The sequence below is a fragment of the Paroedura picta genome, chromosome 3 (genome assembly GCF_049243985.1).
Source record: "Paroedura picta isolate Pp20150507F chromosome 3, Ppicta_v3.0, whole genome shotgun sequence".
Lineage (NCBI taxonomy): Eukaryota > Metazoa > Chordata > Lepidosauria > Squamata > Gekkonidae > Paroedura > Paroedura picta.
The window spans coordinates 139321997-139440220 of NC_135371.1; the positions used below are offsets into that span (position 1 = coordinate 139321997).

The 118224-nt window shown below is 43.9% G+C and overlaps 4 protein-coding genes across 5 annotated transcripts; 2 read left to right on the forward strand and 2 right to left on the reverse strand.

The window, feature by feature from the left end:
• Window positions 1-5647: 5647 nt before the first annotated feature.
• LOC143833021 (uncharacterized) lies at window positions 5648-13927 on the reverse strand. Its single transcript, XM_077328295.1, has 4 exons — window positions 10022-13927; window positions 8232-8338; window positions 7153-7282; window positions 5648-6853 (listed from the first exon to the last, which is right to left on the reverse strand). The coding sequence occupies exons 2-4, from the start codon at window positions 8329-8331 to the stop codon at window positions 6595-6597; spliced, it is 489 nt and encodes a 162-aa protein (XP_077184410.1). The 5' UTR covers window positions 8332-8338; window positions 10022-13927; the 3' UTR covers window positions 5648-6594.
• A 150-nt stretch (window positions 13928-14077) lies between these two features.
• Window positions 14078-64284, reverse strand: NPLOC4 (NPL4 homolog, ubiquitin recognition factor). The gene is made up of 17 exons (XM_077328292.1): window positions 64156-64284; window positions 59108-59188; window positions 57330-57442; window positions 56162-56341; window positions 53640-53688; window positions 52849-52943; window positions 51945-52068; window positions 51158-51337; window positions 45485-45571; window positions 43999-44070; window positions 41878-42004; window positions 38239-38399; window positions 24214-24285; window positions 21950-22045; window positions 19115-19231; window positions 17376-17478; window positions 14078-16090 (listed from the first exon to the last, which is right to left on the reverse strand). The coding sequence occupies exons 1-17, from the start codon at window positions 64168-64170 to the stop codon at window positions 15933-15935; spliced, it is 1830 nt and encodes a 609-aa protein (XP_077184407.1). The 5' UTR covers window positions 64171-64284; the 3' UTR covers window positions 14078-15932.
• TSPAN10 (tetraspanin 10) lies at window positions 63569-71200 on the forward strand. 2 transcript variants are annotated; one of them, XM_077328294.1, is made up of 4 exons: window positions 63569-63770; window positions 66109-66175; window positions 67009-67610; window positions 69275-71200. In XM_077328294.1, the coding sequence occupies exons 2-4, from the start codon at window positions 66140-66142 to the stop codon at window positions 69579-69581; spliced, it is 945 nt and encodes a 314-aa protein (XP_077184409.1). In that variant the 5' UTR covers window positions 63569-63770; window positions 66109-66139; the 3' UTR covers window positions 69582-71200. The 2 variants fall into 2 exon arrangements, with proteins under 2 accessions (XP_077184409.1, XP_077184408.1); XM_077328293.1 differs by lacking the exon at window positions 63569-63770 and having other exon boundaries at window positions 65758-66175.
• A 12525-nt stretch (window positions 71201-83725) lies between these two features.
• On the forward strand, window positions 83726-92999 carry CCDC137 (coiled-coil domain containing 137). The gene is made up of 6 exons (XM_077328270.1): window positions 83726-83876; window positions 85253-85380; window positions 86187-86382; window positions 89109-89191; window positions 90594-90673; window positions 91790-92999. Exons 1-6 carry the CDS (start codon window positions 83794-83796, stop codon window positions 92006-92008), a joined length of 789 nt encoding a protein of 262 aa, XP_077184385.1. The 5' UTR covers window positions 83726-83793; the 3' UTR covers window positions 92009-92999.
• The last annotated feature ends 25225 nt before the right edge of the window (window positions 93000-118224 follow it).

Here is a 118224-nt window from a genome sequence, read left to right on the forward strand (position 1 = left end):
TGGGGGAGCTGGTTGGCTTCTCCCCTCAGATCGTCCCCTGTCAATGGGGGCCCCACTCACTATAGCTTCCGCCATCTTTTACCCACCTATTGTTCTCACCATTCCCAACACTGCAGCCTCTTTTCATCTCAGCAACAGCTGTTTGACCAAAAGGAATGCTTCGAAATATTCTTATTCTCCAACTATACCATTAAAATAATGTATAGATCTTAAGGTACACGGTTGCTGAATTTGTAAACTGAGATTTTTAAGGAGAGGGTTGCTATGAGAGAAAACAATGTATCAAAGAAAAAGGACATTTAGAATTAAGTCCTATTAAAAACACAGATATTTAGTTCCAGGTAAAACTGCACAATTATGTAAAAGAAGCAGAGGTTTTTTGGGGGGGATTAAACAACTAATTTCAAATATTTAATTTTAATTTGTTTAGGTATGGAGAGGGTCTCTGAAAATAAACTGAGATTAAAAATAAAATCTGAAAGTAATGTAATTGTTGTTAGGTGTGAAGTCGTGTCCGACCCATCGCGAGCCCATGGACAATGATCCTTCAGGCCTTCCTGTTCTCTACCATTCCCCAGAGTCCAATTAAGTTTGTACCTACTGCTTCAGTGACTCCATCCAGCCACCTCATTCTCTGTCGTCCCCTTCTTCTTTTGCCCTCGATCACTCCCAGCATTAGGCTCTTCTCCAGGGAGTCCTTCCTTCCCATGAGGTGGCCAAAGTATATGAGTTCCATCTTCAGGATCTGGCCTTCTAAGGAGCAGTCATGGTTGATCTCCTCTAGGACTGACCGGTTTGTTCGCCTTGCAATCCAAGGCAAACGTAATGTAAGCACCCATCTTAAAACTGAAATTATGAAAGTCTGTGAACTGTGGGGTAGCCTTCATATAGTACAATAGCTCATGTGTTCACATGTAGTGTGGCATAATGGTTGGAGTTTCGAACTAGGATCTGAGAGACCCTAGAAAGTAGACAGATAAACTGGCAAGAAATTCCAAACAGCACCCAACTACAAAAACATGTCGTGACTATAGGTCAAAAAAATAAACCCTATTTGGGATCACAAACAGCTGACTTCTAGATATAAAACTGGTAAGTATTTGAATCACAATCCTAAGGTCATAGCCCCCGACCCCACACACCATGCCTGCACAGGCACTGTGGAGCTTACAGCACTGACAGAGACTGTAGCCCATCGCAGCTCTTGCACACGTACTGTGGAGACCACAACATATCACATGGCATGCGTGCTTTCAGCATGCACAGGAGGGCTTGCATGATGGGGATTGCAGAGAATGAGCATGCTGCAGAGATAGCCCAGAATGAGAATAAACACTCTTATGGACAGATCAAAGCAGAAAAGTTGGGGCTCAAATAGACAAATAAACTACCCAGTGCAGTCTCAAAGCTGCTTACAAATGCCTTCCCTTCCAGCTAGAAGAGCCAGCTTGTATTAAGAGCAGTGGCTTTTAAGCCAAGTTTGATTCCCCACTCTCCCACATGCAGTCAGCTGGATGTCCTTGGACTCAACACAGCACTGATAGAGCTGTTCTGACTGAGCAGTAATATCAGGGCCCTCTCAGCCTCACCTGCCTCACAGGGGGTCTTGTTGTGGGAAGAGGAAAGGGAAGGCGAATGTAAGCCACTTTGAGACTCCTTTGGGTAGAGAAAAGCGGCATATAAGAACCAACTCTTCTTCTTTCCTTAAACTGGCTGCATGAGCCTGTTTCCTCATTTACCTTACATTTGCTCCTTATATATCTGAAAAAGATTTTCTTGTTATAGTGGGTTTCCCTGGCCAGTCTCAGTCCACTCCCACCATTGCCCTGTCTGATGGTTAGCCTACAGTGCTTAGTAATCTATAGGGATTCTTATTTAGATATCTGTCTGTCCCTCTATTTTGGAACATTTCCTTTTTCTTCCTTAGCTCCTCCTGAAGTTCTCTGTTTATCCAAATAGGCTTCTTGGATCCCCTACTATGTTTCCATCTTGTTGGAATAGTCATGGCTTGAGCATGCAATAACTCTTGTTTAAAGAGAGACGATCCGTCATTTGCTCCTTTCTCTTCCAGTATTCTAGTCCACGGGATGACTCTTATCATGTCTCTGAGTTGATTAATGTCTTCCTTATGGAAGTCTAACATGCATCACTGACTACAAACTTCCTTGGCCCATGTCAAAAGACATTCTAGGATATGGTCACCCCCCCCCCAGGTCCCCACCTCCTCCACTCCATCCACCAGATTTTGCCTGTTGGCCAGTATTAAGTCAAGTATGGATGAGCCTCTCGTAGGTTCTTCCACCATTTGAGAAATGAAATTATCAGCCAGGCAGGTCAGAAAGTTTCCTGTTTGTTTCCCAGCACACATTAGGGAAATTGAAATCCCCTATAATTACAAGGTCCTGATGCCCAGGTAGTCCATCAAGCTGCCTAAGGAGAGCAGTGTCCACATCTTCACACTGGTCAGGTGGTCTGTAGCAGATGCCAATAATCTGTGTTTTTGCCTCCCTTATTTTCACCCATGTACTCTCCACTGGCATCACATTCTCCTCTTCTAGTATTTCTTGACAGGCAATCCCTCTCCTCACATATCTTACCACTATATCTCCTCTTCTGCCTTTTCTGTTGTGTTAATATCCATCAGCTGCTGCATTCCAGTCATGGGAATCACTCCACCAAGTCTCTGTAATGCCTACTAAATAATATCTCTCTGTTTGCATGAGAAGCTCAAGCTCTTCCTTCTTACTGCCCATGCTTCAGGTGTTGGTATAGAGGCACCTGTTGATATAGAGGCACCCTTGGTTATCCTTGATCATGCCTTCCCAGGCGGGCCATCAGTAGTTTCTCTCTTAAATTAGAATCTCTGTGTTGGATTCTTCTTCTTCTTCTCCTCATAACAGACACCCTTTGAGGTAGGGAGGCCTGAGAAAGTTCTGGAAAGATTGTGATTGGCCCAAGGTTACTCAGCTGGTTGCATGTGGAGGAGGAGTGGGGGAGCAAACCCAGAATCAAACTCTACTCCGAACCATTAAAGGTTGTCCACCTCCAGACACAGATACCGACCTGGATGCTCAACTCCTGTAAATGAGATGCAACCCAATGTACGCCAGACAGATCAGCAAGGGAGGGAGATTCCCTTGCTGCAGATATCTCTACCTTTGCATAATATTTATGGTGTTCTGGTTTAACAACCCTCTTTCTCAATGGTTTCAGCAGCGTCTGTCACACAAAGACCGTAGGGTAAGTAAGCAAAGTGCAGAAAGGGCTAGGTGTGCTTTGGATATATACAGGCAGTTCTTGGGAGGTTTTCCATTTGGGATATAAATAGCTTGTTGGTCTAGATAAGCTCTTGATTGTTAGAATCAGGAACTGGGTTTCAGTGGTACAACAACTGCTTTGCTTGCAGAAGGTACCAGGTGCAGTCACTAACTTCTCCAGTTGAAAGGATCAGGTATTAGGGTTGCATGAAACCCCAGACTGCCATTGCCGGTCAGAGGAGACAATGGTGACTTTAATAGGGCAAATATTCTGATTTAGTATAAGGTAGGAGTAGTCAACCTGTGGTCCTCCAGATGTTCATGGACTACAATTCCCATGAGCCCCTGCCAGCATTTGCTGGTAGGGGCTCATGGGAATTGTAGTCCATGAACATCTGAAGGACCACAGGTTGACTACCCCTGGTATAAGGTATGTGTATGCATATCACCATAACATTGGCATGATATCGTAGCCTCTCATGTGGGTGAAAATATAGAACACAACCACGACCCTTGGCCATTCCTACAACTGCTGCTATGCGTCAAACATTCATGGTGCCTTTTGCCTTGTTTTGCAGTATCAGAGCACCTTGAAGCAGCCCACACAGACTCTTGTAACTGCAGTTAAAGGCAAATTTGCAAAAAATATATTTTGTGTGCACCACTAAGCTGAGTATTCATGAAGGCTGCAGCTTTCCACAAAGCAAGCCTTTTTTGAAGAAGAGTTGGTTCTTATATGCTGCTTTTCTCTTCCCGAAGGAGGCTCAAAGCGGCTTACAGTCGCCTTCCCTTTCCTCTCCCCACAACAGACACCGTGTGAGGTGGGTGAGGCTGAGAGAGCCCTGATATCACTGCCCGGTCAGAACAGCTTTATCAGTGCCGTGGCAAGCCCAAGGTCACCCTATTGGCTGCATGTGGAGGAGGAGTGGAGAATAAAACCTGGCTTGCCAGATTAGAAGTCGGCACTCCTAACCACTAGATCAGCTGTCAGGAACAGACCCATGCAGAATATGAGACATGAGCCACCACCAACCCTGCTGCAGTTCAGCTCAGCTGCTCAAGTGGAAGAAATTGATGGGAAACTAAAGGCCCTTTTAAAAAAGGAGGGATCTTGCTAACGAGCCGTTCAATAAAAAGTGAGGAATAGTTGTAGTCAAGGTTGGAGGACATACATTTCTCAAGACCCTTGCGAAGCATTAAATATACTTGGTACTCCGATAAACGTATCCTGATGTTAGCAAGAGCTACATTTCTTACAGATCTGAACTGTCTGTAGATCTGCCAAGGACCAGATCTTGAATTCCAAGACAGGATTGTAATCCTGCAATTGCAATTGGTCAATGTGTGGCTGGATCCTGAATGCTGGGTCTAGACCAGGGGTAGTCAAACTGCGGCCCTCCAGATGTCCGTGGACTACAATTCCCATGAGCCCCTGCCAGCATTTAGTCAGTTGAAAGTGAAACTGACCAAAGCTGTGCACTGGCAGGAACCGGCTGTTGTTCTCACTTGTTGGTGTTTGCAAGGGGTGTGTGTGTGTCTCAGTTCAGTTTTGGTTCTCTGTACCTCAGAGCTGGGGTCAATAAAGAGCTGAAATGAACGCACAGTGTCCATGCCTCCTTAACCCATGGATTTAACACTCAGAATTATTTTCTTGTGGTTACTTCCTTCACCCACGGCTACTCCAGATTGATACTACAGATGAGGGCAGTAGCTTGAATAGACTTTAGAGATTCTACTATCCATGGTGATTGGGCTTAAACAATACTATCCCCTCTGACTGCAGCCAGCTTGGGGTTTGGCAGAAACTTTTCCAAGACTTAAGGGCATTGGCCAGGTTTCTTAGATAGTATACCTCATATGTCAACAATGTTGTTCTTGGGAGCCATTTAAGTCTACCAAACTCATCCAAGTGCTGCTGTTTTGTCCTTACGATAGGGGCCAGTAGCCAAGATTTACACACTGCTCTACAGATTTTCAGGAAAGAGGAGTGGCTGTTAACTCGAAGTGGATGGGAAGTATTATATAAACTCAGTTACTCATAATTTGGCTGAAACTCATCTGTGATATTTGGGTAAGTGGCACTTTGGCCTGACTTCACGCATTTCCTAGAAATGGCCTTGGCTGTACAGCAAATGTTGAAAAAACAAAGTGCTCCCTCACTCATGATATCGAGTGGAGGTGGAATTAAACACACACACGAACCCACACACAAACATTTTAGGAGCTTGGGTTCACTAATGACCACATAGCAGGCAACAAGGCCAACCAATAGTGCCATTCAAGATGTGGGACTTGGGTTTCCATCCAGGGTATCCTTTAGATTCATGAGGGCTGAGATGTGGATGATTATGTTTGGCATATGCTTTCAGTGTACTGGCTGTTTTAAGAAACTTGTGCCTATACAAAGCAGAATCTTTATTGGATAAGCATCATAGGAAGTGTGAAATTCCTTTTGGTTTGTCAAGGGAAAGAGGAGAAGACAGAGGATTCAATTTTCAGTATTAACTGCTTTGATTCTGCAGTACTTCTCTGATCAATTCCATTACCACTTAGTTACTATCCAAGTTTGCCTCTGCTAGCGTGGCAGATTGGGAAAAGCGCAGTGATGACTCTTCTGTCTTGGACAGGCTTGCTTCAGATACATTAGTTCCCCTACCCTTATTATTAAGTTTTAATAATTTAGTTATGCTCTTCATCATGACATCTAAGAGATGCATTAGCATAGATCCTACATTTTGATAATCTAGACAATTGTGCTTCATACACTGGAGATATGTGGATTGTCAGGTTGTATACATGTGCTAAAAACAAGCAGCTGTTAGATCCTTCCCCCCCCCCCATATAAGTGCTTAACTACAGTATCTACTATCTAGACAATGTAGCCGAACAATTTGTGCAAGTGGGACAGGAGTGCTTCCTTTTGGGAATGTTCAGAGAAACCCTGGAATTGGTCAAATAACCCCTGGCTCTGGTCTTACCGAGGAGTGTTGGATACTGGCTGGACTATGTCCTTGTTCTCTGGCAGCAAAGCATCAATTCCCCTAAATGCTTCAAGTTGCAGAGGAGTATTTTGAGGAACAGGCCCTGTTCAGACCAACTGTCCTTGGGCACTCATGCCTCCTTCTCAATGGAACCATGCTGCCAAATCCCACAATTCCCAACACCTATCTGAATCCATCCTGAGAGTAGCTTTGCAACTTGTGTGAATTTTTTTCATGGTAGCCAAGGATTAGGGCAAAGGGATAGCTCTATCTAGGTCATCTTCCAGAAGGGGAAACTGCTAGAACAACTGGGACGATCAAGTAGTGCACTTGAATTGTCGGGGAACTCCTATGGCTTAGCTTCTGTCTGTCAGAGGGTCTGCAGGCTTCTTCCCATTCCGGATCAGGACTCTCCGGCGTTTGGCTGGCAAGGGAGAAGCCTCTGGTTGGATGGCCCTGTTGGGAGTCTTTGCAGGAGTCTGGCCCTGACCTTTATTCACCTCATCCACAAAAGACTCTACTCCCTCGAAACGTGTAGTCAGTTCTCCAAGCCGTTCCTTGAGCGCATTGAATTCTTTGTAGAGATCATCAAGGGCATCAGAAAGGGATTTGATCCTAAAGAGAGAGAGGATGATGAGGTAGGGGTATAAAAAGAACCTTAAATGGAAATCCCATAGCAGGCATGCACATCAGGTATTGCCTAGCAGCAAATGTCTTTATTACTACCAATACTAAGGGGAAAGATTCATAGCTGAAGCCAACATCTTCCTGGTCATTGGCAGAAGTCCTCCTGCTGGACCCAAACAATGCTTGAACATACTGGGGCTGAGCAAGACTCCTTTCTGGCTTTGCTGCAACAGACTAACATGGTCTGTTGCTATCTGACAAAAGATCACACCAGAACCCTAACTCACCTTCCATAGTCAGGCAACACAGTCTGGTGATCATAGAGGAGGAGATTCTTGATTTGAGTCATGATAGCAAATTTCCAGTTGTCCAGGACAACAGTGAGATTGGCACATCCCTTCATGTTAACTTTTTCAGCTGGAAAAAGTAGGATATAAAACCAAGTTGTAATGTCATAGAATGCATCTTCCTCCCTGACCTACTGACTCATTTCTGAACTTGGGCACTTTCCCACCATTTACATTTGATCGGAATTGAAATCTATTCTAAAACAGATGCCATCAAAATAAACTAGACTTATAAAGTCTATGTTTGTGTTCTGAAGGCTAGTCAGATTTGTGGCCCATCCTAGTCATCTGATTTTAGGATGGATAAAAAGCTTGTAAGAACAGAATTCTGATGGAATTCCAAATATAAACACACTGGGAACATTCAATAATGAAAGCATGTTTTTCACAACAAAATTGTTTGTTGAAAAATATGGACAATGGAGAATTCAAATTGACATACTTAGAGCATTTGTTTTCTAGGTTCTCTCCAAACGTGGTACCTGGCCTCCTAAAAATATATTGTGGAAACTTGGTTACATGTCACAAGAATAGATAAATTCAGTGGTAGACAACTTCCAGTTCACAGTTATAAAGAAGTGTGAAATTATTATTTTAGAAGTAAACAGATTAGATGCCTGATGTCACCAAACCTCATGGAAATGTCACAAATAAACCTACCCTTTTTATTGCCTGATGCTGGAGAATAAGCATGGAACCCCATACGCATCCAGCTGTCAGTATTTTCACCTATGACTTGCAGTGGCCCTCTAAGGTCTTAGGCTGAATGTTTTCACATCACCTAAACTTTGTAACTAGACATGCCAGGGGTTGAATTTGTGGACTTCTGGATACAAAGCAATATTCTACCACTGTGCTGCATGAATCCTGGGCATTTAAGGTGACAAGACCTGAACACAATTATCTAACTTGGTCAGTTCCCATGTAGCACTCTGTTTTCTCTTTCCCACCACCCCAACAAAAACTTCCTTCCATTGCTTTCTAGGGGGACACATAAGCAATTTGTGGTGGCACATTACCTTCAGATCTGTAGTCCCATTCAGAGGTTGTCTGTTGCCGCTTTGGTTTGGCAGAGCAGCTGAGTGCCACAAAAAACAGCAGGGAGAGAATCTGCCTCATGATGCCTCTGCGGGACGACAAGAAAGCCTTTTAGAAGAGCCCCCACCCCCATACCTCTCAGCCATTAAGCAAAAAGTGCAGACTCTTGTGCCTCCTCAGCCCCATCTCAACAGCTCCAAATGGCATCCTTCAACTGGGACTGTTACAATCTCTTGTCACAATGGGGTAGGGAAAGGGGGCCTCTCGGGCTCAGGACTGTGCAATCTTAGCCATAGCCCTTGCAGTCTCCCACTCCCAGCATGTCTACCTGTTATGCAGTGTGATTCAGGGGTCTGAACAATTTGTGTGGGAATCTGGACCCGGTAGGCTAATACAAACTTTTTTTCAGATTAGCTCCTTGTCCCTATTGATAAAAAATTCAGTATCTACCCATGGAACAGTATTACACATTTTGATATAGTGGTGGGGTGTGTGGGGGGGGGGGGAGAGAAGGTACATTTGACCAGGGAAGTGAAGCATTCACAGCTGAAACAGATGCTGAAAAGGCCTTGCAGGAGCCAGAAAACATACAACATACCAATCCTTGTATCTATAAAGTGGCAATTACAGCTCAAAAACAAAGGAGACTAGCCAGATGTACAACCTAGCTGTGCCAGGAACAGACAGGTTGAAATTTATGGGCCTTTGTTCATGTGCAGCTGTAAGATCATCTTCAGCTTTGGACTCTCCACTAAAATTATTCGTGTGTCTTTAAATCTGCTTGCACCTGGTACTTTAACCAGAATATGGGCCCTTTCTACCATTCTGTTATACTTCAGAGTGACCCCCATCATCACATCCCAACACAGAAAACAGAAGTGGCATTTCTTTCGATTGGAGGTATTCATGCATGCCCATTTCATGCTAGTGGTACAGATGAGGAGATAAACAGAGAAAATTCAGCAGCTGCTTTTAGGTTCCCATTGTTTAGGGACCTGTGCCCATTGTTTTCATCACTGGTTCCAGCTTTGCACACCTCAACAGGTAGGGAAATTGTGCCAGCTTGGTATAGTGGTTAGGAGTGCGGATAATCTGGTGAGCCAGGTTTGATCCCCCTCTCCTCCCTCACATGCAGCCAGCTGGGTAATCTTGGGCTTGCCACAGCACTGATAAAGCTGTTCTGACCGAGCAGTGATATCTGGGCTCTCTCAGCCTCACCCACCTCACAGGGTGTCTGTTGTGGAGAGAGGAAAGGGAAGGCGAATGTAAGCTGCTTTGAGACTCCTTCAGGTAGAGAAAATTGCATACAAGAACCAACTCTTCTTCTCTATTTATTCTCTCTCTTCCAGGCATCAGATCTTATACTTGGTTGTAGTTTTCTTTTACCTCAAAGAGACCTTCCAGTGATGCAGGACTGGCAGAAGAACCTCCTGTGTCAGGGGAGGGCTCCTTGAGCCAGGAGAAAGCAGTGCTGTTAACACCACCTCAGAAATACAGGAGAAAAAATAACTCCATGGCCCCAGTAACACAGAGATGACATACTTCAAGATGAGAATCCATTTTCAAAAAAGGAGGGACAGGTTTGTCAATGGGATCTCTGCAAAGCCTTCACAATGAAGAGGATTTCACAAATCAAGCAACAACTTTGGAAATTAGTTCTTCTGTACCCAAACCTTTTCTAGAGTCAACAGTTCTTAGAACAAATTCTGAGACTGCCGAAGAGAGGAGGGCTGTCTCTAAAAGAAAGAAACTCAAGCCACAATTTTCCTACCTGTTGAGTAGAAATCCTAGGGTGGTAAGATGCAACAGTTCGTTCAAGCCTCAGCTTTCCCTCTCTGGCCAGGATCAGCTTCTCTTCTGTGCCTTATAACATGTTGTTCTGGAATTCTGCCAAGCCACACAGCAGTCTTCTAATTGCAAACAGATACGTTTGGCCTAGGTCTCCAAACTGTGGCTTATGTGGCTCTTTAAGTACAAGACCAAAAGAAAAACCCGAAACAAAAAAAACAACCACCACACTCCCCCCCAAAAAAGACTGCCTGCAGGACAGCAAGGCACTTCCCTGAGACAGCAACAGCACTCTCAAAGTTGTGGGCTCTAGGCAGAAGAAGAAATTCCTCTTTCTCTTTGGTTCACAACGGAGCTTTGCAGTCCAACCCAGCTTGCATCACTTGAGTCTGAAGCCCCCAGTCACTGTTTATGTTATGGGCTAGAAGAAAGAAAATTGTTTACTTTTGGAGGAAAGATTTATTAGAGGAGAAGCTTTGACCTGCCTAGCCTAGCCACCTTTTTGAGGTATGGAATTCTACCCCAACCCTGTTTTTCCTACAAAGGGTTTTTCCCAGATCTGTGAGTTGGTTTGTGGGACAAGGAATCCTTTTTGCCAACTGTTGCTCGTTCAAAGACCAACAACATCAATGTGATTAGCACAAACCCCACATATTACCTGGAATCTTTCTTGTAGCCCCTGCTCACCAGCATTAAATCAGCCAAGAAGAAACTGGGGGACACTTTTAAGAATATGAAAAGCTTTAATTTCAACCCAAAAACAGGTAACAAGCTGCAAGAATGGTCTCTAAACTGAAGAGGAAACAGCATAGATTGGTTTGTAGCTTTCTGGATTTTTCATAGCTATGGAGGGAGCAGACAGCAGAATATTGGCTTGGATTCGATTTTGTGGAAGATGAATGGATGTGAGCTACCAATATTTTACTATTTTATGATACTTGATCTCAATCAAACGGCAGAGAAGCGACTATTCAATACCAATTCTAAGTTTCTTTCCACCACCCAAATCAATTTTCTCTCAAGTTGCACATTTCAGATCCCAGTTGCCATAACGGCTGCTAGTTTCCCCCAGAGGAAGGTACTCTGCATACTGTTTTCTTACTTGCCAAGTGACAATCCCACACTGTAAGGGTAACACATTTCTTAGGCCCTTCCCACAATATTAGTCTTGCTTACCTAAGCTCAAGCTAAATAAAACTCTTAACAAAGGGCCTAGTTATATATTTTCATAGTAAATTCTGCACGCTGGTAAAAAGCATCCCTGTATTTTACTAGGGTGGGGAAAGTATTTTACATTTACAGGAAAAGGAGCTCAGGAAAAGAGATTTTCTTCAAAGCAAGTCTATAGAGCTACAATTAGGAAATTATCCTTCAAACGTTAATAATTGTTTTTAATTTGTTTATTGTAAATGTTTTTATACCCAGCTTGGAAGCTACCCTGAGCCAGCAATGCCAGGAGGGGCAAGATATAAATAAAATGAATAAAATAAAATAAAACAAAATGTGTAAGGGTGTGGGATGTTATAAGGCACTGAAATGTCACAGAAAGCCTAATGTGGTATCCTGGTTAAAGAGCAGCAGACTCTAATCTGGAGAACCGTGTGTGATTCCCCACTCCTCCACATGCAGCCAGCCGGGCAACCCTGGGCTAATAACGGAGCTGTTCTCTCAGAGCTCTCTCAGCCCCACCTACCTCACAGGGGGTCCGTTGTGGGGAGAAGGGAAAGGTGTTTGTGGTCCATTTTGGGACTTCTACAGGTAGTGAGAAGCAGACTATAGTTTCCAAATCCATAACAACTTTTTTTTTGGGGGGGTGGGGGCATCTTCACAAGCTGTATCTCAAATTCCATTTAATTACGACTGCAGTTTTATGGGGGTTTAAGCTCTCCCCCACTACAATTCCCACAGAAACTAGGCTTACTAGTGACAGAGCACCAGCTATCAGCTGCCACCTTAGCCCGAAACCTGGGTGTGATTCTTGACTCCTCTTTATCCATGGAGGCACAAAGTCTTTTGAGTAGCATGGCTAGCATTTTTCCATCTATGCCAAGCCAAACTTTTAGCACCCTACTTGGCCCCAGGACATCTAGCCACAGTTGTCAATGTGATGGTCACCTCTAGATTAGATTTCTGTAACTGGCTCTACCCAGACCTGACCTTATTCTTGCTCCAAAAACTACAACTGGTCCAGAATGCAGTGGCCAGGGTCCTTATAGGTACATCCTTGATATCATATGTCCGATCTGTGCTCCAACAGCTGCACTGGCTCAGTTGAATTCTGGGTCAAATTTTAGGTATTGGTATTTGTCCATAAGGCCAAATGAAGTCCGGGTGTTGTTTATCTGAGAGACCACCTCTATCTATACCAGCCCTTCTCAACTTTTTTACTGTTGAGAAATCTCTGAAACATTATTCAGGTTTCAAGAAACCCCAGAAGTGGCGCAATCGTGCAGAATACGGTTGGGAAGCATAGCTGTGTATATGCCTACCAGGGGGCCCTCCCGGCCCATCATTAGCCATTTTGGGAGGGGGATTGACATGACCTGATCCTGCGTTGAGCAGGGGGTTGGACTAGATGGCCTGTATGGCCCCTTCCAACTCTATGATTCTATGATTCTATGACCATATATGGTGACATCACCTGAGAAATGTTTAGTAAATTTAAAGAAATATTAAAAATTAACTCCCACTCTTTCAGGACACCTTTCCAGGGCTATCAAGAAACCCCAGGGTTTCAGGAAACCCTGGTTGAGAAAGCCTGATCTATATCCTCTGAAGAATGCTCCATTCTTTGTATACCAATGAGCTGATGGTCCCTGGAGGTATATGTCTGGCCTCAACCAGGGCCAGGACATTTTCCATCCTGGCCCCTACCTGGTGGAATGAGCTTCCAGAGCAAATTAGGCCTGTAAGATGGAGCTCTTCCACCAGGGCTTTGGATTGTGGCCCAAGTTAACACCTACCTGCAGCCCCACCCACCCATAGATGCTCTGTGGAAATATTGCTGCTGTTCTAATCTGCCATTATTTATTTAAATTAATTTTCAAAATATTTTGAAAAATGTATTTTGTTAACTTTTATTTTGCATACAGCGTATCTAAGGGGCCGCCTTTCTGCCTATAGACCTCAAAGAACACTATATTCCGTCAACTCCAAGTGGTTGGTGATTCTTGGACCCAAGGAAACATGTCTGGACTCAACCAGGACCTGGTTATTCTCTGTCCTGGCCCCCACTTGGTGGAATGAACTCCTGGAGATGTGAGCCCTGCTGGAGCCAGCAATCCTACAGGGCCTCCAAAACAGAGCACTTCCGCCAAGCTTTTGGTTGGGGCCACTGAGCCGATAACATCTACAGGGCCCTCAAAAACTCCCTCCTTTCAGATATGCCCACTGGAAACATTGTGGGGCACTTTCAATCCAACCAATATGCCGGGTTATGGTCAAACGTTTAATAGTTTAGATAATGATTAAATGTTCAGGGACGTTGATGCAGTTACTGAGTTTGATTAGAAGAATGTGCTGAATCTGTCATATTGGATTCATGTTCTCTGCGAACTACTGTGAGCCACTTGGAAGGATGGTATAAAAATGTAATCAATAAATAAAAAGGAGTCATAAACGGCAAAAATGATGGATGTGAGTTTTGTAGAGATACATAATTCCTTTTACAGTCCAGCCACCCGGAGTCCTTTCAGGGGTAAAAAAAATTCAAATAAATAAATAAATGGTTTTACTTCCAATTTACTGTGGGGGTAGTTAAATAGCTTGCAAAATGCCTTGAGAAGGAGTCACTTAGGCTCCTAGTACAGGGAGCTCTCAAGCAACAATTCATCTATTGCAGCTTCTCACACAGAGACACCATCTGAGTAAAGACTGTTTTCTTCTGCACTTGGTAAAGAGGGTTAATCAGGAGAAATTCACCAGATGCAGTGCTCTCAAGTTTAAGGCTACTCAGAACCCAGATGGAGGACCCAAAGGACTTGCAAGTTCAAAATACAAAGGTCAGTATAGGGAAAAAATGACAAAAAGAACAGGAGGCTTCCATTTCAAATGCTTTTAATAGTTTGTTTTTGTTTTGTTTTTTTAATTTGCAGGGCTGTTATTCACTTAACTCCAGTCCAAACCAAACATATACCTCTGCAACCCATAGAACAAAGAGGAATAGCAAGAGCAGCTATGACCCAGTGAGCTCCAGCAATCTAGTCAAATGCAAACCCAGGAGAGGAGAAAGAGTCCCGTGCCTTGTCAGCACTAGCAAGGGCCAGATGACCAATCACTTGACTGAAATGTTGGAAGGACAAAGCCCCAAATATTTCTGCCACAGAAGGCAGAGACCACATGAGCCATGGCAGTTGCCTGTGAGCCAGGCCCACATGCCCATAATGGAAATAGGTAGCTGGGGTAGAGGCACATACTTTTTGTTCCCTTTCTGCTGTGCTGAGAATCTACACAGATAAAACTCTGGAAGGACGGAAAGCACCCTCTGTCCACATAACCCAACTGATCAAATGAAGGCCTTGTTTCCCTGTGATGGAGAAGCTGATGGAGGTGGCCAAGTGGTAACAGGTATGTTGAGCAGGCAATATTGCTGCTGAAAGAACCAAACTGTGCCTTAACCAATAATGCTGTTGGAAGAGACGCTGGGAATTTGGGGACAGGAAAAACATCCACCTGCACAAGTGGGAATGGAGGAGCTTGCACACCAGAGAAAATTGGGAACTGGAGGGCTCTATTGATGTGGTTATAGGAACAGCAGGCAGATCAGTGTTCTTGAGATAAGAGAACCTTCGCTTCCTGAGAACCCCAAGCCATGTAACGCAGAGCAGGCAAAGCTCCTTCCAACATGCTAGCTGATGCCCCATTCAAACTTTTTCCTGCTGGGGAGCCATTCAAGTCGATAACAGGCATGAGGAAGGAACGTGCAAGTTTTCCTGCTAGCAGCTACAAAGACAAAGAAACAGTTTTAAATACAATGGGGATGCAGTAAGATTTGGGGGCAAAGAGGTCCTTGTGAACTGCCCAGCTCTAGCACAGCCAAAAACGCTGCCCAATCCCTAATCAGGAAGCCTACAGATCCCCTCATGGCCAGATATGGCAAGGAATGGTCCTCTTTGTTGCTGAGCCACAAGGGAGGAACAGTTGCTGACCAATCTATTTCACTTGCTATCATCACGGCAGGAACTGGACAAGAGCTGGGTCAGCAGGCAAGTAGAGAGACCGATACCAAGTTGCGAAGGTTGTTCTCTCCATTCTCTGTTGCCAAGGTGCTTTGGGGCTTAGACTGGAGCTCTGAGCTATTATATGTTCTGCCACCACTAAATTTGGAAGCTATAATTAAGAGGGTAGACGGAAATGAGTCAGGCACCAGTGACCCAGCGACTCTGAGGCTGAACGCAAAGCATGTCAAGAGAGCGATGTTAGGCAAGCTAGACCTGGGAGACCAAGCCATTCCTTTTAACACTGCTGCCTAGCCTCGCTCACTGGCTTAAGGCTGGGGAAAGCTTGTGGCATGCAAGCTAATGGGGGGGGGCATGGCCCCTCACTGCCACGCACCTGCAGAGCTGATGAGCCATCCGTGCAAATGCAGCTCAAGGGGGAACATGACCTCTGGCTTTCTACAATACTGAGAGCAAAGAAAAGACAAGGCAGCAGCACAGGCAGAGGAGCTATGTTGTGTTCCCCCACTGAGACATCCAATTCCAACCGCAAGCTACAACCCTCTGAATGGCCCTGTGTTCCTGTGATAAGGGTCAGGTCCCCCCTGCCTGCTCCGCCCCGTCCCCAACGGTGCAACATCCCAGGAGGAAATAGAATCCTGCCTGGTTAGGGGTTTGCCTCTGTATTTCTGCCAGTCGGTCTATAATGGCCACCCTGAATGCCAAGCTAGATGGGGCTTAGCTACGTGGGAGGCTGCACATCTCACAGTGATCTGTGCCTGGCTGGTTCATGAAGGTGCAGTGCTGACAAGCCCACATGGAAGAGGTTGCAGCATGTGTTGAGCCACCCATGGCTCCATACTCTTGGAGTCCGGGCAGGTGAACTCCAACTGTGCCTGCAAAAATAACACAAAGCAAAGATGGAAGAGTTAAAAAAGAAACAGCAGCTTTGACAAGTAGGGAATTCTCGCATGGAATCACCACAGAATGTTTTGGTCAGTGATGCAGGGCTTTTCTACCTAACCATCTCTGTTAGCCGAGTCTCTGTGCAGCAATGTGCACCCCACCCACCAAATTTAGACAATATCATTAGTGGAGCGCCTTATCTTTATTTTCTGCACCATATTTATTTATAATACAATTTATATGCCACCACTCCAAGCAAGCTGGCTTGTGGAGGTTCACAATAAAATATTCCATAAAAACACAATGATAAAACATTGTAAAATACAATCCCGCCCATATCCTCAAAAACCACAAACTCCATGGCAGTAACAACAATAATTCATTCCTCAACATTTCCAGTCCTCTATCTAGTATAGGTTACCGTCAAGATTGGGGATGGTATAACGGGGGGTACATCATCAGCATCCCGGGTCCAGTCTAATACTGGGCTTGGGAGCCCAAGGGGGGACATCACTTTGATGTCCTTGAATCAGAGCGACAAAAGTGCTGCAGAAATATGTTTTTTATTCTCACTTGTTTCTAGGAAAAGGTCCATTTAGACAACCATGTTAGTCTGTTACAGCCCAAACAAAAGGCATCTAGTGCCACCTTAAAGCTTAATAGTTCTATTTCTCATAAGCTTTCGTAGGCTAGAGCCCACTTTATTAGGATTAGGTTCTCCCCCTTGCCCACTTTGAGCCCACAAAAGCAAGCACTACACCTTTAGACTTCAAGGTGCCACAGCCTGTTGTTTTCTAGTAGAAAAATATAGAAATATTTTCCCCCATAGTAATCTATTCCAAGTCACCAAGGGAGGTTAAAATCCAAATTGCAACACTGAGCTACCTTACATGGACAAATTAAACCTCTCCTGCCTTTCTTAGATGATTAAATCTAAGAGCCAGTTTGGTGTAGTGGTTAGGAGTGTGGACTTCTAATCTGGCATGCCAGGTTCGATTCTGCGCTCCCCCACATGCAACCAGCTGGGTGACCTTGGGCTCGCCACGGCACTGATAAAACTGTCCTGACCGGGCAGTGATATCAGGGCTCTCTCAGCCTCACCCACCTCACAGGGTGTCTGTTGTGGGGAGAGGAATGGGAAGGCGATTGTAAGCCGCTTTGAGCCTCCTTCGGGTAGGGAAAAGCGGCATATAAGAACCAACTCTTCTTCTTCTTCTAAATCTAAGTATATAAAATTAAAAATAATGGACGGGGGGGGGGGAATGCAAGACTTACTGCAAAGCTGTTCGATGGTGGCCCATTGCTCTGATTTTTTCCAAGTCTGCGCTAGCTCCTCATTCCGGGTCCTTACTGCTTCCAACAACAAGCTGATGCTATCCTGAAAGGCAGACGATAGGATTCAATGTGGTGTCATCTATTTATGATATGAGAAAGCGGGCCATATTCTGGAAGAATCCCTCCTTCCCAAAGCTGCTTTTACTCCATACTAAGTTGGTAATAACAATTCTCAGCCTTCTCACCTGGCTCTGCTGTGGACCCAACACTATTCCTAGATGTTTCAAAGCCAAGAAGGAAATATAGCCCTACACTTCACTTTGCGTCCTCAACTCTATGTCATGTTATACAGACAGTAAGTCCTTGCTCTTCTGGTTTAAAGGGCCAGTGACACTACAAAACAACAGTGACCCATCTGGCATAGCTATTTCCAATAGTTAAATAATCTGAAGTGCTGTGAAGGCTGCAGGTATGAAACTATCCTCACCTTCAAGGATGGACGGCTTCATGCACATGACCAACATTTATTTCTGTGCAGGGAATGGGTGGCATGTTCCCCTTCAAATAGCCATAGCAACCATGACAGCTGTGGGGATGAGTGGCTAGCTGGCAGCAGATAGGAGACTGCAAGTGTACCCTCCCGTCCCATTCACTTATCTGTAATTGTGATAGCCCACAAATACAGTAGCAAGTTGCATGGCTACACTAAAGCAACTCTGAATAAGGTAGCAACTTGTACTCCAAACAGCAGAGGGTGCTCAAGGCTAGTTTTCTGGATGGAAATCTGCATGGAGACTACTCTCTCCCATAGGTCTGGGGTACATGTATGTGTGTAACCTTCTGTTTCTTACACTTCTCCCTGACTAAGAAATTACACACTGACCTCAAACGACATAAAAATGGGAAACGCCTGACCTTTCCCTTAGTTGCATAACCCTTCCTTCCACTCTACATGTTCCCACTTACACTTCCCACAGCAATCTTAAACTGTTGATGGGTGGGGGGGGGGAAAGAGAGAATGACTAGACCTGGGGTAGTCAAACTGCGGCCCTCCAGATGTCCATGGACTCCAATTCCCAGGAGCCCCTGCCAGCGAATGCTGGCAGGGGCTCCTGGGAATTGTAGTCCAAGGACATCTGGAGGGCCGCAGTTTGACTACCCCTGGACTAGACAAAATAAGCAACAGGACAACATACGGCGAATGTAACTGGCCCTGATCTCCAGTTGTCCACTGGCCACCCAGCTGCTCAGCATATGCCTGATGTGTGCAGCGTTTGAAAGCTTCTGGAAAACATATGACCTGAGCTATTTTTCCCTGTGGTTTTTTAAATAAGAAAAATACAGATGTTCTAATCAGAGCCTTGAATGCAGCCAGACTCTTGCTGGCAAGCCAAAAAAAGGGGTGGGAGCACAAGAGAAGATACAAACACAAGAAATTGTTGGCCTTAGTGAGACTGGGTGACTGATCTTTATGTCATTTACAAGAGGAATTTCTGATTCAGAGAATTTAAAAACATTTCCAGTTGTTGATGCAGTATCCAAGCTGGCTCCAGCAAGTTTGAGAACATACTGATGCAAACACTACTAAACTCAGTACTCCAAACTATACAAAAGCAAAACTTGCCAAACCTCAACCCCATTGAGCATTTCTACTATCAACCTTGAAGACTGATATACAAAGATCTATTTGCAGGTCCTCACATTAAGCCTCCAGAATAGCTTCCTTCTCATATACATACCCTTAAAGGCATGACTTCATTGCTGACCAAGAAAAGGAGCAGATGGAAATCTGAGATGATGTCAAGGAACACAGAGGAGTTGTTCTGGGACAAATACGTAGCCAGACTGTGAAAGTCCTGTAAAAAGAATAAATTGCTAAATATTATTTTTTTATTTAAATAAACAGTAATATAAAATCTCATTCCTTACAGAATTTTAAACATATCCAGGTATATTTGATCACAAAGTTTATCATTCCAAGAACTGATAAATATACTGAAAAACTATAATTGCTACAAAGTTCTAAAAATCACTTAAACTTCTATGAAAACATGTTAATTTCAATTGTTTGATTATCATCTAGATATGAGTCAGCAAATCAGAGACATGTAAAATATCTCTAGATTACCAGTGAGCTACACTACACATAAACAATTTCTTTGTCTAGAAGATAAAATTATCTTTAAAAAAACACAGAAAAATAGGATCTCTAGGAATGCTGTATCCTCTCAATTCCAGAACAACCAGATCCATTTTTTTTGTTGCACTTTAAAAAAAATGAATTTTTCAGTTTGGGTCTACTGGACCTCAAGATTTTCAGTATTTCTGAAAAATCCCAGACCCCAATACCAGTACAGGAATGTTTTGAAATCCTGACTTTGGGTAGGGAGGTGTCCAATAGACATGAGAAGAAAAATACCAGGTTCTTTGTTTTGTAGCTTTGTAGAGGCCTGTTTTAGAATTCTGGAAGAGATCCTCTGTCCTTTAGTTGTTTGATAAGGAAGTTGGCTTGTCTATAAGAATCTATACTCTGGCTGCAGTTTCTTCTAATCCTCAGCATATGAGGATGTTCAGGTTGAGGTTGACCAAAACTAAATAACAGCTACTGGGCCCCGATCCTTCCTCCCCAACTCATGCGACAGATTGAACCAACCATGGACCTGTTAGATTATTCATTATGCTGAATGCTATTTCTCTATTTATTGTTGTTATTACTGTTACTTTTCATTCATTATAATCAGCGAATTTGATGTATTGTTCTGTTATGTTCTATGTGAACTGTCCTGAGCCTTACGGGAGGGCGGTATACAAATGCAATAAATAAATAAATACATGAATAAATGAATAAGAATGGAAACTACCACCTGCTAAGATAGAATGATTACCTTGTTAACATTATATAGTACTTTTGCTAGTCTCAGATGTGTAATTGGCTAGGAGTGCACTTAAAGAAAATACATCAGAACATAAGAAGAGTCCTGCTGGATCAAACCCATGAGGGTCCATCTAGTCCAGCACCCTGTCTCATACAGTGGCCAACCAGTTCCTCTAGACCAGGGGTAGTCAAACTGCAGCCCTCCAGATGTCCATGGACTACAATTCCCATGAGGCCCTGCCAGCTCATGCATGGGAATTGTAGTCAATGGACATCTGGAGGGCTCATGGGAATTGTAGTCCATGGACATCTGGAGGGCCGCAGTTTGACTACCCCTGCTCTAGACAGCCAACATCAGGACATAGAGGCCAAGGCCTTCCCCAAGTGTTGCCTCCTGGTTCTAGGATTCAGAGGATTAGTGTGCTTGAATGTGGAGGCTCACCCTAGTCACCAAGAGCCATTGACAAATTTATCCTCCATGAATTGGGGTTGTACTAGATAGCTCAATTAAAGTGTCAACCCAGTGTGCTGGACTTGTTAGGAATCCTTAGGAAAGATATCGAGAATAAAACAGCTGTCTTAGTCTCAATCCTTTTCCAAGGTCTTTTCCCCTCTCAGTCTCAGCAAATTCAGACCCCCCATTAGCCTATACTTGAAGTTGGGATTTTTTGACCCAATCTGTATCACTTTATACTTACCAAGATTGAACTTCATTTGCCACATTGTTGCCCACCCAGTTTGTGGAGATCCTCTTGGAGCTCTTCACTGTCAGCCTTGCTTTCTACCACCCTGTATAATTTGGTGTTATCTGCAAACTTGGCCACTACACTACCCAACACACTTCTACTATAGTCTCGGCTCAACCATTTTATCAGGTCATATTCTTTAGGCCTGATAGCAATCAGCAAAGGAAAGTACAGAACACTTGAGAGAATCTGCAGCAGGCTTGCTTTTGTGGGCATCTAGTTCAGCATCTCATCCTTTAGGTATCTAATCAATAACAGCTGCTCTAGGAGAAGTCACCAACACAGTTACACAAAAATCAGCCACTCATCACTTGCAGAGTTTTTGACCTGAAGCTGAAGAGCACCCTGAGCACAAATGGTACATTCAGTTATTTTCTTGGCCTGCATGAGTTGCCAGGGTAACTGGAGTAAAAAGTAGAGCCATGGATAAATTACTGCTAAACTAAGCAGCTCACTAGTAACCCAACAGGCACATGAAGCAGAAGATGAGATCCAAGCAGTACAGGCAAACTCAAAAGGCAAGCTAGACTTGGCTTTCTATCTGAACAGTCTCCAACTCCACAACCTTCCAAGTCCACCTTCAGACATCCTCTTGTTCTAGCAGTAATATGTGAGTGTAAGCTGAAATGCACAGGTGTGCTCAAACATGTATGTACACTGGGAAGGGATATTATGTGAAACACAAAGAAATCTGAAAATTTTCCATTTAAATTCAAACAAGAGCATGTACACCAGCTCTTCCTTTTGGTGAATCTGCCATAATTAAGAGCAACTTCTCTTCATTGAATCACTCCCCACCAACAAATTCAGTAACAAAACTAACAAAGGGGAATTAGAGATTAGAAAAACCATTTAGTTTTTTGACTGCTTATCTTTTGGGGGGTACAATTCACCTGAAGAAAAAGTCAGTTCTATTATGTGGGGTTGTTGATCCTTTCCCTCCAACCTCTTACCTGCGTTTCTCCTAGCACATCACGATTCTCAATAGGGAATGGATTTTGAGAAATAGAAAATGTATAAACTGGATCCTTGGGGAACGTAGTAGTAATCTTTAAAAAAAAGAAAAGAAGACAAAGAAGAAAGATGAGTATTCAAAGTATAGCCCAGGCAGTGTAAGAAACCAAGTCCAGATATATGGCAGATGTAGCCTTCAGTCAAATGCCTTCCATAGCTGAGAGGTAGGGCCCAGCTGGGAAGCTCAGGGGGAGACCAAATTGGTGTTCCTTAAGGCATCTCACACTTACTCTCATTTGCACACCTTTTATCCTCATCTCTTTTCCCCAAGGGATGCTTCAACATGCCTGGCTAAAAGTCTACCGTAACAGGAAATTCTATTTCAAACAGGAACGGCTACTCAGGACCATACAGGCTGGCCCAAGAGGGAGTAAAGAGCATTTCATCCTTAGACAGATGCTGCTACAATTGCTGGGGCTAAGCCCATGGGGAGTTCAAGCTGCTCTCCTCCCAGAAAAATGACCATGCAGACTCTAAAATATTAAAATTCAGACACACAATCATCCTTCTTTTGGGAAGTTTGGGTGCTTTGCTAGCTTTCCGTGTGCTTATTATTATTTTATCTCTTACCTGACACTCATGGCGTGCTGGCTTGTGCAGGGTCCACAACAATGAAAAATCCCACAACAGTTAAACCCCACTAAAACCCCATTAAAACAAAACAGAACAATACAAAAAATCCCACATGGTGGGAAAACAATCTTTCCTCATAGCGGAACACCTGCCACCGGGCGGCAGATCATCACCCAAGATGGTCAAAAGGTGGCGTACTTCCTGATGGAGGGGGGGGGGGTCCAGCCAGATCTTCCTCCTACACCGGCCTCAACCATAGACCCGGCGGAAGAGCTCTGTCTTACAGGCCCTGCGAAAAGCCAACAGCTCCCACAGGGAGTATACTCTTCTATCCTGCTTACTTCTTTAAAAGGGAAGAACACAGTGCTTGCTGATCCCACACAAGTTGCTCAAGGCAGACTAATATTACAGGCTGTTACATTTCACAGAGAAAAGTGGTCATATCCAACTATGATTCTATCAAGCTTGAGGCCTTGCTAACAAAGGGCTTTTCAATCAGGCATGGGCACAATTTGTAACAGACACCAAAGGTGCAGAAGCAGGGCAAGTTATAATGGAATAAAAGGAGGCTTCAGAAATGCAGTTTTTAATCTCTCTTTCAACTCCTCCTAAATGCATGCTCTGTCAATCTGTTTTCATCTTAATTATACCCCAGGTAGTCCAAAAACAGATGCCTTTGCTGCTTGAGTAATAAATATGTTTCAGAGCTATCAACTGAAACAGAACATCGGCAGGCTCAACACAATGGCCACCATTGCTGCAAAAGGCAAAATACTTCAACGCCATGAATTAGACATTAAATGCCTCCCAGCCCCAGTTAACAATGTCTGCAGTTTAAGTGAGTCCAGGGAAGGGAGAAAGAACAAGGGGATGTCTGTAGCCCACCTAACAGGCTGCTGCACCAGATCTCTTTGGAGTCAATTATTTTAGACTAGGGTAGCTACTCTCTCTATATGATCTTCTGCTGGTAAACTCACTGTAGTATACTCTTCTATCCTGCAAAATGTTTTCCCCACCTTATGCTAAATATAATGCTACGTACAAAAAGATGTGTTTATATTAAAACAGTTTGCATTAACAGAGGGATTGTTGAGATACAGAGAGGTACCATGTTCCATCCTTATTTCATTCCAGAAATGAGGTCATTTCCCGGTGGAAGGGAGCCTGTCACTGTACAGCAGATGAACTATTTTAGCCAAGCTGTAGATTCAGCTAATGGCGATGGAGATGCCACAGGCTTCCAAGCCCTGTCTGGTTGCTTAATCACTCCTCTGAAAGGTACAGCAGACACTTACTAACAAGCTCCTGGTGATGTAATCGCCAGAATCTCTGTGGGGTGTATGTTTGTGTGTGACAATTTCTACTCATCTAGTGGATAAACGTCTTTTCATAAAAGCCATCTGATGCTCCAAGCAGTGCCTAACAAGAAAGCCAAATGCTTCGCCTCAGGTTTCACACGGCCACTATCCCAAAGGAAAACCTGCAAACAAGTCACAAGCTGCCTGCTAACAGAGGACGGAGGGGCACAGTAAGGAATAAGGTGAAGATTTCAGTTTTGGCCTTGGGATAAATTTTGCTCCACTTCTATTTCTCTCTGCAAAAGAAACAGACAAACACAGTAGATACTTACATCTATTATTAGGTACTCAACAGGGAGTGGACGGGCTAGCTGAGTGATCTCATTGCCAAACTTGTCTATATCCTGAAATGAACAGAAGTCCACTGGTTAGACAGAGCGAATACTACACCACCACTAAGAAACAGCAGATCAGAGTGGGAAGAAGGTAGACTGTGGTCTACATATAGATGAAAACTCTGACATTATTTTTATGGATCTGATCCAACAAGGTATCAGCTGTAAACGAGGATTAGGATTCTCCCAAAGAGAATGCTATACTGGGTGGACATGGACACTTGTGCTCTTAAACAAGGAGGAGGAGGAGGAGGAGGAGGAGGAGGAGGAGGAGGAGGAGTTGGTTCTTATATGTTGCTTTTTTCTACCCGGAGGCTCAAAGCAGCTTACAGTCACCTTCCCTTTCCTCTCCCCACAACAGACACCCTGTGAGGTGGGTGAGGCTGAGAGAGCCCTGATATCACTGCTCGGTCAGAACAGTTTTATCAGTGCCGTGGCGAGCCCAAGGTCACCCAGCTGCCTGCATGTGGGGGGGGGGGGTGCAGAATCGAAACCAGCATGGCAGATTAGAAGTCCGCACTCCTAACCCCTACACCAAGCTGGCGACACACTCAGGCTCACTTACAACCTATTAATTTATCTATAGATATGTCCCAAGTATTTGCTCTTGTTTCAAAAATGTCATGTACATAAATAGAGCACAGGGGTTTAAATTTTTATTATTTTAAAAATGGACCATGCAATGCAGGTCAGCCTACCTCTGAAGGGAATGCTTCTGTAGAAAGAATAATGTTTCACACTTCTATGAAAGGCTTTTCCTATTATGTTTGTAACAAAACCAAACCAGGAGCTATTTAACTGACCCCCATATATCATATAGCTGGCCCATGTAGCACAGTAACCCACTTGATGCTGTCTGCCTGGACTTTTTTTTTTTAACTGCAGCCAACGTATTGGCAACCCTGTAGGCTTTTCAAGGCAAGAGATTTTCAGAGATGGTTTGCCACTGCCTACCTCTGCATAGCGACCCTGGCACTCCTTGGCATTGTCCCATCCAAATACTGACTCCCTGCTTAGTTTCCAAGTTCTGATGAGCCTGGGCAAGCCGGGCCATGCAGGGCAGGCTGACACCAGATGTCAACAAACGGCATCAAGTATCAGTCTCCTTTAGGGCTACTTTCAGATATGCAAAAATAAGTTCTCTCTCTTTTACTTCCCACATTACACATCCAGTGTACAAGACTGCATAGAAATGTTTCGGTGCTAGCAGGGAAAGATAATTCTGCAACCATGTTCACAACGGTGGCATCCACTGAACACTTGAAGGTGCTAGATATAAAGCCAGCACAGCAGTTACTGTGTAAGCACGTGCTCATAAGCCATGACAAAAATGGAGACTCTTTTTTTTCAAACACGCCCTGGACAAAATGCATCAGTAGCCAAATTTGGGTGCCTTATTAAGTTTTGTAGCCAGTCAAGAGCCTTGGCAGTCATCTGGAGCTCTGGCCTGCTTGCTTTCTTTAAATGAATGTCTGAAGAAGGCTATGGGCAAAAAAATAACTTGACCCAGTGGCTTTTCAATGAATTGTCTAAACTTTGTGTATTTCCTAGCCAGTGCTGGTTGTTGGGCAGAAACTATTGTGATTTGTATTATTTGTAACTAGCTTCAAAGCTTGTTTCTAGGAACAGGCCTTGATAGGGCCCTCTCCCAGGGAGCTTAAGGTAGCTTTGGGCTGCACCTCACAGCTGGATCAAGTGGGGTGGGCAGGAGGTGGCCAGCTCGTTAGCAGGCCCGGGACAGAGCTCCTTAGCAGGCAGTCAACAGGTGTAGAGGCCCTCATTAGCAGATTTTCCACCATGACCCTTTGCCCAGGGCCTCTCCCCTTACCTGCTGCTGGCTGCTGGCTCCTGGCACTGAGGTACATCTGAGAGCAAAGAGGCTAGAGTCCAGGGACAGAGGGCTGGAGCGGTAGAGGCAGGGCCAATCAGGGTGCAGCCAACTTTGCTGGCTGCACCCTGATTGGCCCTATTCCAACTTGGACAGCCGGACACATTCCACCCCCCAGGCTGTTTCACAAATATATAGCGGAACCATGGATAAGGATAAGGTTGTTTGAAAAAAAGGAGTCTCAATTTTTGACATGGCTTATGAGTACACGGTTACACACTAAATACTAGATTGTTTTATATTTCCGTTACCTATTTACTGTAGCTCTGTTTATACGTTTAAATGTAGAGCTAGACCACCAAGCTCAGAATTCTTTATTCTCACTGGGTCTCCCATCACCTGCTCCCTGACCCTCTTGACCAAACATGCCAAGGACAGAACCTGGGATCTTTGCCATGCAAAGCAGGTGACTCTACAGCTGCACCCCATTCTTGCTGCCTCTCATATAAGTGAAGGATTGCTGGGGGTGGGGGAGAGTAAACGTATGCGCAAACTGATCTTTTGGGATCCTTTCTACAGTGCACATTACAAACTGACTATACTTCCAGTCACATTCTTTTTACATTCATCTGGGAATTTATCCCCCTTCCCTGAAACTCTGCCCACTACATGTTTTTCTACAGGTCAAATGAGAAGCAGAGTAGCTATGTGGGGTTCTCCCCCCCCCCTCCCCGCGCACATGTGCTGTTCACAGTGAGATGTGTCTTAAAATGGAAAGTGATATGTGGGTGAGAAGCTTTAAAAAACAACAATGCTCTCTTCACACCGCATTGTTCCACACCTCTCTGCATCTCAGCTCCAGCGCAGGAAGTGAGCTTGGCTGAGAAAAAATCCCAGAGCGTGCAGCTCCCTTCACATCCGTGCTTCGTTCCCTGTAAAAGCTGATCTGACCTTTAAACAGAAATTGGCCAGGCACACTTTTGTGCATATTCCATATCAGTGGGAATTGCCTTTCTTCCTTAATACTGGCAGATTACAGAAGAGGAGAGAACTTATTTGTATGTTGAGCACCTGGCGGTTTCCCTGCACCTTTGTAAATACTCTTCACCAATGAAAGAAGCTCCCCCAGGGATTCAGCAGGACCTTTTCTACTCCAGCTCAGGTGAAGATCCAGGCCTCCCCCAAGGAAGAAAAGCAGAGCAGAAAGCTGGTCAAACAAATATAGGCATCACACTGGCTAGACGATATTTACATAGCCTTTCTACGAAGAGTAAGGGAATTACTGAATTTTTTACAAGGCCAAGAGCTTGCTCCATAGCTCACAGACAGCCTTATTCACACTCCTCACCGTCAAAAAGAGCTGTATAACTAGCGCATACCTTGTGTGCCACCACAAACATACACATACAATAATATGAGGTATAACCATTAAATAGTAAATTTGTAACAATGACCTTTTAAATTATTGCAGTATTCTAGATATGAACATAAATGTTTGTCTCTCCCCACCACAGCTGAAAACAGCTGAGTTGTACTTACCTGTACATCTTGCAGACACATATTGGGACGGTGCAGGCCAGCCACGGAGTATGATTTCTAGTTTTAAAGCTGCACAATGGGGCATTGTGCCCCAGCAGAGTCACATATGCACAGGTTTTCCTACCATTTACATCAGTTCCTGTCAAGCCACCATGAATTCTCGCAATGCAGAGGCATTAAGAACTGAATGAGGACCAGGCATAGGCCTTACATATGAACCACAAAATCTTTTACTCAAAGGACATGACAGCTCACAGTGAGGGAGGATGAAACAGACCTGCTTGGAACTGAGTTGGATTGGCTGTCAAAGCTAGTTTCAAAGGGCGGCGGGGGGGGGGGGGGTATTGACAACGCCTTCTCCAAAGGCCCACCTTGAGCCTGGAGGCCTTATCACACACATGCTCATGTTGTAGGATTCACCAAAGCAAAGCAGACCGAGCTCATGCTTATCAGAGCGGAAAACTTCAGTGTTGCATTTCACACATTTCTTAAATAGCGCTTTGGATGCCGTAGCCATGAGTGAGGGCTGGAGAACAACAGAAAGAACCATGCTGTGAGTCCACAAAGACAACAAATCCTCAGGTGAACTATAAATCCAATGAGAGTGAAAAAGCAATCAACTGACAAAGCAGACAAAGACCAAAAATCACTAGAAGTGCATTTTGCCTTAATGGTAGTGAAAGAGGAACTGAGAGAAGGGGAGGGGGTGTCCTGCCCATAAAGCATGTGATGCAAACAGTGGGAAAACACATGCATGTGGTTCTGCGAGGGCAGCATGCCCCCACTGTGGGATTTCAAAGCTAGAAATCATACTCCATAGGCAGCCTGTTTGGGGCTTCATAACAAAAAGATCAACTATAACTAGCCCTTGTAACTGAAGTGATGGGAAGAGAGCCAGAAGGCAGAGAAGGTCCTATGGCTCAAGTCAGATTATAAGCATTCCAAAGAGTTGGCTTAGAGCAGGCTCCTGCAGTAGGAAACTTCAGCACCCTTTCCTTCTCTCACTGTCCTCTTGCTTTCCCTGACTTGAGGCTTGCAGTTCAGAGGGATGTCTCCCTCATGAGAGAGGGTGAGATAGAAGGCAGTGCACGAAGGGAGCTTTCCCAAGGCAAAGGAGAGGAAGCTAGCCGCAGTAACAGTTTTACTTTCTCTTTTTTGCAGCTACCCTGGCTCTGGCAGCTGCCTGGGTGTTGGGATGGTAGCACAGAGGCTACACAAAAAGGAAGAAGCTGTTAGAGAAAAGGGGCCCTTTAATGCCATCTCTGACTTAAGGCCTAAATCTCAGGGAAGTTCACAACTTGTTTAGTCCTGCAGTTCCTCTGGTGGTGGTGGTTTCATGGTGGGAACCAGCTATCACCCACAAGATCACTAGGCAACAGCCATGGCCACTTTCCTGAAACATGGAGCGGATGCCACGTAGGGAAAGGGTGCTCAGAAGAGCCACAGGTGGCATGCAGGAGAGCCTCATGTGGCTCCTAGGCCACTGAATGTCACTTATCCAGAGAAATTCAGCAACAAAGCCACAGATGAAGTAAGTGGCAAGGAGAACACAATATCTGACTTACAAATACTTATTTATTTAATTTATTTATTATATTATTATAACAGTGGTCCCCAACCCCCGGTCCAGGGACCAGTACTGGTCCATGGATCAGTCGGTACCGGGCCACGGCTCCTCCTCATCCTCCTCCCCGGCTGCTGCCTTGGGGGGCTGCCCTGCCACTCTGCTGCTGGCTCACCTTTGGTGCTCTCCAGTGGCTGCCATGGCTGGGGCTCCCGTTCGGCATGGCACTGCACTGCTTCTGGCAGCGCCTCCCAGCAGGTGGTGGGAAGTCAGGGGTGCCAGCGGGAAAGCAAGTGGATCAGGTGCTCAGGCAGCAGCGATGACATCCCTCGGCAAAAGACTACTAGGCCTCAGTGAAATTGTTAAGGGTTGACCGGTCCCCGGTGATAAAAAGGTTGGGGACCACTGTATTATAATACAAAAGTATGTTCCTTTTGTATTAGAACAACTCAGTGGCAAAGTTGTTTTGATGCTTTGCCATGCTGGACCTGCAGCTCTAACTTTCTTTAACTGTTGAGACGGGAAAAAAGAAATCCTGCCATCTTTTCTAGGAAAGGCACAGAACCTGCCAAAGCCTAAAGTTGTTTCACTTTGTCTGATGAACTGAATGGAAGTGATGGGGGAAAATGACCAGCATATGTTCATTAATCACCAAGTGACAATTAGATCTGATTTATGTCAAACATGCCAAACTCAAACATTGCTGCAGAAATAAATTCGTAAGAACAGACACATTTCATTAAGGATTCTACAAGTGGGGGCTGTATTTTCCACCTAAATCACCACTTAGCAGGATATAAATCATTCACTCAGACCTACATAAATTATACATTCGTAATTTTTAATCAGAGGCCTTACATAAAAGTTTACATTCACTAAGCTTTCGAAAGCACGTGTCTATGAGGCAGATCCCAAGGACAAGTGCTCGGACACTGCTGTCAATCTACGTGTTTAATTTACTGCCTGGAGAAGGGGAGGGGGAACATGCACGTAGGCCTCTCCCTGCACTGCAAATTGTATATGGCAAAGCTAGACATCTGATTAGCACTGCCAATCTGCACTGCAAGGAGATGAAGTCATGGCTGAATTGCATGCCTAAAATCCTGAAGTTTGCAGGTTCTGATCTCAGATTTGCCTTGCATTTATTGGCTAGCACCTTCTTCCAGAAAGTATGAGAAAAATCCAGATCGCATTAATTCATTTCTGTTTATTCATTTCCTCCAGTGCACAGAATAATTCCAATGTTACTCCAGAGAAAAGGCCAAGAGCAACTTGCCACTAGACTAAAAATGCCATCTTCTCCTCCTCCAGCTGCAAAATGTGGAGCTGAGTTTTGTAAGCAAGATAGTCAGACCATTGTAACTCATGTGCACACCGCTGACAGCAAAAGGCCACTGCCATTACTATGATACAGGGAAGGAAACTCACAACACACTTTTACTACACTACCACCAAACCATGTTTTCATGATATTTGCTCTCTCTTTGCTAATAGATTAAGGCAAATTATTGGGAAATATATCCCCTGAGACCAGAATGGTTTCATTCCACAGAGACAATTAACTGCTAATATAGGGGAAATATCAAATTTAACAGACCTTTCAATAGGATGGAACACAGATATCTGACAGACACTATCACAACTTTTGGATTTGGAGATAACTTTCAATCTTGGAGACAGATATTTTATATAAAAGATAACAAACTAAGATCAAAACCAACAATGAATCTTCTGTCCTGTTCACCCCTCCAGATGTTGACAGGTTCCAAACAGATGTGAAACCAGATACTGGCTCCTTGGATCCTTGCCCCTGGTGGCCGGTAAAATCATGCCAGGAAATTTTATGTGGTCCTTTGAAATAGATTACTAATTTGTCTCTCACAGGGCTATTTCTCCAGCTCCCCTAAGGAGGCAACATACCTTTACTGAAGAAATCCTCCTTAGATAAAAGGTAGCTGACACAGTGCCCAGTCTACTTTTTCTGGTGAAGGTACCTGAGCGAGCAATGGCTCAGGTTATCCTGGATGAAACACCTGCCCTGTACCTTTTTCAATCAGACTTTGGGACCAAGACAGCGCGAGTCATTTTACTTGATAATCTCTGCTTAAAAGATAAAAGTATCCCCTGTGCAAGCTCCGGGTCATGTCTGACCCTTGGGGTGATGCCCTCTAGCGATTTCATGGCAGACTCCATACGGGGTGGTTTGCCAGTGCCTTCCCCAGCCATTACTGTTTACCCCCCAGCAATCTGGGTACTCATTTTACCGACCTCGGAAGGATGGAAGGCTGAGTCAACCCTGAGCCAGCTGCTGGGATTGAACTCCCAGCCTCATGGGCAGAGGTTCAGACTGCATATCTGCTCCCTTACTACTCTGCGCCACAAGAGGCTCTGTAATCTCTGCTTACATCTGGATAAATGCATGCCAGCACTGTTGATCCTTCTGGATCAATACGACCATTTGGTTCTGATCGACCACTTCTCCTATTACAACTTACTGTGCTCCCTTCTGTTATTGCCTGGGGTACCTTGCAAGTACCTGGCCCCGAGATGGCTCAGTTCGCTACCACCAGAGGAAAGGCCTTCTAACTTGTAGCCCCTACCATGTGGAATGCACTCTTAGAGATGATACCTATGCCCTGCCAGACATGTTTAGTATCCACAGGACATACAAAGCCAAATTGTTTAGGTTGGCATTTGCTTAAGCTGTTTGTTATTAGTGATATACTAGTCACATATTCCTGAGAAGGAAGGACTCCCTGGAGAAGAGCCTGGTGCTGGGAGCGATCGAGGGCAAAAGAAGAAGGGGACGACAGAGAATGAGGTGGCTGGATGGAGTCACTGAAGCAGTGGGTGCAAACTTAAATGGACTCCGGGGAATGGTGGAGGACAGGAAGGCCTGGAGGATCATTGTCCATGGGGTCGCGATGGGTCGGACACGACTTCGCACATAACAACAACAACAACAAAGTCACATATTTTAATACTCTAATACTTTACTGTTACTATTTTATATTGGTTATAATCATTTTTAACTTATTTATATGATTTCAATGTTGTTAAGTCACTGCGAGACCCACTGGATGAATGGCAACTAATAAATCTAATAAATAAATTATGCATTCATTCAGATATCTGCCCAAAACATTAGGGCCCTGGGTGTTCTGTAAAAGAAATGTTTAGAGAAGAAAATCCTCTCATTTCTTAATCCAAGGCTGTATTGGAACAAGTGCAAACCTACCAGCATATGATTCTAGATCAGCATTTCCCAACCTGTGGATCCTAAGTTTTGCAGCTTTATTGACTGGCATATGCTCTGTTTTTCTTTTTTTAATTAGGTCACCAAAGCAAGTAAATCTAGTCTTACACCATACTAAAAAGAGCCTCCTGCAAAATTGGACCCCCCTGGCTCAATGTTTTTGAAACCTAGGAGTTCTTTTAAGCATATGCTCCCACAGCTATGCTGCAAATTTGGTACCTCTAACTGAAATACCTCCCCCCCACACACACACACACAATGGAATAAGACAAAAAAGGAAAAATTTGGTCCCTTTAAACTGCCCGGACTGAATTGTGCCCGAACTGTAGTTCAGCCAAGGTTGATTCGGGAAGTGTAACTTAAGGAGAAGTGAGATTGAGACAGGATTTGTCCAAAAATTTTCTGAATCAACATTGATTTGAATATTTTTTGACTATCCAAAATGAATCACACATTACTCCCTACATTCCTTTAGCAATCTTCTCTCTGTTTTGTCATCTAATAGCTGAATCTCCTCCAAAGCTGCTTTCATATTCCTGTTATAGTTAAGGATAGTTAAAGAAATGTTTTTAGCAATATGTTGATTTGATTACTGAAAACTTCATTTAGTTTGTCTTAACACCCATTTACATTTTTCTGACTATATTTAAAACAGTTCTCTCTCTCCCTCTCACATACACACACACTCAGACTAAACAGTTCTATTCTAGCTGTCTAACCAGAAATATGAAGCTATTTTCAACTTTCCTTATATAAAAAATGCAGGAAAATTAGAACTGCAGAGAATTTACACTGGGATCAGGAAAGAAGAGAAGAAGGGGAAAAGAAGAGAGGAAGAGGGAAAGAGAGATGGCAGAGATAATTAAATGACCCTAGAATCTGCAAAAGGCTAGCTAAAACCAGAAAGAAAATGTTTCAGAATCAAAAGGAAAAGTCTACATTGAAAAAAGCTCCTGAAAAGTTTTGCAGAACGTTAGCTGTGCCCCCAAGGAAAAGACTGGGGGGGGGGGGGAACAGCTACTATACATTAAACACTCATAAATCTATAATGCCATGAATATTATTAGTCTGGAAGATGAGGATGTTGGCAATCTGAGCTGTGATGAGCAACCCTATTGCCACTGGAGTAACTTCACAGAATAAAACAATGTAAACGAGACCTGGTGCTGAAACTAAAACTGAACAGCTGGCAGTTCTTCAGACCAGCATACCAAAGGCAGATGAAGCCATAGGCCAAATGCAAAAACCTTACATCGTTAGCCTCCTAGGCAAAGGGCAAAAGTCCTTTTGTAACACAAGTGAAATCAAGCAAGTCTTTAATCTTTTACCATCCCCAAGCAATTTCCTGGACATTAGAACATCAATAAAAACATGCCTAAATGCAAGAAGATGACATTTTCCTTAGTGCTTATATCACAGGTATTTTTCTAAAGTCAACAAGGGAACAGAGTCCTGCAAAAGCACTAAATCTCAGCTACTTTGAATGCTTCAAAGGATCCATAAAATTCAGATCCCCCTTTGGATTATTTTCTGACGTGCTACATTTGATGGAATGTTGAGACAGCCATGAAATAAGTCTAGAGCTGGAGTCCCGCAGTGCAGCAACTAACTTCAGGAGCACACCAAAGCCTGGAGCTCACAGGGGTGCCCAATAATATGACAGCTAGATAATGGAAAGTCAGACTTGACAGACTAGCTGCATATGGTTTCAGGAAGAAGAGGAGGTGTCTGTAACACCCCACAAAAAAAGCAAAATTGAAGGGCTGCTTGCCATAAGCACGGGTAGCAAATTTACACATAGGCCAGCTAGCAAGCAAGTTCGGTTCTTATACACTTTCAATGATTTCACTGGATTGTGCTATCATAGCTACCATCGTTATATTGCTAGAATAAATTGCAGAAATCCACAGACAGTTTGCCTATCAGAGGAGTTTTCTTTCTTTTCTAACATTTCTAGTCTCAAAAGAGGTGCCATACGAAAACTCAGAACCATATCAAGTCCAGGAATTCACTTTGGAAAGCAATCATCCTCACAAAGGCAAGATACATTTCAAGTTTACAAGAGACAGAATTCACAAACGTTGCCTGAAAGGAGAAGAAAAGGTCTCTTAATGTAACCTTGCATTGGCAAATTATGTTTTAAAGTTGCTTAGAGTTGGGTGTCCCAAAGATACAAATAGGGTACACACAGTGTGCTGTTGCTGTACAAAAGAAGAAAACCACTGTGTAACGGCTAGGGAAAGTTTATCCAGTGCTTTAAGAGAACTAACATAACATGTTGTATAACTGTAGGAATGTCACTGGCAATCCAAAAGAGGAAACAATAAAGCCTGTATTTCACCTGCAACTGTTTTCTCAGTGGACCCCAACTGAAAATTATTTACTGCACAAGTGCCTACATAACATCCATGCCCTAACAGTGATAGTCATGGCTTTATTAGCGAGTGTCTTTTAAAGTCTGCTTAGAGTTGTGTGTCAGCAGCATGCTCCGAAGGTTGTAGTATTGCAATAACCAGCAGGCACTTCTAACTAGGAAAAGTATTCACACAAGAAGTAATTCCTGGCCTATGTTCCATGCCTATGGCAAGAAAAACTATTTAAGCAGATTAATTGGGTTCTGAATGCTCCTCTTTCTCATCGTAGGAGACTTGGACTTTCTTACACCTCGGACTGAGGATCCAGATGGAGTTAGCAGTCTTCCTGCCAGAGCTGACTTGGCCTTTAAAAGGCCAAAATAAAGAAAGTGGTAAAGACATAAAAGTCTCGCAATGCCAGAGGCCTCCGAAAAAAATGCCTGGTTACGGGAGCTGAGGCAAACCTGGCGCTGTTGGTTTTCCTGTTTTTGTGATATTTAAGACACAGATGAGTCACACTTGTTCTCATGGGAACCAGCAATGACAGAAACAGGCGGTCATGGGTACATCAGCCTTTGGCGCTGTCCCACTAACATACACTGATGCACACCACACACAGGCAGCGCCAGAGGGAAGAGGTCTTAAAAAAAAAATCCATCTTCAAGCACTTCTTCATTCACTGAGACTGTGCAGCCAGCAACTGCTGTCAGGAATTTTTCACGGCTGAGTGGCTTTGTTCTCAGTGCTGGGCTTCTTGTTTGCACAGCAATACTAATTCAGACAAATTTCTCAAACGGTTTTCTGAGAGTAAAAGGAACGACACGCTAAAGACCACATGCCTTATGCAACGAGCAGACTTCTGTAAAGATGCTGCACTGTCTGCATCATCACCCTCACCCCACCACAAGCATAAGTAACACCTGAGACCAGCCTACTCTTGGAGGAGCCACTGCGCAGTGGGTGACTGGGCTTGAACCATTGCCCATCCCCAAATCAGGCTTGGAAGTGACATCAGGGAACGGGAGAAATTACCCCGGTTGGTCTGTAATAGCTGCCTCAGCAGCAAAGATGGAGGGCTTTGGGGAAAGGACGTGTATCTCATGTCATGGTTTTGCTTTAGAAGAAGACCTTCAGTCAAAAGGCTGAGGGTAGGCTAATAGCCCATCAGAGTTCAAGGGAAACCAACTTGGCAGAACAATTAGTTCAGCCCCACTGTATAAGCCTGGAAGGTGCTTTGGGAATTATTACTAAGACAGTGAGAACACTATTTTGCTTCGAATCCGACTTTGCTGCTATACCTTTGGGTTACATGTTTTAATGGTAAGCTGCCTTGGAACCATTTGCACAAAAGATGGCATGGAAACATGTCCAATAAGTTTTACCTTTCCTAGGCCACCTTTTTGTTTATAAGAAGTGGTAAAAACTAAACAGTAGAGGGGGGGGGTCTCCTATTTTCAGTTCCACAAACCGCAACATGCAAGGCGCACAACTTGAAAGTTTTCAATACCAAAGAAAAGGCTAAAAGAAAAAAAAAAGAATTCAGACTCCTGACTGGAATCTGGATATACGGGTGCTTTGTCCTGTATATTTTGCTCTTACAACCTCACTGCCACCCCCCTGGGGGCTGACTTAATCCTTGTTTTCCATTTTATGGCTTTATATTCCGTAGCAATTGACGCTGCTCACCAGGCAGCTTTGTAAGAGTATTCAACACAACAAAAATGATTCTCACTGGCTGTCAGAAACCTGCAGCTTTTACTGCTGCATCATTTTGCTTCAATGAACATTTCACCTAAACATAATTGGGCAGAAGATACACCAGGCATTAGATGGGGAGTAAAAGTCAACTGAGGGGTGGCAGCCACAGCCAAAGAGAAGGGGTATCAGTAATTCAGAAGACTTGCTAGAAGGCACAACGCAGCACATCGCACAACTCATGCTGTTGCTGTGCAGTCTGGAGCACTTTGGGAAACAGGAAATGGAGCTTAGGCAATAGCTTAAAACATGGGGCTAGAGCAATAACTTATGAACATTTTGCTTCCATACATACTACTGTGGCTAGTTTTTATTTGTAAGACTTCACACTCCAGCCTACTCTTCAGCCACACAGATTTTTGCTATGATCTTCTGATAACCACCACCCCACCCCACCATCATGGAACAAGAGAGCTGGAAGGAGCCGTACAGGCTGCCTAGTCCAATTCCCCCGTTCAATGCAGGATCAGCCTAAATCATCCAGGGTAAATATCTGTCCAGGAGGAGGGGGAGGAGGAGCTGGTTCTTATATGCCACTTTTCTCTCCCCGATGGAGTCTCAAAGCAGCTTACATTCACCTTCCCTTTCCTCTCCCCACAAAAGACACCCTGTGAGGTAGGTGAGGCTGAGAGAGTCCTGATATTACTGCTCAGTCGGAACAATTTTATCAGCTCCTAACCACTACACTACACTGGCTCTCTAAGTTGAGTATGGCTGAGCCTCTCATAGGTGCTGAATGAAATTGTCAGCCAGACGTCAGGAAATTGTAGGACTCTGGATACTTATTTATTTGTTTGTTTATTTATTTACTTAGTAACGTTTGTTTCCCAGCACACACCAGGGAAACTGAAGTCACCCATAATTACAAGGTCCTGATGCCTGGAGATTCTATCAAGCTGCTCAAGGAGGGCAGCATCTACATCTTCACCCTGGTCAGGTGACGCATGCCGGAAACCAACCATTATACTCTTTGCTTTTACCTCCCTTATATCTTTACCCAGATACTTTCCACGGAAGTGTCACCCTCATCCTCTAGTATTTCTTGACAGGGAAGCCCCCTCCTTACGTCCAGCATCATTTCACCTCCTCTTTGACCTTTTCTGGGTTTTTTGGGGTTTTTTTAACAACTCATATCCATCCACTACTGCATTCAAGTCACAGGAATCATTCCAACAAGAGAGATGCTGCAAAATTTGCAGAAGAGCTACTGTATCACTTGTGAATCTCAGCTTGGGCGATGCTCCAAACCTAGAAAGTTCAACCCAGAAGTGAACCACTATGGACAATGAAGGCCAACTATTCACTGTACGCATGGGCATAATAATGACATCTTACTCTTCCACATTATAAAATACACAGATACATTCCAAAGCTGGCAAGGGGAGGGAAGTGGCCAGAAAGACTGTTACCTGTGCTGAGATTAGAAAGGGGATAAGGGAGTCGTAGTGATAAATCCACTTTAGTGCTCTGCAAAATGACACTTTCTGCCAGGGAGGAAGTACTCTCCTGTCTTTAACGCTGGGTCGAGGCTACCTCCATGGCTTGCAAGAGTTACCTCATTCACAGGCAGAAGCAGCACCGTGAGAACAGCATCCTCAAATTGCTGATATTTTCAGAGCGAGGCAAGGGCCATATGCAAACAGAGATGCAAGTTATCAATACTTGCCTTATAGAACACGTCAGGCACATACTGCTCACTGCTGGATTCTTTTGCATAGCCAAGCTCTGGAGCATCACGGCATGGCAGCAAGCACTCATCACGTACAAGGGCCATGCACTGATTGGATACTTGGTAGCCCTCAAAGTGAACTTGGTTGTCAGGACCACCTGAAGAACAAAAAGATCTTTCAGCTACTGAAGAGGGAAAGAGCACGTGCACACCACTTGTAGGTTGCTCCAGGCAGCAATCATAAGATGTCATGGCACTTATCAACTGAAAGATCATTTCACTAGGAATCTCTACATCAAACCCAGAGTTTCTAGCTCAGACACACATTCTTTACAACATTCTGTCATGGCTTTCAAAACATCCAATGGTGGCAACTATGGTGCTAGACAGACTGTTTTTCTGCCATAAATCTCTGAGTATAATGTACTGGCCAGATGTATTTTCTTGCTTACGTGGTTTTATAGTGGCTGACTGGGTTCCTCTATTCACGCAGCACTGACCAGGAGCTCTCAAATGGCTTCCTTTTGATTTTTATATTGAAGTCTAGTAAGAGCAATTTAAAAAATACTTAGAACACCCTACTAAGAGCATTTCAGTAGGCATGTGAAGTGCTAGCCTACTTTTAACTGTCTGTATATTTTTAAAAAACAAAATGATATAGTATCATGGTATGGTTGAGTCACAGATACATTTCAACAGCCCTTGTCTTTCCTAATAATGATACTGAATACTACTCTAAAAATCTCATCCACATACAGACATTTGAAAACTTTGGTTAACACTGTGCTTTACTTCAAGGTTTTGTTTTGTTTTTAAACCAAGTAGGGGACTGGAACCTGGAACCCACAGGGATCACAGATATATCTCATATTCTCCTCCATTCAGAAGCCCTTTCCAATCCAAGGAAATTCTGGGAAGCTGCAGAGGGGAGGGAATGAAATTGCCACTCCCCCAGGATGGATGCTGGGGATGAAGGGAAGATATGCAACCGTCAGCACCTTCCACTGATGAATCACAGGATCCAACTCAGGCTAAGTTTACAGCTGGTTCAGCAGCAACATGCATATGGCACACAACATAAATAAGAAGCCTAATTAATATATATATGCACAGGATCTCCTGATTTTAATCTCCTCAATATTTTTGAGATTAAATGCACATCGAAAGTAGATGCACTAATTAAAATTTCAAGATGCAGTAATTAAATTTTTTTCAGATCTCTTCTTTTTTCAAATCTCTGCAACAATGAAAGCCAACAAAAGCAGAGAAAATCAGAACTGCTCAATGTGCATGGAGCCCACTGGCAGTGTGTCACCCTGACACAGGCTAAGCCAAGTTCTACCTTTTACATTATAGTGCTCTTCAATAATATTTTCACGGCTCAGCATGGAGAAAAATGGCTTCCCTATCCCCAAAAGTCAGTTCTTAACCCCAAATGTCCACTTAATATTTGCCCTGCATTTACCTTATTGTGCTTACTATTCCAAATTCATTTCAATTTAGGCTAATCTAGCAACATGGTCTGTCAGCAGTGGATAGACAGGGACAAGCATGACACAAATTATGAGTGACTATTTACAGCTGGCTATTTACATGGGTGACAAAATCATAGCGCATTCAATTTGAGTAATTTAAGAATCAGCCAGTTACACATGAGACAGAGACACAATGTCAAAGAAAACTGAGCATATCTAATAGGAAGGGGGGTGGCATTTGTAAAGGCTGGAGCCGATGAGACACATATATGAAAATTTAATACTACATATTATGAAAACACAATTATTTTACAGACATCATGGAGCCCAAATATTTGGTCCTAGTTTAACCAGGGGGAGAGGGTGTAATCTCTAACAGACGTTCCAAAAGCAATTTCCATTCACAGCTACACATAGCTCTGCAAAAGGACACAAAACTTTACATATGAATAAATTCAATCCATCTATCCCTGCCTCCTCTGTCAGTCAAAAAACTGCCTAATTTTTAAGGTATTCAGGAAGAAACCGTACGGTGATGCCACTCACACAAATTCACACATTACAGAAAACTATATTGCATATTTAAAAACCTTTGAGAACATATCTATTTTCTCAGGGAAGAAAGCCATAGGGATTACATATATTTTATATAAGATGCTCCACATTCACATTTTATCCCTTGTTCTAATAATAGAGCCCTAAACCAGAGAAAGACGCTTCCAAGGAATGAAGGTTGAGATTAAGGACTGCTTCCACAGCGAGTATTTATGAGACCATGTGGATGCCATGTGTAACAATTCTACTGAAACTTCTGGATACTCTCACCAACAGAAACTCTCTGAAAGTGAGGAAGAAGAAGTACCCTTTTGATTTGACAAACTACAAATAAATGTGTACATTCACTTGATCCTTTGAGATCTTCCGTGGAGAAATTTTCATGACCTATTTTTGTAAGGCAAAATACAGGTGATGCAAATATTAATGAAACCGCAGCACACCAGTTGCCTTAGAAGCTGTGATTTCCCCCCCCCCCTCTTAGTTACTGGCAGCAATAAACCCCAACAATAAACACTGCTGAAGATAAGGGAATACAAGAAAAGAAGAGAGTTGCTTTTTTATACCCTGCTTTTCTCTACCAAGAGTCTCAAAACGGCTTACAATCACCTTCCTTTCCCCACAACAGACTCCCTGTGAGGTGAGTTAGGCTGAGAGAGCTCTGAGAACTGTGACTAGCCCAAGCTCATCCAGTTGTGGAGGAGGAGTGGGGAATCAAACCCAGTTCTGCAGATTAGAGGCTGCTGCTCTTAACCGCTGCACCAGGGAAGTTCTGTAGTGGCCAGTGCTTTCCACTGTTGGATCATGACCTACTGTCTCAATGCAGAGAGTTGCTCAGTTTTTTGTTTATGGTTCTGTTTTCCCATAACTATACAAATGGTGGAATTTTGTCTTCATTGAAGGTTAAAAATTTGTTCCAGCTGCTGGCCTAATGGTCAACCTTTGTAGTTTGTGATAGTCAATAATTAATTATTAACAGCAAAAGTATAATCACTAAGCACTTTCATCTAGTAAAATTAGATTGTTCAACACAGGGGCTTTTAAAGTTTTTAATTGACTGCTTTAGCTTTTACAGACATTGTATTACCAATCTTTCAATTCACTGTTTGTAGAAAAGAGTGTAAATACCTTGCCCACTCTTTTCACATGTGGCTCTTTCTTCTTAATATGGTTTGCCATGACATCCAAATGAGGCAATCTGTGCTTTGTGGTAACCAGGGATACTGATAAACCCTGGTTTATCGCAAACCCACTTCAACCCAAGATTTCAAATATGATCTGGAGGCATTTTCTGATTAATGGAGAGTTTACATGATTCGTACATCGTAATAGACTATAGTTACACAAGCAAGGAATGGGAAGTGGGAAGAAGCAGCACCAAGAAGCACGTTGCTAAAATCCAAAACACGGTTTGGAGAATTGGGACATTATGTCTGAAAGGAAACACTGATTTTGCTACATTCAAAAAGGTATAAGGCAGCATTCAGAACAGAAAACAAAAGGTAGCCTATTTTACTTGACTGATCTCAAAGAACCTGAAAAAAAATTGCTGTTTCATTTCTAGGTATTTCAGATAACTGAGAAATAGGCTGTACATTTTTTTTACCTGTTGCTACAACAGTTACAAACTTGGATCCAAAGTGACCATCAGGAGACAGGCGGCATATGTTTGGGTGCTGATTCTGAAAATGCCCAGCTGTGATGCACTCTTCTGCACTAAGGAAATAGGTGTCCTAAAAAAAAGCATGGGTGGGGGGAGAAAAGGGAGAAGATGATGAACACGGAAGGCAAAATGATGGATTCATTGCAGTGGGCTGCACCATGGAAGCCAACACCACCTAGCTGAAAGTAACTTAACAATTCTCCATTATGGTGGGAAATTATCAAAGCCTACATATCTTAATCACATTTTCACAATCAGATTATATGTTGCAGTCCTGTATGTGGGCAGCAGTGCATCTATCTTACAAAATAGGGGAAGTACCAGTTTAAGGAGGTCTGAATGCCTTTATTCATAAGTTGTACACATGTGCTTTAGTTTCAGCAAGCAATTCCCAGCATACCATTTAAACTTAGTTATTCAGATCTATCTCCAAAGTCATGACGACTGAAATTTCTTTGTGGTAACCAAGGTTATCTCTAAACTGATTTGCAAACCCTCTTCATTTTCCGGTTGTATGCAAGTTTTGATTGCCTGAGTAAAAATCTAGCTGGGAAATGGGAGCCTCGATGCTACATAGCTGCATGCTGACCACTGATTCTTACTAGGCAAATGTTAAGAATGGAAGGTGGCAGAAACAGGGCTGCAGACAACCAACAACTTCCCCAGAAAGTTTAATTTCACTGATGGTAATACAATGCGTGGAGATAACAAAAACAGCACTTTAATTTTACTGTTTGAGTTCAGGATGTGTCTCTCCATTTCCTCACGGGAGAAGCAGGTGAAGGAATGAACTATTCTATTCATTTTTGGCAACAGAATAGTGGCTAGTTGGAGATCACAATAAAACTGTACATGACTTGGGAAACAGCAGCAAGTGTAAGAGAGACCAAAAATAAGGAGTATCAGGACTAGGTATGGGCACAAACCAAAAAATTCTGATTTGGTGCAGTCCCCAAACTGAACCTTGAACTAAACCTGTAATTTCTCGAACTCAACTGACAAGCCGTGACCAGGAGGGAAAAAAAGAGCTGGTACCCAGAAAGGGTTAGACAGCTGGTAGCCATTTAACCCATTGGTTTTGTTTCCCCCTGCTTTCAGAGGGGAGGGGGGAGCCAAACAGAGGTGTTTAGTGGCTTGCAGCAGCTATTTCACTGGTTGAATTTGCTTCCTTCTGCTTGGAAAAGGCAGGCGGGGGGGGGGGGGGGACTGATAGGTTTAAATGGCTGTAAGCCATTTAACCCAACAACCATTTTGACCTATCAGCAGTGTGGGTGTGCCGTTCTGCTGTTAGGCTGAAATGGCTATGAACCATTTCATCAGTCCGTTTGGTTTCCCTCTGCTTGGAAGTGGGGGAGAGGATATGTGAAACAGATGAATTAACTGGCTTGTAACTATATAATCCTGACAGCAGAAAGGCAGATCCACTCAGCTCACCTGTCAGATTAAATGGCCCAAACAGCCAAACCAGTAAATGTTCAGGGATGTCACCTTCCCCAAACATTGGTTTGGGGCTACGAACCAGTCTAGGCCAAATTTTGCCTCATGAACTGGTTCATGCCCATCTCTAATACGTACAGGGGAAAAACTAGATAATATCCTTCCAAAAGGCAGGGAGAAACAAGATGCGCGCAGAATGACAGTCTGCTTTCTGTGATCATGGAAGACGAGGCTTCAACTGAAAAGAGGTACATAACTGGAATATCTGGTAAGTTTAGCTGGACAGTGAAAAACACAAAACATTAAGGAAGTTCTATATAAGGAAAGAGAAAGCTGATGTTAATCACTTGTTTTTAGGCCATGTATTTAGGGTTCTGGACAAATTTCAAATCACTCCACATGCCACTCATTCAAAAACCCTGTCAATGTCACAAGCAATTCATAGACCCACTGAATTCCCTATGGCCTCATGAATTATTCCAGTTACACTAACAAAACCCACCCTCAACCTCAACAACATGGCTCACCTTAATATGATGTTATTTCTAGAAAGCTTTTATATGACACAATCCTCGTGTCATATAAATAACACATAATCTAAAATTACCAAAACTGTTTGCTCCTCACCTTGTTCCGACTGTATCGGACAGTCCCCTTCCGTGTGTCCTCAGAGACCAGATCTGTGAATATCCAGCCAACCTTAAAGAGACAGATTACTTACAGTTTTGCTTTATTTTATTTTTAAAGATACCCTTCCCCCACCAGTACAAAATGTTCTTGGCTAGCTGAATCTCTTTCAAACAGCCTACTCAATAGCAGCCTGAAGGAAATTAGTCTCCCAGCTGCACAAAGCTCATTTGAATACAATTTACACATTTGCAGCGCCAACTGGTAAGACCTGCAGCTTTATGTCTCCTGCTGAAAAAATCTGCAGAGTGCAAGGCTTGTTCCCTCGCCCCTTACCCGCAAAAAGATACTTGCATTTCCAGTGTGCGTACTGTAGAATCAGTTTACAAAACTGCCCTCAATATCTTATGTCTCTGAGCTGGCTAATCTAAAAGGAAATGTTTTCCACACACAAATCTCACCCTTCCTGAGTCCTACTTGATATCGCTGAAACAGTTTTTCCCTAGGCTTTCTGAAATGTACCTAGGCATTCTAATACTTTTTTGCAGCACATCCTTCAAACATGCAGTCCTTGTCCAAGGAATGCTGCTGTTACATGTGCAACTGATGCCATGAGCTAAGCCGTGAGCTTTGCAAATATGGAGTGGCCAGGGGTCATTACGTACAGATAAATAACCTTAGCAAACCTAGAGTAAACAAGATAACTGGATTCCAACAAAACACATGTGTTCTGCTTCTTAGACAGAAACAAAATATACATTAAGATATCTACAAAACTCCAAATGAATGAATACTCTTTCTATACTGGCTTTACCAACCAGTATAGCATATCAACATTAAACTTTTAAAAGGAAAAGAAAACAAATCTAGCCTTATATTTAGCCAATACAAACACCTTCAAACAGGCAATAATGCATAGATTTGAAAGTCAAAGCCACAGGAACCGGAATTGACAAGTTGCTGTGCCCCATTCACTGGACCTGCATTAGCATGCTTGACACCATAATTGTAAATTAATTGACAGTTGCAGACAAAAAAGGCCAAGACCCCAGTGGTGAAACCTGTGCTATACCAATCATATCAGAAAAGCACAGCCCTACTAGTAGTTGAAGCAAGCACTAAAGCTTTCCAAATTTTGGATTCCCATTTCGCTTACTCTTGCACTAAACAACGGAAAGGAGCCTGATCAAACCCACAAAGATGGGTCTATTGATAGGTTCTTAGTGCTATGGGCAAAATAAATCTCTACCTTTTAAAATATTTTTATTTACCTCATTATCATCTGTAGTCTTTACTGAGACTCAGTGTGGATTACAGATAAAGCAATACAATCAGGCATGATCAGACAGTCACTAGATTAAACTGCAGATCTCATGTGTTAAGCTGATGTTAACCGTTGAAGAACAGTTGTGCCAGAGAAGATTCCCACTAACCCAACATTGTTAAGGCTCTCCCAAATATGCCTATCTGAAACATATTTTGCTACCTTTCTAAGGCCAAGCTTGGCAGCAATCTCATCCACAATTTCTGCCTTAGAGTCTTCCAGAAGCTCAAGACTGTTTTGTGTACCAATCTGAAAAGAGAAACATATTAAATGAACTAGTTCACAAACAAAGAACATTTAGTATCTGGATAAAAGCAGAATGTCTCATTTTAAACAGACAACATCGAAGCAACTGGGATTAACATGATGCTGTGCCTGATTCACTATAGCTAAATTAGTATGCACAATGGAAGAAGATGATTTATTACTACTTCAGGTAATATTGAGAACCAAACAAAGAACCAGAATCAGTTGCACCCCACCCCTTTCTTTCAAGAAGCTTTCATTTTGCCCTGAATGAAATCTTCTAGCAAAAGGGGGGGGGGAAATCCTCAGATGCAATCGGAACGCTCCTGTCTACTCTCATTGTTACAGGAATGGCAGCTAGTTGAGTCTCTCCCAGGATGGCCAGAATGAAGAATGAGTAAGAGCTTTTAGCAACCATTTCAGCCGAGCTAAGAGACAAAAAAAGGCACACTTGGTCGAAAAATACCATGTGCCACAATGAATTTTTTAACCACCATGGTGACCTACACATCTGGGACTTGTTGAACGCTTGGCTAGAAGGAATACTCATTACAGAGAATTAATTAGTCCATGATAAAAGTGGAAAATTAACTAGTTTAAATTTCAAGAACACATCTCACTAGACTACACCATGCCAGCCTACCTTAACCTGCATAAAATCCTACTCCCCATTACAGTATTTATTGTGAAATCTAGCATTATGATTTTTCTGAACATTCATTTCGACTATAACATTCAATTTTATCTTGCTGGGGAAAGGAATCAGCGATTGGTGCCACCTAGTGACTTAAAGTGATCTTACTATTTTAAAGAATTACAGTCTATTCTCATTTATAAGGAATATAGAAGAACTGGTTATTATATGCTGTTTTTCTCTTCCAAAGGGAGTCTCAAAGCGGCTTACAATCACCTTCCCTTTCCTCTCCCCACAACAGACACCCTGTGAGGGAGGTGAGGCTGAGAGAGCCCTGTCATTCTTGCTAGTTCTTAACAGCTTAATCATGGCTGTGATGATACCAGTCACCCAGCTGGTTCCATGTGGGGGAGTGGGGAATCAAACCTGGTTTGTCAGGTTAGAAGTCCCAGATTAGAAGTCTACGCTCCTATCCACTACACTAAGCTGACTCCAAGGCCTTCCTTCTGCACTGCATAGTTTAGGTGCAGTCAGCAACAGGAGATGTGACTAACCGGTTTTGAAGCTGTGTTCATCATACATGCACACTAATCAGAGAGAGCTGGAATGGGATGGGCATATCCTTAGTGGCTTCCACATAGCATGCCATTGCTCACTTTACTTGACAATGTCTTAACACTTATGTAGTGTATTTCAACTGCTCTAGTCATGTCAACATATACATGCATTCTGTCAATGATTTTTACAAAACGTCTGTCGGGTGGGTCAACTTTCACCCAATAGCAATGGAAGTGGGGAGGCTCAGGCAGAGACACAATGACTCATTCCACCCACCCAACAAGCATTGTTCAACAGTCATCTCAAAGTCTTTTAACTGCTACAAGTATGGGTATAAATGAATAAATATTTTTTATTTTTATAGCCAGCCCTTCCTGAACACTAAGAGTGGACAACAAAATTAAATGAGGATCAGTAACATTGAAAACTTATATAAATATTCAAGACAAATTTTTGCGTTTCAGTTCACCCAATTAGCTTAGGTTGGAGGAGCAGATCTTCCCTCGGTTTCCAGCAGTGAGGCCAGCATTTCTGGGTGGTCTATCACAGCCTCAACCATAGGCCTGGTGGAATAGATCTGCCTTGCAGGGCCTGCACAACTGGTTACGGTCAGCCTCACCTCCTCTGGGCTGGGGATCCTAAACAGGTTTTGGTCGGGAGATCTTAACTCCCTTTTGGCAGCCTAGTAGAAAAGGTGGTCCCGTAGAATCACTGATCCTAGACTATTTACTGGTTTAAAGGTTAATACCAAAACCTTGAAACTGATCGAGTCTCCAATCCGGAGCCAAAGCAGCTGGAAGAGCACCAGTGTCATATCTGTCTTCCCCCGGGTCCCTGTGAGGATCCACACTGCTGCACTTTGAACCAGTTGGTAGTTTCCAGGGCACTCTCAAGGGTAGTCCTGTGTGGAGCAAATTGCAGAAATCTATTCTAGAGGTGACTGTTGCATGCTAGGTCCAGTACCAAGAGATGGGGTTCAAGTTGTCATGGCTGGTGTAGATGGAAAAATGATAGGAAACGTTCATGATCTGGGCCTCCACTGAAAGGGAAGCACCCAGAATCATACCCAAAAGCCTGACAGAAGACACCAGTCTTAGGTGGGTTCTGTCAAGAGCCAGGAGGGTGCACCATCGGTTTCTCTGTGTGTACTGACCAGGCTGACAAACTGCAGCCACCCATTTAATCACTTTGCCTATAAACAATAAATGCGAGACCAGGCGGTAGTCGGCTAGGTTGGAAGGATTCAGCCATTGCTTTATCAATAATGGCCTAACCACAGCCTCTTTTAGACTCTCCAGGAACATTTCTCAGTTCAGAGACAGGTGGATAATTTCCTGGAGGAGGCCCAGAATCTCCTCACTGCTGGCTTTTGCCAGACACGGGGGACAGAGAGAGCAGACTGAAGCAATCCAAAATCAGACCCTGAAACAGCCAAGGGGCTTCTAGTTCCTTATCTGCATCAACCCCAGCAGAAAGGTAAGATTTTATCTGCAAAGAAGCTCATGAAGGCCGCGCAGCTAATATCCAATTGAGAAATTTAGGACAATCTTTTAGATATGGATGGCAAGGATCAGATTTTTTCCTTGCCCAGTTAATAGAGACCAAGACATATAAACAAAGGTTGGGGGAGCTTGATCTGTTTAGCCTGGAGAGGAGACGACTGAGAGGGGCTCTGATAACCATCTTCAAGTATTTAAAAGGGTGCCATATCAAGGATGGAGCAGAGTTGTTCTCTCTTGCCCCGGAGGGACAGACCAGAACCAATGGGATGAAACTAATTCAAAAAAAATTCCATCTAAACATCTGGAAGAAGTTCCTGACAGTTAGAGCAGTTTCTCAGTGGAACAGGCTTCCTTGGGAGATGGTGGGATCTCCATCTTTGGAAATTTTTAAATAGAGGCTAGATAGCCATCTGACAGAGAGGCTGATTCTGTGAAGGTTCAAGGGTGTGGCAGGTTACAGTAGATAGGGACGTGAGTGTCCTGCATAGTGCAGGGGGTTGGACTACATGACCCACATTGTCCCTTCCAACTCTATGATTCTATGATTCTAAGAATAACTGAGCCAGGCATGACTTGGCGGGGGAAATGGAAGCTGCAAAGAATGCCTTCTTGGCAGCCATCCCTGCCATCTCATAAGAATTCATAGGTGTATTATAAGATGTTCTTAATGCTCCATCACGAGTTTTCTGCCATCACAACCCGTTTCCACTAGCGCAGCTCCAATGTGTCCCGATGAGCTGGCTTTGGGCAGAAGAAGAGAGGGCTTCGGGGTGCAATTCTGTCAATGACTTTGGAGAAGTGGCCGTATCAGTATATATCAATGTATAAAGTGGGGAGCTGGGCAAGGTCCCAACCACCCGCTCTCACAGAAAAAACAAAAAGGACAAACCAGCATCTCCCAAACTGCAAGGTTTGCACACGCACAAGCTGTCCTGGTGTCCCAGTAGAGGACAGCATACTGGAATAGGCAACTTTGCTGGGTGTTGTGAAGCTATTTGCTTTCCCGTTTCCTTCCAGAAACCCTCTGGCAGCTACTTCCAGGACACGCTTGCCACCAAGCCTCTGGGGCAGAAGCAACCGTCAGGGGTTTCCTTGCCTCCATCCCCCCACATGAATGCCTTTATGACACTCTCCCTTTAAGCCCACTACATCCCCATTCCAGGGCTGAAGGAGCACTGAGCACTGAAGCTGCTGAAAGGCAGGGAGACTGGGCTCAAAGGAAACTCGGGAGGTAAAAGGGGTTAAGTCTGCCAAGGCAGCTGAAGCAGAGAGCAAGTTAAAAACTATTTATTCCTCAATCTGCCCCCCTCCCCCCATTAAATTCCTAGCAAGTTCCCATTTGTATTTAGGAACAGTGCAATACTTACAGTACCTCTGGGAGTTATGGATGGTTAAGAATGGGTCAGCACAAAACCATTCACTGCTATGGTGTGACACATAAACACTAAGAAATAACCTAAATACCTTCCCACTTTTCAGTACTGTCCTTGGGGTCATCTATAAGACTGTTTACGCACTGGAGGTTTCATGCCGTGCTGCAGGCTGGAGTTTTAGTCGTGGCAGGTTGCCCCACCACTTCCTGCCCCCACATGGGGGATCATTTGGCCTGGTGCGCCTCATCCGGCCCTACCTGTGCTCCTGCAAGGGAGCTGGGGCAGTGAAATTTCCAGTGCATAAACATTCTAAGTCCTGTTATTGGCTAGTGCTGGATACATGAGCTGAAATACAGGAAATGAACTTTCAGTGTTTGCTTTTGCCACAGAGGCCAGGTGAGTATGTTTAGTTGTCCTGTGTCTTGGAACGAGTTGCCAGGGGGCTTCACTCCCAAGATTCAGCATGCTTGAAGCTTCAGGCAGTAATAACTACTAGGGACACTACTTTAAGGGCATTTACAGCAGTTTCAAACATTGTAAACAAGTGGTAACAGGGGACACACAAGGGACTTTGACTTCTGATTGCCTTACTTCCTAAGAACTTGTGCTGACTCCCCCATGCACAAATCCCTACACACAAAATGAAGAAGACGAGTCACTCATGTATCCTCAGTCACCATTTTTTTTTCAGTGCCTAAGGGTCATTTTAGGTTGTCATGGTCCATATTAACTTATCTGTACAGTTTAAAAGCACATAGCAGGGAGGAGTTTGTTCAAATAAAAATATGTCGATTTGTGGCCAAAATACTTATCGTATGAGTTTTAAACTTACAGTGTTCCTATCAACAGCTGCATTATCATCACAATTGACCAGAGACCTACAGTGCATTGGCTGATGAAGTTTCCACAGATATAGTTCCAACTAGCCTATTTATTTGGAAACCAGTCCTACAGACTAACAAGATACCTAGGATCTCAGCTTAAGTCAAACCCAAGCTACCATCAATTTGCATTCCAATCAGGAGGGAAAAGAAGCAGCCTCTGCTGCCCCCCTCCTCAATTTCAACCAATCCAGTCCTCAGTCACTGCAGTTCAGTCAGCTGACTGCAAAGAAGCCACTTTGCACCGTCAGAGGCTCATGTGACAGAAGGTGCCACTGTGGAAAACAGGTACAAACACTGATGACCAGACAGAATGTCAGTGGAAAGGGAGGAGCTGCCTGCAGAAAGTTTTCCTCCTCTATCCTTCTTGCAGCTTGAAACACATTGATGTCATGATCCAAATCAGAGGTACACATTGAGAGTAAACTCTCTTAAATTCAGTAGGATTTGCCTGCATACGATCATGGTGTAATGAAATTCCTGACCTGCCTCTCTACCTGCAAACCGACACATGCATACCGTTCATTGCCACAGCAGCAATTCAACGACACTTTTCATTTCAAGATCATTGTGTGCTAATGCACATTCAAGTTTCCATATTTCTAAAACAGGACAGCTTTCTAGAACAGAGAAGCCATTACCTGAGGGGGTTCATAGATGGCAGCAACCTCAGCTCGAATACCTAGAGGGATGTCTTTGTGTTCTGTGTACCTTCCGTACAGGTATCCAAAATGCTGGTTTCCTGTTTTCCTCCAAAAGTCTAAGAAACGATCTGCGATTGTATGGTTCTCAAACATGATGTTATCCACATGCCTGTATTTCTGCCACATGAAAAAAACAAAATAGTTTATCAAGCCAAGCTGAAACTCAATGAATTTTAAACACAGCCATGTCTGAACTTCAGCTACGTTCCTTTTAAATTTCATCCTACCCCACAGTCACAAACTTTCCAAGTGTGTGTATGTATATGTCAATGTTCAGTCAGAAATTTTTCAAAAGAGAAAAGTATGCGAAGGATCTAGTTTGCCCCCTTTGACTATTTCGCTCTTCCTCAAACTACAAAACCTCTTACATTCAAACTCAGCTTGTCCTGCAGGAAGACTAAAGGAATTACACCAATGCCCCCTTTCACCAACTGCTAATTTGGCCTTCATCTCAATTACAATCCCTCTCAAGTCTTGGTGAATGTATTACAGAAATCTGAGCAGGTGACTACAAATAAGTGAAAGCTGCTATCTCTAGCATGTGCCCCAAGCAGGTGTCCTCTGGTGCACAAGGAAACTGTTGAACAAGTACACTTCAGTCTCTGTATAAAAGTTAACCAGTTGTTTACCAAGAGACTGCCCAAGAAACCCCCCCTGCAAATCCAAGCTAGCCACTTGTTGCCAAGAAGGGAGCCAAGGAACCAGTGGCTGGTGGTGATCTCACCTGCCTGTTGAGTGTGATGGCGCTGGGCTGGCATTTCGTACATATGCCTTCTGGCCAGGGCGGATGTCCTTCACACCCAGATTTAATCTTGCAGCTAATGTTTTCAAGGGCAACAAACTTCCCCCTAAAATAAAAACAAAAAAATCGTGCCATATTCTAAATGCTGGGATATTTCTTTTTCAGAAAGTCAAAACACATTCTTCTGCTACAGCATAGGGCAGACATCAGACTGGAGTCTAAAGCTGGATGCAAATCCAGCAAGGAATTTCAAGGGCAACCTGCCTATATCCTCTGCGAATGCCGATCTTAACAATAGCATCAAAGGGCAGTAACAATTCTATTGGACTCTACAACACAGAAACGTTAGCTGATGGTGATGATGAAAAACATCAACAACATGGTCCTTTGGCAAGTGCCTGACTTGCATCCATCTATTTTTTTCGGGTCAGAGCCCTTAGGAAAGGAAAGCACTAAGAAAAAATGTATCTTCAGGTATTTATTTATTTATTTGGATTTTTATACCGCCCATTCTTTACAGCTCTGGGTGGTTTGGCATAGTGTTCTGTGAACTTCTAATGCAATGAAGGGGAACAGTTAAGCTTCGAAGTTAAGGTGTTAAAGGAGAGGCTTCCAGTGCTGAGACTGCAAATTACTAATGCTGCTACCCAACAGTCTGGGATCCTGGGATGGAGGAAAGGGATGAGTCAGACATGCCAATAGAGTGCGAAAGATAACTCTAAAGCTCACTCTTCCTACCCATTTGCCAAATTAGTTTGTAAGCTATGATCTTGCTACTATTCGAAGCCCATTTGGTTTTGTCCTGCAATGATGCTTCTAGTTCTTGACTATTTGGTTCTATTATCTGTAAAGAGATTCTGCCACAGAAAGTGAACAAGCTTCATACTTGTCTGCGCCTCCGGTCAGTTTCCTGATGTAGGCATGGAAAGACATATGCTTCACAGGAGGTTCCAGATGGTTTAAATAATCTTCATCAAAAGGCTGCCAAAAACCAACATACACAAAGGAAAATGAGGTCAGACACCTGCTTGATAGTATACTGATCACTGAACAAATGGATGTTTTCGTGTGAACTCTCTGCCGGCATTCAGCACAAAAACAATTAGGAAGCTTTGTGCTCTTTCCCACAGCAGTTACTACTTTGAGAGCAGCAGAGAAGCTTTTCTTCTTTTTTGTACAGTATGGCATTTTTAGCCTTGCTCAAAGCGGCTTCAGAAACCCAGCCTGCCTCATGGGTATTATAATAGTCTTTTTTATAAAAAAGATGGCAGAGCTGATCAAACATAATGGGAAAATTCTGGCAAAGGCTAAAAAAAAGAAAAGAAAAGAATTTGCCCACAACTGGAAAGGCCTTTCAGAGGATCCTTATTGCAGGGAATCATTTTTTAAAAGCTCAACATATAAAAATACATAAGAAAAGTTCTTGGATGAAGTTCTAAAGCAAAGGGAGAACCACAATGAAAGTGGGTGGTACAAGATGAACCTTTAGAAGTATCTCCTGTTAAATCCATTACTACAGGGAAAACAGATATCAGAAGACTGACGATCCAAACAGATGTATCTAAGGGATTTATTTAGCCTCTTTAACCATTGTCAGCACAGGCAGGACACATTCATGTTTCAGCAGCATCCCCTCAGTTGCTAACTAACATAACAGCCTTTTGTTTAACTCTTTACCTCTAATGGTACACAGTGCACACATTTACCCAATGGGCCATGTCGACATCTGTGCCAAGAGAAACAAAAATTAGTACCTGTAAAATCTATACAGTTTTACACAATTCAGGAATTTGGCATGAACAGCATGAAGTAACCAGGAAAATAATGTAGCAGCAAAGTAAATCAGATGTTTAAAGAACACGGATCAGACACGAACATATAACTTTTCACTTAGCTGTAAACTTGCCCATAGATATCTGAAACCCTAATTTTGTTTGGTGTTGAATTACAGTACAATGGTTCTTTGCAATGAATAAATAGGGGGTTCTTTTTGAAGATACGTCCATGCCACACTGTTCCACTACCAGTTGCTTAAAGACAATAAAGAACACACTATTTAATACAATTTAATATCCTTCCCAACTTGATCTCATGTTACAGCCAATGGGAAAAGATTCAGAAAGCTCAATTTCTATCCTGCAACATTACTTTGTTTTGACCCATTGTTGATTCTTTCCTTCCAAAATATTAGGGTGCTGTTTTCTCTACAATAATAAATACCTAGGAACTAGGCTGGGATATATGCACCAAAATTTACCAACTGCTTCTAACAAAACAGCAACGAGTTTTGTTTTTTATGACTTTAACACGGACAATTTTTAACCAATGACTTTTTTTTTTGAAAAGTCTAGTTCATATTGCAGTAGCCAAAGGCTCCTACTTTCTGATCTTCCTAATTTCCTCATTTTTCATACACATAGTAAAGGCACGTCGAGGAGCAAGAAACTATGTATTTTTAAAAGTCTAAATCAGACAGAGAATATTTCTAAAAGCATTACTCTCAAAAATGATTGTTAAATGAACATCAGTTGTTTACAATGCCCCTTTAATAGGCACGTGCTAAATTCTAGGACATTTTCACTAGACCATGTGATATCCCTTTGAAATTCCATTAAAGAACAGAAATATGTACTTAACAAGAGCCATCCTGGGCTAGAGACTCAATGTATCTGAAAAACACCAAGCCTTGTAATGTCCTTGCAAAACAGGCAGCCATTTCAACTCACAAAAGCAGGGCTGGTCAACCTGTGGTCCTCCAGATGTCCATGGACCACAATTCCCATGGACCACAATTCCATGAGCATTTGCTGGCAGGGGCTCATGGGAATTGTGGTCCATGGACATCTGGAGGACCACAGGTTGACCAGCCCTGCACGAAAGGATAAGGAGAGGCACGAAGAACAGCAATACAAAAACCAGGCAGAAAACTCAGAATCACAGTACCTGCTGCTTCATGTGCAAGATTACACTTCTATGCTGTCTTTGATACCACCTAGACATCTAACTGTAACTGAGTTTGTTTTTCCTCTTCTTCTTCACCATCAGCAAGCTGACATCTCATTATACCCCTAAATATAAATACCTTTTGGAAAAGATTAACAGATTTTGGAGCATGTATGCTGGCATTGACTGGTTAAGATATACTAAGAGCATATAAAGGCTGCAGTATGTTACTTGCTAGCCCTTATGTCTCACTGCAGAACTGACTGAAAAGGGGTTTGAAACCCAGAACTTGCCAATGTTATTTAAGACTGCTGTTCCTAGAATAAGAGTCTTACATTTTTTCAAGGCCTACCTTTGCCTTCTAGAAACCAGCATGAAACCTGCTCAATTGCGTTCAAGCATGCAACTACATTTTATGTGAATCACCCTGAGCCTCAGGGGAGGGTGCTATATAACTGTAAATAAATTAAAAATAAAATATGGGGAGCCAGTATTATAACCTTATTAGTATCAAGACCAAAAGCCCCTTACTTGTGTACCCAGCTAATCACCGCTGTGGGGTGGTAGGTGAATTTCCTCTAGGCCAGTCTGGATTCTGGAGATTTTCAGTAGAGGGATCACTTGGACATGAAACTAGGGTCACTGTGGGTGGGCAGATAGTTGTGAGTTCCTGCACTGTGCAAGGGGTTGGACTAGATGGCCCTGGAGATCCCTTCCAACTCTATGATTCTATGATTCAGAGCTGAAGGACAAGCACCAAGAAACATACTGTATGGTGGGAACAATACTGTATGGTGGGAACAAGCCAAGGACTAGAGCCAAAGCCGAACTGCTAACCCTTCTGAACCAGCTTTCATTTGTGAGAAACTCAGAAGAGTTGTTTGGATACAGTCCTATGTACAGTTACTCTAGACTACATCCACTGAAGTTAATGTGCCCAGGCTAGAATAACTGTTTAGGATTGCATATGCTTTCTAGTCTCTGGAATGAACACAGGCTAAATTCTGTTCCTCACTCAGAAACTTTCTGAAGTATGCAGCACATCCATCTGGTTCCATACCAGTCACAGAAATCATTTTCCCCTGGATCAAGGAAAAGAGTGCTGTCTGGTGAACCACCTTCACCTGGTACATTTGGGCAACAACAGTGTGCAAGAGGAGACACAAACTGCAAACCTCCCAGTGTAAATAAAAACTATGCAACTTTGAGATCTCCTGTTCCATAAAGTATAGAGAGTAAAACACAATAGTATTTACAGTTGCTGGTCTCTGTTCCTGTAAATCTTCCCATCTTGTTTTATTAGGTACTGGTCAATGTCATCTTCTACCACCTGGGGAACACCTATGTGGCGTATCCCTTGAGACACTGAGGTATCCATGATCTCAGAGGAAGAACCAGCAGGAGTTGAAGGGAAGAGGAACAGCATATCCCCATGTCTACAGGAGGAGACAAAAGACATGATGGAAGAACTATTACAGAATGAATGTCACTTTTATTCTGAGATATCACAATCTCAAAGTGTTTTGATGAGTCAAAGACACTCTACAGGAGCAAAACAGTGCAACATTATCATTGTATGTTATTTCACCAATGCAAACCATTTTCTGGTTGTTGGTGTCATCTAAAAGCAATCAACACTGGTGCTTTTTAAAGAAACATTTATCTGTGAGAAATCCATTCCAATGAACCAGTATGGCGATGTCACTAAAAGGCTGTCCCTCCCTGCACTTCCCAGTTAGGAAAAGTGGAGCAGAGATGCCAAGAAAAGGGTGAAGAGTTTCTGAACTTTACTGCTAAGTATTGTTCTTCCACCTCCTCTTCCAAAACCAGCCATAAGAGGGAAGACGGATTCAATAGCAACATGACGAGCAATCTGTCCCAACCAGGTCTAACCTTTCCTCCCATGACAACAACAGAGAAATGACTTAAGAACCTAAAGGATTTAGGGGGCAAAGCTGGACAATTTAAGGAGATTAAAAGGCTAGCTGGAAAAGTAGTCAAACGCTTTTTGAACGTGGCTTTGACAATAGTGGGGGAATGAGAAGCAGACTAGTATCAGCAGAGAAAACTGTTCTTGAACATTTTTCATACTAAGGTTGCTGGACACGCTAAATAATAACATTCTAAGCTATATTGAAGAGACTGGTACTAGTTATGAAATGGCAAGTTAACTTGCAAGTTTTGCACACTCACACAGAATTTTTCTGCGAGCAATAAGCACTGGAAATTTATTTCCTCTAGCCCAACTCAGAGCACTAAACAATAGCTGTTACTTCTAACACAGTAAGCTTCAAAGGCAGACTGTGCTAACACCACATAAGAAACATTGCTGCCCCACTATCAGGTCGACATGGATGAGAAATGTGAAGCAGCAGCAGAATCTATTGTTATCAAACAGTGGCTTGCCTTTTGCTAAGTACTTACTTGATTTTTAATAAGTTGAGGGACTTGTTGGGAGATGCTGTGATCTCACCAGTCCGATTTCTATTGATGTACACTGAAAAACCATTATTTCTGAAGCCAAATTCTTTTGCAACCTGAAAAAAAGATTGAGACTATGATACCTGCAAAGTGTGTTTCAGAGATAGACAGACTAAGACACTACAACATTTCTGCTGCGGATGTTTTATCTAAATGTAGTTATTAATTATGCAAAAGTGGTAGCCGGGCATCCAATATGTATGATCTATAGGACACGACATATAAAAATGGATCTTGGTGCCTTCTTTGAGTTAGCCAAAAATTATTATTAAACCCACTAGTGGTTATCAATATTTCTGATTTAACAATTAACCATGGTTAGGCCAGAGGGACAGACTGAATTCCAGACAGACAAGGACAAGAACAGCCCGTTCTCAGATGTTTAACCATGAGTAAGCAGAAGCAGCAATTTTATCTTTCCATCAGCAAAAAATGACTAAGATATAAGTGAAACCTGAAACCGAAAACTAGAAATTAAAGCCTAAAATCGAACTTGGAATTACATGACAGTACTGTGGATTAATGCAGGCCATCAGCTGTCTGTTTAATTAGGTTTTAACACTATGTTTTATATTGTCATTGTTTTACTGTTTATGAAGTAATTGTATATGTATATGTATTGGAAACTGCCCTGAGCCAGCTACACTTGAATAATAATAAACAAATCACAAAAAATAGAATATAGTAGTACAAAAACATGATAAAAGCCTTAAGCTTCTCTCAGAGAAATCCAAAACAGACAAAAATTACAGTAATATCATCAGATAATGTGTAGTTGCATATGAAGTTTCCCAGTTTCTTTATAGAATCATATTACAAGGAAGAGCCACCTGCCAACTTTTCTTTACCAGCTGTTGCTGGCAGGTGAAAATCTTGCCTTATTGGAAGGACTTCCCTATGTTTTGATGTAATCTTTTATGAGAAGTTTAACCACTGTTTTTTTCCTCTTCCTGTCTGTTGCTCTGAGACTGTAAGCTTTTTTTTAATGCTCATATTGGGTATTCATGTCAGCAGTTATTTTTACATCGTTTTGGTACAACCTGAGTAGAAAAAGATTCAATATATGTGATTTCTATTGAACACAAGATAGCCCAACCCTGAATAACACCTGTTAAGCAGGAAGGTCCACTGAATTCAAAGGGAATCATTCCCTCATACATATGAGAGAATAGCCTTAGGCAATATAAGGACAGCTATATAGCTTCTCACATGACCACAAACCCAGCAGTGAAGGGGGAAAAGTAGTCTTGCACTACAAATGTACTTTTGGTCTTCGCCTTTCTCCCAGTGCAAATCCTACTTGTCTCCCAGGTAGTAGCAATTAGCATGGAGATATCACCACACTCCCTATACAAGCTTGTGAGTTTCAGGTGCACTAAACCAGCGCATCTGGCCTTCCCCTACAGAAAGTTCTTCCTTGATAAAAACACCTCCAGTGACATGTCAGGATGAGTTAGGTTAGGCTTGGGTGATGATGTCAATTGTAGGCTTAAGACAAAAGGAAGCAGCAGTTTAACTTTGAAGAGATTACCATTCTGTTCTATGGCAAATTTTATAGCCAGCTATCCCCACTCCCTTGTAATCATATTATCAGGCCATCAGCTGGGCAGCCTACTGGGCAGTCCACAGACTAGTTGTGTTCCAAGTGACCTGCAGGACAGACATCTTTGCTACTGCTCTAGAGAAACTCGGACGCATGCATGCGTATCTGGTCAGAATACCTTTTTCAGAAATGTTGCCGCAGTTTCCCGCTTCGTGGCTGTGATACGTTTGACTCCCTCTGGTGACTGGACACGGATTATCTGTTAAGAAGCAAAAACACGGATAGAAAACACGACCCTTCTGAAGTTCTGTCTTCTGAGCAAAAAACTGGGCTAAACAAGAGATCAGCTTCTGAAAACCAGCACAGGGCTCAAAACTAATTTTATTATTACTGATGATGATGATGGTAAAGTCATCTTATGTTCTCAACAAGGATTTTTGCAAAATCCTGAGGTTCACGACATCCCTAAAAGAGTTTTGCCAATTGGGTAGAAGTTAATTTTATATGTATTTTAAAACATTTATCAGATAATATGATCGTATATGGTCATGTCAACCCCCCCCCTCCTAAAATGCTCTGGTGGGGGTGGGAAGGGGAGGAGCCGCAGCCATACAAATCCTTGCTAGCCGAGGCTCATCACACATGGTAGCGACTGGAGACATTTTAACTTAATGGGGGGGGGGAGCAATGGAGCAGCATAAGCCTCTTTTGGCCTTGTTTGTGGCACTGGGGGGAGGGGGAGGCGACGGAGTGACATAGGCCTTCCCCAGCTCTGTTTCTGCCAGCTCCCACTGCAGTTTCCCTGATAGCCCAGCCCAGAGTGCAGGTATAGTTCTGTTCACAATTATCTGAAAATATTTCTGTGCTGTGAAAAGGGAGTGGCCTGGTGATATCACATCTAGTGGAAGTGTCTGTGCGATGTCACTTCTGGTGACATGTGACTTCTGGGGGCATGGCAGGGAGGTGTGGCTTGCTGACATCACTTTCAGGATTTCTTGAAGTCTGAAGAACTTTTTAGGGGGTTCTCAATGGTAAAAAGGTTGAGAAAGGCTGTTCTAAAATAACTGATGGGAAAAGAAGAAAAATGGAGTTAAGTGTCAGGTAAACTCACCATCTTCACATTATCTTAAAAGGTGCACAGTACTGGCAGTACTTGAAAGATTAATGTATGAGAGCCCCTTTCAATTTAGAAATTTAAACCAGCAGGAATTATCACATATAAGTTCAGCAGGAAAACTAGTAAGACTTCAGATTTAGTGCCCTTTGTTATAAAATTTATCCCGTTGCATTACTGATTGCCACCACTTCCTCATTTTAACTAGTAACCAGCCCTCTACTTCTAGTAAAGCGTATCATATCACTCCAGGCTTGTAAGACATACAGCTATGGAGCAAATTTTGTGTAAGAGGAGGGAAGGCACCTATTTACTCTGGAAAACAGCAGCTTAGGATAATCCTAAAAATAAAGCTGGCTGTGAATCAGTACCTTGGATGTAGAACTGTCTAGCAGTGTTTCCCAATCAGGGTTACTCCAGAGCCCTAGAGCCAATTTGGGGAGAGGGTTAATTTTATATACATATATCTGTTATGTGGTTTTCATCTTATTTGGGTAGGTTGACCTTCCCCCCTCCCAAAGTGACCAATGATGGCCCAGGTGGGTCCCCTCCCATACAACAGTTAACTATCGAAACTCCTTTATCATGGTTGACTTGTTAGTGGTGGCTGGAATCCAGTATGGCAAATCCTCTTGTGTTTGTTGGGGGGAACGTTGTTTAGGGCTTTTTAAAGCTCTGGGTGGGACAGTGGGGCCACCAGGAACAAATCATTGGCCTACTTCAGAGCTTGGGGATGGAGGGTGGGACCAGGGCCTAGGTCCAACCCATTGATGCAGCCTGGCCTTTTAGTGGCAGGCAGAGCAGGTTGCCACTCTTCAGCTGGTGAGTCCTTTTGGGGTTGATTGGGTGGAATTTTTTATCTGGGTGGGTGGGAAGAAGGGAAGACGGGTTCAGTGCTATCCTAGAGTTAAGGTTTATGGAGCTTGCACATGTAGATGGCATGACAGTAATGTATGCTTTGAGAACTCCAAGAATGGATGTACTATAAGAACTGAACAGTGATCTTGTTTATTAAATTTACAAATGTAGCCAGGTTTCCAATAAATGCTTGTTTGAAATACTGCTTTGGCAATACAATTTCTCAGTCTTTGATGGTCCATTGCATGTGGTTAAGAAACAAGCACAACTATTATGAATAATTCTTAAAATATCCCACACTACCTTTTTGCCACTCCCTGCAGGGTTCTACCCCGAAGTAGTGGCCAAACAAGACAGAGCCAAGTAGAGCCAAGACATACTATTTAGTCTAAGCACAATCTCTGATTTTTAATGTTTTATAGCAAATCTACAATGATCAACTATAAATTGGATCTGACATTTCCTACTACCTCCACCAGAGACTTTTTACAAAGACAAGCAGATTTTTAAAAGTGTTATACTGATGGAAGGAAAACAGAAATACTGCAATTTCCAGATGTGGGTAAAAACCTAACTGCTGCTTCAGCAGATGCCCCAGAGCACAAACACATTATCATCATGGATGGCTGCCCAGTTAGGTATCAGCTGAAACACAGAATTTTGTCTATGCAATAATGACATGTTTGCAGCCTTTGCAAATTGTGAAGTCACCATATTTGTTGAATAGGCATTTCCTGACAGTTTTTGAGAGAATAAACTAACAAGATCATTTCTCCAAAATTTCATCATTATTTCTTGAAAGTCATATCCCCGATGCTGAAAAGTATTTTGAAAATATCCAAAAATGTCCTTAACAATTAGACATTATCAAAGGGGGTAGCATGTAATTGCCAGAAGGATCAGTCAGATAGTTTATCTTTGCAGTTTGTAAATACAACTGCTTAACTTTCATTCAACCCTGATCAAAATTGCTGATTCAACTCCACTGAAAACAGGTTTAACTAGAATTACCTTAAAGCTGCACCACAAATAAAAGCTCTGAACAGAATCTAAAATGGTGTCCTAAGAAGGCCATCTCACTTTTATAACCGCTAGAATTGTTATTAATATGTCACCTCAGAAACAGCTGGATAATACTGTCACAAAGACTCCACCCCCACCCCCCAAAAAAACTACTTGTTAACAACACCATTCAAGTCAGGACCAGCTAGCACAAATACTATTAGAATGCATGTTGTCAATCCAATGCTATTATCAATGTCCTTAATTCTGCATAGGATCAGGCTGCTAAAGAAAACAAAACTGGGAGCGTTTGGGAAATTTATGATCTAGCATTTCAATAATCAGTTTTTCACATGAGTAGTTACCTTTTTTGACAGCTGTGATTTTAAAATGTTACTTTTATAGTCATACTGACTATGGCTAGCCAACATGGGCATTTTATAGGAAAAATAAGATACAAGCATTTTAATTAAACCCACACACAATATATTGAACTTTACAAAGCTACAGAGCTTTAGTGCAGGATGCATTTTCACTTTACATAGTTTAGTTCAACCCTCAGAGATATAAGTTATTTACTGCTTATCAATCACCTCCCATATGACATTGTATTGAAACAGCTTTCTTTTTAAAATTTATTTTATTTAGAAATTTCTTTTATTTATAAACATACAGAAATGAGGAAAAATGCTACTTATAATATATAGTAGTTACTATTTTTTAATGTCATAGAGAATAGAATTAAAAGTACACATCTTGTTACCTTGCATCACTTAAAAGGTACAGACCAGATATTATATTAACCCCATAATTAAGAATAAATCCAAAAGTCACTCCCCCACCCCTTTTCAGCTTTGGTTCTATTGTTTTATATAATCTAGTATTGACCTCCATTTTCTTCTGAATTCTGATGTTGATTTATTGTGTATCAAATAGGTCAGTTTGACTATTGTCCCGTATTCAAAACAGTTTTCTTGCAAATACCTCAAACCACCAACATCCTCATTTCTTCTACAGCGCATAAAAACTGCTTTAGCGCAACTTTCTAACAAATCTGAAGGGCAAGGAAGAATCTCTCACTTCTGAAATTTGGATGCAGGAAAAAAGTGTTGTTCATGCTTGTTCATGTCAACCACTTTATGGAAAGCATCTGCTTAAGTATTTACTCATTCTATTATGTACAACTCTATGCAAGACTCAGCAAGTTCATTTGGGATTTACTCACTAGAAATATGCACAAGACAATCGTTTAAGCTTTTCTTGTTCATTTAGGAGCATTACCCTTCTGTGCTTTGCAACTTGAGCTAAACCAAGAATGTGTATGAATCTTTAATAGTAAGTTATCCCCGGGGCATTCTTCTGTCTAGCTTATTTGTCCACTGGCAAATAAACTTCAGTGTCAACAAGGACTAAAGTACAAAATAACTCAGCTGTTATCTCACAGGACTGGTCTCATAATTCGATGCATTACAATGAGTCTCTCCATCATAAACACCGCTACAATTCTGAAAGCAGGTAAAAGCTCTGATCGCTCTTCTTCCACACACTTTCTTTATACCGCACATAATGGCTTGTGGGCAGGTCGCCAAATGTCCCAACAACCATATTGAAGCGTTGCAAAGAGTCCTAACGCTGAACCTAGAGATAAAACAATGACTAAACTGAACGGGGAGGGAAGAACGAGCTCGTGCTGCATTCTGGGATTTGCAGTCTGGTGAGGGCGCTGAATTCTTCATTAAGACAACCGTCGAATTCCCTCGCGAACTACAATTCCCAGTGTTCCCGAAGGGATGACTATTTAACAAGTCTGAGACGCAAGCGATGTCCTCTGTCTTTTTGGCCGTCAACATTCCTCACATTGGTGAAAGTAAGGCATGAAAACATATTTTAATCGGGGGGGGGGGCGAAAGGCAAACAGCCTCTCCTCCTAAAGCCCGCTCGATCCGCCGCAGAAAGAAAAACAAAACTGGGCTGCGGACCTGACAATCCTGAACCCTCCAAGGAGTGGGAAAGATCCCTTCCTCCCTGGAAGGGCCATGGGGATAGGATAGGCAAAGGAGCCAAGCGCCTCTCTCCCGGGGCTGGAGCGGAGAGAAGGGCAAACGTGTCAGCCACGCAGCGGAGGATTCGGGGCACGGCGAAGCCCAGGAGGGACCGCAAACTCGCTGGGCAAAGCGGCGCCGCTCGGGCTCCCCGGAGGAAGGGCCCCCGCTCTTCCCACGCAGCCCGCCGCCCCCTCGCCCCCAACTCACAATGGTCTCCGCCATGTCCTCGCAGCCGCTCCCGACTCGCTTCCTGCCCCGGCTCCCGCGGCGCCGCCTCTCGCGCGCTCGTGCGCCGTCAAGACTGCCGCGTCACCGTTCCTGCCTGGTAACGCGGCCGCAGCCAACTAGGTTCCGGGGAGAAACAGTCCGCCGGCGGCCCCGCCCCCTCGCCCTCGCCCCGCGCTGTGGTCCAGCCTCGACTCGGACCCCTCGGGGGACAGGCGTCGCCGCTGCGGGATCTCCTCACGGCTGTCCATTACAGGGAGCACAGAAGCGACAGCCTGGTGGGTTTTAGGGCAAGCCTACTGCCCCGCTGAAGTTTGCACTTTCCCCAGTCTTCTGCCAAGTGAAACGGCACGGCACTGGAGTGCCTTCTGAAAGTTAGACTGATGGACTCTTAACATTTGATACGTCCTTTATTAAATTACATTTGCTCTATAATCCAAAGGAAAAAAAAATACAAAAAGGCATTTAATTGAGCGCTTTGCGGAGCCGGTGGATGCCGAGCTGAGGTGCCAGCTGTGCGGCCAAGTGCTGGACGAGCCTCTCTCTGCTCCGTGCGGCCACGACTTCTGCGCCAGGTGCCTGCTGCCCTGGGCGGTGCGGCAGCGGCGCTGCCCCCTGCGCTGCCAGCCCATCTGCGTGCAGGAATTGCACCGGGTCCTGCCGCTGAGGACCCTGGCACCATGTATTTCACTGATCTTGAAATGAGTTCAACTACTAGTCAGACACATTGCATCCTTTTCAGACATTGATTTCTACAAATGCCGCTCCTGTGTACAGAGGTGAACATGACTCACCAGAAGGAAATATGTCATATCTAACTCTGCAACAAATTCCCTTGTTGAAAATCAGTGAAAATGTGTTAAGAATTACCTATTAAAAAATTACTGCATCTTAATGCAGTTTGCTTTTTGTTGTTGTTTTAGTTCTCAGTGCAGCCCACTGCCCATCTTTTTGGTTATGGTCATATTAAGCATGTTTACTCAATAGTACGTCTCCTTGGCATCAATAGCTTATTCCAAGTAAATATGCTTAGGTTCAACAGCGTCTGTATTTTAGATTTGTTTAGGCAGTTCCTGGAAATACTCTTCCTGGAAGATTCAGGTTTATGTTGTTTGACATGTCTACTCTACAGATGCCTTTGAAAATCTCCAAGAAGCTATCACAGATGCATAACATGTCAGAACCATGTTAGCCAACCAGAATGCACCATGCTCATTGCTTCACAATCTCCTGGACTGTACAGTCCTACTGAAAGAATGGAAGATTGCCTTTCTTTGGAGTCAGCATATTTTTTGTGGAGATCAGTCCCAGTATTCAGTTAACAGCTGAATTATCACGAGTGTAGAATATTTTGCAGTATGGTTATCCTCATTATAGTCCTGTAAGAAAACGGAACTTGAGCGATAATAACTTGCTTACAGCATATTCATGGCATGAGCTCTAGCGTTCCAAACCAAGCCCTTGATCATTGGATTACAGATTGGAGGTTCTGCATGTTGCAAAATGCCCTTTTGGTGCGAAGTGAACTTGTAGCTGAACAGCACAGCTATATCTCAGCCACAATAGCCTGTGCTCGAGCGTGTGTAAATTTCATTTCAACCTTCTTAATTTATTGACCACAGAGGAGCACTTTTCTTCGTAATTACTAAGTATAAAGCTCCAGAATGTATTGAATTACGTAACGTGGCTATGTAGTCTCTGTATGCTAGATACAGTCAAGGCAAGCAAGACAGATCAGTCTCTTTAAGCCAGAAAATGTGACTTCTCACATGATACAGGCATGATTGGGATCTGCCCTGGAGCTCCCCTCCTCTGTGCTGGGTATGACGAGCATAATTTTGTTGCTTGGCTAGCCAGGAAAAGTGTAGAAGACTTTCAAGTTTAGTCATACTACAGTTTAGGAAATATGAAACAAAAACTTGTAACATTTTTCAGCCCTCGTTTGGCAGCCCTCCAAGGCAGAGAGATGGGAGAAGATGAAACCAGTGCGTTGCTAGCTAAGGTAAAAATCTGAATTCACAGGCTTTCTGATTTGCTCTTACCTTTTGAGTCCTTGTGTCTTTCTTTTTCAAGTGTGCTACTGTTTTATTGCTCGGTTGGGTTTATTCTTTGTCTCTGCAGAAGGACAAATAAACTTTCCAATGATTTGTGCATGTGCGTAGAAGCAAATGTGGCCCTGCTCCTGAGGAGTCTTCCTATCCTGCTACACCTTCACTGACAGTTCACTGACATCTTTACTTAACATTATATCTGGGGTCGGCTGGTGCTCACTTCCAAATACATATGCTTAGGAGGGATGTGAAGATGGCAAATCATGAGCAGCCTTTAAAAATCAGGCTATCAGGCTAGATATTAATAATTTGGTAACTGGATTGGTCCTTTACTGGCATTTCACATGTGATAAACAATATCTCTTTTACAATAGCCCTCATATGCCACATTTTTTAGGTTTCCAAGACCAAAGGCAGCTCTCCTTTTTCCGTCGTATGCCAGGTGCCATCATTAATGGGGTGGGCTGCTTTTTATCATGGATTAGAAAATCTGTTGTAATTACTACATATACTCTCTGTGCTTCTGCCTCCTCTTACGTATTTGAGGTAGAGTCATGGAGAAAAAGGTTTTATGGACATTATAGTAGCCCAGCCACAACAGAAGAGAAACGTTTTCTGAGAGTAATTTTTTAAAATGACTCCTTTGCCCTATCTAGTACTCTTCAACCTATGTATGTATGAAGAATTTTCACCAGTGCAGCAGGGAATGAAATCATATATACTGTTCTCTTGTCGCCACATCTCTGACTGTCTTCATTCTCTACTTCTCTCTTCTGCTGATCAGAGAAACAAAGTGGATGCATTTTGTCCACCTGATGCACAGCGTTTGTCATCAAATCCTACTAGAGAAGAAGAAACTGAGTTGCCAAGGAAGCAGGCAATACCATGGCATGTTCTACAGCCTTCTTATCACTCACTGGGCTCCCTTAGTAGCTGTGTGAAATACTTGAACTTCTTTTGGAACATGGTTTTCTTCATGGCAGGGCTGTTTGTTTTGACCATAGGGATCTGGGGTCTTCTCCAAAAGGAATCCCTGGCAAGTGAGCGGATAACCTATTTGAATAGTGATCCAATGTTCTTTTTTGTACTAGCGGGTCTAGTAGCCAGCACAATGTCTCTGCTGGGATGTGTGGGGGCCCTTTTTGAAAACACCCGACTCTTGAAGCTTTTGAATGGAGGAATCATCGCCTTTGTGATTGTGGAAGTCTTGGGTGCAATCATACTCTTTTCTCTGAGGCATCAGATCAAGGCCTCCTTGCGGGATTCGCTCATGATGGCAGTGCGACGATACCAAGACGATGCAGATCTCCAATTCATTATGAATGAAATTCAGTCCGGTCTGCAGTGCTGTGGTGTGGAGTCTTACCAAGACTGGAAGACAAATTTGTGAGTATAATTCTATCGTTGTTCTTTTTGCTCAGTTTTATCAGGAATAAGGAAGGGAAATCAAACTTAGAATTCAATAATTTCCCCACCACCAGCATGATTTAGTCTTTTTTAGCAGCCATAAATTTCCCTGACTGCTAAACACCTGTGAAATGAGAATTTATCAATAGGTCTGACATCACCTCCCCCTCTCCAGGACTGAACAAAGGCTTGGCAATTTGTGGGAGGTAGGGTTTGCTTTTGAAGCTGTCTGCCCATGAGGTTGGGAGTTCGATCCCAGCAGCCGGCTCGAGGTTGACTCAGCCTTCCATCCTTCCAAGGTCGGTAAAATGAGTACCCAGCTTGCTGGGGGGTAAACGGTAATGACTGGGGAAGGCACTGGCAACCCACCCCGTATTGAGTCTGCCATGAAAACGCTAGAGGGCGTCACCCCAAGGGTCAGACATGACCCGGTGCTTGTACAGGGGATACCTTTACCTTTTACCTTTAGGGTTTGCTTTTGGAACTGGCTGAGGTTCCTCAATCAAGTTTTCTGTGGGTTGCAAGGGAGTGATTCAAGACCGCCCTTTGCCGACTCCGGGGCAGAATGTGTGTGTGTGTGTGTTTGGGGGAGGGGGAGAGACTTTTCTCAGAGGATCAGTCTTGATAACAAACACTCATCCCATTTCCTTTAAAGGCTGCCAGCCAGTGTATCGGCAGTCTCTCCCTTTTTATGCTGGCCACTCCCTGCACTTAAGAGACCTTCCCACCATAGTCTTGAAACAGCTAGCAACAGAAAGTCCAGGAGAGCTATGGCGGAATGGAGCAGCAATTTACTAGTTTTTAAACTGTAATTTTTTTAAAAGATGCTTTAATTGTTGAGATATTGTAAGCCACCCCAAGCCTGAGGGGAGGGGCAGCCTATAAATTAAAGTATGTATGAATAAATAATGAAACAAACAAAATGTTTATATTATAGCCACATTTTTACTCCATTTTATTATATAATCTTTTACCTGTTCACCTTCCTTATCATACTTCAGTAAGAGCGTTTATATTTTAGTAATTACATGTTCATCATTTTTACACAGTTCCATCTCAAAATATAAGATTTTCAAAACCATTTTTAAATCTTTCAAAAAGTTGTACATAAAACAATGACAATCAAACCCTTTTTTATTAAACCATCCCTTGATTTCAATTTAACCTCCTCTTGAAAGAGATCTAAAATACCAGAATAACTTAACCGTTTATTTTTCATTTTCATCTCATTTAACATGGCTGGAAATCTGCTGGAAATCCACAAGCCCTTGTGGGAGTGGTGGGATATAAATGTAACAAATAAATAAATAAACAAACAAACAAACAAACAAACAAACAAATAAATGGTGTTATCAAAGTGAACCATGCCATTTAGCTGGTACAGACCCAGTTCAGTCATTCTTAATTGAATGCAAGTCCAGGTGCTAAATGTGGGATTTTCCTCTTTAAAGAACCCTTTGTCCTTCATAGTCTTGATACATTAACTGATTGTTCTTGCTGCTTGTGGTATCTAGTCTTGTCTGGTTGTTTTGTGTATGGATGTGCAGAAATCAAGTGAATATTGTGAGAATCTTAGCAGTGAGACCATACCTCTCTATGCTGGACTGACAAGTGGAGTGACTTTTCCTCTTGTTAACTTGCAGGTATTTTAACTGCAGTTCTCCAGGTGTGCAAGCCTGTGGTGTTCCATCTTCATGCTGCCTGGATCCCCTGGAAAATGGCACCATACTCAATTCCCAGTGTGGCTTTGGTACCCTGGGCCTGGAGGAGTTTGTGGCTCAGAGCATCATCTATCTTGGGGGCTGTATTCCCCAGCTGAACAGATGGCTTGATAATCATGCTGGAGCAATTGGCTCCTATTTTGTGTTTCTTATTGTGATTGAAGTAGGAAGCTTATTACTAGTCTCTAAGCTCCTGGCAGACATTACATTTGCTAGGACTGTGTATTAGAGCTTCAGAGACAGAACATGTTTGGTTTCCAGTCAGCTAAGACAAAGGGGATTTCACTTGTGACCTTCTGGGAATAAAAAACAAAATAGAACCAAAATTATATTAGTTAACTTGCTGTGAAACTGTTTTGTATGGAGAAGGGAGAGATCTTCTGACTCTTATGTTTTTCTGGTTGTTCCTTTCTCATTTCTCAAGCTGGCTGGAGATCCCCAGCTTTCCACATATCTCCTCTTAGAAGCACAGAGTTGGAAGGGACCTCCTGGGACATCTAGTCCAACCACCCCCCACTATGCAGGACACTCACAACCCTATCGCTCATCCACTGCAACCTGCCACCCCCTTGAGCTTTCACAGAATCAGCTTCTCTATCAGATGGCTATCCAGCCTCTGTTTAAAAATCTCCAAAGATGGAGAACCCACCACCTCCCAAGGAAGCCTGTTCCACTGAGAAACCGCTCCAACTGTCAGGAACTTCTTCCAGATGTTTAGACAGAATTTCTTTTGAATTAATTTCATCCCATTGGTTCTGGTCTGTCCCTCTGGGGCAAAAGAGAATAATTCTGCTCCATCCTCTACATGGCAGTTTTTTAAATACTTGAAGATGGTTATCAGATCCCCTCTCAGTCATCTTCTCTCCAGGCTAAACAGACCAAGCTCCCCCAACCTTTCTTCATACGTCTTGGTCTCCAAATCCCTCACCATCTTTGTTGCCTTCCACTGGACATGCTCCAGTTTGTCTACATCCCTCTTCAACTGGAGTGCCCCAAACTGAACACAGTACTCCAAGTGAGGCCGAACCAGAGCAGAGTAAAGCGGTACCATCACCTCCCATGATCTGTACACAATACTCCGGTACAACCCAAAATCTCATTCGCCTATTTAGCCACCAAGTCACACTGTTGACTTATGTACAATGTAAGGTCTGCTAAGACTCCTAGATCCTTTCAACACATACTACTGCCAAGACAAGTCTCCCCCATCCTATATTGGTGTAAATTATTTTTCCTACCTTAATGGAGAACTTTACATTTGTCCCTATTGAATTTCATTTTATTCAGTTTAGCGCAGTTCTTGAGCCTATCAAGATCATCCTGTATTCTGATTCTGTCTTTGGTTGTGTTTGGTACCCCTCCCAGTTTAGTATCATCTGCAAATGTAATAAATATCCCCTCTAATACCTCAGCCAAATCATTTATAAATATGGTGAACAACGCAGGCCCCAGCACAGATCCCTGTGATACTCTTCACATCCAGTTCCATCAACACCATCCCTCAGTGTTCCTAAGCACACTGCTAGGTTGACAAATGTCCTGTTGAGATATCACTGCTTTCCTTTATCCCTGCTGGAAAGCTCCCCTCCTGATCCAGTAAGATTCCCACTGCTCTTTCCTCAAAGGCAGTTTCTGAACTGGCCTTCACCCTCCAGAATAACTTGTTGATTACGGTGTGAGGCAGGATGCTGGAATACCTGGAAAATTGGTCTGATTCAGCAGAATTTTGTTCTTATGTTCTTACTTATCCTGTTTCTAACCTACAAATAGGCTGCAAGGAAAAGGTGGGAAGAATCAATATGTACCCCTTCCCAAAGCTGGTATATCTATACATTCATCTATAATAAAACATATGACAGAAATTGCTTGTTCTACATAGATGTTATTTGATTATCTTGTGTGTATTGACACATCATTGTAACTGAATAAACTAAATTTGCTCAATGTAGAAGAAGAAAAAAGAAGAAGAGTTGGTTCTTATATGCTGCTTTTCTCTACCAGAAGGACTCTCAAAGCGGCTTACAATCACCTTCCCTTTCCTCTCCCCACCAGACACCCTGTGATGTGGGTGAGGCTGAGAGGGCCCTGATATCACTGCTCGGTCAGAACAGATTTATCAGTGCCATGGCAAGCCCAAGGTTACCCAGCTGGTTGCATGTGGGGGAGTGCAGAATCAAACCAGATTAGAAGTCTGTACTCCTAACCACTACACCAAGCTGGCTCTCTAGCCGCAAACCTCCCTTTTTACAAATTGTGATGGAACAGGCCTGCTTTTACTTTGCAAGCCCCACTTTGCTGTACCCACTCTAGCTGGTTGCCAATTGGGGAGAGGTGCAAAAGGGTGTCTCTGGGTAACCATCCCTACCTAGTCATTGTACAGGCTGTCTGCTGGGAGGACCACGACTCTCAGCTTCCCTTTCCCTCTCAAGGCCCTGCCACCATGTCTCCCACAGGCCAGCATATGAGCACTGGGGACAATTTACCATAGGGTACCCCTGCAGAGGAGTAGCTGCTTGCCCAACTCCCTTCACTCACCTTGTGTCTTTCCCTTGTACTAGACTAGTGTTTCCGAGATGGAAACACTATTTTAAGGGATTTATTAAAAGAACAAGGTTTATAAACACATCTTTAGCATTGAGTTACACAAAATAGTCAAAGGAAATTGGGTAAAATGTAATCCTTTTGTCCCTCTGCTAAAATATACCATACCTGATGCTAATAATAGAGTAGTTGACACCTCTTAAATAAGGTTACAAGTTCTTAATGGATATTCCGTTGCTCATCTAGCAACCATATGGTCCAAGATGGCTGCCCACTTACTCTCAAACCAGAGCAACCTCCTGCTCTGCTGGTTAGCAGAGGGAAAAGAGCTTCTCCTGGTTCCAGGGGTTTAAATCACTCTGGGACATTCTGAGAAGAAAAAGCTCTCTTCCCCACCCAGATATCTGCCTTCATGAAGAGAAAGCAATTGGAAGAACTCCTTTGTTTCCTGGCTAGACCAATTAGCATTTGAAGGAAGGAGTGCAAGTGATTTATATCACTCCTCCTATCTCTCCAAAACTCAGAAGGGGAAAAAACTCTGCTTCCCAGGGTTGGTTTAAAATTTCCATGAGAATATATATGTGAACACACTAAACACCCCAAATACCTTTTGTAATATACTATGAGCACATTGGGTGTGAGAAAGCATCTAAAAGAGCTTTAGAGCAGCAGTCCGCAAGCTTCCGCTTGTTGCGGACCGCTGCTCCGGAGTCCAGGGAGAGGGCAGCCCAGGGGCCCGCGCATGCGCGGCAGCTCCAGTGCAAGCGCGCGTGCGCGCTTGCGCCACCGCCATGCCGGCGGCCGCGGCTCCCCCTCCAGGCCCCTCCCGGCCTGGGCTCCGCTCCTCTGGCAAGCGTAGGACAGCCCGAAAATGGCTGGCCATGTCTGTCCGTAGCAGTAGGAAAGAGCCAGAGTCCGGGAGCAGCTGACAGACGAAGCCATTCCAGGGCGAGGGAGGAGCTTTGTGGAGTCCCCGCTCCCTTCTTCTTCAGGTAGATCCAGGTGGGTGGCCGCGTGAGGCTGTCTGCAGCCACAGGAAGAAGAGCCGGAGCCCAGGAACACCTTCAGGAGGTCAAAGAATCTGCAGCAGGGGAGGAGCTGCCTGCTGCGAGCAAATCGGCCTGGCGAGCTTCTCGCTTCGGGGGGGGGGGAGGGAAGAAGGAGGGAAGAAGGAGCTGGGGACCACTGCTTTAGAGAACAAGTAAGCCAGGATGTGGTAGAACAAACAGACCATGGCACCACATGGATCCTGGCAAGGACACAGGGTACTTGGGCCTAGTGTAAAGGGAGCGGAGACTAGTAGAAATAGAAACACGGATGGGCCCCATCCAGAGTAATAAAGGCTTCAGCATCTGCTTGTGCTTAGTTTCCTGAAACAATTATCTTCACTGAGGCCCATTCCGCACAAGTTAAAAGTAGCAGGAGTGTGGCAAATTGTAATCGCTACTAATTTGCAGTTATGCACGACGTCGCACACAATCTGCCACACTCCTGCAAACGATCAGCTAAAAGCGCTTCGTTGTAGTGCTTAAAGGGAAATCTCAAAAGGTGAATTCACCCTCCAAAAAGCGCTACACTGTTGCAAGCAATCTGCAACAGTTCCGAAAAAGACCTGTGCGTTCCCATTGCTGCGGTTTTAGCAAAGTCCCTCCCCCTGGCTCTCTCCTCTGATCTTCCGGCGAAGCGATCGCCATTTTTTTTCTCAGAGCGAGCAGAGAGCAACGAACCGGCGAGCCTTCATTCACCCAGCGAGGCTTCTCCAGCTGCAGTCCCTCCACAGAGCTGCTTTAAGTCACCAAGCACAACACAGCCCTGTTTGCAAGTTCCCTTTATTTTCGGCCGAAAATCACACCCATGTACGGGGGGGGGGGATTTTTTTTTCACCTAGGGGAGCGTGGCAATGATGAATCGCCAGCTCATACACCACCTGCCAGCGAGATGGGTCTCTCCATTGCAACAAATCAACGCAGATTCATTGCAATGTGTATTTTTTTTTAAAACCTGGCTTAAAGGGAAAGGGGCTTTTTGGGAGCATGATAACGGCCGCCCATTGGCTGTTCGTTTGAGTGACGGCCAGGGGCGGGACAAAGCACAGAAAAAATCGCTTCCTTTCTAGCGATTTTTGGTGAGACCGGAAACCTGTGGGAAACTATTGCAACGCTACTGAATTCAACTACAAAGGCAGGTATGCATAACACCAAATTCCACTATTTTAAATTCCGGAATTGCTTAGTGTAAGCAATTGGCCACAATGATTCTTGTGCGGAATGGACCTGAGTCTTTAACTAAGGGGAACAAAACTCCTTGAGGATGAGAAGTTCCCTGCTTCATCCCTGAGACAAATTGTATCCACTCCCATCTCCTTCTACTGCTTTTTTTTTTTTTAAAGCAAAACACAATTATAGGGTTTGAGGTTTTTTTGTTTTTTTTTTTTAAATGAAGCATTATATAATCCCCAAATGAAAAAACTAACATCTTAACCTTTTCAGCTCCCAATCAATAACTCTTGGCTCACATCCCTAAATGCTATTTATAAAGCATTGGTTGCCCTATAGCTGACAGCATTGGCATCCTGCTTGGAATCAAAGCAGCCATTGTGTATTTCCAGTAGGGTTGCCAACTCTGAGTTGGGAAATAACTGGAGATTTGGAGGGTGGAGCCTGGAGAGGGACCTTAGTGGGGTATAATGCTATAGAGTTCACCCTCCAAATCAGCTGTTTTCTCCAGGGGAACTGATCTCTGTTGCCTGTAGATCAGTTCTAATTCCAGGAGTTCTCCAGGCCCCACCTGGAGATTAGCAGTTTCCTGGGGAATTGCAACCCAGAAGACTGCATCTTCTAACCTCCTCCAGTGCTGTCTGCATTTCTGACAGAAATTATACAAGAAACCAAGAGGGACAATGTGGCGTTGTATAAAGAATAACTGAGCCCCTTAAAAAAACATACAGGAATCTCATTAATATAGAGGGAGAGTTTCTTGATTTAGGAGGGGCTTTCAAAATGTTTTGTCCCATACTTAAGAAATGCCCGTCACTTTGGTAGCCTCTATAATGCAATTGTTACCAGAGACCAAGAAGAAGTGAAGAAGGAGGCAATGTCAGTGTGTGCATCTAAGACTAGGGGTGCTCTGCCACCCACTGCTGATGTCCCAGCATATCAAAAACAAAAGGGAGCCTGTGGTGGAGTGGGAGGAGGTTTTCGTGTTCTGCCACAGCCTAGCTTCTGTCTCCTTTGTTGCCTGGAGGCAAGCTATCTGTGTCGTACCAGAAGGGAAGGAAGACCTTCCCTGTCTCCTTTCTGCCAAGCTCACCTCAGGGGAATGAATGAGGACTGAGACCAAAGGGTGCCATGTGACAGGATCTGTTACACTATTACTATTAGGAAAGCCCATTCTACAAATGGGCTGTAGAAAGGCAGAGGGAAGGCAGCCGCAGAAGGGCTCCCATAAGCCTGCCAGCAAGGTGGGCTGCCCAGATACCAGGAGATTGGGGAGCACTACCACAGTGGAATGAGTCTCTTGTGGCGCAGGGTGGTAAGGCAGCCAACGTGCTGTCTGAAGCTCTGACCATGAGGCTGGGAGTTCGATCCCAGCAGCCGGCTCAAGGTCGACTCAGCCTTCCATCCTTCCGAGGTCGGTAAAATGAGTACCCAGCTTGCTGGGGGGGTAAACGGTAATGACTGGGGAAGGCATTGGCAAACCACCCCGTATTGCGTCTGCCATGAAAATGCTGGAGGGCATCACCCCAAGGGTCAGACATGACCTGGTGTTTGCACAGGCGATACCTTTACCTTTTACCACAATGGAATGTGCCTGGATGGCCTCCCCCACCCTCATGGTGGGGGTCAGGTAATGTGGCAGAATGTACCTGGATGGCCTTCATGTTGAAATATAAAAGGGAAGCCTTAAGTCTGTAAAAGAACATCTAGATCTCTTTTCCCTCAGACTATGAGGTTACCATCCTAAAGGGGTTATCAAGCCTGAACTCATTTGAACCTACAAAACTTCTTTATACTGAAGCAGATCCTTGGTCCATCAATGTCAGCTTTGTCGACTTAGGTTGGCAGCAGGTCTCCAAGGTCTCAGGCAGAAGTCTTTCACATCACCTACTGCTAGATCTTTTAAGTGGAAACATCAGGGACTGAGCCTGTGACCTTCTGCATGCTATGCAGATGCTCTATCACTGAGCCATGGCCTCTCCTTTAAAACCTAGCCAACCTAACATACCATTGTGGCTACTCCATAGTCCAGTTGAAGAAATAATTTCCTTTGAGTGGTGAACTACTGACACTTTACATAGCAGCCACCAATTATCTATAGAAAATAGGCAGGGGTAGGTGTGGCTGTTGTCCAGCATGGCTTCTCATTGGCCAATGTCCAGCATAGCTTCTCACTGGCCTTGCAAAATAAAAATGAAGTGACTACAGCAGCAGCTGCCACCACAGTGTCGATCGTATTCTCTCTCTTTTAACTCTATTCCTCTTCTTCCCTGCAGTTGGTCTTTCTCGGTATGTATGTGGCTTTGCCTTCCACAGCAGCCATTTTGTGGCTGGCTTTTCTTCCCCTGATGGCCATTGTGTGTATGGACCCACCGCTCTGAGTCAGAATTCCTAAGGTGGCCACAGGCTCAAAAGTTGGTGGTGGTGGTGGTGGAGGAAAGTACCATCAAGTTGCAATTGGTTTGTGATAGCTCTGTAGCCCAAAAGGCAGGGGACTCCAATATACACCATTGGAGTGACATCTTAAATTGCATAGCTTTTCCTTGTTGCTGGCCAAGCTTTCGTTTCCCAATCTTATCTCCCCATTGTACACCTTGCAATTTAAGGCTTCGGGTTTTATCTTTTTATAGTGGGGATTTTTTTTACTGTAACACACCACGAGCCAGTTGCCTGGGATTGGTGGGTAATAAATCATCATATCCTTAACACTATTTCACTCCCTTATATAATTGGGAAACAGCCTCCTGGGAGGAGACTGTCCAGGGCCCTGTCCATCCAGGTCCGATTGGCCCTCCCCCTCCAGCTCCCACCCTCCCTCCTTGCCTGCTAGAAACTTTGTGGCTGCGGCCTCCATTGTTGCCCATGAAAAGAGAGCCATCGACAGGGCTTTGTGGCTTGCAGGTACACTCCTGCTGGGAGAGGGCCGGGGGGGGGGGGGAGTTTGGAGCCTCCCTGTAGGCCGCAAAGCCCTGTTGCTGCCGGAAGGGGGCTTTCTACTCCCTTTAACCCAGTGGTCCCCAACCCCCAGTCTGGAGACTGGTACCGGTCCGTGGATCAGTCAGTACCAGGCCACGGCTCCTCCTCGTCCTCCTCCCTGGCTGTTGCCTCGGGGGATGCCCTGCCACTCTGCCGCCAGCTCACCTTTGGTGTTCTCCGGTGGCTGCCATGGCCAGGCCTCCCACTCGGTGTGGCACTGCGCAGCAGCTGCTGTTGGCAGCTCCCCCCAGTGGGCGGCAGGAAGTCAGAGGCACCGGCGGGAAAGCAAGTGGAGCAGGAGCTCAGGCGGCGATGTCCTCCAGCAAAAGTCTACCCCCCTGCCTCAGTAAAATTGTCAAGCGTTGACCAGTCCTCGGTGATAAAAAGGTTGGGGACCACTGCTTTAACCCAATTTGCGGCCCAAAGGGAGCTGCGGCCACCCTCTCACGTCCTCCTGCCTGCCGCACCTTTCAAAGCCCATTTTAAAAATGGGCTTTGATACTCATATAATAATAAGTCTTAAAAGCTCCCTATTGCAATTGCAGTCTCCCAGGACTTCACTTCCTGCTGTCCTACTACTTTGTTTTAATTTCAACAAGTTTTACAATAGCTTTCATTAATTGAAAGTATCCGTCTCTTCAAACCTTTTATCTTCTTCAAAGCACAGATAAGAAGGAAAGGCAGGGAGGGAAGTACTGTGCATGTAAATATGTTATTTCTCAGACTTATGGGCTTCTTTTGCAAACTTTCATTTCAGAAAAAAAAGTTTCTTATGTTTATAGTTAAGAATGGACGGTTATCTCAGGGGCTGCGTTTTAATGTGTGCATTTGGGGGGTTTATTTTAATTGCATGAATTGGTAAGAGATAGGAATTAATTAATATGCGGGCAGATAGCTAGTAAATGGGAAGGTCAAAGATACTGCCCAGGCTGCTGAAGTCCCAAAGTCCCATTTCTACTGGTTTGCTTAGGTGATACCATATGCTGATATTTGGTACAACTGTCTGAGGGATGGGTATTCAAGCTGAGGAGGCCCCCTTACCCAACAGGATATCTTTTGTATCTGCAACAGCAAGGGAATTGAGACAGCTCTTGACTCCCGCAGAATACGAAACCAAGGTCTTAGGCATGGAGCATTATCACTTGTGGGCCAGCTGTAAAGGGGGAAAAGAACACCCTCTGTCGGGTCCTCGTACATTTCTTCTGACCCTTGGTCAAAAAAGATGTCTGGCAGATCTGTAGAACATGGCGTTGTGAGCTCAGGTCCTGTTAGTGAGGACTTTTCATACAAAGAGTCTTTCTAGGAGGTTGCAGCTGCACTCAAGCCTCAGCTGATATTTAACAGGCAAAGAGCTCTGACCAGCAGGGAACAACGGAGCTGCAGGCAAACCATGGTTGACTCCAAAGTTGTTGAAGAAGCTCCTCATTCCTCTGCCCAATCTCCAGCTACAGGTCCCTATCCAGTCAACCTACCTGGTTCACCCAAGCCAATTAAGCAAAGCAGGCTATTTGCTCAAAGAGAACTCCAGTCTAAACGGTACCAAGCCACATTAGCTAGATGGCTGCTGACTGCAGAACCCAGAGTGAGGATTGAGATTCAGCTTTGTAGACACAATACACACCAATCAGGGATGAAGCTAGGTCCAGTATGGGTTGGTACAGAGTACCAGTGAGAAAGTGCTTGAAATGGTACTTGCTGTCTTGTGCTTTGAAGCTTTTCCTCCTCCTCCTCCTCCTCCTCAAGAGATCTGTTAAGAAACTTAAGTTACTTTCACCAACACAGACAACTATCTAAACAGGAGTTCCTTAATGTATGACCAGCGTAGCTTAATCCTATTCATCCAAGTCTTGCTAGATGTAGATTGTGGAACATTCAGGAACTCCATGCAAATACCCTGATATTTGGTTGTTTGATAGTTGCTTTAGAGCAGGGAGGTAGGAAGATATTCTCCTGGCAGAGAGACCAAGGGCAAGGTTTTTCAAACTAGGCTGGAAATGATGTAAAGTTTTGCACAATTAGTTGCAAACCGAGTACTGAAATGGGGTTTACTGATACTGTTAGCTGGTTTTATTTATTTATTTATTGCTGTCAAGTCAGAGCTGACTTATGGCTAGGGATGCCAGCCTCCAGTTGGGACTTGGGGGTATCCCAGAATCACAGCTCTTCTCCAGAATACAGACATCAGTTCCCTTGGAGGAAATGGGTGCCTTGGAGGGTGGACTCTATGGCATTGTACCCTACTGAGGTTGCTGCCCTCCCCTAGCTTCACCCTCAAATATCCAGGATTTTTCCAACTTAGAGCAGGTAATCCTCCTTTCACCCTCTCCTGGTGGCAACCGAATTTATGGCAGTCTCATAGGCATTTTTCCATTGCCTGCTTCCATGGTGTGATCTTGGTATTTCTTGAAGGCCTCCTATCCAAATACTAGTCAAGACCAACTCTGTGTAGCTTGTGAGATCTGGTAGCCTTGGCTACTGTCAGGGCCTTAATGCATTAAACAGACTAGAGTGGCTGAATGTGGAGATGAGGGGACTCACACCCAGTTCTCCAGAGACTGCCGTTCTTAACCACTACACCAAGCTGGCTCTTGATAGCTTTTTAAAAATTTTAAACATTCAAAAGGCAAACAAATTATGTCTGAGCACACGTGACATTATAGGGTATGAATAAATACTGTTTTTTGGTGAAGGTCTGAATTGAATAAAACCTTCACTGAGTTCAACAGATCTCCCCCCTCTGGGCAGAGAACAGTCAGGGAGAGAGGGACTCAGTTCCACGGCTTTCCAGACATACCTCAGCCCACCTGTATACAAATGTCAATAGAGGTCATGGGTGGCTCAAGCTCTCTCCCCCTTCTCCAAGCAGGGAACAGAAATGTGGAGGTTTTAAATATGAGGAGTGGCTTCAGGAAAAAATTCATGGAGACCTCCAAGAAAAGTTTTTCTGACCTGGCTAGTAGGTGGAGAAAAGAAAGATGATAAAACTCAGGAGAGCAAGGAGTAACTTTTCTTTTGTGCTGGGTCTATCAGAGCAGATAGAAATCTTAAGTGAGTTCTGGAGAAGGCAGCCATTTTGACCATGTGCTCGCCTGAAGGAGCTGAAGAACATTTCAAAGTAATAGAAACTCTGTTGAAATCTGTATTTTACAAAGCTAAAGGAGCCTGTCCTATATTTTAACATCTGGTAGGACATGTATAGAGAAAGGAACAGAGAAATTGTGTTTTATCCATTTCTTTTGGACCCCTTCCTTAATTTGGTGCTGTGCTAAAGGTATGCCTGTAAACCACCCCGAGGTGAGTAACTGAGTAGGGTGGTATATAAATCATGAAAAAAATTCTTTTAAATAAATCCTTTATAACTTTGGATGCTGGTTCTAGGTACCACACAGACCTCCATTGCCTTGGACATGCTACTGTAAATGGGAGCTCCAGCAGGAGGAATGCTGGCAGTTGGCAAGCAGCTATTCCTCCAGGGGAGCACCATGCAATAAATTGTCCTTGTGCTAACCAGGCACTAGGCAATGGAAGACACAGAGGCAAAGCCTCAGGTCTGAGAAGGGAAGCTGGGAGGTCCTGACCCTCCCAGCTGGCAATTCTGTACAGAGGTCAGGTGGTGGCAGTAAAAATTTACCCAAGGGAGAAAGAAAAATCTCTGCAGGTGCTAGGAAAAACCTTGGAGTGAAAATGGTGGAACAGATCCTGCAGTCCTGAACTAGCCTGTTTTGCTACATAGGGAAAAAATTATTACAGGCAGCATTTTGAGTTTCTGTAGCAGCTCAAAATTATATTCGGGGCCAAACTAGAAGATACATTTAGTCACATGTCATTTTGTTTGGGTAGCTGTCTTGTCTTTTTTGTCCTAAATCAGTGGTGACAAATAGAAACAGCAACTGGAACAACAAGCAGGGGATGAGGAAATGGGGTAAATAGAAGTGTAGAAAAGGAAAGGAAGGAAATTGAGATAGGAAAGGAGTCAAATAGGTGTGGCAGGGAGGATGGAAACAAGAACAGCAGGATGCAAATGGAGAAACTGAGCAAGCAGTAACAGGCATGAAACAGTAAGAGAGAAGGTGGGAGGAATAGGGATGACGCTCCCCGGCAAGTTACCTGTTATTTTAATACTGAACATTCCCTAATACTACACACCGTATTGGACCCAAACATTAATGCCTGGTGCCACCTTGCATTCAGGAAGGCAGGAAAGTCATGTTATGAACTATATATAAATATGATGACATAGTTTAGTGCTGCAGGACTTTATGCAATACAGAGAAGGGTTTTCTGGCCTTGGCTGGACAATTTGACAGCAGGGCTGATAGGTACAGCTTAGGCATGCCATTCCTAAATCCAATTTCGCTCTACCTTAAGCTTAAGGGACACATACATGAGTACCAGAATACAGTTACTATATTGCCATCATGTAATGCTGTGTAAGAATCACACCATTTCAAGGACAAGCATTTAAGACGAATATGGTATCTTACTAATGGGCTCGAGAACCTAGGACTGTGCAAAAAAATGGTCTTATCCAGAAAGGGCTGTATATAACATACAGAATTTGCTATGTCTTGAGACCAGCTAAAGAACTTCAGTCTTTCTTCATGCGGAATTTTATTTCCATCTTTAAAATCATCTTTATGTTCTCATCCTGTATATGTTTCTCCACGGCTGCTAGTGCCTGTTCCCCACCGTCCTGGTAATATTTTAGCAGCTCTTCGGTATATGCAATCCACACGCAGTTGTGGCATCCACTCATGCAACAGTTAGTGGGAGGGAGCAGCGTTGGGGGTGCAGCAAAAAGAAGTTCTTCATCCTTTGAAGATCCTGCTCCTTCCTTTGAGTTAGACTCCTTGTCATTTAGGGAGGCTGTATTTTGAGAATCATTTCCACGGGCATGTATATGACGGTTTTCACAGTCTGTGAATGTTGCAGGAAGTCTCCACATATTAACCACACACATATGATGGCATCTGGGAAGGAGCCAGGGCCCTGAGACGCTCCCATCCTGGAGCTGCCTGAACAGATATATACACTCCTAACAAGAATCAAAGGATATAATTAAATTCCAGTACAGATAACATCATTCTATATTCCCTCTCCGGCTAACAGTGAATCCAACCCAGTCTCCGGCTTTCCATGTGGGTTTTGGAAGAAAAGGAAAAATTAGGCAGTACAGGGCACTTTCAGGACTAAGATAACAAACCAGCAATAAGAAATTCAAACCTACCACTCCAAATTAAAGTGTCTCAAAAAATCACACCAAACATTTTTTGGTCTTTATATATATCATGATTAGCTCTTATTATTACATACAAAAAAGGTAACAATCAGAATTTCAACAATGACTAAATTAATGGATTTCAATTCCAAAAAGTCTGGATGCTGTGAAGAGTTATAATGCATAATATAGAATTCCAGTTCTGAATGATCCTTCACATAAAATATGCCATTCATACAGAAACCTAGGAGTGCAGGGAGACATATTTTAATCTATGAACTTTCCATGCAATTATTGTATTTGCAGGGACCTTTATAAAATACAGAAAAGTGGAAAATATTTTTAAAAATCAAAAAATGTCGGCAGTGTCGTCATTTTGTATTACCAGGCAACACATCACCAATGAGCAAGGGCAAGTTTTTAAGTTCTCAGGTACTGTTCATCAAGCTGAATGCTAAGTGGGGGATGTTTAATAATGGAAAAAGTCAAAGTTATTCTGTAGTTTGTAACTCTCTGAAGATCAGGACTGTAGCAATGTTAGAAGGAGGGTTAGTTTTTATACGCCCCTTTTCTCTACCAGAAGAGGTCTCAAAGCAGCTTACAGTCCCCTTCCCACAACAGATACCCTGTGAGGAAGGTGAGGCTGAGAGAGCCCTGATATTCCTGCTCAGTCAGAACAGCTCTATTAGTGCTGTGACGAGCCCAAGGTCACCTAGCTGGATGCATATGGAGGAGAGGGGGATCAAAGCTGGCTGGCCAAATTAGAAGCCATCTCTCTTAATCACTACACCAAGCAGGTTAATGTTAACAAAAGCAAACTAGGCATCCAATATAGCTTAGGGGAGCACCCTTCACTATCACATTCATCTGCAGGAGGGAACCAGCTGATTCCTTCCAAGCAAGCCCTCCCGCCATCAGGCTCAAACATCTGGAGCAGGGGTAGTCAAACTGCGGCCCTCCAGATGTCCATGGACTACAATTCCCAGGAGCCCCTGCCAGCATTCGCTGGCAGGGGCTCCTGGGAATTGTAGTCCATGGACATCTGGAGGGCCGCAGTTTGACTACCCCTGATCTGGAGCCTTCTGTTAACTCCGCCCCTTTCCGCCCACGCCCTCGCTCTCACCTTTCCGCGCCGGCCAGCCACAGGCCCCAGCAGCCCTCGACTGCACCGGGCGGCACTTAACAACAACATAGTCGGCGCAGGAGCCCCCTGACAACTCCCAGACGCTCCTCCCTCACGCCGGAATATACATTCCTTTCGACCAATAAGCGCAGCAGCACCTCCGGCCGTAATCCAATACTCATGCGTGACTGGCCGGGGTTTGGCAAGTTCTCCAATGAAGAGAGAGCTCTGGGTGGGCCTTTGACTAGACATCCAACTGAGCGGTGTTGTAGGCGGGGACAAAGGCGCGTGAACCAATGGGAGTCGGGATTCCGGGTAGTCGGAGCAGGGCGAGGACACGTGGATCACTCCTGGCGAAGGAAGCAAAATGGGGAAGCCGGAGCTGAAGGCCGGTCCCGTGGCTGGGAGCGCTGCTGGGTCCTCGCGGCGGGGGGTGACGCGAAGCATTAGGTCAGTGTCGTCAGCACTACTTCGCGGGACCGGAGAACTTCGCGAGCATCTCTGTGTCGCTTATTTTGCAGGGTTGTTATAGGAGGGATCCTTACCTCGCAGAGGAGACGGAAGTTACAGCCATGCGTGGTGGAGGACAGCGGTTTTCCTACGCCAAGGGGCAGCCTCGTATGTGTAGGCGTCCCCTGGTGCTGCTTGCCTTGCAATCTGCATTTCGAGCCGCCGCCTTGTACTTTCTGTCTCTACCTGGGACCCTAGTGGCAGATGACGATGTGCGGAGAACAAATAGGTGGCTTCTTGGAGTCGCTTATTAGACGTTATGGCGAAGCAGAACTTCTGGGGTCGAAAATAGTATCCCTCTGAGGACCGTCAGTTGCTGGCAGGCAGCGGTGGTTGGGGAAGGAGGTTGCAACGGGGCTTTGCTTTGCAGTGTTGGCCCCCTGGGACCCTGCCTTAGGTAGCCCAGTGGTTACTTAAGCAGTTTCTAGCGTTTATTGTCTGCATGATTGTCCAGTCTCTTTGATCATGCTATGATAACATTTATTGGGGGGGGTCTTTGCACCCTAGTAGTAATTAAAAGAAAAAGAGTGAGACACCATTATGTTCTGTCACTAGTTGTGACTCGCTGCCCCCTCCAGTCTGGTGGAAATCCAGTAGTTGCAGTTTTCTCAATCATTGCACTGTGATGCTCAGAAATGCTTCACCGTCTGAATTTTTGCTTGTCGTGCATCTTCTGAGCGTTCAGGGACTGTGCCAAGAAACATGTTTTACATCGGCAAGCTTACCTGCCGTGAACTGCGTATGATGTTAACAGGTCCGGAAAACAACATTTAATCAATTCCTGCTTTCCCTGCAAACAGAAGTGCTGTTTTTAAGAATGCCTATTGCATTTTCTGTCGAGGGATATCTGTTGCACCCAACATAGTAGAATCAAGAATACAAATGTTCATGACATACATTTGTTTTGGTGGCCAAGATCTACAGAGACTTGTTTGTGCTATCTTGCAAGAAGTAGGGATATTGAATAGCATTGTGTCTGCAATAGTCATTGTCACTCAAGCATAGATTCCCTACACTCTTATTATTGAATCAGCAACCTTTTTTAAAAAAGTCAAATGATCTAAAATACACAAGTCTCATAAATGTTTAAGAATAACAATGTGGTCTGGTGAATGTCTCCTATGTATGGTTTTACACCTTGGAATTCTAGTGGGAAAACATGAAGGTAACTTGTAGTGTACAAGCTCTGATCCAGTTACCACAAATGGTCCTTTGTACAATGCAGGTTCAGGCCATATTTATAATATCCCCAGAAAAGAGATTTTGTTACAATTCTGTACCTTTTGCCAAAATGTGTGTCTGCCTTCCTTTATTAGCCAAAAGAAGAAAATAAATTCAAAACCCAAATGTCTCAATGATCAAGAGATTCCCTATCGGCTGAGGGAGATCATGAAGAGCCGTGAGGAGTTAAAGAACCCCAAGAGCAGGAAGAAAAAGAAACCAGGTATGAGACAGTCTCTGGTCATGTTTTCTGGTATATGTTATCCATTAACTCTTTAATTAAAATGCAGGTACACATATAGATATATATCTCCTACATTAGATGTCTAAATACAAGTCGGAAGGGGTAGGATTGTCTTATCATGATTTCATGTCTGTCCGTTTTTCCAGTAATCACGTTTGTATATTTGTCTACATTCTTGCAAGACTGCACTTCTCATAGCAAGCCAAGCTGGAGAAAAACATCAAACCATGTTCTGTGACACAAGATACACCCTTTCAGTGCCATTGGCTTCAGTGGGCTTAGAAGGGCATAACTCTTAGGATGTTACTGCCAATGTGTTAAAATGACTCCCAAGGATTGGTTAAGAGGTAACAGTATAGAGTGCATTTTGCTGGTATGAAACTGTTTCACCAAAACAAGAAAGTTTTAGTCACTGTGATTTATGGCAGGAGTTACTTTTTGCTCTGAGTAGCTGTGTAATAAGCATGTACAATATAAATAGAATTTTATATTTGATTCCATTTGATTCTCAACCCTTCTCAGCTACAAAGAGGTTCATAATGTTTCTGTGGAAATCATGGATAGACTGAGTATGAATTGTAACAAACTGTTACTTTGGGTCACAGAAAGTGGATTTTTTCTTTCAGTTTGGCTTGCTGCTCACTGAGTTCTGTGCTTGCTTGATTAGGAATAAATGCCTTTTCAGAGAGCCAGCTTGAGGCGTGTGAGGGAACAGAAGACAGTCAGTCTCCTCTCTGAATATCACTGAAGACAATGTAATCAAAGTGTTGCATGCTTTGTCTCAGGAAGCAACCAGATGCCTAGCTCAGAGTATGACATACCTGTGCCAAAATTCAGGAGGCGCAAGGGGGAATCGGAATCTTCCTACATGAGGCGTATGGATCAGGAAACCCAGCGTGTGTTGTTCCTCACCCAAAACCAGCTGCTACGTGAGCCTGAGAAAGATGAGCCAATCCAAGAAAAGTCCCAGAAGAAAAAAGAGTAAGTTTGTACTTTGGTTCATACACAGCAGTGGGCTTAGAGAATGCTATAGTAAGAGCATTATGCTTGAGTCCAAAGCTTTGCCTTGGACTCAAGCTATTCTAACACATGGTGTATATACATGGTCTTATCAAATTTTGATTTTTGTTGCTTTGTGATTAATAGTCCTCCAACGAAGACTTTGTTGAAGCATGTTTGGTCCTTTGTTTTATTCTAACATAATGTGTTTTTGTTTATTGACTTTGTTAGATTGTGAACTGTTAGTTAAAGTTTATGTATCATTGATTTTCAAGAATAGATATAACCTTACTTTTTAAAGAGGAGATATAACCTTTCCCTCTACTCTTGCGGGGTGGGCAGGCCTGTAGTTGTACACATGCTAGGATTAGGAGCTACTAATAAGCAGCTAGAGCTATGACCATGAGAATCCTTGTGTCTTATGATATATGTCCTTCCGAGTTTCCCAGTGGATGAAATAGGGGATGCATTGATGTGCTGATGACAATTAAACCTGCATCTACTTATCTGAGATCCATAGTTGCCATCTGATCTCGTACCTGTTGTGCTGGATAACTCCGATCACTCCTGATTCAATTCTAGGCACACACTTAAGAAACCCTAGGCATCTAAATAGCTTTCCTATACCAGATCATTTAACTCCTAGCCAAAGATATACCTCAGCAGTGTTTTATATTCATTCTGGGTATAGTAAACAAGTAAATGCTATTAGAGAATATCTACTTCCATTTTAAGCTCTTTTTACTAAAGCATAGTTACAATATTCTTAATATAGACTAAAGCAACAAAGCATTATACCATCCATCATTGTTACATAGATCAAAGAGAGCAGCTACATGAGTCATAAATTTCTGGTTAGTAGCTGTGTTGGTCTGAAGCAGCAGAATGAAGATTGGGTTCAGTGGCACCTTTACGAATGAAGTTTTATTCTAGATAAAAGCTTTTGTATGCATACACACTTCATCAGATATGATCAGAAAAGATTCTTGCTGCAAAAGTAAGCTGGTCACAAGCAAGGAGCCCTTCCTGAGAAGAAGCTCTTGATCAGTATAGCTTCCCATATTCCCATCACAGGGTTCATAGACTCCTTCAGGTAATAAAAAGAGGGGGAAAAAAAATCACATCTTCCTAAAATAACCTAATAATACCTAACTGTTCCATTTGATAAGAGAGCACATTCTTGGCTAACTTCATCAATCACCATAAAGGTTACCTGTACTTAAAATTACTTCTTAGAAAATAGAAATATACTAGCAAAGAAGCCTGCTGCAGTTAGGAATGCAGCGGGCACTTGCGAGGTAGTGGGGGGGGGGGTGGCAGCATGTGGGTGGAGTGGCAGGGCCCGGGGGGGGGGGTGCCGGCATGTGGGTGGAGTGGCAGGGCCCGGGAGGTGTGTGGCAGACTTCCTGGCCTCTAACGTAGCTCTCCACAGGGAAGGTGGGGCCAGCGAGCAGCGCTTCAGGGGGTGGGAGTCGTGATCTGGGGTGGGGGAAGGACACCACAGTGTCCCTCAGCTCAGCACCATTGGCTGCCCTGGCCCTCAGCGTCAGGGCCACAACGCTCCTCGCGGGGTTCCATCCGCGGCTGACTGTTAGCGTCGCGGCTTGTGCAGCTGTGGCTGGGTGCTCTGGAGCAGGGCTAGCATCCGTGAGTGTTGTGTGTGGCGTGGCGGCTCTCCAGTGCCCTGGTGCCAGCCGCAGCAGGCAGCAGGAGGAGCTGGTGCTACCGGCAGCTGGGTGAAGCAGCAGGGTGGTGAGGGTTCGGTGGCAGATAGTGAAGTGGTGGAGTGGCCAAGGTAGGGGCTCAAAGTGCGTGCTTGGGGGTATGTGACAGAGAGCAGAGGAGGTTCGCAGGGAGCGGGTGGGCGCGAGGTGGTGAGTGCACCTCGGGTCTGGCTTGAGGGGGTGGGCTCCATAGGGTCTGGGTTAAGCTGCATGGCGCTTGGTTGGTGTGGCCACTGGTGGCCGCATTGATTAGCAGCGAATCCAGTGAAGTGGAGCAGCATCCGTGGCCAGGCATTATCTGTCAGCAGGTGTGGGTACACAGCTCGCAGCCGGCTTCTGGAGGTGGGCACTCCAGGGGCTGGCCCAATCCAGTCACAGCTTTGCTGGGCGAGGCTGGTCCATGTGGGTGGAAGCGCAAACCGGACACCAGATGTATCTCAGACAGCGCTCCGCCTACAAGGGGCTTTCCCAAATATTAGGGAGAACTATGGTAAGGATATTAATTCATTCTTAATATTTTTATTTTTAACAAAGGCTATTTGAAAATAATGCTTACAAGTTTCTCTTCCATACATAAATATATTTTGGCCCTCAACCCATACTCCGTTTTTGAATCGTAGCTTCACTTCTTTGAAGCTTAACATTCTTGATAACGAATTAAATGGCTTTTATTCTACACAAGGCTATATAATTGTTATTACTTTGTATTCTTCTTACTGAACTTCACCTGTGTTCTATTCTGGGTCTGTAGACTCCCTTTTTGGCTGGCTTCCCTCAGATGCCAGTTTTGTTTTATTTGTGTGCTACAACACCTTATGTGTGATCTCTTTGGACAAATCCAGCAATTGTTCCTTTTTTTCTGGCCATATCAAAGACAATGTATTTCCCTGGCCATAAACTTCAGTGAGTTCAGTAGCAGTTTGATTGCAGCATTAATTGGTTAAGGTCTGATCATGTCCTTTTTCAACACACCTTGGTCTCTAGATTTCAGCAAAAGAAACTGGATAAAATCCGAAAACAAAAAGAAGAGAGGAAAATAGCAGTGCAGGAGGCGGCCTTGCTTAGAGGTAAGCCGGCATTTGACCTGGCAACTGGGATTCTTCCACGCTGAGCCATCTTTGTTGTTTCTTTCTTTAAATTTCTATACCGCAGTTCTCCGAGGGCTCAGAGAAATATGGAACTTATTCCAGAGCAATATGGCACGTTGACCATTAAGAATAGATTTCTACTTGCTAAAAAGTCAGACTTTGTTAGATGTTCCTTGCATACTTTTGTGTGTTTGTGTGTGTGCACGTGCTGCTTTAAACTGCCAAATCTAGTGCTCTCAGATTCTGAGCAGGCAAAGTATTTGGATAATAAGGATTCTGTGCTGAGGGGAAAGCTGTTGCTGTAGACCATAGTGCTTTGGGGATATTGAGATTGATTTGAATCAAATAATTGTTTAAGGCTCTAACAGCCATTACTTAGAAAACAATTCTTAGAATCCTTTGTGCTTACCAACAAAGACCATTTTCCTTTGAAACTGTATCAGCAGGGTCCTTTTGTGTTGAAAGAAAGAGCTGCTTTTTGAACATGGTTTGTCTCACGTAAGCTTAGAAAAAAGGGAAGGCAGTCTTTATGCTGTAGCCCTCCAGGATTGTTGATGTTGACTTCCAATTCATAAACTCTTATCATAACACCCCTGGCTTTCCGTCAGTTGATGCCAAGCAGATCTATCCCACTGAGGCAGGTGTGTGTTGCTTCAGCTTTTTCAAAAATAAGTACTGCGGCTTTACAAGGCAAACGTAAATGTTAAGTATTTGAATTGTTCTAAGTTCCATGCTGGGCCATTTGGACTGGGGTATAGTAGCAGCATTTGTCATAGAATCTGATGGTGATGTGCAAAGGATGGATTTGTTTTATAGCCCTGCCCTCTTCTCCTTCCTATTTAAGAGAAGCCTGGAGAAGAGGAGGTTGAGATTACTCTCATGATTACTCTCTTTAAGTAGTCGAACGGTTGTTAATTGGAGGAGGGCAGGGAGCAGTTGCTGTTGACAGCAGAGGATAAGACCCACAGTAATGGGTTTAAATTATGTGTAGTAAGGTACCAGCTAGGTATTTTTTTTGGGGGGGGGATTTCACAGTCAGAGTAGTTCAGCAGGAGGTGGTTAGCTTCCCCACACTGGTGGAATTTAAGCAGTGGCTTGACAGATACTTATCCTGGATTCTTTAGGTTGATCTTGTATTGAGCATGGCCCCTTCCACTGTATGGCCCCTTCCAACTCTATAATTCTATAGAATTACATTCATTCCATACCTTGTGGCCTTATGAATTGGCACGAGGAAGAGGCCCTGTTGAATTCTATTTCATAGGACTGCAAGTACAAGTCTGCTTGCTTGTGAGAGAAACATGTTGTGTGTATTTTGGAACCCTCTCTATCCTGTAAACAACCCGATCCATAGTTTTAACTCATTCTCCATTTATTTTAGAATCAATACAGTTCGGAGAAGTTGCTCTGCAGCCCCCAACACTTACGGCAAAGCCCAGAAAGAGTGTTATCAAAGAGAAGGTAATTCATTGTGCTGCACAGGATTCTAGGTCTCTTTCCTAACTTTGACAGTGGCTTGTGTTAGTTGTCCATACCTTAAAATTTAAATTTAATCTGGAGCAAAACTATGGGGAGATTGGCAGGTAGTATTAACCCTAATATGCCAAGTGAACTGTACCAAGATGGCGCACAGGGGGGCGGAGTATTGGACACCTTTAGGCAAGATCACAGCTCATGTTCTGGGTTCAGTTACTGCCTTTTCCCCTTCTTGATGCCTGCTTATCGATGGAGGCCCAGCCTTGGTGTTCTTCCATCTGCATCAGGCACAGATATTAGCGCCCTACCTGTTCACAGATCACCTGGCCGCAGTGATCCATGCAATGGTCAACTACCGGATTGATTTCTGTAACTCACTCTTCCCTTCTTGACCCAGAAATTGCAGCTGGTACAGAATGCAGCTGCTAGGGTCCTCAAAAGAATATCTTGGAAGGCCCATATCCAGCCAGTGCTGAGGCAGCTGCATTGGTCACCGGCTGCGGCCCAGTTCAGATGCAAAGTTTTGGTACTGACCTTTAAGGCCATTTGCAGTCTGAGCCCCACATACCTGTGGGACTGCCTACTTCCCTATGCCTTCCACAGAGCCCTTCGCTCTGCACATGCAAACTTGCTGGTAATCCCAGGTAGTCTGATCCCCGTGGGAGGTATGCCTGTCCTCAATCCTGGCCAGGGCCTTTTCATTCCTGGCCCTGACCTGGTGGAATGAGCTCCTGGGAGACCTGAGAGCCATTCTGGAGCTTTCTCAGTTCCACAGGGCCTGTAAGTCAAAGCTCTTCCACAAGGTCATTGGGCGAGGTCAGGGCAGTTAAGATCTAGGCCACTGCTCCAAAGAGACTAGAACAACTGCCTACCCCCTTCCACCTGTTCCCCCGAGGCACAAGGTACTGGTAGTCCATTGAACGAGTGGGGGGGGGGGAGTCTTTTTTCACCACCGTGGAGAGGTACTTGTTTTATTCTGTTTTATTGGGGTTTTATTATGTGGATTTTTACCCACCACGAGCCAGCTTGTCTGGGAGTGGCAGGCCACAAAGTAAATAAATAACATCACTCCAGCTTCAGGCACTCTCTTTCATGTTCCAGGCTGGCCAGAGGAAGCTTCTGCTGATGTCTCTCTTGGGCTCTGGTCCATCAGCCTCTACTCATAAAGGCGCCCGTGCATCTCTTGCTCACCAGAGGATTGTGCAGGAGGAGAGAGACAGGGTAGTCCAAGCCTACCGGGACCTAAAGAAACGTAAGCAGCAACAACGGCTGTCAGCCCAGAGCCAGCTTGCTTTGGAGAAACTAAAGAAGCCCGTCTGAGATAACATTTCCAGCATTACAGAAGCACAGAGCTGCCACCACGGCAGCCCTCCACTTGAAGCAGTTTGTTTTTGAATGAGTGTCAGGCCACTGGGACACGCTGCTCTCCGCCCCATTTGATCTATGATGAGCAAGTGGATAGTATGGGGGTGAACAGCCACCTTTCCTGCAAGAATGAGTTGTGTTCTGAAGAATGATTTCTGGAGAATGAACTGTACAGAAAGCAGCTTCCTCTGTGTGGGGCATTGAAGCGGCATGCTCAGCATGAAGACCGCACCATAACCGTTCTCTGCAGCGGATGTCTGATGCCCAGGAACGAACACTAATTTGTTTCCTGTGAGCTGTCTTTCAGAGGCTGCAGGATCATTTGGAAACAGTATTTTGTTGAATGTGAAGTGGTCCTTTTATTGAACGTAAAATTCTTTTATCCTCTTATGGGTGGATAACAGTGGTTTAGCTTGCCTTAAAAAAAAAGTCAAGGATATGAACTTAGTGAGCTTAGATTGAAGGGATTTGAGTCCTGCTGTGTAGAACCCTGTGGCCAGCTTGAAAAGAAGTACGGGTGGTTGCACTGGCTGCTCTTGTCTTCTGCAAGCTCGATCCTGTTTTCTCAGGTTTGTACCTGGTCCTTTTAAAGAGACTCTTCTGTCCTCGCTGAGCTTGCTACATGGTTTTGGGAGCAGAAAGTTTGTGTCTTCTAGAATAAATACTTTCCTTCTGGATTCTTTGTTGTCTCTCCTGTAGTGTAGCTGCTGAAGAGAAGGGAAGCTTTCCACTGTCACAGCTCTCAGTCAGGCCTTCCTTTTGAACCTGCCTGCCATTAGTGTTTGTGTGGAAGTATCAGGAGATGCCTTCACTAACAGTGGCAAAGGCAGGATGGGAAAGGTGGTGTTCTGGCTTTGCAAATCCCTTGTTCAAGAGACTTTCCCCCACACAGGTTAATTGCCTCATATTTCATAGTGAATGGAAGCACAATTCTGCCCCCTCCCCCTCCCCCCCCAACAAAAGCATCATGATACATTGTGCATCTCCTGGGGTTTCCTCAGCTTTTCTCTGATCATTCTCAAACCTGCTTGCTAAAAAGCGGTGGAAAAGATCACAGCAAAGTCTGGGCATGGGTGAGAAAGTTCAGATTTCCCCTCCTTCGTGGCATCCGTTTTTCTTGCCCCCCACAGCCGTTCCTTCCTTCTGCCAACTGGGGTCTTTTTGTTTTTCTTAACTGGCGATTCATATATTATTGTTAAAGCAACATGTCTCAGGTGCTCTGAATCACCAGTTTTCATTTTAAAACTAAAATGTCTAATACCTTTCATTGCAGAGATATGCTTTTCCCATTATATCTCAACAACATGAGACCTGGGGATTCATATTGATATACTGTTATGTGATATTCAGTTACCGATTTTAGAAAGCCATGAAAAAGGCCTGGTGAGGTGGGGATGGGTGGCCACTGCTGGGGGGACTGGTCAGAGAAACTAGGGAGAAACCTGCCATGTGGAATCCCCATTGTCTCTCTGCTGTCTTGACAGCTGCAGCATCTGTGAGAAACCCATCTAAGCCTTTCCCCACGTGGAAAACACCAGAACTAGGGGACAAGAATTGGCCTTCCCTTTAATTACAATAGGCCAATATATGAAAAAGACTGGGATGGCAAAACGTTGTATTCACAGAACAAAAGAGGCTTATCTTCCTCCCTGCACATAAGGAGGTTAAAAGTATCTGAATGTGTTAAGGTTCGGGTTCTAATCTCTGCTTGTCATGTAAACTCCCTGGGTAACCTTGGTCAGTCATGTTCTCTTAGCCTGCCCTACTTCCTAAGGTTGTTGTGTTTAAAATAGGGGCAGGTGTCTCATTTACTACTAAGGAGCATCTGTAGGCATGCCAAGATCAGACAGTGCTACTCTTGGCCCTCATTGTTAGAGGAGTTATATAGCAAGAGACTTGCTGCAAGGAGCACAAACAAGATTGCAGAGCTGATAATCCCACCCTTTCTGTAACTGGAGTTGGGTCTTGCATGTAAAGAGCGATGCTCCCCTCCGGCTTGAGACTAGTAGAGTGTGGGATCTCAAGCTGCTGGCATGCACTGCTTCTCCTGGTCCAGGCTTAGTTATTTTTTGTTGCAGGGAGACGAGGGGTGTGCTGGGGGTGGATGGTTCTGTTCAGTGTTTTGGATATGCTTGTTCCACTGGCTCTTGAACAGGAACCTGCAGTGGTCATCCCCCGGGAGCTTCATGATGCAGGGAACTTTGGGCATAGTGGAGACCCTGGGAAGAGGCTTCTTGGATGAGTCTTCCTCACAGGTTGTACATTTTATTGTGTCCCCTTCTCTCTTGCTGCCTCCATCATTGCTCACCAGCTGATTTCCTCACCTGCCTGGTAGCATGTCCCTTTCCTCCCTATCATAGCCTGCTCCTTGTGTACCATGCCACCTCTTTGTTTCTTTACTTGCTCACCTGCCCAGCAGCACACCTCTTCCATCCTTCCAAATGCTGCCACCTTCTTGCTTCCGTGGTACTTTGGTCACATGTGCCGCCCTTTCCCAATTCTTCCCCCCTTCCTCCATCATCTGGTCTGGGACCGCCTCCGGGGGTGGGGGAGAGCCAGCAGCCCGGCTGCCACAGTTGCTCATAAACGCACATGCCCAATTGCTGGGCATGCGCGTTTTGGCCACCAGGTGACGCTAACACCGTTGCGCAGAGTTGCTGCGCATGCACGTTTTGGCCACCAGGGGGTGCAAACATGCATGTGCGGCAGTTCCATGCATGCGCGTTAACGTCGCTGGCGTGCCGGCTGCCGTGCCGGCTGCCGTGCCGGCTGGCGCGCCGGCTGGCGCGCCGGCCTCTTTCCCCCCCCTCTCGCTGCAGGGGGGGAGGCAGGCGCGGCCGCTGGCGGCCCGGTACGATGGCCTTTGCGGCCCACTACTGGACCGCGGACCGGGGGTTGGGGACCCCTGCTCCATCCAATGATGCCTCATATGCTCACTCGCTTGTCTGCCTAGCTCACACAGTGGCAGCACCTCCCCCTTCCTGTACTGTAGCCTGCTACCTGCTCAAAATGCTAGCTGGTTTTTCTTGTCAAGGCAGGGTTTTATTTAGTTTCCTCACCTTTTTTTTCTTTTTTCAACTTTTCTGCAAACCTATAACCCACCCTTCCCCACGTTTGCAGAAAGATCTCCTTTATCTGTACATGGCCCTAATCTACAGATTCAATGCTCCACATATGGGTCTATGTTCAAGAATTTGAAATAATGATGTCTTGAACTGTGTAGTGCAGATCCAACAGTAGATGGCAGAATATACACAGAAGTGATGGGAATATTTGCTTAGCAAATGCTTTTTTCCTTCCCGGATCAATTTCTTGGACTCATTTGACAAACAGAACTCTCTAGGCAGTGGAAGGCGGCCCTCTGCTGTTGAGCTTCAGTCGTGACATCCACCCAGGCTGCAGAAGATGCGAACCTTTTCTTTTTTTTTTTTTCTTACAAGATTTTTATTTTTATTTTCCAGGATTAAAGATAATGAAATACAGGCAATCTACATTGTTAGTACAGAAAAAAAAGGTTATGCTCTTCATTTAATACATTTAGTTCCCCGTTTCAATCCCCTTTTGTGATATTTAAAGGTAATACAATGCAAGTAATCTACATTATTGATACAGAAAGAAAAAGATTATGCTCTTCGTTTAATACACTTGATACCCCGTTTCAATCCTCTTTTAACTTATTTTCTTAGGTAAATCAGATAAGGGCCCCATTGTTCTTGAAAACCCTCTTCTCTTCATTTAAGATTATTTTAGATTTAGATTTAGAAAATCTAAATCTAAATTTAAGATTATAAGACTGGACTTTTACCCAAAGCTTATAAACTTTTTCACGTTTCCACCACATTTAAAAAGAGAAGTCTACTTTGTTACCATCGTTTCAACATTTGTTTGCATAGTTTTTAACAATTTTAACAATCATAAACAATTTATACTTACCGTGGTCTTAGAGCCATCCACATTTCCACTAGGGAAAAGGAAAAAATAAAAGCCTACTTAGTTGTACGGAAAGAATATATATATATATATATATATATATATTATATATTATATATTATATATTATATATTATATATTATATATTATATATTATATATTATATATTATATATTATATATTATATATTATATATTATATATTATATATTATATATTATATATTATATATTATATATTATATATTATATATTATATATTATATATTATATATTATATATTATATATTATATATTATATATTATATATTATATATATATTATATATATATATATATATGGGTTGTTAAGGTTGTTAAGTTATATAAGTGTACATTATTAATACAAAAAATGATAAAATAGAGTCTTCATTAGTTAGTAAAATAAAGTCTTCGTTAGTTACATTTACACCTCCTCAGTTAGGTGCCTCCTTTTAGTTATGCTTTAAGTTTAGGCTGAGAGTCACTACAGAGATATGTTAAATAATTCAAATTCAGCTAACATAGGAAATCTAAGACCCCACACTTACATGGTAGTATAAACCCATTCCATTAAGTGTCTCCTTTTAATTAAGCTTTAATTTTGGGCTGGTAGACACTACGAAGTTAGATTTAATAATACAAATTCAGCTTACTTAGAAGATCTTAGACCCCAGATTAACTTCTTGTTATATTGCCTATATGGCTACGGAAAAAAGGAAAAGGAGGAAAAGAATTTCAACCACTGTGTCTCATTTCCGTTCCCCAAGCTTCTTAAGGGGGTCTCATATCGAGGCTTGTTGCAAGAAGATGCGAACCTTGATGCATTTATTGGTAATGAGGAGCACCCTTACAAAGTCTGACTTTTCTGGGGAACCCTCGTGCTGAAGTAAACCATAATGACTAGTTCAGTATTTAGTGCTCCGCATGGCCTTTGTATGCCACATGGTCAATATTGGTTTGGGTTGATGCCATTTTCTCTAGAATATGCTTTTGTAATCCTCCATTTCTGTGACTGGTTTCAGCCACATGTCCCTGTTATTTTGAGCAGTCTTAGTTTCCCCCGATGACTGTAAAAACAGTATACCAAACAAGTTCTAAGAATTTTTATACGCATACATTTTGTTCCAGGTGTGGGAAAAGGCCCTACTCAGCAGCCTTTCACTTGCCCAAGGAGCTGTCATAAGAGTCAGGCAGTATCTTGAACACTCCTAGACAGGAACGGCTAGTGTTGAATCCTGCAATCTCCCCCCTCCCTTCCCGTTTGCCTCCTGCCCCCCTCCTTTGCCTTTTTAATCCTTAACCTGGCAAAAGGAAGTGTCTTAGTTTATGCTGAAGAGACTGTCAGGAAGGACAGCTGACCGATCTCAAACTTCATAAAGAAAGGTTTATTAAGGAATCAATAGAATGATATCAACAGTGATTCTTGACATGAAAAATTGATGAAAACACTTTTATAAAACAAACCACATGCTAAATGACTTTCTAGCCCCACCCAGACGTGCCATCATATGACAGATGTAAATATCAGTGACATATCATAACGTGTTACATGAGCGGACCTCTTGGGGATTTTCCATGGTGGAGCCCACCCCTAGTTCCCATGGCTGATGTTCAGGCCTTTATCACGTTCCCAATGGGCACAGTATAAGCACAGGCCTCTACGGTGTAAGTAGGCCTCATACTTCCCATGGCAACAAACTAATGGAACGTGGTGAATGGGATGACACCAGGTGCATTTCTGTTTCATCCATGATGTTTATTGTAACTCCCTGGTTATCCCCTCCAGGATTCCCAATGCTAAGTGCTGATGTATGTCTTATTACTGGTACCTTTATATAACTAAAATAATTATGCTTATATGTATAGCTATGAATATATGGGTGAACATAACTATGTAGATATGTAGCTAACCTATAAGTGAAATGTCACCACAGCTATATGAACAAATATGTGCGTGAGTAGTTACCAGGTGGATCATAGAGTTAGAGATGCATTTAGGGACTTGTAATACAGCTCTAAGAAACTTAGACTGTTCACGCTCTAACAGGGAGATGCCTGAAGGAGGGGAACCAAGGAATGTTCCATACAACATCTGGGCAATTGTTTTTGCCTGGAAAAGCTAAGAGTGGCTGGAACAAAATGGATTCCCTTTGAATGGAAAATTTTTACTATATTGTATGAGGATCTCTCCCCCAAGGTAGCAGCTTGTCTACCGTGTTCTGGACTGGATCCAGAGGATTTAAAGGTCACCCCCCAAGTATTTGAAACTCTTAACATTCTACTTTTTCTTCTTCTATAGGCCAGGCCTTATTTCTGAAGTACTTGCCAAAAGCAAATAATCACTGCCTAACATAAGTGATTAAAATGTAAACTGCTAAATGTCTCTAACCTTAAAACAGCTACAAAGTGTTACATGACTTAACCTATAGAATAATATGAAGAATATGAAGTGTTATGTAGGAGGATTAGTAATTATTAAAAGCTGGGCCATTTCTTGTTCACACAAACCTCCCAGCCTTGAAAGTGTAGAATATCTCCAAGCCTAGGGACTGAAAAACAGACAGTGCAGCTCCCAGGCCACCTGTTCCCTTCCTTGGAAAGGGCATAACTGCAGAGTTATTTTCCCAACCAGGGCAAGACATGCTGGGAGAATGGGCAAGACTTTGGCCAAGGTGAATCACCAGGCCTCCCCACAAACAAGCTCTAATCCCAAGACCCACAGGTAACCACAGGAATAAAACCAAAATCCCAACCAAAAGATGACAGGATCAGACCCTGAAGCTATTGATACCAAATCACTTGGAAAGTTAGACACATGTATTCCATTCAGTCATGTTAATGTGGAAGAGCACCTTGAGACAACGCAGTGTGATCTCATGCATGTTGACTTGGAAGTACGTCCCAATGACTTCCGTGAGACTTGCTTAGAGAGCAGGCATGTGTAGGAATGTGGCTGATGGATTGTCCTTCAAGGTTTACCATAGTTGCAGCTGTAATAAGCTTTTTGCCCAGAAAAATGCCAGAATGGATGCCAAAGAAAATCAGGTACCTCAAATGTGGGTGAGACTTTACAAAAGGGTTGGGCTGATCCACCCACTGAGCCCTCTTCTGTCCTCCTGCTACCTCTTAAGCCCCAGAGACATCCTGCCAGTCACCTCCTTGGATGCCTGAGCTGTCTTTCATGGAGGCAGCTCCAGAACCATCCAGGCCCAGATCCCATTCCCTGACTCTTCACAGAGGAGGGCTGCATGTTGAAGGGAAACCCTGCCTCCCTTTAAAGGGCTTACCTGTCCCTCCTGACCTAAAACACAACTGCAAGCAACCTTGACTTTTTCCATCAGGAGACCTCACCACAGAACTTGGGCCTGGGCCCCTGCTTCAAGCCTTTAATTACCACAGAGTTGTGCAGTTGGGCCTTACCTCCATCACCCAGCAATGGGGCATCTGTGGGGCACTGGTGGGGTCAAAACCAAAACCTTGAACCAGATCCGGGTTGCAACTGGCAGCCCATGCAGCTGCCTCAGCACAGGCTGGATATGAGCCCTCCAAGGTGTTCCTGTGAGGACTGTAGCAGCTGCATGTTGTATCAATTATAATTTCTGGGTTAGGTAGGGACAAGGGCAGGCCCATGTAGTGGTATTTAACTGCATGATCCTATTGATGTCAGAGATGTTTGCTCAGCATCTTACCCTGATGAACCAATTTATTACAGAAGGTCCTGCTTTGGGACATGCAGGTGACTGCAAGAAAGAAACTTCAATATAGGATGCACTCCCATGGCATGTTGCCCCACTTATCCAGGTGTAAGAATGAAAAAGCTGGATTTATTACTATAATTAACTGTGTGACTCTAAAATATCTGCAAATCAGTCTCTAGTCAAAGCGCTTTCTCAGCCGTGGATCAGAGTTGAAATAGAAGTTAAGCGCCTTAATTTCCATGGGAAAATGAAGCATTCATAAGTCTTTTCTTCTAAATCAGTGGGTCTTGCAATCCAGCTATTAACAGCTATTTTGGGCTTGAGGAGGCTATAAATAGACATCTGGCATGTGGAATGCATTTCTCTGGGGATGTCGAGAAAACCAACAGCACATAGTTGGAGTTCTTTCAGGGGAATGGTTTGCAGTAACACTGGGGCGGCTGATTATTTGAGCCTCTTATAGGTTCAAGTAGACCCGTTTCCAGCGCCTTCTCAACACTTGCTATCAGTGTGTTTACGTGCAAACTATATCTGGTTAATGGCGGATTGATCTACTAGAGTCTTTGTTTGCAGAAAGTATCAGAGTAGAATGGACGAGGGCGGCTGCACGCAAGAGCAGTCAGGTAGGGGAGTGTTGCTGTTTAATCAGGCCTCTGCCTGGCGTCTGCTGGGCTGGCTGTTTTGCCATCCCCCTGGATTTGCCTGCGTGGGAAAAGAGCCAGAAGCAAACTCCTTCCTAGAGCACGAAGCCTTCTGAGCAGTGGCAGTTTAAATAGGGCTCTAAATTTTGAAGTGGGCCTTATGGGCCGCTAAGGGTTATGCTGTGTCACTGGCACGTCTGGTCAGTACCGTTTGAATAGACATAAACAAAGTTCTGCTGTACCAGACCAGAATCCATTTAGTCCAGCATCTTCACGTAGTGGCCAACCAGTTGGCTTGGAAATGCTGGTTCTGTGGATTCAGGCAGGTTGTAAGTGGCTGGGCAGAAGGGACTGTGTCCATGCTTGGCTCTTGTGGCCCTTTCTTGTATGCCCAGGGAAATGTCCATCGCCACTTTGCAGTCGGGAGGCAAATTTCCTCCAGGCCAGACTGGCCAGGGATTCTGTTTTAATTTTTTTTGGGGGGGGCGGGCATCATCTGGGCATGGAATTGGGGTTCGCTGTGGGTGGGCAAGTAGTTGCGGATTTCCTTTATTCATGAAGGAGGTTGGACTAGATGACCTTGGAGGTCTCTTCCATCTCTTTGATTCTATGAATGCCAGCAAACAAAAGGAGGCGGTCTTCATGGGATGTTACCCATTAGCACTGAAATTCAGAGCTGTACTGCCTTTGTTATTTAGGGATTCTCTTTAGCCACCATGGTTTGTCGCCACTGATTGACCTCTCCTCTATGTATCTGTCTATCTCCTTTTAAGAAAGTGCTAGTGGCCAATCCCTGCATCCACTGGCATTCAATTCTACAATTTAATTTCTTGCTGAGCAAAGAAGCATTTCTTTTTGTCTGTCTTGCATTTGCTGCATATCACCTTCTTTTGTCGCCTCTAAGGTTGAGTATTACAGGAAAGAGAGGGAAGGTTCTCTCTATTCACTTTCACCACCCTATTCATCATTTGACAACCCCCTATTTTCCCTTCCCTGCCCTTAGTCGTCTTTTTCTGTAAAGCCCCATACTCCTTAGCCTTTCTTCATATAATCTTAGCTGTCCAACTCTGCACTTTTCCCAGTTCTGCAGAGTATATTTTTGGGACAGGATGACCACAATTGTACTTGGTATTTCAAGGGCAACCACATCATACAGGGGCATTACTGTATCGGTCTATGTTTCTGTGTGATAAGCATGTATGGTAAGATGGAAATGGCTCGGTGGTGGATTTTATTCAGCCATCTCCTCAGCCCTATGGTATTTTAAAAGGGAATAAGTATATTGGGTCATAAGTCCTTGTACCCAGGAGCCTCACTCATCAGATGCTGACATAAGAGAGACATTAAAGCTCCATGTGCTCTGCTCTGAAAAATCAAACAAAATCCCAACTTTTCCTGTACTGAGCTAGTCTAAATTCTATGCCAAGTAATCCTGTGGGCTGTCTAAATTACGAACTTTAAACCTAATGGGATGGGAGGACTCTCTGGGCCCTTGAGATCTGCTTTGAATTTGCACAAAGCATCCTGCTTCTCTCCCCTAAAACAAATCCTAGTCAGCTCAGTGTGTATGGGATTGTCTGTCCCACTTTTCAAATCTAATTCCTCCTTTTAAGTATCTTATTGTAATCGGGTTGACTAATCCTCCAAACCAGACCAGTTAATTCTCCATTAAACCATGTTACCCTGCGCCTCTTCTTCCCCCTTCAGTTATGGAACACAGGGATTTAGCCCTGCTTGCTTTCATGCTCATGCTGCTTTATAATGCAACTAGGGGCAAAGCCCGTTGTATCCAGGAATACCCCCCTTGGCAGCCCTACCAACCTCCTCTCCCTGCAGTGGTCAGGGGCAGACTGGCAGTGATGTCTCCAGATTGCCCCTGGTTGAGCTGGGTGGGCAGGCCCTGTCAGAACTTCAGCCCAATGATTGGCCCAAGCATTTAGGACCCCCGTTTAAGACAATGATGTGCAGGGAGGAAGGGCTCCTGCCTTTTCCTCACACCATTTTTCTGACCCAAAATCGCCCTGGGAGCCCTTTTTGGCCAGATAGCAGTTGCATGTATGGTTGCTAAGATTCACATGTGGCCTGGAGTTCTCCCGGAATTGCAATCTCCAGATTACAGTGGTCACTCCCTCTGAAGAAAAAAGTGGCTTCAGAGGGAAAACTCTGTGATACACCATAGTTGCTGGTGAAATTCCTCCCCAAATTGGCAGATGAAATTTCCCTGCCACAGGCACCACTGCCAACTTGCAGGCGGGAAATGAAAATGCAAACAGCAGAGCAGTTATATTTTGTATTATTATATTTTGTATTATTTTTTGTATTATTTGAAACAATGTTTGAAAAAGCCTCAATTATTGTTGTGGTTTATCAGGACATGTTTACACAGCAACTGCTGAGCTGTTTGTATTTTCATTCTCTATCTACTGTGGCTCTATTTATACTTTGGACTTCCAGGTGGGGCCTGGGGATCTCCTGGCATTGCAACTGATCTCCAGAAAACAGAGATCAATTCCCCTGGAGAAAAGGCTGAACTCAATAGCATTACACGATGCATTATACGACCCGCAGCATCTCCAAGAATTTCCCAACTCAGAGCACAATTGACACTGTTATTTGTGCTTCACAAGTAACAGTGGAGTACCCTTCCCAGGATAGTGTGGAATTTTGAAAGCAACTGATACCTTCACTTTGCTGAAAACACTGACTAGTATTATCCTGAACTCTAAACTTCCTTAGCATAAAAAAAGAAAGCAACCTATTTTTAAAAAATGTGAGCATACTCAGGAACTGTCATCTTCTTTGAGGGCTGCAATTCTAGTTCCAGAGCATTAACATCTCTCCCAGGGACCCTTTTACATGTGCCAGTTACTCACTGCAGTTCAGAAGGCGCCCTCCTGCTTCAGCTGACACCAGCAGCTCCAAGCTGCCCACAGCCCTGCCTTCAGGTTTTCTCTTTGCAGGGGAAATTGCTTCTTTGGGGGTGGGTTGCCTTGTCATTTGGCAGGCTGCAGTGGAGGCCATCAAATGCAGTACATGCGGCCGCAAGAACATCCCCTCCTCTTTTCTCGTGCTTTGGGCTTATCCGTGTGAATGGATAGTTAAAAGTTAGCTGAAATCTAATTAGGAATTGTTCTTTTTCCTTAGTTTTGGTTTGCAATAAAATGTTGTGTTCTGCAGCTCCTGGGAGTACGTAGATTTATCCACCCCCCACCCACCACCACCAATTGATTGTAACCTGCCATGAGACCATTCTGAGAGTGCCAGGTAAGGAATCCAATAAATTACAAAAGTGTATCTCTAGGATTTTTCTGGATATTAGCTGAAACTCGGCTTTCCTGTTGGGCTGAGACGAAAGGAGAGCACCTAAAGATGGAAGGTTTGCAAAGCCCATCTTCTGCAAAATTGCAACAAACAAATCCCTTCAAAGTTTTTAATGGGATGGAATCCAAAAACTGTCCCAGATCTTACCAGCTCCTCTGTTGCTTGAAGTTCCAGGCAATGAAGCTCCTTGCCTCAGTCGAAGCCAGTGGGGCAGAATGTATAAGCTCTCTGCAGGTACCCCATCTGGCAAGCTCTCTATCACTCAATTCAGGGGCTTTGCCGGCAAGGCAGAGGCGGGGCCTCTTGAACCACAGGGCCGGTAGCGTGTGCTACGATTGCTACATGGATAAACCGGTACCGGGTATAATGCCTTAGAGTTGACTCCCCAAACAGAGTTGCCATCTCCAGGTTGCTAAATACCTGGAGATTCTGTTTATATTTCTCATAATGGCTTCTTCATCATCATAATCATTTAAATATATTTTTGTAGGCCGCCCTTACTCTAGATCTAAAACTATAGAGGCTCCCAAGGCAATGAATCACACGTGGTTCCATCCCAAAGCAGCTTTGCATTTTCATTTGTCCTCTATACAGGGGTGGTCAAACTGTGGCTCTCTAGATGTCCATGGACTACAATTCCCATGAGCCCCTATCAGCATGGTGCTGGAGGGGGCTCATAATTACTGTGGTCCATGGACACCTGGAGAGCCACAGTTTGGCCACTACCTGGAACCTACCTTGAGAGCTATTTGGTACCAGCTGATCCTGTGTTACATTCTGAAGGCCGGGGGGGGGCTTTCTGCTGGTCTTCTTGGGGGCCAGCTCAGTAGGAGGCCCCTAGTAATTATTTGTGGAACTTTGCCAGAATTTGCAGGCCAGTGCCGATGTGTTAAATGTGTGGTGCAAGCCAGGGTCTCGCTTTTAGAAAATAAACCTGAGCTGTGAAAAATAATCTCAAGGAAACAGTATGTGTCCTGGCCTCCTTCTGTGATGGGTCAGCATTTATTGCTGGCAGGAGTGGTGGTTCAGGGTCATACTGCTTTGTTTGTTGTTGTTGCTCAAGGACAAATTTTCCCATAGCAGCAGCAGCTGCCAGCTGCCAAGCAAGTGGAAATGCTCCTTCAGCTAATCTTTAGTATACCAAGTGGCAAGAAATCCACTGAGGAAAGGCAGTGTAGTAGGTTCCTTTCCATACCCTCCAATGTTTCACGAGGGAGAACAGTGACATTCTTGTTTATCAGCCATACCTCTATCCTCACCTTGCCTGGAGGCTTAAGGACAACACCGTCTTCACCCCCTCCTCCCTTACACATTGCTGAAATATTTTCTTTGCTATCTGTATCCTGTATTCACTTACTTTGCAGTAGTCTATCTTGCGATGACATGAATGATCATCCCAATATGGTATGCTGTTGCCAATGCAGAAGAATAAATAACCTAATGAAGTGAACAGAAGAGCGACAGGCTGTGATAAATCAATAATGCAAGAAAAAAGAGAATTTGAGGAGTGAATTGCTAAAAGCCCCAAAATGGAATTGTAGGCCAGTCAGCCTAACATTTCTTCCAGAAAAAAAGAGTAGAAAATATACTTAAAGATAGAACTATTAAGCACATGGAGGAAAATAGGGATTTAAAAAAGTATAAAAGGACAGTTCTCTCAGTGGTAAAAAGTAAGTCATGGAGTCCAACAAGGGGCAAAGACTTGGACCAGATGCCAAAAGTGATCAAACCCGTGGATCATTACCCATTTGTGGCGGTTCACATGACAACAAACAACATGGCCATGAACACAATTGTACATTTAAAATGATGAAGATCTTAGTTGGCAGATGAAACAAATAGGAGCACAAGTGGTTTTCTCTTTGATTCTGTCTGCCAGGGGCTGGAGAACAAGTCAGGAGCTAAAAATAATGGAGGTGAACCAGTGGCTGCATTGGTGGTGCCAGCAGGTGAGATCTGGATTCTGGGACACAGGATAGGTTTTCTAGAAGAAAGCCTATTTGCACACGATGGACTTCACTTATAGTTGAGGGAAAATGTGTTTGGCAGGAACCTGGGGAAATTCATCAGGAGAGCTTTAAGCTGAAGCTACAAGGGGAAGGAGATGTCCAACTTAGGGATTCTAAAGTAGGAGAGCAAATACCAGTGGCCTGCTGGGAAAGCGAGGTCAAATCGAACAAGAGGTAAGAGGCTTTTGGTACCTATAGCCTGAAGCATGGGGAATAAAAAAAGATGAGCTTGAGCTTCTCATGCAGACAGAGAAATATGATTTAGTAGGCATTACAGAGACGTCGTGGAACAATTCCTGTGACTGGAATGCAGTAGCTGATTGATTTTAACACAACAGAAAAAGTAGAAGAGGAGATACAGTGGTGCGATATGTGAGGAGAGGGATTGCCTGTCAAGAAGTACTAGAGGAGGAGAATGTGACTCCAGTGGAGAATATTTAAAGACTATAGCGGCTAGCGTCTGCTAAACTCAGAGGCGTGTTGAGAGTCACCCCATGGACCAGAATGCTGGAAGAGAAAGGAGCAAGTAATGGGTGGGCTCTCCTTAAACAAGAGCTATTGCATGCTCTCAAACCATGCCTATGCCAGCAAGATGGAAACATGCCAGGGGGTCAAAGAAGCCTATTTTGATGAACAGAGAACTTCAGGAGGAGCTAAGGAAGAAAAAGGAAATGTTTCAAAATGGAGGGAAGGACAGACCTCTAAAGAAGAGTTATCTTCAGGTTACTAGGCATTGTAAGTCAGCCATCAGAGAGGCCAAAGCCAGGAGAGAGCTGAGACTGGCCATGGAAGCCCCCTATAACAAGAAAAGCTTCTTCAATATGTGAGGAGCAATTGTAAGAAAAATGAGGCAACAAGCCTGCTGTTGGGCAAAGATTGAGAGAATTTGACAGAGGACATAGAGAAAGCAAAAAGGCTCAGTACTTAGTTTGCCTCTGGGCTTTCTCAGAAGAATATGAAAACATCTAGGGTTGGTAGTAGGCAAGGTATAGTGTCTGGGAGGCAGGTTGATATGGATAGAGAGGTTGTCAAGAGGCACCAGGCTCGAGGTTGTCAAGAGGCACTAGATGAGCTCAAATGCTGGGTGATGTGTGCTCAAAGAATTTTCTGGAGAGCTTTCAGATCCTTTGTCCATCATCTTTATGACTTCTTGGATGACTAGAGAGGTGTCAGACTGGAGAAGAGCAAAGGTTGACATGGACAGAACATCTGCAAGATAATTTGTTGATCTGGGGAAATGAGCACCGATTTGTCTTCAACTGGTCGTGTCAGACCATCTCCGTTTCCTTCTTTGACAAAGTGATAGGTTTACTAGATTGTGGAAACTCAGTTATTGTTTATCTGGATTTCAGCAAGGTTCCCCATGATGTTCTGATGGGTAAACTGGAGGACTGCAGACTGGATTTTTGGATGGCTAGGTAGATAGGGAACCAGTTAGAAAACCTCACCCAAAGAGTAGTTGTCAGTGGTGTTTTATCTGATTGGAGGAGTGCCACAGGGCTCAGTACTGAGTCCAGTTCATTTCAACATTTTTTTAATGATTTGGATGAGGGTGTGGAGGGAATACATTTGTAGATGACACCAAAGTGGGAGGAGCAGCAAACACTCCATAACATATAGAGTTCAAGAAGGAGAGTTGAGTTTTTTATACCCCGCTTTTCACTGCCTGAAGGAGTCTCACTTTCCCTTCCTCTTTTCACAACAGGTACCCTGCGAGGCAGGTGAGGCCGAGAGAGCTCTGACAGGACTGCTCAGTCAGAAGAGCACTATCAGGGCTGTGGCGAGCCCTAGGTCAGGGGTAGTCAACCTGTGGTCCTCCAGATGTGATTGGACTACAATTCCCATGAGACCCTGCCAGCAAACGCTGGCAGTGGCTCATGGGAATTGTAGTCCAAACACATCTGGAAGACCACAGGTTGACTACCCCTGCCCTAGGTCACACATCTGGTTGCGTGTGGAGGGGCATGGAATCAAACCTGGCTCACGAGATTAGAAGCCGCTACTCTTAACTAATACACCAGACTGGCTCTGAGCCACAACACCACATGATCTGAACATGTTGGAAAAGTGGGCCAATGAGAACAAGATGCAATTCTCAATAAATGCATCTGGGTCACAAGAATGAGAAGCATTCGTACTGGATGGTAGATACATTTCTGCTGAGCACTGTGTGTGAACGAGATCTTGGGGGTGCTTGTGGACTGTAAGCTAAATGTAAGCAGATAGTGTGATGCAGCAGATGAGAAGAATGCAGCTTGGGCTGTATTTACAGAAAGGCATCACATCGAAATTACAAGATGTCATAGACCTTCTGCATGCTGCATTGGTCAGACTGCACTTGGAGTACTGTGTGCAGTTTTGGAAGTCTCACTAAAAAAGGATCTGAACTAGGGTTGTACAAGGGGGTCCTGATTTGATATCCATTTGAGTTCGGATGAACTCGATTTGGTCTGATTCAGATCTGAATCGGGCCAATTCGGATAGATCCGAATCGATTCCCCATAGACTTCTATGGGGAATGGTCTTTGGGAGCCCCTAGGATGGGACCCCCTGGTGCAATCTTCCTGAAACTTGCAGGGGACTCAGGGAAGACCCTCCCTGAGCTCCCCTGCAAGCTTCAAGTAGATTGGACCAGGGGGGTCCTGCTCCCACAGAGGGTGACACCATTTCCCTTAGACTTTAATGGTGGGTAAAAAATAATTTCAGCGGGTTACTTAACCAGGTAATTGGTAATTAACCTGCTGAAATAATTTTTACCCACCATTAAAGTCTAAGGGAAATGGTGTCACCCTCTTTGGGAGCCCCTAGGATGGGAAGTTTCAGGGGTGCAACTTACACCCCTCCCCCCATTCCCCGGGAAAGGCAGGAGAAAAAAAAACAGAAGCAGCGAGGAGGCTGCAGCAGCCACGAAGCTCCCAACAGCTTGGCAATTCGGCCGAATCGATTCGATTCAGCCATTTTAAAAGTAGTGACGGTCTGATTCAGACCATTTTTGATTCGGAAATGTCCGAATTGGCCCTGATTCGGCCGTTTCCTAATCCAATCTGCACATCCCTAATCTGAACCATATTGAAAGGGTGCATAGGAAAGTGATGAGGATGATCCAGGGTCTGGGGACCAAGCCCTATGAGGAAAGAGATTTAGGAATGTTCAGCCTGGAGAAGAGGAGGTTGAGAGGAGACATGTTTGCTGTCTTGAAGTATTTGAAAGGTTGTCACTTGGAGGAAGGCAGGGAAAAGTTCATGTTGACAACAGAGGTTGGATTTAAACTACATGTAGAATGGTACAATCTAGAAATCAGGAAAAAAATTACCATCAGGATAGTTCAGCAGTGGAATTGACTGCCTAAGGAGGTGGTGAGCTCCCCCTCACTGGCAGTCTTTAATCAGCAGCTGGACAGACACTTATTATGTATGCTTTAGGCTGATCCTGCATTGAGCAGGAGGTTGGACTAGATGGTCTGTATAGGCCCTACCAACTCACAAAGATTCTATGATCATCTTTAAACCGCCTGTGGCGCCGCAGGCGCCACGGACTAAATAAATGGTTAAGGGGCCTTGAGGTGGGCTTTGTCCGTGATGAGGAAGGGTCCGGATTGGCCCCTTCCTCACGACAGACAATCGGAGGGAACAATTGGCAGGCACGAAGCGCCTGCCGATTGTTCCCTCTGATTCCCAGCCCCAGCAACTGCGAGCCGCGCACAGCGCGGCTCGCAGTTGCTCCCGGCCTGATGCGGCGAGAGGCGCTTCGCGCCTCTCGCCGCGTCAGGCTGCCGCCGCCGCTCAGGCCGCTGCCACCGCCCAAGCCAGCCACCAACGCCGAGGAGACACACTCACCCACAGTAAGTGCCTAGCGCCTGCTGCATTTAGCTGCAGCAGGCTTGATTACTAGTATGATTATAATTTGTTTATAAATGATCTGGAACTGTGAATGAGCACTGCAATTGTCAAGTTTGCAGGCCATCCATTTAAAGTTGATCAGCAATAGGTTCAGGATAGACAAAAAGTACTTCTTTACACAGTAATGAAAAAGTGGCATTCATGACTGAAGGATTTTGTGATGGGCATAGGTGTAGACAGTTTCAAAAGTGAATTTATGGTATGGCCCTGGTAACTAAAGGAAACCTCCACTAACAAAAGTTGTAAACCTCTGAACATGAGTGCTGGTGAAGGCCTCAGTCTCGATGCCCCTTTGCTGGTCTTCCAGAGTATGGTTCACCAGCATGCTGAACTCGATGGACCACTGAATGAGGCCAGCTTCTGCACGTGAAATGGCAAGTTCTGTAGAGCTTTTGTATTTAAGTATGTATGCTGACATTCTAGTGGTTTTCTCTGCTTCCCACGCATGTACATGTAAATGAACACAAATGTTTTTACTTAGGGATTTCATTGCTAGTAAGGAAGATGAGATGAAACTTTAAGAATAGCAATCTTGGTGGGCATGTTTGGACATGCTAACAATATTTTAAAAAATAATCTCCAAAATTTGGATTTTTAAAAAATTGACAATTACTGGGTAATATTGCCTTTCCTGGTAGACGGAGACCACAGAATCTTCCCATCTGACTCTGTGCTGGCTCTTTTCCAGCTGAGTGAATAACTCTGGATATTTTTAGAAGGTTGTGACAGATCCTAAATATGCAGTGGACATATTTCAGAAGATCTTCTGTTCCTAGAAGGGTTCCATAAACCACTTCTTATAAGCATTTTGAGTTTTCAGAATTCACCAGATGCAGCTAGGGCACCATCTGTGGTGGGAAGCACAAAAAGAGAGCAGCTGTAACTGGTTTCCTTGTGGCAAGAATTCCAGTAGGCACTGACATCGGGGCCTGATGGCTCAACTTAATGCTTGAGGCACAACAAACTAGGAAGTATTAACTATTTACTTAAGGTGCTGGTAGCATCAATAATGTAACCAAGCAGGAGCTTGGACTTAGAGATAACTGGGTTGAAACAACTTTGAGCTTTCTGTACATGAATTGTAGAATACTGGTTAAATGCAAAAGCTAGACATTCTAGTTTCAGATCTCATCTCAAGGATAAATTCATGGGTAGCCTCTTTTAAGGAAGCCTCTTTTCCTGCAAAATGGTTATATTGATTTGCGAGTATATATATCAAAGTACAGGGGTATAAGAAAGCAGTTTTCAGCCCCAAGGAGTTTACAATTGAAAATCTGCTGTACATGTAAATCTCTCTATGTGTGTGTTTTAAATCTCTGCATTGCTTTTGTATTTTGTTTTGGGTAAGGTGACCAGATTGTCCCACTTTTGGAGGGACATCTGGGGGCACCTGGCAAATTGTACTTATGTTGAAATTAAAAAATATATATTACAATACTATTTTTGTGTTTATGCGTTTTATGAAAATTTTTGTTGCTCCATATATAGATCAAATTTTTAACCAAGAAACCCCCTTGGTCAATGGCGTCCCGCTTTACCAATGTTAAAATCTGGTCACCTTAGTTTTGGGGTGCTCTTCCCCCCCCCTTGAGTCCAAGGAAATAATGTGGGATAGAAATATTTTAAAATATTGAAAGAAAGGGAGATTGGCGAGAAAAGGGAAACATGCGCATTCTGTTACATGCACATAGGTTCAGCTTAAGTAGGGGGAAAGGATTGTGCCAGAGGTAAGGAGATGATCTTAGAACAAGAATGTAGGGGAGAAAATATAATTATATAAAGTGGCAGTTCTAACTCTCAGGCAATTACCAAGGCAAGAGATGATCAGGATTTCAATTTCACAGTGTTGAAAAGGGGGAGGCAATATGGCCTGGCAAAAGGCTAAATATGGAGACCAAAAGAGACAGGAGCATTAAAAATATGCCATGGCTTCATGCCTGTTTTACAGGTTGGATTGTGGCATCACCACTGACAATGTCAAATGTATAAAGAAATGAAGCACAGGAGGAAGGTGTTTGTGTGGGAAGATCAGAAGTTCAGCCTTCAAACATGTTTAGTTTCAGGTGGTGATGAAACATCCGAATGGGAGTATCAAACAGTTAATTGTATGTACAGGATGTGGTGGTGGGAAAAAGTCAAGAGTTGGAGAGGCAGAGATGAATATCATCACAGACATTATATTGAAATCTCTGGGACAATTTGCTAAGAGAAAAGAGCCCAGGACAGTCCTCTGGGAGATCCCAACGGAGAGGGGAGAAGCAGAGGAAGAGCTTCCCCCCTATGAGCAGCTGCTGAAATAAAGTATATCAAACACTAGCTTGAGCCCCTAAAAAAAGGATTGCTCACCCATTCTCACCAGCTGTGCTCCTCTCATTCAGTATCACTGCAACATCATCTTTTGGAGAGGAGATGATCTTATTGGTCAACTTAAGTAGTGACAAAAAGAAAATATAATATGGTTTAGTTCTACTATATTGTCCTGGATTTTGCTAACATAGTGCTATTCCCACCCCAGAGTAAAGCAGTGGTGGGGAAGAATTCTTCCCTAACTCCTTCTTCGAAGTACAGGTAAGTTGCTTAAAAGGATCATTGCACAAACGGCAGGTGAGCAAACTGTATTTTGCAATCTAATACAGTATTAACAATGAGAAGTTTTCCTGGGAAGCGAGATACAACATCCAGCTGCAGGGGGGTAAAAACGTCAATGTGTTACTCGCATTCTTACACATGCAGAGTTCTGCTCTGGGTGGCAGCCATTTGAATTTTATTTTATTGTCACTGCAGGAGGTGGAAATGCAGAGAAGGAAACTGGTGCTGCTGATTTCAGCAAGATCCTCCCCTACTAGGGGCCTCTTTCTCTCAAAATAGCAGCCCCTCAGCTTAGTGGCTGAGTGCAGTTTCCAGATGGCAACAAGGCAGCAAACAGTTCTAAAGTTCAGGTGACAGAGGAGAAACACGGATTGGGTTAGCTGGTCCAAAGGGCATCTCTAATCCATCCCAAATTATCTACCAAGTGCAAAAGTGTCTTAAGGGTATATCCATGTTGCAGATGCTCATACTTTCCTGCCAGAAAATCTTGAGTGCTGCAATCTAGTGTAGGACTGGGAAGAGAATAGGTATAGTGGTTTCATGTTGACCAGAATCTGACAGACCAAGGTTCATAACTCTGCTCTATCATCGAAGCTTGCAGGGTGACCTTGGACCAGTTATGCTCATTCAGCCTAACCCACCTCGTGGGATTGCTGGGTAGATAAAATGGAAAACAGAAGAATAAGATAGGCAACTTGGGGTCCCTACTGGGGAGAAAAGACTATAAATGAAGTAAAGAAGAAACCTTACTGGACTACATGATGGTTGGAGGAATAGGTACAGTTAAAATATTATACAATTAATGAATATTTGATGTAGAGACCAGGCTTAAATCTTCTGTCTGGATGGCTGTGGCATAGTTAACATCTGGGGTCTGCTGTAAACTGTGGGAGGTACAATCTATACTCCCTTCTATTGAGTTAGACACCTATGAAAAGATAATTCAATTAGAATCATAGAACCATATTTGACGGTTATACTAGCCAGGAGGAAAACTGATGACTGGACAGAAAAGGCTGGTTGGATCAGCCCTCAAACTACTCTAACTGGGCTGAGACGTGTCTGAGGTTCTAGGAGGTGCTGGTCTCTGATCTGGGTCAAAGATAATGGATGATCCTTACTCTGCAGAAATTAAACTGCATCTCATTTGGTATGCTCATAAATATAGGGCTATTGCCTTTCGTTTTCTGACGAGGTTTCTGTGTTTTAATAGTTCCATGAAAAGCAAGTCTGCAACCTACGTATATTATATTTAATAACACAAAAATAGCATGTTCAGTACATAATTTCAGAAAGGTTAGTCATGTTTTAGGAGGAAAAACCTATCTATTGGGTTAATTGCTGTATTCACTCCTAGTTTGAGGAATCCCAGGAGGCTTGGTCACAAGTTACAGTGAACCCATGTAGAATCGGTGTGCTTTTCTTTATCTGTGTGATTTTCTTTATATGTGTGCTGAGTAATTCTCATGTTTCCCCCCCGATGTAAATGTAGCTGACGTAAGATAAAAACATCATATTTATCCAGGTACTGGATTCAAAAGAGTATATGGATATTGGTTCTTTCTTATAAACAGATGTATGCATGTGCATGCTTTCAGTTGGTAGGGGTCATACAGACCATTTAGTCCAATTCCCTGCTCAATGCAGGATCAGCCTAAAGCAGGGGTAGTCAACCTGTGGTCCTTCAGAGGTCCATGGACTACAATTCCCATGAGCCCCTGCCAGCAAATGCTGGCAGGGGCTCATGGGAATTGTAGTCCATGGCTATCTGGAGGACAACAGGTTGACTACCCCTAGCCTAAAGCATCCAGGATAAGTATCTGTCCAGCTGCTGAAGACTGCCAGTGAGGGGGAGCTCACTACTCCCTTAGGCAGTCGATTACACTGCTGATCTACTCTGACTGATTTCCCCACCCCTGATATCCAGCTGGCACTGTTCCAAACAGTTTAAACCCAATACTGCGAGTCCTATCCTCTGCTGCTAACAGGAACCTTTCCCTGCCCTCAACCTTTCAAATACTTAAAGGCAGGAAATGTCCCCTCTCAACCTCCTCTTCTTCAGGCTGAACATTCCCAAGTCCCTCTGTCTTTCCTCATAGGGCTTGGTCTCCAGGCCGCAGATCATTCTCACCCCCCCCCCCAAGGTACACTGTTCCTCTTAGAGAATGGATTGAAATGCCCCTGAGGGAATAACAGAATGACTTGCTGCTGCTGTAACATTGTAATAACAGAAGGTGGGATGGGCAGCACTGAACAAGGGGCACATCGACCTTCCATTGATAGACAAGGGAGTGCAAACAGAAAGGGGCTTTCTGTTCCCCCACTGGTGTATGATAGCATAGAGGAGGAGAGAAAAAACACTCTAACATTTATGCATGCCAGAAATAATAAGGCGTTCTTGGAACTGTCGTAAAGGAAAAGTCATAGCAAGCAAGTTTAAAATACTGCGAGGAAATGACGTGGAAAAGGTGTGCTTGGTGCCAAGGGGAGTGAGTACCATGCAGAATCGGGAATATGATGCTGGGGCTTCTATGGGGAAAATGGTGCCACATGAAGAAACCAGGAAAAAGACGGGGTTTTTTTCAGACTCTTTTTCTCCATGGTGGGGTCTAACCAATGTGGTATACAGTGGGACTATGATGCCTCTGCTGATACAGCCCAAGGTTGCATTCACCTTTTATACACTACATCACACTGGCTGCTCATATTTAGCTTACAGACCACAAGTACCCCAAGATCACATTTACACTCATTGCAACCCAGAAATTTATCTCCCATCCAGTAAGCTTACTTCTCATTTTTGTGACTCAGATGTAGAACTCTAAAGGTAAAGGTATCCCCTGTACAAGCACAGAGTCATGTCTGACCCTTGGGGTGATGCCCTCCAGCGTTTTCATGGCAGACTCAATATGGGGTGGTTTGCCAGTGCCTTCCCCAGTCACCGTTTACCCCCCAGCAAGCTGGGTACTCATTTTACCGACCTCGGAAGGATGGAAGGCTGAGTCAACCTTGAGCCGTCTGCTGGGATTGAACTCCCAGCCTCATGGGCAAAGCTTTCAGACGGCTGCCTTACCACTCTGCGCCACAAGAGGCTCTTTGTAGAACTCTACACTTCTCCTATTTGAATGGCTTCTTGTCTTCATTTTCCCACTTCTCCAGCATGCTGAGATCTTGTTGAACTATATCTCTACTTTCTGGAGGGTTCACTACTCCTCACAACTTGGTGTCACCCGCAAATTTAATGAGGAGTCCATGTACCTCCTCATCCAAATAACTGATAAAAATGTTGAAAAGTATCAAACCAAGTCCTGTGACACTCCATTGCTCACATCCCTCCAATCTGATGAAATACCATTGACAACCACTCTTTGGGTGTGTTTTTCTAGCCAGTTCCCTATCCACCTAACCATCTCAAAATCCAGTCTACAGTCCTCCAGTTTACATGTCAGAACATCATGGGGAATTTTGTCAAAAGCCAGGTTGGTCTGTCAGGACCTGTTGGAGACAAATCTGTGCTGACTTCCCCAGATCAATAGATTGTTCTCCAGATGATTGCAGATCACCCCTTTAAAAACTACTCCATTATCTTCCCTACAATTGAGGTCAGACTCACTGGCCTGTAGTTTCCCAGGTCACCTCTCCTCCCTTTTTTGAAGATTGGGATGACATCAACTCCCCTCCAGTATTCCAGTCCTCCAAGAGGCCCTAAAGATGATGGACAAAAGTTTTGCAAGCTCTCCAGAAAGTTCTGTAAGCATTCTCAAGTGCACACCATCTAGTCCAGGGATTTGATCTCATCCAGTGTGGCCAGGTGCCTCTCAAGAACATCTCTGTCCATGCCAGCCTGCCTCCCAGACACTATACCGTGTCTACTACCATCCCTTGTCCCTTGATATGTTCATATTCTTCTGGAAAAACACAGAGGCAAAATAGCTACTGAGCATTTCTGCTTTCTCTCTGTCTTCTATCAAAGTATCTCCATCTTCACCCAACAGTGGGCCTATTTACTTGTTTACCTTACATATCTGAAAAAGCTTTCTTTGTTATAGTGGGCTTCTCTGGCCAGTCTCAGCTCATTCCCAGCTTTGGTCTTTCTTATGGCTGAATTACAGTGCCTAGTAACATGAAGATACTCTTCTTTAGAAGAGTCCTTCCCTCCATTTCTTGAACATTTCTTTTTTCTTCATTAGCTCTTCCTGAAATTCTCTGTTAATCCAAATAGGCTTCTTGGATCACTTACCATGTTTCCTTGCTGGAATAGGCATGGCTTGAGCATGCAATAGCTCTTCTTTTAAAAAGAGCCCACTCATCACTTGCTCCTTTCTCTTCCAGTGTTCATTCCATGGGATGACTCTCATCAAGTCTCTATTAAAGTCTGCCCCACAGAATACTAACAGACACATCTAAACTACAAACTTCTTTGGCCCCCAATCTTATAAGAAATTCTAGGACTACATGGTCCTTCTCCACCCCAGGGTCCCCACCTCCTTCACCTGATCCACCAGCTCTTGCATGTTGGTCAATATTAAGTCAAGTATTGCTGAGCCTCTTGTAGGTTCTTCCACCATTTGATATATGAAATTGCCAGCCAGGCAGGTCAGAAAGCTGCCTGACTTAGGACGCTTAGCAGTATATTTCCCAGCACACATCAGGGAAATTGAAGTCACCCATAATTATAGCCCTGTTGCCCAGATAGTCTATCAAGCTGCTTAAGGAGGGCACCATCCACATCTTCATCCTGGTTAGGTAGTCTGTAGCAGATGCCAACCACCAAATTCTTTGTTTTTTCCTTCCTTATCTTCACCCAGATACTTTCCAAAAAGTGTCACTCTCTTCCTCTAATTTCACTTGACAGGCAAGCTTCCTCACATACAGCCCCACTCCACCTCCTCTTCAACCTTTTCTGTTTCTTTTGAGCAACTCATATCCATCCACTACTGCATTCCAGTAATGGAATCATTCCAGCAATTTTCTCTAATGCCTACTAAATCATATTTCTCTGTCTGCATGAGATGCTCAACCTCTTTATTGCCCATGCTTTGGGTTTTGCTATATAGGTACCTGAAGCCTCTTACCCTTGGTTCTATTTGACCCATCCTTCCCGGGCGGGCCATCGGTATTTGCTCTCCTACAGTAGAATCCCCAAGCTGGACATCTCCTTGTGACTTCAGTTCAAAATTCGCCTGATGTTCACCCTTTATGTGAACAGGGTTATTGCTTTATATACCATACAAGAAACTGTGGTCAGTTCAAACATAATGCAAAAAATATGACTTATTTTAACTATGATTCATTTGTGAAACCAGGATTTGATAACTCAAATCTTAGTTTGTCTGAAGATATTCTGGTGTCATTGCCTTGTGAGCATCTGTTCAGTTGGGATGCTTTTCCCCAAGGTACAGGCCATCATGGCTGCATTTATACATCACATGAAACAGCGATTAACAGCGTCTGACAAATCACTTTCAAACCATGGTTTCATATTTTGTTTCAGTGTATCCAAACTAACTATACATAGCAGATTGGTTAGCAATCAACCCCTCCTCCATTTGAGGCAATGTTTGCCCGCAAACACTCTTTGTCAACATTGCCTACATCCTGCTAGTATATTGCTCTGCACTTGCTTCATGGTGCTGAAAATGTGATTCAGTTTTGTCAAGGGCTGATCAGCAATAGTTGGACTCAGGCAGCAATGGGGAAAAGTACTCTCCGTCCGGATGTCATGCTTTCCAGGAGCTGTCTGGATTCCTCTGGTGACATCATTGTCAGCCCTCAGGAATATTCAACTTTTCAACTTTTCTTCTACGTCTCTAAAATATGTATTTGCAGGGCAATAGCGCATCTAGGAATATACTAATCCAATCACCTTTTAAGTGCCCCTTCCTTCCCTACCTCACTTACAGAACTCCATTAGGCATGATTAACATACCAATCACACCTGCAGCCATTTCTAGGCCTTTAATCCCAGGGTCATCAAAACATTATTTGCATTTTTGCCTAATTTGGTCAATGTAACTGGGAAACTCATCAATAGTCAATACAGAGCAATCACTGGTATTATCTCTT

What these genes read in the sequence shown, in the direction of transcription:
- LOC143833021 (XM_077328295.1), bottom strand. Translation starts at nt 8,331, where the DNA reads ATGAGGCAGATTCTCTCCCTGCTGTTTTTTGTGGCACTCAGCTGCTCT. An exon ending in ATGGGACTACAGATCTGAAG is followed by an intron (nt 7,283 to 8,231) that starts GTAATGTGCCAC and finishes TACTTTTTCCAG; the next exon opens with CTGAAAAAGTTAACATGAAG. An exon ending in GTGTTGCCTGACTATGGAAG is followed by an intron (nt 6,854 to 7,152) that starts GTGAGTTAGGGT and finishes CTCTCTCTTTAG; the next exon opens with GATCAAATCCCTTTCTGATG.
- CCDC137 (XM_077328270.1), top strand. Translation starts at nt 83,794, where the DNA reads ATGGGGAAGCCGGAGCTGAAGGCCGGTCCCGTGGCTGGGAGCGCTGCT. An exon ending in GGGGTGACGCGAAGCATTAG is followed by an intron (nt 83,877 to 85,252) that starts GTCAGTGTCGTC and finishes TTCCTTTATTAG; the next exon opens with CCAAAAGAAGAAAATAAATT. An exon ending in GGAGGCGGCCTTGCTTAGAG is followed by an intron (nt 89,192 to 90,593) that starts GTAAGCCGGCAT and finishes CATTTATTTTAG; the next exon opens with AATCAATACAGTTCGGAGAA.
- TSPAN10 (XM_077328293.1), top strand. Translation starts at nt 66,080, where the DNA reads ATGAAACAAAAACTTGTAACATTTTTCAGCCCTCGTTTGGCAGCCCTC. An exon ending in CCAGTGCGTTGCTAGCTAAG is followed by an intron (nt 66,176 to 67,008) that starts GTAAAAATCTGA and finishes TCTGCTGATCAG; the next exon opens with AGAAACAAAGTGGATGCATT. An exon ending in CAAGACTGGAAGACAAATTT is followed by an intron (nt 67,611 to 69,274) that starts GTGAGTATAATT and finishes GTTAACTTGCAG; the next exon opens with GTATTTTAACTGCAGTTCTC.
- NPLOC4 (XM_077328292.1), bottom strand. An exon ending in TGCACTGTGTACCATTAGAG is followed by an intron (nt 52,944 to 53,639) that starts GTAAAGAGTTAA and finishes GGTTTTTGGCAG; the next exon opens with CCTTTTGATGAAGATTATTT. An exon ending in TTGAGTACCTAATAATAGAT is followed by an intron (nt 22,046 to 24,213) that starts GTAAGTATCTAC and finishes TTTTTTTTAAAG; the next exon opens with ATTACTACTACGTTCCCCAA.